At 42.3% G+C, this 144,179-nt stretch overlaps 1 protein-coding gene across 4 annotated transcripts; it reads left to right on the forward strand.

The window, feature by feature from the left end:
• The first annotated feature begins 32,617 nt into the window (after window positions 1-32,617).
• Window positions 32,618-115,158, forward strand: Ddhd1 (DDHD domain containing 1). Of its 4 annotated transcripts, XM_038309886.1 has the most exons (14): window positions 32,618-33,422; window positions 81,769-81,942; window positions 88,940-89,041; window positions 90,229-90,357; window positions 92,019-92,166; window positions 93,348-93,454; window positions 97,077-97,183; window positions 101,455-101,714; window positions 103,582-103,657; window positions 105,817-105,966; window positions 107,764-108,016; window positions 108,882-109,073; window positions 111,267-111,350; window positions 114,244-115,158. In XM_038309886.1, the coding sequence occupies exons 1-14, from the start codon at window positions 32,633-32,635 to the stop codon at window positions 114,423-114,425; spliced, it is 2,754 nt and encodes a 917-aa protein (XP_038165814.1). In that variant the 5' UTR covers window positions 32,618-32,632; the 3' UTR covers window positions 114,426-115,158. The 4 variants fall into 4 exon arrangements, with proteins under 4 accessions (XP_038165814.1, XP_038165815.1, XP_038165816.1 ...); XM_038309887.1 differs by lacking the exon at window positions 111,267-111,350; XM_038309888.1 differs by lacking the exon at window positions 88,940-89,041.
• Window positions 115,159-144,179: the final 29,021 nt, after the last annotated feature.

Here is a 144,179-nt window from a genome sequence, read left to right on the forward strand (position 1 = left end):
AATGGGATTGGATCTGTCTTGCTCACCCCTAAAGAAGCTATCAAATCATTCTACATCTTCACGCATATTGTTTACTTGATGGAGGAGTGTCTATGTGTTACTTTCATTATTAATAAAGAAACTGCCTTGGCCCTTTAAGAGACAGAAAATTAGGTAGGCAGAGTAGACAGAACAGAATTGTGGGAAAGAGAGGGGAGATGCTTCAGGCAGTGGCCATATGCAGTTGCCATGCTTCTCCTCTCCAAGATGGACACAGGTTAAGATCTCTCCTGGTAAGCGACCACCTCGTGGTGCTGCACAGATTGCTAAATATGGGTTAATTAGCCAATGGGAAGCTGAGACTGGTGGGCCGGGCAGTGTTTAAAAGAATACAGTTTCCGTGTAATTATTTTGGGTAAAGCTAGCCGGGTGGCGGGACACAGCCCCACCGTTCCATCTACAGATTGGCACTCCAACGTGATGGACTAAATCCACTTAAAAACCTGAGAGAGCTTCAAAAAGGGAGAGAGAGTTTAACACAACTTTTTGCTCTTTGCTAGGACGTGCTGTAGAGAGATTTCCTGTTTCGGCAATAGCGGCAGAAAAGAAGCTGAGTCATTTTAAAACGCAGCTTCCTGAGGCTGTGCTGCCAGAGCAAACTCTGGCTTTAAAGCATTTTATGGGACTGGATGTTTCTGTGCCCACTTGGGATCAGAAAGAAAGTACTCTGAGACCATGCCAATGGCACAGTGCTCCCTGCCTGCATCTGGGCAGATGGCAAAATCAGGCTTAGGTGAGCGGGAGAGCATGGCGGATTTCTGCCACCATACAGAGAGATGTTTTCAGACTGGGCAGTACTCTGCGCATCAGATTTGGCTGTAACTTGGATGAAAAGAGTTTCTGTGCTGCACGCTCAGTCTCAGAGTTAAAGTGCTGAGTGCAGCGCCTACCTGGTGGCCCCAGAGCTAGTAGAAAATGGTACATCCTCCATTTTGAAATTGGAGAGAGGTGGAGCCAACATCCAGAACAGCTCACCGCTCTGCAGCCCACAGCTGCAACTGATTCAGAGTCACAAGTGGCTCCGCCATGTTGGACTGGGCGGGGCAAGTACACAGTACCTGTTTTTGACCTAGAAATGTCACAGCTTAGAGTCTTAAGCGCTTAGTGATGTAAAGGCGCAAATCAAACATGTTTCTCGACAGTAAAAAAATTACAGATTCACAATAGGACAGATTCAGAGATAAAAGACTTTTAAATGAGTCACAATGTTGGATGAATATACATAGGCTTGAGAGAGAGAAGAAAAAATATAGAAAATAAAGTTAATGCCTTTAAAAAAGGGTAAAGTCTTTAAAGAGACAGAGTACAGATAGTTATAGATTAAAAGAAGTAAAGAAATATAAGCCACGTAAAAATGGAAAATTCACAGAGAGTCTGTATTCTTTGTATTATTGTGTTTTCTTTGAATTTTTTGACTGTGAAGGAGCTAAGTACAAAAAAACATTTCATTAAGTGGGCTGCCAAGCCGAACCTGCATATATGTTCTAAAGGTATCTTGACTTCAGAATTTGGATCTAAGAACATGATGCTTTGGAAAAGAGTTTCTTCTTTTGTTTTCACAGAGAATGAGACTCTGTGGATTGCTTCTATCCCAATATGGTATGATAGACCACGCCCTCCTGAAAGGTTGCTGTGAACACCTTCAAAAATTACCTCACTCAACTGCTAACTGAGATGAACCTAGCAGACAGGTTATACCATAAAAGACCTAAATAACAGCGCCCCTACTCAGCAGGAAGCAGTTTGGAGAGAAATAACTGCGCCCATTTTCCCAAATATTGTTTATAAATGTTCTTTTACATTTAAAGGGGGAGATGATATAGATATGAATAATTTGCATTGGTGTAGATTTTAAGATCAATTTTGTTATATGTATATGTATTTCTGCTCTTGATTAAGGTATTGTGATTGTGTAGTTCATTTAAGAATGTAATGTATAATTAGGAAATATAGGTTGTTAATGGATAATCATCAGTAATAGTCAAGCTTGTAGTCATGTTAGTTAGATTTTCTAGATGTGCATAGATATATTTCAGATAGGCATTCTTCATATCTTTCAAAGACTACAGAATATGGCATTTAATGTTTTAATAACTTAGGGTTTTTCATGACAATGAAACACATCTGCTCCTGGCAGCACCAATCTACTTCAAGAAGAGGATGGGCATCGAAGAGGCTCCTATGGAGTTTGATAGCCATTTGGGCAAGAAACTGCTCTTGCTTGGACTGTTGCATAAACTGGACACAAAGAACCCACAGAAAGAGGACTGCTGAACTTGCCTAAAGGTCAGATGGTCTTTTGGGGTTCCTGATTCATGAAAGAGTCTGTGAGACGTTCTGCAGGACACAGCAGAAAGTGACTGAACTGCCTTTGGAATTTTTCTGCTTCATGGAAATATCTGCTGGATACTATGGGCCTGAAGGCCGAAGATAGATGCCCCAATGGTACAGAGGAACTTTGGGTGACTGTCCAGGAAGCAAGATGTCTCTGTCATTTCTAGAGTTTTATAAGTTACTTATTTCTTGTTTACTTAGGTAGCATTATATCCTTCTGGAGTCTTTGATGGAGTTGCAGAATAAATAGACAGTTATAGTTTTCCTTAATTATGATAAAAGATAAAATATATTTAAATATTGTAACTGTAATTCTTGCTTGATAACTGTTTTGTTATATGTAATTTTACTATGTTAAAGTTAAAGCCTTTCTTTTTTGTTTAAACAGAAAAAGGGGAAATGATGAGGCGTGTCTATGTGTTACTTTCATTTATTAATAAAGAAACTGCCTTGGCCCTTTAAGAGACAGAAAATTAGGTAGGCAGAGTAGACAGAACAGAATTGTGGGAGAAAGGAAGCAGAGTTAGGGAGACACTTCAGGCAGTCGCCACGCTTCTCCTCTCCAAGATGGACGCAGGTTAAGACCTCTCCTGGTAAGCGACCACCTCGTGGTGCTGCACAGATTGCTAAATATGGGTTAATTAGCCAATGGGAGGCTGAGACTGGTAGGCCGGGCAGTATTTAAAAGAATACAGTTTCTGTGTAATTATTTTGGGTAAAGCTAGCCGGGTGGCGAGACACAGCCCCGCCATCTAAATGTTCCATCTACATTTACTCTCTCCAAGCTGCAAGTTTCTAGTAAATAGTAAGTGCTACAAATACAAACTCGGTCTCTCCGCATGTCCAATATATTGGAATAATCAGAGATTCCCCAAGCTCAATTAGAATTGGGTTTGTATAGTAGTAAATGTGGAGGTGATGGGTCTCTGAGGTTCAGGACCCCGATTGGCTGACATTTGTCTAGGGGTATTCTGGTGAGGTGCGCTGGCAGGTGATCCTACCTACAGCAGTTGGAATGTTAGGCATTTCCTTTGTATGGTCTGCTCCTGGGCAGTGGTCGGGTAATCTCAGCTTGTGGTTTTTTTGTTTGTTTGTCTGTCTGTCTGTTTGTTTGTTTGTTGCTACTAGGTATTGCTTCAGGATAAACTACTGAGACTTGGAGCCTCTTATTAAATTTATTGAGGGCCGAGTTCTACTCTGGCAGGTGATAATGGTTGGAAATAAAGAACTTCCTTTGGGTGACCTGCCCATAGTTAGCTTATCATGGCTGGCCCCCACATCCTCACCTGTAAAATGGGAGCAATAATACCTACCTCACAAAATTGTAATATAGTACATTCAGACAACTTAGACCAGCTCTTTGATTATAGTGAGTTCTGTGAGGGTTAGTAACTATCTTTCAGTTAGAAGACTATTCTTTGTTCTGGAATTGAATCCAACCCTATTACTCAAATGTCCTCACAAGATAATTTTATGAGTTTATGATATATTTAAATAGTCAGATACATGTAAAATTCTTTTACACTTATCATTTATTTCTGTGTATATGTGTGTATGGGTCCACATATGTAGAGGTCAGAGGACAACCTGCAAGAGTTATACCTTTCCCTTTATCATGTGGGTCCTTTAGGATAGAAGTCAGGGAGCCAGGCCTGGCAGCAGTCCTTCACCCTGTAGGCCATCTCACTGGTCCAATAGATACATTTCTTTTTAAATTTGTTTACTTGATGGAATTAAAACATCAGTCACTCAGGTTTTAGCTTTCTAATGTAACTGACATAAATACAGATAGCTAGAAATCGTTGTGCTCTCCCCCTATGCTATAAAAGGAGATGATTTAAGTAAGTGGCAATTAAGTAATTTTCAAATATTAACAACTCTCCAGCCCCTTTGTCCATGTAATATGCCTTCACCACCAACATTCCACCAATGTTTCATAAAGAGATTGGCATGGGGGTCTTCAAGTCTCTGCAAAATTGTCTGTAGGCCTAGTCTTTGTTGATGGACAGCGAATTATTCTGTTTGTTTTCCTTCACTTAGTATTATACATTGATGAATTTATAATAATGATTACTTGTAGAGGCCCAAAACTGTGAGCCTAATTCCACTTTGTCAGAAGGTCAGAGAGTTTGAGGTTGCTCAAAATTTTTGACAACAACCAGGGCCTGACCTAGGGTGTGATTGCTAAGTTCTTTTGACACTAAGATGGCCCACACATGTAAATCCACTCCACCCTGACCAAAAAGCATACTTCTGCTCCTTCTTTTGAAACTGGAGGTTTGGCCTTGGGAGTGGCTGCCTTCAGGACTTGGTCTAGGGTGGGTTCCCTGCCTAAACAACAGAATGCTAATGACTTGATACCTCAAAGTATTGAAGCAAATAACTGGTCTAGTTGTTCTTTGTATCACGTTAAAGCAGTCTTTTGTCTTCTTCCCCCCTGTGGTGTTGAGGTATAAAAGTATATGGAAAATTAAACTCTGGGATTTTAGCATTTATTGGAAGTCCCTCCCAATATTATACTATGTTTTCTATTTTATGATTTTACTTGTGTCTTTGTCCTCTTTACTGTTTTTCTAGTCCTCATGCCCCCACCCTGGTAAGGAGTATTTTTGTTGAAGCTGGTCTCCTACAATTACTTGATGATGATAATGTCTGGATCATAGTGATTCTAAATATTCTTTGTCGCTTGGCCATCAATCAAGACCCTAACCAAACAAGCCATTCATACAGGACTTACTAAAAGGCAATGACGATACTACATGGAACCAAACATCATTCTGGTCATTAATGATATGAAAACTATTATTCGGAAGTGATTTGGACCTTAAGGAAATGGAAACTCAGGTATTAAGAAGGTGAGAATCCATCTCAGGAATAACACTAAGAAGTTCTACAAATTCCACAGAGATGACCTTGAAGCGTCCAGAACACTGTTTCAAAACCCCCATCTCAAGTACGCTGCAGCACTACATGTTATAACTGTGCTCAGTTTTGAGCCTGACCCCACTGAAGCAGTAGGTAATGCCTACCGTACGAACTTAACACCTTTTGTTTCAAACAGATCCATGAGGACTAACTGAACTCACCCAGTACGGTCCTCCCAGCCAGTACTGAGTGTCCTTGCTCTTCGGAGTGAGTGAGCAGAGGAAGGACGCCAAGGCTGCAGCCTCTGGTCTGACTCTTGATAAGCTTTGCCTGATAAAGCTGCTTGAAGACTTTAGACAGAGAGATTAGGAGATGCCTCACTGCTGACAATGACAGGTGACAATTTTAATCTGCATTTACTTCTGCTTGGCCAAAATGATGCAATCTAACAACAGGCTCTGTGTGAGATATTGAGGACAAGCCATCTTGAACTGTTCTTCCAAATTCAGGTTGGCAACTGTTTGTTACTTAGCATCACCTGAAAAGCAGTGGCCAACTGGAGCAATCTTCTCTAATGATATATATTCGTTATCTGTGTGTGTGTGTGTGTGTGTGTGTGTGTGTGTATGTCTGTGTGTGTGTCCATCCATCCGTCCGTCTGTCTGTGCGTTTCTGTACAGGTATGCATAAGCTTATGGGGCCCAGAGGACAACATCTAGTGTTATTCTTTGGAAGCCACACACATATTTAATTTTTAAATTGTATTTTATATGTATGGTTGTTTTGCTCACATGTCTATCTGTGCACTACATGACCATAGAGGCCAGAAGAAGGTCTCAGATCACCTGGATCTGGAATTATAGGCTGTCATGAGCAATGGAATGGGAATCAACCCTGGATCCTTGGAAGAGCAGCAAGTGCTCTTAACCACTGAGCCATCTCTACAGCTTCCATGTTGTTTTTTTAAAGTAAGACTTTCACTGTGATCTAGGGCTTGCTATCTAGGGTAAGCCTCTTGTCCTCAGGGATCTGCCTCCTCTGGGCTGGGATGACAATATGTGCCACCACATCTGGCGTTTTTTAAAACATGAGATCTGGGAATCAGATTCGGGCCCACATGCTTGCAAAGCCAACACTTTACTGAGTTATGTTCTCAACCCACAGACAGAATCATTATCATAAATCATTATAATAACCTCCTATGATAATATCCATTATATATCTAAAGAAACCAAAACTGGAAAGGGCTTGGTTGTTTGTGCAAAAACGCACAGCCATCAGGATTCCAGCTCAGGTCCTGCTGGGCCTCCACCTTAGGCACTGGTAGCTAGCTGGTGGTCAGTATGCCAGGCTGTCCCTTCCTGCATCTCTCTGCAAGGCAGAGGGTATTTGTGAGGCAAATCTTTCTAACTAAACTCAATTATTGGTATTACCCAGGAAGACCCACCCCATCAGAATTTTCCTTGACTGGTTTGTCATTTTCTCTCATTCTGTAAACCCCAAGGCCCTGGCTCTGTTTACGTTTTCCTCTTGTTTTTAACCAGCCCATCTCAATCTTCACTCTACCTCAGCAAGGTCTCTCAAGCAAACTTTGACAACCATCAGCCCACAATCGCTTTGGCTAATAACAAGTAATGGTATCTTATTTATTTATTTATTTATTTATTTATTCATTCATTTATTTTTGTTTTTGGTTTTTCAAGACAGGATTTCTCTGTGTAACTTTGGAGCCTGTCCTAGAACTCACTCTGTAGACCAAGCTGGTCTCTAACCCACAGAGATCTGCTTGCTTCCACCTCCTGAGTGCTGGGATTAAAGGTGTGTCACCATCACCCAGCATAGTATTGGCATCTTTTATCAAATATTAAAATATAGCTTTAACATTTTTGTTGAATTTTCTTGACTGCCATCACATTAGTTAGTCCTAACCATGGTTTTACAATTGGGCAATCCAAGATGAATCCTAAAGATTGGTACTCACGTCTAAATATCTAGCTGAGATCAAAAACACCAAGAATCTATAAGATCGGTACCAAAGTCCAAGGGTACCACATTCTCCAACCCGAGATACAAATGTAAATGAGACCCTCTAGCATCTAGTGTGGAAACACTGACTGGGGTATTATGTGAAGGCCAGGTAGTACAGTAGGAGCTGAGACACTCCTAGTCCAAGACCCGTACACTGGCACTGGGGAGATGGTCAAGGGCTAAGAGCTTATACAGAAGACTGGGATTCAGTTCCCAGCATACCTATATCAGGCAGCTCACAATTGCCTGTACCTCTACTTCCAAGGGACCTGACACCTTCCGGCCTCCTTGAGCACCTGTGCACGTGTGGCAGACATAAACTCCTTCCGGCCTCCTTGAGCACCTGTGCACGTGTGGTAGACATAAACTCATGCAGTTTTACACACATACATGTAATGGATTAATTTAAAATGCGGCAGGGTCCCCGGTGGCTGCAGTGGGCAGTGGCCATGAGACATGCCACAGGTCCCAGAGCAGGGACAGCAGGTCCCAAGAGCTAGGGGCTAAGAAATCTGTAGGAAGACAAGTTTACCTTGACTTGAGCAGCTAGGTTGTCAATTCCAGAGGTCCTGTCCACTCTTTGGAGATCTTCAGTTTAGATGAAAGGCAGCTTTGCCCAGTGGTCAGTGCTTGGCAGTTGAAGCGAATTGCAGATGAACATTGTTCTGTGCCCATCTGTCTTCTGTCTTTTTTGGAATAAATGGAGTACGGCTACTAGGACCCAATCTGTCTCTTTTTGTTATGAAAAGTTTTTTTAATAATTAAATATTTAAATGCCATATTCCCCAGATTTCTGAGCAGTTGAGGGCTATTTATCAGGTAAAACTACAGTATAGAATCTGCCTGAAGAGCTGGGTCTGAGATTGACTGTACTGGCTTTTAACAGGTAAGATTTACACTGGTAAAAAGACAGACAGAAGAAAAAACTACTTGCAATAGAAGGTTAATGGTAGAACTGACAATAGTAGAGAACATCTTAATATATTTTAAATGTATATTGAATTAAATATAAAATATTTTTGTAAGAGACTCAATAGTACATACTAGTTTAAAACATGAGACTTATTGTTTTTGTAGTCTGAAATGAGATGCAATGATTTAACAGTAAACAGGTGTATTTAAGTTACATGTATGAACACACACACAGAGTGAACAGGAACTGGATGAAATGGATGCTCTTGGTGGGCCCTACCAAAGGCATGCCCCTGCACAAAACACACATGCAACACAGTCAACAAGAGGAATGTAGAGACAAAAACATAAGTAAAACAGGGGACCAGGCAGGGTATACTTCAGTAAAGATGGCAGAACTTGATCACCTACCTGACCTGGCTATCAGTTAAGATGGTGGTGAAGTCACCTGACCTTGGTTAAGATGGCAGTAAGGTCACCTGACCTCAGTCAAAATGGCAGCAGTCACATGTTGTATGGAAAAGCCACAATTTTGAGCTTTCAGGAATTTAAGGTTAATAATAAGAGAGACCCAGAGGTGTGATCCATCCTGTCACTGAACCACCATGCCACAAGCTGCCGCGGGGAGCAAAAGTCTGTAATTGAGAAAAGACACCTTGTAGATCTGACCAATCTTGTTGGCAGCAGTAGCAGTGGCAGGGACAGTTTGAGGAAACTCCTTCCATTTGCCTCTGTGCTCACAGTAGTTAGAAAGCTCCCATAAAAGTGGAGCTGTTGGGACACCGGTGGAGTAAGGGTAGGCGCTGAAGAAGTAGGGCATTAAGGCCTGTGGTTTTAGGGCCTCTAAAAGGCATCCATCCCAGGGAGAACAGACATGGATGGCTTGCTACCTATAGCTGAAACTGCCAAAAGGCAACACCACAAGATGCACAGGGAGATGTCTTGCTGCTGTGGGCAGGGTGTGAATCTGCCCACAAACATCACAGGACCTGTGAGAGAGCGCCCTGCCCACAAGTGGGATGTTATGACCTAGCTGGATCCGGTCAGGGTGACTCAGAAGCCAGAGCGTCCAGAGGCCGCTCCGAGTGACCTTTCACAACAAGGGGAAAAAAAGAAAAGAAAAGGAAAGGAAAAAAAAGAGAAAGAAGAATCCGAGGGATGCTGGGCCCCCAGTCACGGGGGCTAAGGGAAGCAACCTAGAGATGAATGTCAGTGAAGGACTCAACTGTCCATGGTTGGGGGCTGTCCCCCCACCCTGTTTCTAGGAACACCAGAAGATTGCCGTGAGCTCAATGGTCAGTTTCTTGGATTCAGAGAAACAGTTAAGCTGACCAGAATGGGGGAAGCTCACCAACTGAAGCCGGTGGTATGCATAGAAATCACGCTGTAGAATCACGCATGTAGAACACGTTGTTGTTGTGGAAAAAATACCTGGTTCCAGATCCCGACCCCAGGAGAAGAGTTCGGGGCCATTACAATATATACAGATATAAGTGATAAATAAATCTTTAAAAGTGAATTAAAGAAATCTGCATGCTCATATGAGAAGGATTTTGCAAGAACAATACAAAAGCCTCTTTCTTTTTCTTCTTCATTTCTCCAGGAACTTCTAACTATTCTGGTTTTGGCCCTCTCTCTGTATCTCTGTCAATGTCTCTCTCTGTCTCTTTCTGTCTCTGTCTCTCTCTCTCTGTGTGTGTGTGTGTGCGTGTGTGTGTGTGTGTATCTGTGTGTCTTTCATCATCTGTCTTACATCTGCAACCAGTGCGGTCCCAGCATCACCTGTTTCTGCCTCCCCTGCATCCATCCTGATCCCTCTACACAGGACCCCTGAGATGACTCTTTAATCAATGACCATGGCCATTGGAAAAGGAGAAGGCATGTTTCTCTTGTAAAATTGAATGTCACCTGAAAAGTATACCCACTACATTGATTAACAAAACACATTGCAAGTTCACCAGATAGAAATATATTTTTAAGAAACAAGAAGTCGAGGCTCAAGGCATACATAGCAACAAAATGAGGGTGCATCACCCAGAGTCGGCTGGGTGGAGTCTGTGCTTGGGAGGCTGTGTAAGAATCCTGTCCCTAGGACTCTACTGCCTGAGCCAAGCCACCCACTCTGCTCCAGAGCCTTTGCCCAGCACATGCAAATTAGCTGGGATTATATTCCAGTTAGCAAGCATTATAATACATTTCTTTCAGAAGCAAATTCTGAAAATTCCTTGGCAGGAACACTGCAATCTGAACACTGTGGAGAAAAGAAGCCGCTCGGGGCTGGAAGAGTTCAGTCAGATGATAGAAAACATCAAGGGAGCAGTGGGGGAAAGTAGAGAAAGAGCAAGGGGAGAGCAAACAGGTTTCGGGCTTCAGCCACCCACTCTCTGCCTGCTCCAGGACCCTTCCCTGCAATGTCAACAGCCAGCCCTTCTCTGTCGGCTGATCTCCGTAGCTGGTTGGTGTTAACAGCAGCATGCTGGGTGTCCTCATTTTGCAAAAATGCCAAAAAACTTTCTCCACGGTCATGGATGTGGAAACCAGGAACAAGAAAAACAGTCATTAAAACGTCACAGTTAAAATGGCAGTAGCTCAATTTCCTTGGATTATGGATGAGAAAAATCCCTCTGTAAGCCAGTTAGTGGCAAAATCACAAAAAAGCTCAGTCTAGAACTCAGGCGTCCCAGTTCCCTGCTCCCTGCTTAGCCTGCTGCAGTTGCTATGAGCTACACATTCTGAGACACACACTCTCTAATCCTCTTCCTTCTGTAAACGAAGGCCACTGCTAAGGACAGCTATAGTCAGTAAGGCTCAAAGAAACCTCTACAGCAAAAAAGACTAAATTACTGTGGCCCAAATATTTGTTGTCTATATCTGGTGCTCGGCCTGGTATACTTTCATACAATGGCAGCAAGAGTGTAGTTATGTTTCAAACTGGGACAAATGGCTGAGGCGCCTATTTAACATATTAAAGTGGACCTGGCAACCAGATTCTCCCAGAATTCCTCAGTCCCTGTTTGTTACAGGACTCTCCTGGCTGGCTTTCCCTGCCTCCTACCCTAAACTTCTCCCGTCCAGGGGCTGGGCTGCCCTTCCCTAGGAGGTTAGCTGGTCTCTTTGGTGTACTCTCTTTTAGGCCTCCTGTCTGCTGCACCTGGCTTCCCTTTCTCCCTTCTCCCTTCTTCCTTCTCCTCCTCCCTCTCCTTGCATGACCTGGCCCAGGGTCATGTCCACTCTGGACTCTCGCAGATGCCCCTGCCTCTGATTTCACTCTCCCTTTTCTCTGCAGTAAACTTTCTCCTCCACCATACCTAGGAGCAGTCATGTCTTTCCTTTTTTATTTCTTTTTTCATTCAAATGTGTTTAATTATTGCTTTAAAGTGATTAACTCGTCTCTGGAGCATAGCTGACAGCAGGGACTGACAGTGAGCCTTGGCTGGGGAAAGAGGAACCTGTGCATCACTGTGCCCTGAGAGAGCTCTGGGAGCATGGTTAAAACAGACATAGACAGCAGAAATGTGTGCAGGGAAAATGGGATTTTGCTTAAGTCCTTGGCAATGAAACAGAATTACTGTCTAGTTATTTCTTTGAAAGAAGGAAACATTATTGTTCACTTAGGTAAAGGCATCTTCTGGGAAAGATGCAGTATTTGTAAGATGATATATCAGAAAAATCTTTGTTCTTGGAGTATAGCCAACCTCAAACTTAAGAAAGCCTCACTTTTTCAGGCAACAAGGAGAAGAACATTTTTTAAATGATGTGGCCATTTTAAAGAGGCTGGTAAAATTGTTCCTTGTGTGTCATAGGCAATGAAAAGGGAAGACCCCTAATTCTTGATGCTGGTGCCTTTTAGTATTTGAGGAAAGGTAAATTTCTTTATTTACATCTATTTTTACTTATGTCTATGTGTTTATCTCTCTATATGGACTTCCCTTAAAAACCAGAAGAGGACATAGGATTCTGGGAAGCTGGAACCGCAGGTGCTTGTGAAGCACTTGACCTGACTAAGTGATGGGACCCAAACTGGGGTGCTCTGAAAGAGCAGCGAGTGCTCTTGACCACTGCGCCATCTCTCCAAACTAAGGTTCTTTAAGAAGACGTTTCTATTCAGTAGAACTTGAGTAATACATGATCCCATGTGACACCATCTTTATACAATTGCATGGAACATTAGCATCTCTTGGTAGGCAGCAAGCTCTGATAACAGCAGAACAATGAATGGAAGGGGCCATTACCAAGAGATCTACGCTGGCCATTTCTGGAAGGTTGCCTTCCTTCACTTTCACCTTTATAAGCTCAGCAGTCTCATCTACTCTAATCCATTCTATACCCACAATCTGATTTTCCTTTAAAAACAAAAACAAAGGCTAGGAAGCTGGCTCAGTGGTAAGGGATAGCTGACTGGAATTCAGTTCCCAAGAACCAAAGTAAAATGCGAGAAGGTCATAATAGCTGACCTGCCTTTAATTCCAGCCTTGAAAGATGGAAATAATGAGTCCCCACAGAAGGCTGGCTAAGGAGACTAGATAGATCTTGGAGTTTGGGTTTGACTGAGAGACATGGCCACACTGAATCAGGAGATGATTCCGGCTATCAGTCACTGACATCCACAAGTATGCACCTCCACACACTTGCAAAACAGACACACACACACACACACACACACACACACAGTGGAAAAGAGAAAATTGGCAATTGCTGAGTTAATATTTCTGTTCTTCTAAACACTTTCTATGCCTTCATATTCTATGAGAGTAAAGTATCTCCTCTTGAGTATGGCATTCCAGGCTCTCTGTGACTCGGTTGAATATGGCATTCCAGCATTTCCATGACTGAGAATGAGCAAATTTTGGTTCATTTATTTTGTTATTGGTTAAAGTGCCAGATGAGCCTTTTTAATTTTCTAGCTTCCATTTCTTCTCTTGCTAACTTTCTGTTCCTAACTTTTGTCTGGTTTTCTAACAGAAATGTAATTATTATTTGCTGAGGTTTATAACCTTTTAACAGTTATTTTAAGGGCTTGTGGTTGGTAATATTATCTTATGAAAAATTTTAGAAAGTCAGAAGTACACAGCAAGTTGGTCTTCCACCCAACTCATATCAAGACTCTCTTAAGGGACTAGAGAGATGGCTCAGTCTCTAATTCTAACCCGAACCCTAGCCCTAGCCCTAAACCCTAACCCTAACGTCTTAGGCACTTGCCTCTGAACCTGATGACCTCGGTTCAACCCTCAGAACCCACATGGTAAAAGGGAAGAACTGGCTTCCTAAAGTTATCCTCTGATCTCCAAATGTGTGCTGTGATATGTATGTGTGTGTGCACGCACGCGCGCGCGAGCACACACACACACACACACACAGCACTTATGCATGCCACGATGTGTTATGCCCAAACCACAGAGTCCCCCAAAATCAACTCGGAGACAGGATCCTGTATGTAAAAGCAAAGAGCCTTTATTCTTAGTCAAGTTCGAACTCAGACTCTCCATGTGTCCAACATATTGGCACGGTCAGAGAGAGCCCCAAGCTCAGTTGGGGTGGGGTTTTATAATAGCAGAGGTTGGGGTAAGGAATTTTTAAGGTTCAGGCCTCCTTATTAGCTGACATTTGTCTAGGCGTGTCCTGGTGAAAAGTGATGGGTGTGTGCTGGCAGGTGATCCTATCTACAATGGTAGAGCAGACCATAACAGTTGGAAGGTTAAGAATTTTCTTTGCACGGTTTGTTCTTGAGTGGTCTTTTTTGGAACCAGGTATTGCCTTAGGGTAAACTACTGAGATCTCTATTGGGCTTGTCATGGCTGGATCTTACATATGCACACACACACAGGGCTAAAATGCCAAGCAGCTTGGTTTCAGTGGCCTGGATGCTGAGTCTGCCTCTCTCTTCTTTTCAATACGGCAGAAGTAGTTCAACACCAGCTTTGGGACTGCTGGAGGGGAGCCATCCTCACCACCTCAACTCTGGGTAGCATCTTGCAGTATATAAACCCTTTTTATCTGAGTAAAAGGCAAAATCTGCCATGTAGAGCAGCACACGGCCTGGAAATATCTCTGTGCTTGGCAGTGGGAATCTGCCATGTTCTCCTGCTTATGCACTCCTAGCAGCAGGGATCCCGCCAGGCAGGGGTGTGGAGGGAGGGGGGTGCTGAGCCACAGGCATGGTCTCAGATACTTTGAAGTGGGCATCAACCCCAAACATTTGCTGCCATTTTTTATACCTGGGAGAGCTTGAAAAGAAATTCTATACATAAAAGGACAGAGTCTAGTGCAGATTCTTGGCAGCTGTATTGTTTTGGGGGGTGGGCTCTGATTGCTGGTGGTGAGCATAGGCACCATGGCCCCTTCCTGCCAGGTGGTGGTGGCACACGCCTTTAATCCCAGCACTCAGGAGGCAGAGGCAGGCGGACCTCTGTGAGTTTGAGGCCAGCCTGGTCTACAAAAGCTAGCTCCAGGACGGGCTCCAAAGCTACAGAGAAACCCAGTCTTGAGAAAACCAAAAGAGAGAGAGGGGGGGGGGAGGGAGGTCTTCCTGATTCAGCATTAGCAGCAAAAAAACAAAACAAAACAAAACAAAAAAACAACGCATTGCTTCTTTAAGAAACAGCAGCTTCCAGGTTTTACTAGTAGCATGAACAGCTCTGGCTCTTTCAGGAGGCCAAGCACTTAAATGGGGTCTATGAGCAGCAAGTTACAAATTGCTTAATGACTTAATGGTGACATAGACCCACTTTAACCCTGGAGCCAGGATAGCAAAAATGCCTTCACCATGTTGGACTGGGCAGGTTGTATTGGGCAGAGCAGGCAGACAGGACCAAGTTGGTCCTAGTCACACCGGCTTAGCATTAAAAAAAAGTGCTCCTCTGAATGGGTCACAGTGTAAAATAAATGTACGTAGGCTTGGGAGAGAGAAGAAAAAGAGTAAAGGGACAGTAAATGTAATATAAAAGAATACAGACAGTCACAGATTAAAGGAGTAAAGAAAAATAAGATACTTAAAGGTGGAAAATATACAGAAACTGGATTATGTATATATTGTTTTTTTTCTTTGAGTTTTTGACTGTGAATGAGCTAATCACAGAGAGACATTTCATTGTACAGGCTGCTAAGCTAAACCAACATATATTTTTTAAAGGTATCTTGACTTCAAATTTGGGTCTAAGGATTTGATGTTAGGAAAAGAGGTTCTGCTTTTGTTTTCACAGAGGATGAGAACCTGTGGATTCCTCCCAGGTTAATATGGTTTGATGGACCAAGACCCCCCCCAAAAGGTCTCCTTGAACCCCCTCTGATTACTTTGCCCAACAAAAAGCAGGAAGTAATTTGGAGGGAACTATACCCAAATTCCAAATATTGTTTATAACTGTTTGCTTACATTTAAAGGGAGATATGATATAAATATGGATACTTTGCATTGATATGGATCTTGGTTTATTGATACAAATTTAAGGTCAATTTTGTTATATGTATATTTCTGCTCTTGATAAGGTATTATGTTTGTGTAGCTCATTTAAAAAATATAATTAAGAAATACAGGTTAATGGTAATCTATAATAGTCAAGCTTGTAGTCATGTTAGGTTTTCTAGATGTACAGAGATATATTTCAGATGGATAGGTATTCTTCAAACCTTTCAGAGAGTAACAGAATATGGTATTTAAACTGTCTTTAAAAACTTAGTGCTTTTCATGACAGTGAGACACATCTGCTCCTGTCAGCACCAATCTACTTCAAGAGGATGATGGGCATTGAAGAGGTTCCTTATGGAGTTTGTTAGCCATTTGGGCTAGAAACTGCTCTTGCCTAGACTGTTTGATGTTATGCTATATGAACTGGACATGCAGGACCCACAGAAAAACAACTGCTGGACTTGCCTGAAGATGAGATAGTCTTTTGGGGTTTCTGCTTCATGAAAGAGTTTGTAAGACATTCTGCAGGACACAGAAGAAAATGACTGACAAACTGTCAATACAGGCAGAACTGTCTTTGAAATTTCCTGCTTCATGAAAAGTCTGCCGGATACTTTGGGCCTGTGGGATGAAGATGGATGCCCCAGTGTTACAGAAGAACTTTGGGTGACTGTTCAGGCAGCAAGATGTCTCTGTCAATTTCAGAGTTTTTAGAAGTTGCTTACAATCCACTTCCTGTTAACTTAGGTAACATTATATCCTTCTGGGGTCTTTGATGGAGTTGAAGAATAGATAGTTATAGTTTTCCCTAGTTATGATAAAAGATAAAAGTAGGTATAAATATTATAACTGTAATTCTTGCTTGATACCTGTTTTGTTATATGTAATCTTACTATGTTAAAGTTAAAACCTTCCTTTTTATTTAGGCAGAAAAGGGAAGGTGATGTGGGATTCCCCTCTGTATACTGTGACTATCACTAGTTAATAAAGAACCCTATTGCAATGTAGAATAGGGCAAGGCAGGAATTCCAAGCAGACAGAGTAGGCAGAGTCAGCAAGAAGCCATATAGCCACAGGAGGAGAAAGATGCAAGTCTCCAGCTGTAACCTTGCCAGTAAACCATGAGCTTCGTGGTAAAATACAAAATAAGAGAAATACGTTAATTTAAGATGTGAGAGCTAGCTAGAAATATGCATAAACTAATAGGCCAACCAGTGTTTTAACTAATACAGTTTCTGTGTGATTATTTTAGGTTTGGGTATCCAGGAGTGAACAAGTGGTCCCTTGAAGGGGAAGCCCAGCCAATCACCTTGTCTGTGGGGTATGTCTTCCCGGGGCCACACATAGTCTATAAAACATCGTGTGTGTTTGTCTTTCCTCTTTGGTTTCCTGTACTCCTGGCGTTCACGGGATCTTTGGTCATGTAAGTTTTCCCTCAATTATTAAAATCTTTTGAATAGAGCTGGTCTGGTTATTTATTAATCGGCCTTGCCCCCTACATTTTGGCGCTCTAAATGTGAGGCTTTTTTTTACCCGCCTCAGAGCCTCTGGTGACCGCTGGAGTCAGTGACCACTGGGGCTTCCTCCCCTCCATGCAGCCGCCACTGGCTTGTGCAACTGCCGTTGCCAAAGGAGTTTGGCTCTGCTGCCACATCGTGCGCCCGGCCAGCTTCTCCTGTTGCCATCCGGCTGCACGGGTCCTGCCAGCACCTGCAGAGCACCCAGCACAGTCGCGCGCACAGTGCAATTGTTCCCAGGGCCCCTGAGCACCCACAGCAACTGCTCCCATGCCCAGAGCGCACCAAACCACTGCGTGTGCCCTCTTAGGCAGCCGCCAGCTGTCGAGGCCTCAGCCCTGCTCTGGCCCCACCCGCCATAGCAGTTATCAGCCAGAGACAAGCAGTTACTGCCTGCCTTCTGGCCTTTGAGCTTGTGACCCACCCCCCCATCCCCCACCCTTCCACCCCTCCACTCCACCCACCCCCCCACCCCACCTCCCCCCCACCCCCCACCCCCGCCTGCCCAGCTCCAGCCCAGCTTGATTTTTCCGATGTTCACTCTGCAGCCGCCACCATTGTTGTGGACTCACGCAGTCACCAATAGCACTGTGGCTTAAGAGCGGTTACCTAGCAGGGAGCGACCCAGCAAATGGACCTCAAGGCACCTGACTCACAGGAGCGCCCTCCCTCAGAGCCACTCAATCCCGGCTGAGTTCAGCCTTGGCCCCGCCTGGTTTCCTGGCCACCCAGCCCACTGCTGCTTATCAGCCGGTGCCACCTTTTACCCAGGGCCTGCATTCCATAGCCATACTCTAATTCACAGAGCACATAGTCTGTGGTTTAACCTCCAGTTTTGAGCATTTATTTCAGGATTTTTTTTTCCAGTTCTGACTTTCTCGGCCACGTGGATCCAGGTGAGCCCCACCACCTACTGGCAGGCAGCGGTGATTACAGGTAAAATTTCTTTCGATAAATAAATAAATAAATATAAATAAATACAGATTTAATTGAAAATGTCTGACACATCACCATTAAAGGATTCTACAGCTTATTTAATTGAACCATGGCTGAGTTATTGCAGGATGCAAATGAGGTTTTCTTTGGATATTTACAGGGCTTGGTATTTTTCTCATTTTTGTTTTTTTCGTTATAACATTGTTGGACAATAGGAAGATGATACAGTCCTTACAGGACGAATCCAGGATTCTTAAGGCAGAAGTTGAAAAATTAAGAAAGGGCACGACTGTTTTGAGAGACAACTTCCAAATGGTTGAGGTAATTTCAAAAACAATTCAGATTGACAATAAGCACACCAAGAAACAGTTTGAAGTTCTCAAGGAAAGGAATAGATCTTTGTCTGATATGACTCTGTCAACTGAGCAAAATTTAGAATAGGTACACTCTGCTATTAAGGAGAGATTCATTGCTATGGAGGAGGGAACAGCTGATTTGGATCTTAAACTTCAGTCCCTGTCTGTAGGACCTGAAATATTATCTGAGAGGATTAAAACTGCTGAATTTGAGAATCGGATTTTATCTAAAGGGTATGACAGATTGAACATTACAAGAATTGTCATTACAAGAAGGCACAATTCATGCCATGAAAATTCTATCCAAGGATGAGATATTATCTGTATTGGACAAACTTCATACCTTAGAACCCTCTATGAAGGCCTTGGAACATAATTCTGGACAGGAGAGTTAGGCCTTGCAGAAGGCAATGGTAAACAGATTTGAAAAGATTGAGGAAATTCTAAATTCTGATCAACAGGAGCAAATGATAGAAAGGCAAATTTTAACTCCACCAGTGAGTAAAACTCTCTGGGATAATTTCCATAAAGCTCTACCTGCCTTTCCAGTAATAACAACAGAGAAGGTGACTGGTTGCAGAAACCCTAGGGTCATCAAGGAACATACATAGCAGCCCATCCGTATGAATGATCTGAAAGAAATTAAACAAGCTGTATGAATTTGGGGATACATAACTCCTTTGTTAGGGAGATGCTAAAAACATGGTCTATCAGCAACAAAGTCACTCCCCACAATTGGATTCAATTGATTTCAGTGGTTCTAGAGAACAGATCTCAATTGAATTAGAAGTGTATGTTCAGACAAGAGGCTAGACTTTTAGAACAGCAGGAAAGATCGAAGGGAATTGAGATCACCCTAGATCAAATTCTAGGTGAAGGACTTTTCTCCGATCCTCTAGAACAAGTTAATTATAATGAACAAACCTTATCCATATGTACTACAGCAGCCTTAAAGGCTTGGGACAGGGTTCAAGACCCAGGACAGAGAATGGAATCATATATCAGAGTTAAACAGAGTCAGAGAGAACCCTTTAGTGACTTTTTACAAAGACTAACTAAGGCTGTGCAAATAGAGATATCTGACCCAGAGCAAGGCATATGATAATTGAGTCTTTGGCTTATGAGAATGCCAATGTGGAGTGAAAAAGGATTTTGGGGCCTTTAAAGATCAGATCAGTGCCCTTGGATGAATGGGTCTTGCATACAATGAATGTTGATAAGTTTGACTATGGCACTGAAGCATGGGTAGAAGAAGCAATTTCCAATGGTAAAAGAAGGCATCAAAATACCAAATGTTTTAATTGTGGCAAAATGGGACATATGAAAAGGAATTGTAGACAAAGGATTTCCAGAAATAATAATAATAATGCCTCTTCCAGGAATAACAGAAATAGGAGGACTCAGCCTTCAGGTTTATGTAGGAGATGTGGAAAAGGCAGACACTGGACGAATGAATGTAGGTCGACAAGAGATAGACAAGGCAACCCATTGCCATCGGGAAACACAATGGGGGGCCTCTCGCAGGCCCCCATGGCGAATGTGGTCCAGTCATTTCCGGTTACTGCAGAGAACATGCCTCGTCATGAAAATTAGAAATCCCCATGCCTGCTGTTAAAAGCAAAAACGGCCTGAAAGATGAGTTAGGTGTATTTTAGCAGACTTCTATAAGTGATCAAAGACCAAAGCTAAGAGTGTGTGTAAATGGCGTTTTTATTACTGGCCTGCTGGACACAGGAGCGGATGTAAGTATCATTACTCCAGAATCTTGGCATCTGTATTGGCCTTTTCAGGACGTAAATGTTCAGTTCTTGGGAATTGGAACCCTATCTTGAGTAAGGCAGAACATGAGATGGGTTGAATGCATAGGGACAGAAGGACAAATAGGATAATTAAGGCCATATGTACCCAATATTGCAGTGAATTTATGGGGCCGTGACCTATTGCAGCAATGGAATACTCAAATTAACATTCCTGCTATTTCTAGAGCCTATATTTCTGAGGAAAATATTAAAAGATATTACAGACGGCAAAAACCAGCCGTTTGGGCTGTACAACAACACAAAGCAAAGGATGCCCCTTCAGAGATACCAACAGCCTGCCTCTAAAATGGTTGACTGAGAAACCAATATGGACAAAGCAATGGCCTTTAGCTGAGGAAAAGTTGCAGGCTTTAGAACAGCTGGTACAAGAGCAACTAGATGCTCAACATATAGAAGAATCTACCAGCCCTTGGAATTCTCCTGTATTTGTGGTTAAGAAAAAAATCTGGTAAATGGAGAATGGTGACAGATCTCAGGGATATCAACAAGGTTGTTCAACCTATGGGCTCTCTGCAATCTGGAATTCCTCTGCCCTCTTTATTACCAAAAGGATGGCCTCTCATAGTTATTGATTTAAAGGATTGTTTCTTCACTATACCTTTGCAAGAAAAAGATAGAGAAAAGTTTGCCTTCACAGTGCCTACTTATAATAATTCTCAACCTACCAGGAGATACCAGTGGACCATTCTCCCACAGGGCATGTTGAACAGTCCCTCCCTGTGCCAATACTTTGTAAATCAACCATTGCAAAGAATACGCAAGCAATTTCCAAAGTCTATAATTTATATTTACATGGATGACATTCTGTTGTCTGATTCAAACATGGATACCTTAGAAAGACTGTTTGAAGAAGTAAAAATAGTTTTACCTAAATGGGGATTGCAGATTGCTCCTGAAAAAATTCAGAGAGGAGATTGTGTTGATTATCTAGGTTATAAAATAGGTTTGCAAGAAATTAAGACACAAAAGGCAAAAATTGGGAGAGATTGGGTACGGACTCTTAATGACTTTCAAAGGTTGTTAGGAGATATTTCCACCCTTTGCCCGGCTGTTGGGATAACACCTGATATGATAATTTGTAGTGAGGTGGTGAGCAGGCTGCATTCCCACCTGGCTCCCGGCCGCCTGGCTAGCTTATGCCCCGAAATAACAACACACAAACTGTATTCATTTAAACACTGCCTGGCCCATTAGTTTCAGCCTCTTATTAGCTAATTCTCACATATCTTGCTTTAACACATATCTAATAATCTGTGTAGCACTACAAGTTGGTGTCTTACCGGGAACGATTCAGCATGTCTGACCTGGTGGCTGGCTTCATGGCATCTGACCCAGAGAGGAAAGGCATGACGACTGTCTGAGCCATCTGACTCACTTCCTTCTTCCTGTTCTGTCTATTCCACCCACCTAAATCCTTCCCTATCAAAAAGCCAAGGCAGTTTCTTTATTAACCAATGAGAGTCCTCCATCAATAATTCATTTAAATAAAACCTTGGATGGTGAAAAAGACTTAAACAGTTCCAGAGAATTAACAGCTAAAGCAGGAAAAGAACTGACAATGGTTGGAGAAAAATTACAGGAGGTACATGTAGATAGGGTGAATCCAGAACTCAGTTGTATTCTCATCATATTGCCTTCAAAAATTTCTCCTACAGGAATTTTATTGCAAAGAGATGATATCATCTTAGAATGGATCTTTCTACCACAGAAACGACGTAAGAAAATAAAAACTTATGTTGAAAAAGTTTCTGAATTAATTATAAAAGGCAAATTGAGACTTCGTCAACTAGCAGGCATAGACCCAGCAGAAATTATAGTGCCTTTCACTGCTGGTAAGATAAAAAAATTATGGGAAGACAATGAACCATGGCAAAGAGCTTGTGCTAACTTTTTGGGAGAAAATAATAACTATCCAAAAAGCAAGAGGCTTAACTTTATAAAGAGAACTTCTTGGATTCTTCCTCAAATCATCCATGATGCTCCAATAACTGGAGCCCATACATTTTATACTGATGCTAATAAATCAGGGAAGGCAGGTTACAAATCAGAAGACTTGAGTAAGGTGGAACAAAGTCCTTGATTCTGTCCAGGAGGCAGAATTATATGCCATTCTTATGGTGCTAAGGGATTTTAAAGAACCTCTTAATATAGTTACTGACTCACAATATGCAGAGTTATCTTACATATTGAAACTGCTGAATTTATACCTGATGATACAGAACTAACCTCATTGTTTATCCAGGTACAAGACATGATCAGGAACAGGCTTTGCCCTATGTATATAACACACATCCGATCCCTTATGGGATGGACACTAGTTACAACCTAATATGGATCAATATGGAACCCAAATAGGTTTAGTAAGTATAAAACATTATATATATACATATACACACACACATATATATGCATTACTGTGCTTTTATTTATATGTATGTAAAGCTGGTTTTGGAGTTGGACTCTGGCTCAGTCCCTCTTCAATTCCAAGCCTGTTGATAATAGATATCTGAGAGTTTCTGTCTCAGGTCAGGAGCCATGATATGGGACAAAATAATAATAATATACTTGATAAACTTTCTTTGCCTTTTCTCATATCTGTGTCTGTCTTTAATACACCTTTTATTGAATATATATATTTATATATGTGTGTGTTTGTATATGTCTTTGTAGATAATGTTTACCTTTTCCATAACAAACAAAACAAACAATAAATTTTCCTTCAGTAATCTTTGAAGTTTCCAGGATGAAGATGGGGCCCCACAACATCAACTCCACCTGGTTACTATGATGTCATGTTTTTAATAGCGTTAAAATTAGTCCCTTTTTTTGGTACCAACTGCACAGGACAGTTTCAAATAGTGCACATTTTTGACAACATTCTTGCCAGACCTCCTCAAAACAGTCAGAGGCTAGTTACAATTTTCTCAGACCAAATGTTAATCTGTGAATTTTACCATCATTTGCTTTCACAGGACCTCCTAAGAAGAACATTGCCCCCATGTCAGCTGAAAGCAATCTTAGAGGATGACGCTCCCTCTCCCAACAGAGTTTGCCCTCAGGTTTAGGGACAGCAATTGGTGGTTGGTATAGGGTTGAGGGGATGGGGGGGTATCATATGGACTCAGGGTTGTTTATTGAAAAAAAAGGGGGATTAACTGGTTTGATGGGATGATTGGTATTTGTGAATTATTGTTTTTAGAAAATTGTATTGGTGCTGATTCTTGTATATTGATATATTGAACATTGTATGTGAATATGCTTCTACCTCTATTTATTGTATGAGAGTATGCTTCTACCTCTGTTTAAAACTATTTGTATATTGAGATATTTACCATATTGCAATGTACATTTCTACCTCCAGTATTATTTATGCAATAACATTGTTTACATTTGGAGATCATTGTCCTCATTTATTGCACAGTTGTTTATTCTCTTAGTCTTCAAGTTAGATAGGTATCGAGAATTATAAATCAACAGTCATATATGTTTGTCATATTTATATTTAGGACAATCAGGTTTCTTAGATACATAGGATTATATTTAGTATAGATAGTATAATCTTCGACCTCTTCAAAGAGCTGTAGAAAATGGCCTTTAATTTAACCTAGAATTCCATGCTAATGAGACACAATCACTCCTGGCTACACCACTCTATTCCCGAGATAACATTGAGCACCAAAGACACTCCACTGGGAGCTTGTCTTCTTTTTGGCAGAACTGGCCTTTGGGCAAAGAAAAGCCCATACCTCGACTACTGACAAAAATACAGAATATCCATAAGTGGATAAAACAGGATTGTCTTATCTTGCCAAGACAGGGTAGGATAGTTCTAAAAACAAGTTCCTTGCCTTTGATAATGGTATGTCAGTTATGTTAGGCCTCAGCCAAAGTTGATTGCCTCAACTTTGCAAACGAGACTTTGCGTGATTGCCCAGGTAGTCAGTTGTCTCTGTCATTTGTTGCACATTTTGGAAGTTTCTTGTTTGTACTTTCTGGTTGCTTAAGTAATATTACTTCCCTTCTCAGATCTTTGATGGGGTTGAAGATTAGATAATTGTAGTTACCCTCTACATTATTTAGACTCCCTGAAATACAATGCTTAGTAAAACTTTTGTTATATGTTTCTTGCTTAATATTGTTTGTTGTTTGTAATTTTATATTTATTATTTGTTCCTATTGTATATAGTTGTATTTGGTTTGGTTCTGTCTTATTTAGACAAAAGGGAGAGATGAAGGGGAAGCCCAGCCAATCACCTTGTCTGTGGGGTGTGTCTCCCCCAGGGCCACACATAGTCTATAAAACATCCGTGTGCAGTTGTTTTTCCTCTTTGGTTTCCTGCACTCCTGGCATTCACAGGATCTTTGGTTGTGTAAGTTTTCCCTCAATTATTAAAATCTTTTGAATAGAGCTGGTCTGGTTATTTATTAATCGGCCTCGCCTTCTACAGTCCCTGTCAACACAGGGCCATCAGTCAGTCACTCCTCTGTGTCCACAGGAAGTGTGTTCTAGAACTTCTCAAGGATACCCAAATCCATAGATGAGCGTTAAGATCCTTTCATGAAATGGCAAAGTATAGATGACCCTCCATATGTCTGGATTCAAACAACCTTGGATTCAAATAACTGGAAAAACAAAATTGTGTCTATGCTGAACATGTATAGTCTTTTCTCACCATTATTTTCTAAATAATACAACTATCAGTATTGCAATTACATTATAATAGGAATATGGGAAGCTATGATTAGGTTTATATGTGAAAACTATTCCTTATTATATTTGAACATGTGCCCAACTATGTTCATAGTATTGTTTGTCATAGCCAGAATTTGGAAACAACCTAAATACCTCTCAACCAAATAATGGATAAGGAAAATGTGGTACATTTACACAATGGATTACTACACAGCAGGAAAAAAACGACATCTTGACATTTGCAGGAAAATAGATGGAGCTAGAAAACATCATTTTGAGTGAGGTAACCCAGACCCAGAAAGTCAATTATCACATGTACTCACTTATAAACATAAAGCAAAGAAAACCAGCCTACAATTCACAACCCCAAGAGAACCTAGACAACAATGGGGACTCTAAGAGAAACATACATGGATCTAATCTACATGGGAAGTAGAAAAAGACAAGATCTCCTGAGTAAATTGGGAGTATGGGGACCTTGGGGGAGGGTTAAAGGGGAGGGAAGAGGCAGGGATGGGAGCAGAAAAAATGTAGAGCTCAATAAAAATAAAAATAAAAAAAGACCAGGCAGTGGTGACACACATCTTTAATCCCAGTAGCCACACTAGTTTGCCATAGAAACCAGGCAATAGTTGTGCATGCCTTTAATCCCAGCATGAGAAAGGAATGTAAAATGGAAGGACAGCTCTCAGACACAGTCTCCTTCTGAGATTCCTGTAGGCAGGATCTCCATTTCAGACTGAGGTAGAAGTAAGAGCCAATTTTGCTTTTCTGACCTTCAGGTTGAACCCCAGTTTCTGTCTCTGGGTTTTTATTAATTGTGCTACAGTCTTGGGTTCTATAAGAAAGCAAGCTGAGCAAGCCGTGAAGAGCAAGCCAGTAAGCAGCACCCCTCTATGTCCTCTGCATCAGCTCCTGCCTCCAGATGTTTGCCCTGTTTGAGTTCCTGTCCTAGCTTTCTTCAGTGATGAACAGTGCTGTAGAAGTGTAAGTCAAATAAACTCTTCCCTCCCCCCAACTTGTTTTTGGGCATGGTGTTTTGTTACAGCAATATAATCCTAACCAGAACAAGAATTTGTACCAGGAGTGGGGTATTTCTGTGACAGACTTTACCATGTTGTTTGGGGAGGATTGTGGAAGAACTTTGAAACTTTGGGCCATAAAAGCATTTGAGAATTCAATGTTTGGTGATCTGCTCTGTGGGAACTTGGAAGGTAAGACTATTAAGAAAAATGCAAGCCAAATGATGGTAGCACACACCGTTAGCCCCAGCACTTGTGTGGCAGAGGCAGATGGATCTCTATAAGTTTGAGGTCAGCATGATCTACAGAGTGAGTTCTAGGACAGCCAGGGCAACATGGAGAAACCCTGTCTCAAAGAGAAAAAGAAGAAGGAGAAGGAGGAGGAGGAGGAGGAGGAGGAGGAGGAGGAGGAGGAGGAGGAGGAGGAGGAGGAGGAGGAGAAAGAGAAGGAAAGAAAAAAAAAAAAAGAAGAAAAATGCCAAAAGGATGGATGCCTGTTTTGTGAAGTTGCAGGGGAATGTTTGAGACTCACTCAAAGACTACTGGGGCCATGGCATATTTTGAGTTAAGATCTATTATTTATGGTTCTGGTTAGCTGTGGGTTGAAGAGTCAGTTGTGATTAACAAGCTACCAGAACTATCAAAGTGAAACCTTTGCTTTGCTAGGATAATCAATGCTGGTTAGCTGGAGCTGAGAAATTAGCTGTGATTAAGAAGAGCCCAGCATTGTTGTGGTAAAATCTTCTGGGAAGTGTTTCCTTAGAGCACAGACAAGCTGTTTTCCAGAAGCCACCAAAATTGTTCCTCATGCTGGCAGCCAAACTTGGTAGTGTAAGAGTTATCCAGAGAGTACTGGTTTTGAAGGCATGAAGGGATTATGGAGAGCAGCTGAGGCTTGGCACTGTGAAGAAAGAACAGGAGTGGCTCTGGTGAAAGGGCAGCCTAGTTAGAACAAGACATCACAGGAGTTTGGAAATGCCAGTATCATGGGATGACCACCAAGAACAGCAGCAATGGTGGAGTGGAGTCAGCCGGAGCTTAGGAAACAATCTGTGTTGATGGAGCTGGAGAAGTGACCCAAGCCCCTTGGAGAAGCCTAGAGAATCATGAATGAATCCCAGACATTGGACATTGAGTTATTTAAACTTTTAGAGTTTGTTTTTTGCTTTGTCCAGATTATGATTGTTCCCTAGCATTTAATCTTGTTTTATTATACAGGAGCCCACAGCTGAACATTTTGAACTTTTAAAGATATTTTGGATTTTTAAAGAGATTGGATTTTAAAGCATTTGAATTTGTGAAGACAGTGGAACTTCTTCGGGTTGTAAAATGTTTTATATTTTGATGTTTATATTAATGTATGATCTTCAGGGTGAATAAGAAGGGAAAGATTGTAGGTTAACAGTGATGTGTTTGTGTGCCAAGTTGGTAGGAGGTCAGTTGTGCTGGCTACTTTTATGTCAACTTGACACAAGCTAATGTGAGTCAAATAAACCCTTTCCTCCCCAAGATTTCTTCGGTCATGATGCTTCTTCATAGCAACAGTAACCCTCACTAGAACATTCTATCTGCATCTTATCTTTCCTACGAATTATGAGTTCTATAATTTCACCTCTGACTTAGACTTACGAAGTTATCAAATAAAAAAGCCCAAAAAAGTTTGATTTGCCTTATTAATATTCCAAAGAATCCCTATGTCCTCTAAGGAATATTCATAAGCACACTAAAGAGTGTGCTGAAGTTTAACTCAGAAAGCCCCATGGACAGGGATACCCACACTAAGACGTTCCACAGAATAAAACAGGGAAGAGTGCAGAGTTGCAAAAAGATATCCCGTGACCTGAAATTCATGTCCAGAGACTCTCCAAAAGCAGAAACCAAAAGGAACTTGTGAACAGTTCTAGAAAATGAAAAAAGGGATATGGGAATTTGCAGGCCTTTCTGGGTGGAGAGGTTGTGCTCCTTCCCCTGACCTCCGTGTGAATTGGCCAAGAGTTCTAAGAAGAAGGTTATGCAACTAAGAAATCACAAGACTAGAGTGAAATGCAGACAGACAAGGTACTCTAGATACTGAGGACCATTGGTTCTACTTTATTCCTTATGCATTCCCAAGCCGCTTCAGCCACAGTCTGGTTTCCTGTCGGTCTGTACTTGGAGAGAATGGCTATGTGTAGCGGTACCACTATCCTCACCTCACGGTCACATCCTCTGAGGAATTAAAAAGCTGTCACTGTGTTTTGTTTTCTTAACTTGAACATTTTTAAAGATTATTTTATTTTGGGTTAGAGAAACAGCTCAACAGTAAGAGCAGGCTGCTCTTCCAGAAGACCCGAATTCAGTTCCCAGCACCCACGTGGCAGCTCACAATTGTCTGTAACTCCAAGATCTGACACCCTCACACAGGCATACATTCAGACAAAACACCAATGCACATAAAATGAAACTTTCAGAAAAAGATTATTTTGTTTTATTTAAGTGTGTTTCTGTGTGCATGGGTGCAGAAAGGCAGAAGAGGGTATCAGATTCCCTGGAGTTGGGGTTACAGGTGGGTGTGAGTCACCCAATGTGAACGCTAGGAATCACACTCCAGCTCTCTGGAATAGCTGCAATTGCTCTTAATGGTTGAGCCATCTCTACAGTTCCTACCATTGTGCTTTTATAGGAAGACGCCTACTGTTATGACCCTTTTACACAGTTCCTCATATTGACATAACCCCCAACCATATAATTATTTTTGTTGCTACTTCATAACTGTAATTTTGCTACTGTTATGAATCATAATATAAATATCTGATATGTGACCCCTGTGAAAGGGTCATTCAACCCTCAAAGGGATTGCACCCCACAGATTGAGAACCACTGCTGGAGAGCCTAGCAGAAGGCATGGAACTTGGGGAACACCTGCTGAGTCTATGACTGTTCTCAAGTCTAGAATGTGGCTGAATTTAGTCAATGTCCTAAAATACACACTCATCTTAAGAATGGAAGCTGCCAGTCTTAAACAGTAAACTTCAAATGTAGACAGCTTATTAAGCAGGAGATACAGCAGATCGCTTGGTTTCATGCTAAACACGTCCCATCATACATTTGGATGACAGCATTTCAAGTGTGAGTGTAAGGTATTAGTTCAAAATAAATTATATGGCATCAGGCTAGCCTTGTATTTTCTACAGGTGAAGGCAGATTGAAGTGAAAAAGAGAAGCAAGAGTGACAAGAAATGGAGCCATGTAACTTCTGAGAGGCAGGCGGAGGAAGGTGATCTTTCTTGTCAGATAACCCTTGCCAGGTGCATTATGAAAAGGCAGGTGGTGGGATGAACCGAGGTGATGCGCTGTTTTCTTTTGTAGTGTGTGTGTGTGTGTGTGTGTGTGTGTGTGTGTGTAATTTTTCTCTCCCATACTGAGGCTCCCTTAGGCTTGGTTCTAAAACCACCTGGCTCTTACAGGTAGCACAGGCCCACAAATGCCAAATGTTTGAGTCAATCATGCCTACTTTCCTTACATGAAAGAGGCCTGGTTGGGCAATTATTAAAATGCAATAGAATGTGTTGCATAGCCTTGGCAGGTCAGAGAGAGCCATGTCCATCTGCCTATTAATGATGTGCGGGGATGAGGAGCTGCTCGACTCCTTGTTGCTGAGGAATGGAAGGCATGCCAGACCCATTACCCACCAGAGAGAAGCACATCTCACGAAAAAGAGATTCTAGCAGGAAGTCTCAGATAAGGCAGAAAAGAAGGTTGAGAAGAGCTGCTTCAAAGCCTTTGCCTTGCTATGTCTAGGGAATAAAAAGGAAAGAAACACATGCAGACACATGCAATTGGCTGTCTTCAAATGTCTTTTGTTCACTGTCAGCCTCTCGCCCAGTACAAGCTGTCCTTGTCCAGTGGGGAGCAGTGAGCTCAATTCCCACAAATACAGACTGACATCTCCCCTCACCAATTACTCTGAAGTCAGGAGAAAGTCTAAAACACCCTTTTTTTCCTTGTTTTACTTTAATGACAATGAGAAATCAACACCTACTTCAAGAGAGATTATGCTACATAGCTGTAGGGACTGAATCAGCACACAATAAGAACATGAGTTTAGTACAAGGGAAAGAAGCCCTTTAAAAAAAAACAGGCAAGAGTAGATGTGGTGGCCTTTAATCCTAGCAGAGACAGGCAGATAGTGGAGTTTGAGGCCAGCCTCAGAGAAACCCCATCTCAAAAAACAAAACAGTCAAAAAGACAATGATGTTCATTAATAGAAATGATGTCAACCTTAAGAAATAAAACTGCAAATAGATAAATAAATAAATCTGACCATTAACATGTTTCTTAACAGGAAGGTATTTTAAATATCATAATATACTTTAATATGTCTGTTTATTTATCAAGGTCCCCCAACTAAGCAATAGATTTTTTGTTTGTTTGTTTTGTTTTGAACTTTGTTTGTTTGGTTAGTTGGTTTGATTTTTTTTTTTTTTGAGACATGGTTTCTCTGTGTAGCCCTGACTGTCCTGGAACTCGCTCTATAGACCAGGCTGGCCTCAAACTCACAGAGATCTACCTGCCTCTTCCTCCCAAATGCTGGGATCAAAGGCATGCACCACCACTGCCCTGCAAACTATAGGTTCTTGGTTCTCTTTTGCATCAGAAGCCTGTACACAGAAAGTTATCAGAGCAGTGTGGAACTAATGCCTTCCTGAATAGCAAATAGTTCAAAGTTCATACCCAATTTCTTATCCTGCACACTTCCAATTGAAGCATTGAAAGAGAACTTAGGATGCAGGTACTCAGGCGGTAGTATGGATGCTTTGTAATGAGGCTGTAAGGTACAAATGGACAGACTGTTCCCTGGGCAAGATTATCCAGTCAAATACACACATTACGATAGAAAATCCAGCCCACGTTCCTCACTTACCACGAGCCACAGTATCACTCCGTATGTGCCCATAGAGAGCAGGGCCTTCTTATAGCTAGCTCCCTACAGAGGCACTGTGCACAACAGAAACAATCCCAATTTAAATAATGACTTCGAATTATCTCTGACAGGTTACATCCTAAGAGCCAGACAACGTGCCCCACTGACCTGATTCCACAAGGTCTATTCTTGAACTAAGAACAAGGTTGGAGATTCTTTCCCAGGGATTCTCAACCTAGGATGGGCTTATAAAATAAATACTTTTCAAATAAAAGAATGGTATGAGGTGATAGAGTGCCTCAGCTATAAAACTGGACTCCTCCGAAATTACAGCTGACCCTGACCAACCTCCTGTCAGTCACAACCCAGAGAATGTCTGCTGGGACAGCCTATCCTCCAAGATATCTGTCTTGCCTAAAACAGGCAATTCCAGGAAAGGCGGATCACAGACCCACACAAGCCCCCTACGGTTGCAGGAACTTCCTCATTCCCAAGCCTCCCAGCTGCCTATGTAAAGAAGGGCTCCAGCTAGCCTAACCCCTTTCAAGATACTCCTTCCCTCAGGAGAGTGTCTGTCCTTCCGTGTAAATGTTCAGTCCCTTGAGGTCAGATTCTAGTCTTTTTCTGCCTTCTGCCTCTTTAAGTTGCCTCAGAAATCTAACAGAAGGGAGCCTCAGTATTTCCCTGCTCTAAGGATGTAAGTTACAGAATCAGAGGCGCTCTAAAAACAAAGACAAAACCAACCCTGCGAAGGCTTAACGAGCATAGAATCACCACTAGGCATTACCAGAGACCATCCGTTCCAATGATCTCCTGATTATACCTACGAATAAGACAAACAGATCAAGAGTAAGTGGCTTGCTTGAGGGTGGCAAAGCTGAGCCTCGACTTCAGTTTTTTTTTTTTCTTTCAGTCTACTAACCTATCACACACAAACATACTAACCTTACACACACACACACACACACACACACACACCCCTCTACCTGGCTGGCATTGCCATTGCTATAACCAGGACCATCGAATGTGCACTGACTGTGGGAAGACTGAGACATAGAGACTTGGTTTCCATCCAAGGCCTCCTGCAATATAAAAAGAACAGGAATTGTAAGTACAAGGGGCTAAGCAATCCTAAGCAAGAGCTGGCACTGGGAGGCTGGGACTCCGTTTCCTAAGTGGGAGTAGTGCTGTCCAGGTGAGCAGCAGGGTTAGGGTGGGGCGCCTTCCTACGCACAGGCTGCAGGTTGGGGAAGGGCCAAGCCAGGTGACCGAGCAGATCCTGCAGAGGCTGAAAGCGGGCCTAAAGCCCAGAACGTGAGCGAGCAACTTCCAAGGCCCCTCCGGGGATACAGCTGAATCAGCCTCTGGGCTCATGACCCGAATGTGTAAAAAAAAAAAAAAGATGAGTGGGAGGAAGCCTCATTCCAGTTGGCATCCGGGGGAGTGGGAGCTAGGGGGAAAGCCACGGCGTCGGGAGCGAGGAGCGGCACCGAGGCCGAGACGGCGGTGACCCCATGCGACCCTCGCTTCAGGCAGACACACTGCCGAGCGCGCTAACCCGGCGGCTTCAGTCCTTCCGGGGAGGTGCGCGCGGCAGGGGCGGGGCCTCGCTTGGGCACCGCCCACGCAGGAGTGCGTAACAATGGGGCGGGCCTCGGAACGGCGCTGCGCCGGCCGGGGGCCCTGCGGGGAGGCGGAGTCGCCTCGGCCGCAGCTGCTGCCCAGCTCGGGGATTTGAAAGATTATAAAGTCCGGGCGGAGAGGGCGGCGGCGTCGGATGCGCGTGTGGCGGAAGCGCCGGCGGCATGAACTACCCGGGCCGCGGCCTCCCGCGGAGCCCCGAGCGTAACGGCCGCGGCGGCGGCGCCTGGGAGCTGGGCTCGGACGCGGCGGGCTCGTTCGGCGGCGGCGGCTGCTGCTTCGAGCACCAGCCAGGAGACGGGGTGCCGCTGGCGCTGCTGCACGCCGAGCCGCTGCACCTGGCGCCGGGCACCGACGACCTGAGCCACCTTGCCCTAGACTCGTGCCTCAGCGACGAGAACTACGACTTCAGCTCGGCCGAGTCGGGCTCGTCGCTGCGCTACTACAGCGAGGGCGAGAGCGCGGGCGGCGGCAGCTCGTCTTCGCCTCCTCCTCCGCTGGTCGCCCCGAACTCGGGGGGCGGCGGGGCGGCCGGAGGGGGCCCCGGGGACAGAAAGCGCGCCCGGCCCGGCAACGCCGCAGCCCGGCACCGCTACGAGGTAGTGACGGAGCTGGGCCCGGAGGAGGTTCGCTGGTTCTACAAGGAGGACAAGAAAACCTGGAAGCCTTTCATCGGCTACGACTCCCTGCGCATCGAGCTCGCCTTCCGGACCCTAGTGCAGACCACGGGCGCCCGTACGCGGGCGGAGGGCCGCGATGGAGACCCGGTGTGCGGCCCGGCCTCCAGCTCCGGGGAGGAAGACGACGAGGACCGCGCCTGCGGCTTCTGCCCTCGCGCAGCGGGGCCCGAGCCCGAGATGGAGGAGCTGGTGACCATCGAGCCGGTGTGCGTGCGCGGAGGCCTCTACGAGGTGGACGTCATTCAAGGAGAGTGCTACCCGGTGTACTGGAACCGTAAGTGGCTGGCTAGGGGCGGACCGGCTACTGCGCGCCCTGGACCGGGTTAGGGGCTCGGTTGACCCGCGTTGTCTGCCTCCCTCTGGTCGTGTGAAGATGCAGATTGTGCGGGGTGCGTCGGCAGGTGAAGGGTAAAAGAGCAGATGGCAGCGCCCAAGCTGCCAAGGGGGTGGGGGGTCAGGAGGAGAGGATCCCGCCGGGGATGGCGCCTCCTGGGTGAGCCCAGTGCTGCTGCCATCCTCTGGAGGGGATCCAGGAGCGGATCCCCAATCCGGTAGCTTTAGTTTCTTGACCCTACCAGTGTCCGCCTGGATATCTGATTCGGTCTCATGTCTCCTGAAGCGCTCGTGATTTAAACAGCATGTCCTGGAGTGAGTGGGAAGATTGAGAGTGTCTGCTTGAGAATCAACAGTTCAGAGACCCGGGAAGAAAAAACCCCTGGCGGGAAAGGAGAGCAAGGGTGTGTTATTCCCCTGGGTTTGTTGGCAGAAGAGGAAAGAACAGCAGGAAATGGCTTTGGGATGTGGGTCCATGCCTTCCGTGTGGAATGCTTGTGTATCTGTTAGGTCCTGTTTATATATTTTTATATCTGCTTCTTAACCTGGAAAAATTGCAAGACCCATTCCTCGGTTGTTTTCTTATCCGTTAAATGGGACTGTTGTAAAGGTCTGAACAGTGTTTAGACAACACGGGTAGGTTTAAAATCAGAGTAAGGAGAAAGGCAATCCTTTCATGCAGTGTATATTCATGTAATATATAATTAATAATATGATCACATATGATATATAATAATAGAGGTTGTTGTCCATCAATAATGTGTAACATAAAGTATTAACTGTACGTGATTCAGTGCCCTAATTCAAATGTCCTTCCTGATCTTTAGGCCCTCCATATATTTTACTTTATTCTGACATATTAATAATGTGTATTGATGGCTTAGCTTCCTTTCGATGTATTTACTGACTTCTGGGCAGAATCCACCACCTTTATCTTTGTATTCATAAAACCTAGCATGATAGGTATTCAGTGACTTATTGGTATTGAATGGCACTGGCGGTTTTGATAATGCCAAAGCATGCATACATTAAGTGCAAGTTACTAAGATGGCAAATTCAGCGCATGCCAAATCAGGTAAGATTAGCATAGCAGAATTTCTTGCTACTCTTGATGACAATAAAGGTATTTGGTACTAGACTCTGTTATGTCACCCCTTGATTATAAGCTCACTGAGGATAAGGAGCTCTTGCTTTCATTCATTCATTTACATATTTACTTAGTGAATCTGTGAGCACAGTGTTCTTGTGCACATTATTAGGAAAACTTATCTTTCAGAGGCTTCCCATCTCTTTTTAGTGATCCAGACATTCACCGTGGCTCTTCCCTGCAGATAGAAGCACAGAGCTTAGTGGATCAGAAAGGATGAGAATGCAGAGCATCCTCCAAAGGGGAACTGGAAACTAGAAGCCCCGTCTCACCCTTAACTTAGCCTGGATTCTGCTTACACGCTTCAGCGCCTTATTGTTCACGAAGCAATTGTGACAGCAAGTTGACGTTGACTTTCGCATTTGAGGAAGTAGCTAATGAACTTGACCAAGGTCACTCAGCTAGAAAGTGGTGCTGCAAGCCTCTCTCTAATCAGGAGGGAAACTGACTGGAAAGTCTCATCTGAGTCCAGAGGTTGACTTTAGTCAGGTGGAGGAAGCAGAGGAAGCGAGGGTGTTAGGGAAAGGGCTTCCTCCCATTCTGGGCCAGCTTGAGGCCCAAGGACACACAGGCGTGAAGCTGCACAGCAGGTGAAGAAGTAGGCTACACCTCTGGGGTTCAGACGTCCAGTATGGGTTTAGATTTGACCACCCCAGAGGCGTAAGGCGTGTGAGCGGCTGAGTGGCACTGAGTTTGGACTTTATCCTAAGCGTCACTAAAGGTGCTGTCTCAGGTAGGTGTGGGAGTGCTGGCTGGAGGAGAGGACACAGAGCTCTAAAGGTGCTGTCTCAGGTAGGTGTGGGAGTGCTGGCTGGAGGAGAGAACTCAGAGCTCATCGCATGTTACGTTATTAATCAGTTGGGTGGTGGTGACGACCGACAAAACCTGGAGGTCATGCGGACTTAGGCCTCTCCAGTTTTCCTTCCTAAAACAGTTAATATTTGGCCAATTATGGCTTATAAATTACTTGTTGTAATTAGTATAGAAAAACAACTCTTTAATTTTCATTTTAGTATTTTCTGATCATCTCTCCAGCATGCAGCCCTGTGGGTGTTCATCTTACAGTCTAGAGTGAAGCCACAAAAGCAGTCTTCCCATGTCCTGTTGTTTCCACAAAGTCCGTGTAACTTGACTGATGGTTTCCTGAGCTTCTGTGTGTTATAATCATTTTCACACCTTTGGAGAGTTCATCCCCAGTATGTTAGCCTCATCCTTTCTTCAAATAATGGAGCTTAACAATACTGTCCAGCTCTTGGCCTTTGCCGTTGTTTGTTCCCTTATTTACCCTCGGGAAACTGAATGGTGGTAATGAAAGGTTTTTAAAAGAAAAAATTAAACAAGGCCCTCTTTAGTATGGTAGTAATGTCTGTCTGTTGGCCATATACGTTTCTGTGGTCTATTTTAACCCACTTTTTCTTGGCATTAGAGAGAATGAGCTAGCTCTGTCCAACAAAAGAAAGGTTCTTCTGAACTTTATTCACAGACAATATTTGAACCGCTTGGGCATCTGTCAATCAAACAGGAAAGAACATTTGTCTTCTATAGATAGGACGTCTATATAGATGGGGGGGACTAGCTGTAGGACATTTATTTCAGTTTATCATGTCTTTAGATGTTTTTATAACTGCATGTGGACACTGTAGATAAAAGCTGGTCATCGCTGACTAAAGGCTAGGTGAACTCCCTTGTTCCCACAGTCACTTCTAAGTTACTTGTTTTGAGAATTATCTGACATGTTAGAATGGTGCTTGGGCACACAGGACTAGATAGTAACTGCTAACTAACTATACATGGATCTTAAGAAGCCATTCACCCAACCAGGATTAATAATGTGACCTCTGCAAAATTGTGTGCTCCAAGTATCTTGTTGGCTTTGTCCTCATCAGAGGTGACAAAATATTTGTAAAGAATATTGGCAAGAAAGTGACCAAAGAATTTAGTCACATGCAGGTGGGAAGACATCTGGAGCTGGGATGTTCCTTGAGCTTAAAATAGTATAACTGCTATTTCGTGACATTGATGTGTGTACAGTATAACTGGAGAGTGTATAATTTTTATTCACTGAGCAAATTGCTTAATTGGCCACATTTTTTTATGTGACTGTGTGGTTTCCAGAAACAGCTGCGAGCCACAGGTCCCTCACCCCTCTGGCTCTAGTCACGGTGCTAGAGTTCTCAGCCATTTACACTGTCAAGTACTTTAGAAATTAGTCTGCTATCTTCGGGAATATTAAAATGAAAGGGACATTAGATTCCTGACAAAATAGGATTTTAAAAATTGGAGACTCCCTCAAATATGTATTTATTAATTTAGCATAAACATAACCTATCCAAGTATAAATAGTAATCCTTTATGTGGCGCAGTAGGTATCATGAGAGAATGTGAGACTCCAAGGGGGTTCCAGGCACTTTTTCTTTTCAGTTTCTATTTCCAAAACAGGATTGGAAGGGGTTTAGAGACCACCTATAATAGTAATATTATTAATATTAATATGCCTATTTCTGAGAAAGTGCTGAAGAGTTTTCCCCAGTCACCTTTCACAAATAGTTCAGATTAGAAAGAAGCCATGGGCACACATTTATAGACCCATCCCAGGCTGAGTCTGTTTCCAGTGCTTTGTAAGTCAATGAAGCAAGGCAGGATGCGGTTGGACCTGGCACTCCCCATCACAGCGCATTCAAGACTTCTATTAGTCTTTGCTATTAATTTTTTTTAAAAAAATCTTGTTTTATCGTTTATTGGATTTACTGAGTTCACTGTGTTTCTGTATGGCTTGAATGTAATCGTGCATGGATACCAGTGCTTTATCTAAATGTTGAGGATGGATCTTCGTCCTCTGCCAAGCGCTTCTTCTTTCTAAATGCCCTGCTTTATTATAAAAGACTCTTTGTGCTCCTTCCTCTTCCAGAGTTGATTTCCTGGATCTTTTATTTCTCTGTCAATGCCTGTGTTTTGTGTTTGGCTGAGGTCCTTTATATCTGGAACCCTACAGCTGATCCCTTTTTGTAGAGAACAAGAAAAGACTGGATGTGTTGGCCAAGGCATCCTCTGAAAGTGATAGTTATTAAGGGGAGGGAGTGAAGACTTCGCAGGAATCCTGAGGTGGAGATTGCTGGCAGAAGAGGTTGGAAGTAGTGCTAAAAGCCTGGGGTGGGAAATCAGATCTAAGACCTTTATCTTTCCATGAGCAGGATAGAGTTTAAGCCTGTCATCAAGGAAAAGCAACAACACTGATAAAAGGTAGAGTCGGACAGTGCTGGCTTTTTTTGTCATGGTACATTCCTAAAAAGGCAGAAGAGGGGACAGAATGTAATTAGTATATGTAACCTACATTTCTACTTTGAAAAGTATTTTTATTAGATTTACTCATTTCATGTGTGAGTGAGTATTCTGCCTGCAGGTATGTCTCTGAATCATGCCCATAGAAATCAGAAGAGGGCATCAGATTCCCCCTAGAACTGAAGTTGCTGATGGGGTGACCCACTTCGTGGGTGCTGGCTATCAAACCCAGTCCTCTGGAAGAGCAACCAGCGCTCTTAACCCCTGAGCCATTGCTCTGGCCCCCACTTCTACTCTTTTAGTATTGCATCTTTAAAGGAAATTGTACACACAGAAAAAAAGTTAAATCACTGATAAATGAATGATCTCTTGGGATGAAAAACACGTATAGATGTTTCTAATATGGCAACATTAGGAGACAAGTGAAATTTAAGATAGGTAAAAGCTGGTATTGACTATATCAGAGAACTTTGGACAAACAGAAGAAACAATACAATGGCAGCAGCAGATTTCTCTTTTATGTACTACTTTCCATTTCTCTCAGATTGCCAAGAAGAATGAACTACATTATCCTAAAGTCTTAAGCTGCATTGAGATATCTTTATCATTGTTATTCTTCTATATTCAGATTAGCTGTTAAGTGACCAAAGGCCAACCTTTGGAAATTACATTTTACTGTTACTTCTTTATCCCAGAGATACCTGAGAATCCCAGAGAAATGTAAATTGCAGCAGAATTGCAGACATCACTTCTGAATACTTGTAAGCAAGCTCTTATTTGCTTGATGTCATTCTTCCTGCTGTGCAAGTAGAAATTTGAATTCCACTTCTCCCTTTGCTGTTTCATGGATCATTACTTCATATGTTGATACAGACTCGCCCCTGGCACGTTACACAGGACAGAGAACTAGATGAACTCTGCTAAAGCCTGAGGTTTCTGAGCTCTATCCATGGAATGTGCTGCTCAGTGACTTCCGTGCACTGACAGCAGAACTGAAACAGGTCTCAGTATCAGGATGGGAGTTGTTAGATGAGTCCCAGCATTGTGTCTTACCTATTAAAAGTGGCCAACTTTCACTTCACATTTATTGACAAAATCCATTATTCTTTCGGCTAGGCCCAGCGTCAACCTGGTTTTCCTTCATACTTCTTCAGTAAAACCTGTATGTGGAGTGTGTGTATGTGTGGTCTGTGTGTATGTGTGGTCTCTGTGTGTGTGTGTGTGTGTATGTGTGTGTGTGTGTATGTATGTGTGATAGGGCGGCCACCCATGTTATCTTCCTGAATTGCTCAATACCTATTTTTAGGCAGGAGTTTCTGTCTCACCACTTCCCAAATAACTGGCTCAGAGACTTAATATAAATTATAAATGCTCGACCAATAGCTCAGGCTTGTTACTAACTCTTACATTTTAAGTTAACCCATATTCCTTATTTACACTCTGCTGCATGGCAGTATGTCCATCTCCTGCTCCTTCTGCATCTGACTGGCAACTCTAGACTCTGCCCTCCTTCCTCCCAGCACTCTTCCTAGTCTCATTTTCCTGCCTAACATTCTTTTCAGCTATTGGCCAGTCAATCACAGTGACATAAATTCACACAGTTTAAAGGAATACTCCATAACACCTAATTTTTACCTAATAATTTTATTCTTTGAGAATTTCATATATTATATACACTGTATTTTGGTCATATTCATCTTCTCTACATTCCAACGCCTTCCAGATACCCTCAGCATGTCCTTTTCCCAACTTCAGATCCTATTAGTGCCTCCCCTAAGCACATGGGTGAAGGCCCTCCACTGGAGCATGGTCAACCTCCCAGTGGTCGCACTCCCAGAAGAGAGAGGACCCATTGTCCTAGCAGCCACACATTACTGTTCCTTACTTTTTGAGACAAGGTTTCTCACTTATACAGTACTTCCCGGCTAGACTAGCTAGGCAGTAAGACCCAGGGATCTCCCTGTCTCTTCCTCCCCAGTGCTGGGATTACAGGCATATACTACTATGTTCCACTTTGTATGTGGTTGCAGGGATCCGAACTCAAATCCTTGTGTTTGCACTCAGGCAGGCATTTTACCAACTAAGCTATCCTGCCCCCCAAAATGTACACTTTAATATCCAGTATAAGTTTGTTTATGATTTGGAAAACAAAGCCTTTGTTTGATTGATACAAGATTAACTAAAAAAAAAAAAAAACAGTAGCCCTCCTGTACACCGATGATGAATGGGCTGAGAAAGAAATCAGAGAAACATCACTTTTCACAATAGCCACAAATAGCATAAAATATCTCAGAGTAACTATAACCAAACAAAACTTGTATGACAACAACTTTAAGTCTTTGAAGAAAGAAATTGAAGAAGACACCAGAAAATGGAAAGATCTCCCATACTCTTGACTAGGTAGAATTAACATAGTAAATATGGCAGTCCTACCAAAAGCAATCTACAGATTCAATGTAATGCCCAGCAAAAGTCCAGCAAAATTCTTCACAGACCTCGAAAGAACAGTACTCAACTTCATATAGAAAGGCAAAAATCCAGGATAGCCAAAACAGTCCTGTACAATAAAAGAACTTCTGGAGGCATCTCAATCCCTTACTTCAAACTCTACTACAGAGCTACAGTACTGAAAATAGCCTGTTATTGGCATAAAAACAGACAGGAGGACCAGTAGAATCAAATCAATGACCCAGATATTAATCTACACACCTTTGAACACCTGATTTTTGACAAAGAAACAAAACATATCAAATGGGAAAAAGAAAATATATTCAACAAATGGTTCTAGCATAACTGGATATCAACATGTAGAAGAATGAAAATAAATCCATATCTATCACCATGCACAAAACTTAAGTCCAAATGGATAAAAGACCTCAACATAAAGCCAGTCAAACTAACCTCATAGAAGAGAAAGTGAGTACACTTGAGCACAGGAGACCACTTCCTAAATATAACCCCAGTAACACAGACACTGAGAGAAACAATTAATAAATGGGCCCTCCTGAAACTGAGAAGCTTCACTAAAGCAAAGGGCACGGTCAACAAGACAAACCAACAGCCTACAGAATGGGAAAAGATCTTCACCAATCCCACATCAGACAGAGGTCTGATCTCCAAATTATACAAAGAACTCAAGAAATTGGTCAGCAAAAGAACACATAATCCAATAAAAAAAATGGGGTACAGGCCTAAACAGAGAACTCTCAACAGGGGAGTCTCAAATGGCTGAAATACACTTAAGGAAATGTTCAATATCCTTAGTCATCAGAGAAATGCAAATCAAAACAACTCTGAGATTCCATCTTACACCTGTAAGAATGGACAAGATCAAAAACACTGATAAGTTATGCTGGAGAGGTTGTGGGGGAAAGGGAACACTCCTGCATTGCTGGTGGGAATGCAAGCTGGTACAACCCCTTTGGATGTCAGTGTGGCGATTTCTCAGAAAATTAGGAAACAACCTTCCTCAAGACCTAGTAATACCACTTTTGGGTATATATCCAAAGATGCTTAATCGTGCCACAAGGACATGTGCTCAACTATGTTCATAGCATTATTGTTTGTCATAGCCAGAACCTGGAAACAGCCTAAATGCCCCTTGAGTGAAGAATAGCTAAGGAAAATGTGGTACATTTACACAACAGAGTACTACACATCAGAAAAAAAATGACATCTTGAAATTTGCAGGCAGATGGATGGAGCTAGAAAACATCATTTTGAGTGAGGTAACCCAGATACAGAAAGACAATTATCACATGTACTCACTTATAAGTGGTTTTTAAACATAAAGCAAAGAAAGCCAGCCTACAAACCACAATCCCAGAGAACTTAGACAACAATGAGGACACTAAGAGCGACATACATAGATCTGATCTACATGGGAAGTAGAAAAAGACAAGATCTCCTGAGTAAATTGGGAGCATGAGGACCTTGGAAGAGGGTTGAAGGGGAGGGGAGAGGCAGGGAGGCGAGCAGAGAAAAATGTATAGCTCAATAAAAATCACTAAAAAAATCACAGAGCAGATCTTTGGTGTCAGATTTCTTTAGTTAAATCCTGATTTACTGTAGTTACATGACTGAACAAGTTATGGCCTGTGGCCTAGTTTCTTCTGTGTAAATGGAGGTCATTCCTGATTTACATTCAGATTTCAACTGAAATTTATGTAGAGTTCTTACATGGCCAAGTGTTAATTGCTATAGCTAAGCCAGACTAGTGTAACTGTTTTGACTTGGAAGCCTTGACTCCTGAAAGTTAAACTGATGCGTTAGGCCTGTTTTCTTTGTGAGAAAGAGGTGTGGAAAGCTGTTGCTCTACAAAGCCACTTTGGCTTAAACTGGGCTACATTCACCAGTATTTGGACACATACTATAAATATATTTTCCACGCACCCGTCGTAAACTTCTTTCATCACCAGAAAGTTCAAGGAATCCCACTGAAGTATCAGATATCAAGCGCTTTTCCATAACCAGGGACGTTAGTACGTAGTGCGCATGTTGGGTTCTGGCTCCAGAACGGCATCTTGTGTTAGACTAGTAGTTTGCAGTTGTTATTAGCATTGTTCATCAGTCATATCTGTCCTCCTGGTCCTCCTCCCACTGCTGGCTTTCAGCAGTTTGATTATATTGTACTTAGATGTGGCTTTCTTCATATTTCATTTGCATAGGATTTGTTGAGATTCTGGTGACTGGGTTTGTAGTGTTAATCTAATTAGTAAAACATTTGGGGATTTTCCCCCAGATTCATTTGATTGTAATTATTCTCATTTACAGCTTGGCTTGGAGTCTAGTGTATTCTGTGTGTCACCAAACTCTGCATTCTGATTTACCTCACAAGGTCTGTGACTTCTTTCGGTGCTTTTCCATGTGTTTCATTCTAGATGTTTCTGTGGTTACTTTCTATTGTCGGGTGCCTATTTTGAGTATGAAGAATTTCACTGGTCTTCTGTAATCTCTAATCAGCTATTGATTTCATTTTAGATGTTTTTCATGTATGATATTTTTCACTTCTACAGGTTGTCTAGACATTTTCTGTACCTTGTTTCCTCCTTCATTGTGTTCATATTTTCTTCTACCTTCTTTTATCAAGGATATCTAATGGATGTTTTAACATCTTTTTCTTCTAACCTTACCATCTTGTGTGGGGTATGGGGAGCTGTCTGCTGGCTATCTTCTCCCTGGCTGGGTTGTATTTGAGCTTAGAGTACCCACTATATTAGGGCTCTGTAGGACTCTAGGATTCTGTTGGACTCTGTAGATTCTGTAGAGTCCTACGACTCTGTAGGACTCTATAGGACCTCTCAGCTTTGCTACCACACACAGATAAGTTACTGCACAGTGAGGTTGACCTGCTAGGGCTTTCCTTCAACCTTTTCTAGGTCAGAGCAGTTTGTAATATAAGAATAATTTGTCCCCATTACTGAGACAATGCCTGTGAGTACATTTGTCAAGATCCCTTGGATTTGGGGCTGGAGAGGTGGCTCAGTAGTTAAGAACACTTCGCACACAGTCTCAGCTCCTTAAGTCTCTGATCCCAGCTCCAGTGCCTACTCTTTGTTTCTCTCCTGCCAGCACTGCACTCCAGCTACAACAGGCTCTTACTGATCCCAGAGTATCAGGTCTAACCCCAGGAGCTTTGCACTTAGATTCCTTTTGACCCATTGTTCCTGGGCCATCTTGTCTTATGAAAACGTTTCCCATGCTCAAGATGTCTGTGGTGATCACACTCAGACCTAGATGTTAGCTGTAAAGCTCGCTTTCACAAGCATCAAAGCAGAGCTGGAGAGGTGGCTCAGTTAAGAGCACCAGCTGCTTTTCCAGAAGACCTGGATTCAATTTCTAACACCCACACAGCAGCTCACACCCACCTATACCTCCAGTTCCAAGGGATCTGATCCCCTTTCTCACCTCAGTACTGAAGACTCAAGTGTAGGTGTAGGCAAAACACCCATACACTAAAATTAAAAAATAAAACCTTTTTAAACTTGTAGGTCTTTATATCCTGGCGTTTTGGAACATAAGCCACTCACACCCCGGTATGAGCTATGAGAATTGTCACACCTATGCATTTTCTAGGGCTCTTTTCTCCCACATGTACATAAATCAGTATTCTTTCCTGAGGCCTCTTGAGATCTCTAGCACTGCTTTTCTCTGTAGCCCTCCCTCTGCACCCTGAGATTTCACCCTACAGATTTTACTACAACTCAGCAAAGTTGCTGGGGCTTTTGGGATTGACTTCCCCACATCACAACCTAGAAACTCCCCCAGAACCAGCAGTGGACAGTGGTAGAACTTGGCCCATGGGTTGCTGTCCTTTTCTATCTGTCCATTATTGCTGGCTGCAGAGGTCTTGCTTTCAGATTAACAAACTGTTTGTCCTTTCTGTTTATTTGAGACAAGGTTTCTTTTGTGTAGGCCTGGCTTTCCTGGCATATCTCTGTAGACAAGGCTGGGCTTAAACTCAGAGATCAACCTGCCTCTGCCTTCCAAGTGCTGGGATTAAAAGTGTGCTCCACCATGCCCAGCTTTCTGTTTAAACTTTTGTTACATTTAATTCTCATTTTGTGTTTGTGCACAAATGATATGTTTGTGAAGGGGTGTGCATATGGAGGCCAAAGGACAATCTGAGGAAGCCAGTTCTCGCTTCTACCATGTGGGTCCCAGGGTTTGAACTCCGGTCCTGAGAAATGGTGGCAGATGCCTTTACCTATTAACCATCTTACAGGCATCTGCTCTTTCCACTTTTTAAATTCTTCTTTCTATTTTTCTACATTTATGTGATAGGACGGAGTTCTCTTAAATGCTTAGTCTTTCTGCAGGGGTGAGTATTAGATTGAGTAGCAGTACTTCTTTAAGTGGGGGACAGATCGAGTATCTGCCACATTAAGATGTCTCTGTAGCCATTTTAGGGGCCATAGAGTATAAATGCTAACTAACTTTTTATATCAAAACTGTATGTGATAAAATACCTGTGGGCTAATTGAATCCGTTGCTGCATTTAATGCCCTGCGCCCTCCAGTGGACTAAGTGCTCACAGCACTCTAGGAACTCATACACTGGGATCCTATTGGTACATGGCGGTGGGGGGGGGGTGAGGAGATAAAGTCGTGAGGTTAAAAAGTCCTTCTCAATGAGGTCTGTGCTTTTATAAAAAGAGCCTGAGAGAGCTTCCTGCTCCATCTGCTGTATGTGAGTGCAGCAAGCTGTATCTGTGAAGCAGAAAGTGGGACCTCACCAGACTCCGAGTCTGCCAATGTCTTCACCTTCAGCTTCCCAGTCTCCAGAACTGAAGGCTATTGGGGAGTGTAAGCTGCCCAGTTGATGGTATTCTGCTACACCACTATAAGCTATAAGGTATTCCATTGCAGCAGTCTAGATTGATGGAGGAGTGTCTATGTGTTAATTTCATTGGTTAATAAAGAAACTGCCTCGGCCCTTTAATAGGACAGAAAATTAGGTAGGCGGAGTAAACAGAACAGAATGCTGGGTAGAAGGCAGTGAGGCAGACGCTTCAGGCAGTCGCCATAGTCAGTCACCATATGCAGTCACCATGCCTCCCCTCTCCGAGATGGACACAGGTTAAGATCTCTCCTGGTAAGCGACCACCTCGTGGTGCTACACAGATTACTAAATATGGGTTAAAGTAAGATATGAGAATTAGCCAATAAGAGGCTGAAACTAATGGGCCAGGCAGTGTTTAAGTGAATACAGTTTCCGTGTAATTATTTTGGGTGTAAAGCTAGCCAGGTGGTGGGACGCAACCTGCCATTCCATCTACAGAGTGGCGCCCAGCGTGGGACTAAATCCACTTAAAAACCTGAGAGGGTTTTAAAAAAAGGGAGAGAGAGTTTAACAAAGATTTTTGCTGTTTGTTGCTGGCATGCCCCAGAGAAATTTCCCTGACTCAACAGCCATAGCAGGAAAAAACCTGGCAGTTTTAAAACGCAGCTTCCTGCACTGTGCCGCCAGAGCTAACTCTGGCTATAAAGCATTTCAATGGCTTTTATGGGACTGGATGTTTGTGTTCCTGCTTGTGATCGAAGGAGAATGCGCTGAGACCAGGCCAAAGGCTCAACACTCCCCGCCTTCATCTGGGCAGACGACAGAATCAGGCTTAGGCAGACAAAAGATCATGGCGGATTCCTGCCGCCATACAGAGAGATATTTTCAGACTGCACAATGCTCTGCGTATCAGATTTGGCTGTAACTTGGATAAAAAGAGTTTCTGTGCCGCACGCTCAGTCTCAGAGTTAAAGTGCTGAATGTGGCTCCTACCTGGCAGCCCCAGAGCTAGCCGAAAAATGGTACATCCTCCATTTTGAAATTAGAGAGAGGTGGAGCCAACATCCAGAACAGTTCACCGCTCTGCAGCCCAGAGTTGCAACTGATTCAGTCACAAGCGGCTCTGCCATGTTGGACTGGGTGTGGCAAACTCACAGTACCTGTTTTTGACCTAGGAATGTCACAGCTTAGATTCTTAAATGCTTAATGATTTAAAACTGCAAAACAAAAGTGCTCCTGGGTAGTAAAAAATTACAGATTCACAATAGGAGAGATTCAGACATAAAAGACCTTTAAATGGATCATGGTGTTGGAGGAGTATACGTAGGCTTGGGAGAAAAAGAAAAAAATATAAAAATAAAGTAATGCTTAAAAAGGGGGTTAAGTCTTTAAAGAGACAGACTACAGATAGTTATAGATTAAAAAATAAAGGAAAATAAGCCACATAAAAATAAAAAATTGACAGAGAGTCTGGATTATGTATTTTATTATGTTTTCTTTAAAATTTTTGACTATAAAGGAACTAAATACAGAGAGACATTTCATTATATGGGCTGCCAGACTAGACCAGAATGGACATCTTAATGGTATGACTTCAGAATTTGGATCTAAGAACATGATGCTTTAGAAAAGAGGGTCTTCTTTTGTTTTCACAAAGGATGACACCCTGTGGGTTGCTTCTATCCCAATATGGTATGATAGAACACGCCCTCCTGAAAGGTTGTTATAAACATCTTCAAAAAATTACTTTACTCAACTGCCGACTAAGATGAACCTGACACACAGGTTACACCATAAAAGATCTGATTAACAGCGCCCCCATTCAGCAAAAAGCAGTTTAGAGAGATAACTACGTCCATATTCCCAAATATTGTTTATAAATGTTCTTTTACATTTTGCATTGGTATAGATTTTAAGGTCAATTTTGTTATATGTATACATATTTCTGATCTTGATTAAGGTATTGTGATTGAGTAGCTCATTTAAAACTGTATAATTAAAAATATAGGTTGTTAATGGATAATCATTGATAATAGTCAAGCTTGTAGTCAAGTTAGTTAGATTTTCTAGATATATAGAGATATATTTCAATTAGATAGGCATTCTTCATATCTTTCAAAGACTACAGAATATGGCATTTTAATGTTTTAATAACTTAGGGTTTTTCATGACAGTGAGACATGTCTGCTCCTGGCAGCACTAATCTACTTCAAGAGGAAGATGGGCATCGAAGAGGCTCCTTATGGAGTTTGATAGCCATTTGGGCAAGAAACTGCTCTTGCCTGGACTGTTGCATAAACTGGACACAGAGAACCCTCAGAGAGAGGACTGCTGAGCTTGCCTAAAGGTGAGATGATCCTTTGAGGTTCCTGACTCATGAAAGAGTCTGCAAGACATTCTACAGGACACAGCAGAAAGGGACTGAACTGTCTTTGGAATTTCCTGCTTCATGGAAATGTCTGCTGGAAACTATGGGCCTGTAGGCCAAAGATGGATGCCCCAAACAGTAGAGAGGAACTTTGGGTGACTGTCCAGGCAGCAAGTTGTCTCTGTCATTTCTAGAGTTTGAAAGTTGCATATTTCTTGTTTACTTAGGTAGTATTATATCCTTCTGGAGTCTTTGATGGAGTTGAAGAATAAATAGATAGTTATAGTTTTCCTTAGTTATGATAAAAGATAGAATAGATCTAAATATTGTAACTGTAATTCTTGCTTGATAACTGTTTTGTTATATGTAATTTTGCTATGTTAAAGTTAAAGCCTTTCTTTTTGTTTAAACAGAAAAAAGGGGAAATGATGGAGGAGTGTCTATGTGTTAATTTCATTGGTTAATAAAGAAACTGCCTTGGCCCTTTAATAGGACAGAAATTAGGTAGGCGGAGTAAACAGAACAGAATGCTGGGTAGAAGGCAGTGAGGCAGACGCTTCAGGCAGTCGCCATAGTCAGTCACCCATATGCAGTCACCATGCCTCCCCTCTCCGAGATGGACGCAGGTTAAGATCTCTCCTGGTAAGCGACCACCTCGTGGTGCTACACAGATTACTAAATATGGGTTAAAGTAAGATATGAGAATTAGCCAATAAGAGGCTGAAACTAATGGGCCAGGCAGTGGTTTAAGTGAATACAGTTTCCATGTAATTATTTTGGGTGTAAAGCTAGCCGGGTGGCGGGACGCAACCCGCCATTCCATCTACACTAGATGACTGAGACAGTTCTATTACCTCCCCCACTTTCCTTTGTCTGTTTCTTACAAGTCCATTATAACAAAGGCAGAAAGGACCCACCTTTTATTGGTATCACCAAGAAATAAGCTAGAATATTAGATTAACTCACCAGTCCCAGTGTGCCTACACTATCTCATCTTCAAGTCTTAGCCGACTTTGGTTCCTGGGCTGCCTTCCACACTTGTCCTGGCAGGAGGTATTCATTTTGGAATTTTGAAGTGATAGAAAAATGGGGTTTTAATTATGCCAGATGGCTGAAGACTCCAGGAAGATATGGTCTGACCTCAACTACTCCTTATGGCTTAGAAACTTCAGAAGATACCTTATGAGTCAAAACAATGTAGTAATGTAGAGAGGGTCTGGAGTGAAGCAAAGTGACATTCTGATACCTGGCCACTCTGTTGTTGCAAGACAGCATCTGTCTTTAGTGTCCTGCTTTCTGAGCACTGTGAGCTTTCTGCAGCGTACATCCCAGCACCCTGGATCTGAGCTATAAGAACCCCCTTTCTTTCTTTCCCTCTTCTGCTCCTTCTGTTGTAAAAAGACTAGCTTCTCTTGGTTCCTCTTCAGCTCACAGCTCAAGTTAAGATCCGTTTGCACCTCAGTTAGTTTAGCAGTGGCATTTGTTGCCTCCTCCTAAGTGTGGTGCCTCCTTCGCACTGGGGGCTTTTCTTTCTGTGGTTTCTAAAAGCCTGAATTACTGCAGTTCAGCACTTACTATCTGTTGTCCCCGATAAAAGGAGGGACTCATTACCCCTCTCTGACAAATAACTCCAGAGAGAAATAGGTGCTTGGCTTGAGTCTTAAAGGTCCTCGTGACAGGAATGACTTTTAAAACTTGGAGTCCTGGGGATGGTGGTGCTTTCAGAAGGGTGGAAGACAACTGGATAGAGACTAGATCGGGGAGCTTTTCTCATGCTGAATTTTATCTTGTGAAAATAAAATGTTTGGCAGGTGTAAAATGGAGAAGCTGAAATTTGCATTTTAGATTGCCACTTTGGCAGGGGTGTGAAAGCAAAGCATAGATTGAGGAAGGAGCTCAGAATGAGGGGAGTCCCTTGGGTGTTAGCACTGAGACAGTACTGGGAATGTTGGGGCAGGGCTGTAGGGCGGTAGAATGCGCAGCGGTGCGTTCATCACATGTGGGAGGGCGTGTGGACCAGCCTAGGCTCTCTGGGTGTTTTCACTTGATGAGACTTGAATACGAAATGTTCCAACCCAGCCCCAGCCTGTGGTGGCTGAGAGGAGTTGAGAATGCATGGGTCTAGAGTTCAGTACTAGAGCATGCTGGAATTCGGGGTGCCAGGATCTGTAAACCAGTGGCCTCTGAAACGGGGTATGTTAACACTGCTTTGGGGGGGGGGGGTCTTACAATGGAGATAATTAGATTTTATTTAATTTCTATTTCATCCTTCTAATTTTATACCCTATAATTAATAAAACATTTTATAACACTAGTATACATGTATATTTGTAAATATATATGTACGAAAGCATATTAAAAATATTTTTTTAATCTTTGATGAGTAACCAAATGTGGAAATTTCTGGTTTAAACTGGTTGTGAGCCAGTGCTTACTTCTGAGCATTTTCTCTCATGCCCTATAACCCGAGCTCTTCTTTAAAGACATATACTGCTGGATGCTATCTCCAGAGATTGTTGTTTAGTAAGGGTTCTGAAAATCCTGTCTTTTAGTTCCAACTCAAGTGACTTCTGATATTTTGGACAGATTTGGAAACCACTGCTTAAAATTACAAAAAACAGCCAGGTGGTAGTGGTACACGCCTTTAATCCCAGCACTTGGGAGACAGAGACAAGTAGATCTCTGTGAGTTATGGTCTACAGAAGTAGTTCCGGGACAGGCTCCAAAGCTACAGAGAATCCCTGTCATGAAAAAAAAAATTACAGAAAACAGGTTGAATAGAAAGAGAACACATGTTCAAATGATACTTTACTCATTCTAAAAAGTCCAGCTATGGTAATGCATACTCTTCTTATTTTAGTCAGCATTGTATCTGCATATACAATAACTGTGTTGTAAGTAGAATGCATGTTGTTAGTATAGAATTGATATTCTTCGCTACTTTAAAATTGTCACTGAAAGCTCAGGTGACTCTTTGAATGTTTTTATTCTATATTTCCTTCTATATCTATGTACATTATAGCAAACTTATTTTTTTATGTTATCTAAGTGCTTGGATATAGAATTTTCCTTAAGCATGTAAAATTCTGCATACATAAATCTACCAAAAACAGTGAACTCGGGAAAGCATAGTATATAGTGAGTTATGATATAAAGTCTGTTCTCCAGATTCAAGGGGAAGAGATGCTAAGAACATCTAATGCCTGCCATCTACTAGTTAAAAACGCAAGGAACTATGAGTGCAGTATGAATATAAATGCCTGATAAGATTGGTATAGTAGAAACTTTCGGAGAGTATTATGGGTTGAATTGTGTCCCCCTATGACCCCACCATCCAGTCTTCAGGATGTATTGGTGAGACTGATGAAGTGAGAATCGAGCTGATAGGGCAAACTCAATCTGCCCCAGGCAGTTGTAACTGGCGCATACAAGGAAAGACTAGACAATGAGACAGTGAGCACCCAAGAGCCAAGCAGAAAGGCCGGTGAATGCGTGAGGCTTTGTGAGATCTCAAGATGCTAACCACCTTATTTGGGGCACCTGACTCCAGGTACAACAAAACACACTTCCAGTGCTGCGTGTCTCTAGACTGTTGTATTGGTTAAGGCAGCTCTAACAAGCTGGGTGATAGTGAGGTGGGCGTGCGAGAGAGGAATGTGTGTGCAGCACATCTGCGTCACGGCTCGTGGAAATCAGAGGACTGCTTTCAGGGCTCAGTTCTCTTCTGTGGGTTCTGAGACTCAAACTCAGGCTGTCAGGCTTCACGGCAAGTGTTTTACACCCTCCCACCAGCCCCATCTTCTGCTATATTTTTAATTGACTTTAACTTTCTCTTTATCGAGTGTACTCTTAAAAACGCAAACAGAATGGTCAGGTGAATTCAAAGTACCTTCCTCCTGATTCTAAGTTATTTTTTTACTTGTTTTTTAATACACCAGGGGGTTACCTCCCAATTTTTACCTCCAATACTTGGTTGTATTGCACAAGTCCGGCACCTCTAATGACAGGTGTGAAGAGCCTGCGGTGTCCTGTGATAAGAAGGAATGTGTATTTCTACATACTGTGCTGATATAAATGGTAGGTGCTGTGAAAATGGTCCCACCTACTTGACAAGTAAAGTTAAAACCCGGGGCTGTTGGATTTGGGTTAGTAGGTTGGCGGCTAAACATGGCAGTAGACGAGCAGGTGCATTGTGCTGGCGTCGTGGGTATTGAATACATGTGAAGAGCAGAATTGCCTTAGCAGATGGAGTCACCTGAGCAAAGAACTCTTCCAGGAACCTCAGTGGAGCAATGAATTTCACAATTTCATTCAAGACAAAATGACCAGTGTAGCTTCTAAAGCTTGTCTCAGAGTGATACGTGCTGGCATAGACGGTGACTAGCACATCAGTTCTGCCTCCCTGCAACACTGGTGTGGACCACAGCTGGCTTCTTTTCATAATAAATGAAAGTGTTAGCTAGAAAATGTAAAATTATATGAGGTGTATTCTATTTACTGAGGAAGTTAAATACTTGAGAAAATTTCACAAACTTGATGATTAGACAGTTGTCTTTTATGACATCGTAATTAGCCAGAATACTACATTTCAATAACCCAATTTCAATAACCAATACATTGTTGTATTTACCGATTTTAATGGAAGATGCCAGCCAATGTTATTATATCTGAATAACTAAATTTTATATTTCTGCAAAATGAATTTGGATTAAGTGCATGGTACATGGCAGCTATCAACGTAAACAGATTCTTTGTTGGCTGAGCTTAAGTCATTGTTTTAGTAAGAAGTTGAGTCACCTTGTACCAGCCACCTCTCTTGTCTTACTGATGCTGAACAGCTTGCAGTGACCCCACACCAAAAGTCAGACTCTGCACTGCTCAGGTCCCTAAAGAATCACAGCGTTGTAGAGCCCGGTTGCCTATGCTCTGGCCACCAGGGAGAATTGTCACCATTGCCTACCCAGCCCTGCATATTGTTAGGAAGGAAAATAAAAATATTCATGGGAAACAATTTCTTCTGTAATGGAAAAATATGTATCTGGAGGCCAAATTGTGACAGGATTCCTTTTCTCCTTGTGGCTTTTAGAGTGTGTGTGTGTGTGTGTGTCAGTCATCACACGTGTATGGAAGTTAGAGGACAGCCTGCTGGGGATCGAATTTAGGTCCTCAGACTTAACACCTTTACCCACTGAGCCACCTTGCCAGCCCAAATGCATTTTTCTTTAATAAAACATTATAAAAGCTGTTTTGTGGAAATGGTATGCTAATTAATATGCATGTAATGGCTGAAGGAGGCATCTGTGGAAAGGGTCTGGCCATCCTCTAAAGCAACGAATCTGTCAAAGTTATAGTCTGAGTTCCTTAGTGTACATTTACAATAAGCTTTCAAATAAAAGACTGCTCTCATCAGTTTTATGCCTTGATTTTTTGTCCTCTGGATCTTTTATATTTCCTTCCTCTCACTTCTAATCCTTGCTGCTTTCTTCTTCCCTTGGGTAACAAATAACCCACCACTCCTGTTTCCCTGTGTAGTCAGTGACTTCTTCCCTCTCTATATGGTCAGATTTGCCCTGGAAATTTCTATAGAAGTGAATCATACCCTGGCGTGGTGCAGCAATCAGGAGATGGAAGTAGGCCGATTTTCTTAAGTTAAGGCCATCCAGAGCTACACAGTGAGACCCTGTCTACAGACTTTCTTGGCATGCATTGGGCCTAAGAAAGCTATAAAGCATGGTGCTAATCAGGTAGACCTTCTCTGCCTGCCTCACACATATACAGTGTGGCAGGGATATAAACTGCCCTCAGAAATACTCCTGGAGAAAGTTGTTTTCCGCGACTTGTGGTTAATGTAGCTGTTGTTTGTGTTGTGTGGTGTGTGTGTGTGTGTGTGTGAGAGAGAGGAGAGAGAGAGAGAGAGAGAGAGAGGAGAGGAGGAAGAGGGAGAGGGAGAGAGGCGAGAGAGATTTATTAGGAGAGGGTCTTCAGTCCTTGGCCGCTACTGCCTTCCTCATGGTTACCAGCGACGTTGGTTGCTCAGCTCCTCCTGCTTCCTCTTGGTTGTGGATGTACATATCCACACTCTTGATGAACTTAGCACACGCTTGTCCTTGGATGCCTTGAGCAGCTCCTTGACCCTGCTCTTAGGGTGCAAGCTGCACACCTTCCCATCATGTCCCTCAGGAACTTGGTCTGTTTGGGGAGGTTTACATGGTGCTGGCTGAGTGCCTTCACTTGCTGACATTCTTTGTCACTTTGTGGCCCTAGTTGAGGCCCACAGCCATGGGACAGCACAGGACCATGGCTGCTATTCTCCAGTAGTATGCTACAAGAGGTTAATGTAGCTTTTTATACATAATTATTTCTTCAAACACATTTTTAAAATTATTCTTTCACGAGTGGGAAAATTCGTCAGTAAGATTCAGTTATTGCCTTGCCCTATCTCAGGACATAGGTTGAAAACAAACAGCTAGAGATATCATTTGTAGTAAGTTTGCAAAACTCAGTTTGGGAGAACAGTTTGGTGTTAGTGTGGAGCAAAGTCTGGATTGGATCACTAAAGCAAGAAAATGGAAAGATGTGTGTTGTGTGCCCCTAAAATAAGTGGCTTGCTAGAAAGTAGAAGAACTTTCATTGTGAATGAAAGTTCAAGTTCATTCACAATGTGTGATGCAGTCTCTCCTGAGCTGCAGAAGACAGTAGTAACTCAAGTAACTAGAGATAAGATTTAGCAACTCCTTAAATGAAAAGGCCATGTATTGTAGATTTTAAATTTTATTGTAAGTATATTATTGTTGTGCCTGTGTGTATGTTATGCACCATTTGTGGTCTTCAGAGGTCAGAAGAAGGCATCAGATACACTAGAACTGTAGTTACAGTATAGCTATGATCTGCTATGTGGGGTGCTGGGAACCAAACCTGGGTCCTCTGTAAGAGCAGTAGATGGATCTTATCCACTTAGCCATCTTGCTAGCCCCAGTCATTTAATTTTATTTTTAATTATTAAATTTGTTGATAATTTCTTGCAAAAAAATTATTCTCTCGCACATATTAGATCCCTCCACTCTCCCTCAGACCCACTGCTCCTCCATTTCCCTTCAGAAAAGATCAGGCCTCCAAGGTTATCAACCGAGCATGGCATCACAAGTTACCATAGACTAGTCACAAACCCCTCATGTCAGCGCTGGGTGAGGCGCCCAGTGGAAGGAAAAAAGATGAAGAGTCAGAGACAATCCCTCACTCTCGTGTTGGGAGTCGCACAAAACCCCCAAGCTGAATAGCCATAGCACGTATGCAGAGGACCTATCACAGACCCATGCAGTTTCCATGACTGTTCCTTCAATCTCTCTGAGTCCCTATTAGCTCTGCTTAGTTGATTCTTTGGGGCAGTGTCTTCATGGTGTCCTTGACCCCCTCTGACTCCTACAATTCTTACTATCCCTCTCCCGTGAGATACCCCAAGTTTCAATTCTGCCTATATTTGGCTGTGGGTTGCTGCACCTCTTCCCATAAAGAGAAACTGGATGAAGCCTCTCTGATGACAATTGGGCTAGTATCTAATCTTCTGAGTATAGCAGAATATCATTAGGAATCATCTCTTTGAAATGACTCTCCAGCTAAAAGATACAGACTATCCTGGTTTGAAAGAAAATGGCCACCAAAGGGAGTGGCACTATTAGGAGGTGTGGCTTTGCTGGAAAAGATCTGGCCTTGTTGAGATGGACTTTGAGGTCTCATATATACTCAAGTCACATCCAGTGTCTCAGACCACTTCCTGAGAGTCAAGATTAGGACACTCTGCCTGCCACTTCTTTCCAGCACCATTTCCATAATGGACTAAACCTCTGAAAAATGTAAGCCACCCCAATTAATGTTTTTTCTTTATAAGAGTTGCTATAAACCAGGCAGTGGTGGTGCACAACCATTAATCCCAGCATTCAGCAGGCAGAGCAGACTGATCTCTGTGAGTTTGAGGCCAACATGGTCTACAGAGCAAATTCCAGGGCAGGCTCCAAAGTACAGAGAACCCTGTCTCTAAAAACAAAAAAGAGTTTGCTCTGTTCATGGTGTCTCTTCACAGCATTAGAAACCCTAACTAAGACAGAAGTTGTTACCAGGGACTAGGGTATTGCTGTAATAGGCCTGACCATGTTTTTTGTTTGAAGTTCTGTAGACCTTAGGACTGTGGATTAGAAAACTAGTTGACCAACTTTAAATGCTGCTTAATGGACCATCCTAATAGGAACATGGAAGACAGTGATACTGAGTGTGGACTGAACTGTGGATGCCTAGATCAAGAGCCTCCAGAGGAGAATAATGAATATGTGGCCTAGAGGTTGCTTTTTTGCCCTTGTCTGTAGAGACTACCTGCATCTAAAGTGAAAAGAGATTTATATTAATTCTGTTGGCAGAAGAAGTCCCAAACAGCCTAGTATACACTCTGTGACGTGGTTATTAGTGGTAACTCTAATGAAGATTTGCCAGTAAGTAACTCTCCATGGCCTTTGCATTAGCTCCTGCCTCCAGGTTCCAAACCTGCTTGGTTCCTGTTCTTACTTCCCCTGTGATGAACTATGATCTGAAGTGTGAGCCAAATAAACCCTTTCCTCCCCAAGTTGTTTTTTGGTCTTGGTGTTCGCCACAACAATAGAAACTCTAAGACACAGTGTAACAGAATGAATGCAAAAACTAGATCTGTGCTTCTGCTACATACAAGAGACATACCACCACCACAACCTCAGTATCAAAGACAGACATTGTCTAGAATAAAGGGTCAGAAAAGATTTCCAAGCAAATGGACCCAAGAAGCAAGCTGATGTAGCCATTCTAGTATCTAACAAAATGACTTCAAACCAAAATTAATCAAAAGAGATAGGGGGAAGGACACTACTTCATACTCATCAAAGAAAAAAATCCACACGGATGATGTTTCAGTTCTTACATCTGTGCCTCAAATGTAAGGGCACCCATGTTTGTAAAAAAAAAAAAAAAAAGTAGTTGGTTCCGACCTAAAACAAAAGTCTAAGGATCCAACCAAGTTCTAGTTCCCTTTATGGAAATAACTTGGGATTCCACCCAGGAGTGGTTTGCCTACAGAGTGTTTGGTCTAGGGCGTGAGTCAAGGGTGAGTCTAGGGCTTGAGCGCTGATGTACCCCCATGACTTTCAATTTGTATGTTAATGCAGCCTTTTGTTCTACTCCTACCTTTTGAAATCAGGGGTATATTAAGCTGTTTGGAAATTCTCAGTACTCACTAAAATTCCCTCCCAATACTATCCTATGTGTTCCTTGCGTTTTATTATTTTTGTGTCGTTGTACTCTCTACTATACTTCTAAATTCCCACGCCTCCACTCTGGAAGAAAGGTAATCTTGTCAAGGCTGCCCCTACACTTTACTAAAGCTTAAACACACGTTGACCCTCACACACTGATAGTGGGGAACATCAGTACCCCACTCTCACTAATAGACGGTCTATCCAGACAACAGCTAAACAGAAGTATTGGAGCTAACAGACCTTATCAATCAAATGAACCTAACAAATATTTACAGAATATTTCACCCAAACACTAAAGAATATACCTTTTCTATCACACTTGATCATTTTCTGTCACATTTCCATACCCACACATGAGAGTCACTCAGACATTTGCATAAATAGAATATAGCAGAAAACGGACCTTGAAAATGATTTTCCATTCAAGAAACAACCCATATACTTTTATGTGTTACACAGTCAAGGCTTCTCTCTAAGCCACGCGGTTCTCAAGCTGTGGGTGGGTCCTGACCCGTTTAGGATCCAATGCCTTTCACAGGGGTTCACCTAAGCCCATCAGAAATATCAGACATTTATATTACTGTTTGTACCAGTAGCAAAATTGCAGTTACAAAAGTAAGCAACAAAAATACATTCTTGTTTGTATTTGAGAACAGTGTTTCTCTGGATATCATTGGCTGTCCTAGAACTTACTCAGTAGACCAGGCTGCCTTGAAACTCACAGAGATCCACCTGGCTCTGCCTCCCAAGTGCTGGGATTAAAGGCGTGCACCACCACACCAGGCAACAAAAATATTTTATGGTTTGAGGGTCACCACAACATGAGGAGCTGTATTAAAGGTCGCAGCATTAGGAAAGTTGAGAACCACTGCCTATTACTTGGGCAAGTGTTGTGTGATGTTTTACTCTTTTGGCTATTTTGAGGGGCCCACCACTCAGCTTCCCAAATAAATCACCCAGAGGCTTATTGTTAGTTATGAATGCCCAGCGTTTAGCTTGGCTTGTTTCTTGCCAGCTTTTCTTAACTTAAATTATTCTAGCTAACTTTTGCCTCTGGGCTTTATCTTTCTCTATTTCTGTGTACCTTCTTCTTTCTCTGTGGCTTGCTGTGTAGCTGCGTGGCTGGCCCCAGAAATTATCCTCTCCTTGTTCTGTTGTTCCTCTTCTTCCTTATTTCTCCTTCTATTTATTCTCTCTGCCTGCCAGGCCCCTGCCTATCCTTGCTCCTGCTTTGTTATTGGCCATTCAGCTCTTTATTAGACCATCAGGTGTTTAGACAGGCAGAGTAACAGAGCTTCACAGAGCTAAAACAAATGCAACATGAACAAAAAGCAACACACCTTAAAATATTATTTCCCAACAGGCAAGTGTTGTATTCAGATAATGACTTGGTTTTGATGGACAGGGGTAGCAATGATAAATCTTAGCCACAGTTGTCGCAAACAGAGAAGCAGCAATGTAGTTCAGATGCATGCCATAATATCTACTAACTTACTGTTCTTTGGTCCTGTTAAAAGTCCATCATGTGACAGATATGTCCAGGATTTGCCACACTAACTACTTACGGGGGGGGACATTTGCAACAGCACACGCAGAATATGTGTCTGTCCACCTCAGATGCTGCAGCTCCTAGTTTTGGAAAGCCACAGTAGTGGTGACTTAAACACATGGGTGTGTGGCTTTCTGAAATCAGTGATGACTTGTGACCAGGGGCAGAGGTGCTTTTCTTATACAGAGGAAGCACAAGCAAGTGCCATGAAACGCATGGTGCCATAGTGAGTATGTGGGACTCAGGCCTCTCCTACAGTGTGGCTCCTGGGGTCAGCAGCACACACCTCTGCCCACTACACCATCTAGCTATCCCGTGTATTTATCCAGTCTTGATAGGCTGTGGTGTCTTGTTTGCTTGCCTTGCTTGCTTGTTTGCTTGCTTTTTAGTTTTTACTCAACAAAGTACCTGATTTCCCGTAGCATTCTCGTGCGTACTTAGTTTGGGTGGGTCATTCCCCCGCTTCAACTCACCTTCATCTCCTCCTCGACCCACATCCCCGGGCATGCTCTTACCTCCTAGTATGTTCTTTCCACATTGATATCACATGTGTTTCAACTGTCTTCCCACCACCTCCCTTTAAAACCTTTCCCCTGTGCCCACGGTCCCTTTTAGGTTCCTGCTCTCTAACCATGCACACCCCACACCGTGAAGTCAGGATCCCCTGTTGAGAGAAACATGTAGAATCTGCCTTTCTTTGCTTGGTTTACCTTACTTTGTATATATTCCAGTTCCATCCATTTTTCCTGTCAATTTCATAATTTCCTTTACAGCTGATGAATTGTGTACCACATTTTCATTATCCATTTATCTTCTTGATGTATACTAGGCTGATGAATTTCCTTGCTAATATGGACAGAGCACCAATAAACATGGCAATGCAGTTATCTCTGTAATAGGACATAGAATCCTCTTGAAATATGCCAGGAGTTGTATAGTCTAGATCAAATGGCCCTATTTTTAGTTTTTGAAAACCTCTTTCCATAATGGCTGAACCAGTTTACACATTCCACTATGGTAGAGTTCCTTTCCCTATATCCTCACCCATGTGTGTGTGTTTTTCTTTATGGGACCAGACTGTGTTTTGCTGTGCTTTCCTTTCTATTAGAACAGTTTTAGCACATTCCTGTAAATACATTGTAGAAGTATAGGTTGTTCTATGAAATTACAGTATTTTAGTCTTTGAGAAATATCTGAGCCGGATATGGTGCAACACTCGTATCATAATCCTAGCACTTGGTGGAGAGAGGCAGGAGAATCAGGAGTTCAGGTTGCTTTTATAATTTTTTTAAATGCTACAAGATCCCCGGCGGCAGTAGGCAGCAGAAGTGCTGTAGGTCCCAAATGGTGTAGCGGGCCATGTGGCGGCAGACAGCAGGCCCTGGGAGCAGCCAGTCCCAGGCAGAGACGGCTGCCAGTCCGAGCAGTGGCTGGTCCCAGGCAGGGAGACACATGGCGGGCAGGCAGGCAGGAGACAGAGACATGGATAGACACGACATGCAGAGTGAGGTTGAATATTTATTCAGGGAGTTATGAAGAGAGACAGAGACAGAGAGGAGTGGGGAGAGAGGCAGAAGCGAGGCTGCCTCTCCAAGAGGAAGATGGAAAAGAGAGCAAGCTCAGACCAGAAGCTGAAGATCAGCCTGCCTCAGCAGATTGGGAGGGAGTGGGCGTGGCTTGTCTCTTAAAGGGACCAGGGACCAAAACCATAACAAGTGCCACCTATCTTCAGTTAGATAACAAGTTTGAGGCTATACTGAACGACTATGTAAGATGCTATCTTTTAAAAAAAAATCATTTTGTAATTGTTTTTATTGGGCTATATATTTTTATCAACTCCCCTTACTTCCTCCTTCACCTTCTGTCCTCCCCATGCCCCCAATTTACTCAGGAGATCTTGTCTTTTTCTACTTCCCATGTAGATTAGATCATGTATGACTCTCTTAGGGTCCTCTTTGTTGTCTAGGTTCTCTGGGATTGTGAATTGCAGGCTGTTTTTTCTTTGCTTTCTGTCTAAAAGCCACTCATGAGTGAGTACATATTTTGTCTTCCTGGGTCTGGCTTACCTCACTCAATATGATGTTTTCTAGATACGTCCATTTGCCTGCAAATTTCAAGATGTCATTATTTTTTCTGCTGTGTAGTACTCCATTATGTAAATGTATCACATATTCTTTATCCATTTGTAGGTCAAGGGGCATTTAGGTTATTTCCAGGTTCTGGCTATGACAAACAATGCTACTGTGAACATAGTTGAGCACATGTCTTTATGGTATGATTGAGCATCCTTTGGATATATACCCAAAAGTGGCATTGCTGGGTCTTGAGGAAGGTTGTTTCCTAATTTTCTGAGATGTTGTCATATTAATTTCCAAATCAGTTGTATCAGTTTGCACTCCCACCAGCAATGCAGGAGTGTTCCCTTACCCCACATCCTCTCCAGCCTAAGTTGTCATCAGTGTATTTGATCTTGGCCATTCTGACAGGTGTAAGATGGAATCTCAGAGTTGTCTTGATTTGCATTTCTCTGATGGCTAAGGATGTAGTACATTTCCTTAAGTGCCTTTCAGCCATTTTAGATTCCTCTGTTGAGAGTTCTCTGTTTAAGTCTGTACCCCCATTTTTTATTAGATTATTTGTTCTTTTGATGACCAATTTCTTGAGTTCTTTGTATATTTTGAAGATTAGTCCTCTGTCCTCTGTGGGGTTGGTGAAGATCTTTTCCTATTCTGTAGGCTGCTGTTTTGTCTTGTTGACTGTGTCCTTTACAGAAGCTTTTCAGTTTCAGGAGGTTCCATTTATTAATTGTTTCTCTCAATGCCTGTGCTACTGGGATTACATTTAGGAAGTGGTCTCCTGTACCAATGCATTCAAGTATACTTCCCACTTTCTCTTCTGGGAGGTTCAGTGTAGCGGGCGGTCAGAGGAATTTGGAAATAACCAAAAATAGTCCTTTAGAATAAATCAGTTTTAATAAAGGGAGAAATGGGATAAACTTACGCGAACCAAGAGGAAAAGGGAAAAAAAGGGCCGGCCCTACCCCAAACCTGGTTCTTTTAAAGGTATCCTCTGCTCCTGGGGCGGCCACGCCCCTCAAACAAGGGGAGTGGTCAAGCCGCCCCAACATCCTCCCCCTTTTGTCTAAATAAGACAGATACAAAAACCAAATACAACTATATACAATGGGAACAGGTCATATAAAGATTACCAAGAAGCAAACAATATTAGGCGAGGAACATATACAGAAATTTTACTAAACATTTTACTTCAGGAAGTGCTAAAATAATGTAGAACGTAGCTACAATTATCTATTCTTTCAACCCCAATCAAAGATCTGAGAAGGGAAGTAATATTACTAAGCAAACCAGGAAGCAACAAACGAGAAACTTCCAAAATGTGCAACAGATGACAGAGACAACTGACTACCTGGCAACCACACAAGTCTCGTTAGCAATGTTGAGGCACCAACTTTGGCTAAGGCTGATACAACCTGACATACCATTTTCAATGGCAAGGACCTTTAGTAGAACTACTATCCTATCCTGTCTTGTCAAGATAAGACAATTCTGTTTTATCCACTTATGGATATTTTGTATCTTAGTCAGTAGTGAGGTATGGGCTTTTCTTTGGCCAAAGGCCAGTTCTGCCAAGAAGAAGACAGAAACTTTCAATGGAATGTCTTTGGTGATCAACGAACATTCTCTTGGAGTAGAGCATTGTTATCAGGAGTGATTGTGTCTCATAAGTACAAAAACTCTAGGTTAGATTAAAGGACCATGTCTACAGCTCTTCAAAGAAGGGTCGAAGATTAGAACTATCTATACTAAAATATAATCTCTATGTGTCTAAAAAACCTGATTATCCAAAATATAATATGACAAACATATAATTCTCAACACTATCTAACTGTATGACTAATAGAATAGACAACTGGTGCAATAAATGAAGACAATGATTCCCAAATGTAAACAGGGTATTACATAAATAATATCTGAGGTAGAAATGTACATTGCAATAGGTAAACAATGTCATTACATAAATAATATCAGAGGTTAGAGATGTACATTGCAATATGGTATATATCCATATAACAGTTGTTTCAAACAGGTAGGATCATACTCTCAATACAATGTTCAGTATATCAATATACAAGAATCAGCACCAATATAGTTTTCAAAAAAACAATAACTCACAAAAATCAATTCTTCCTTCAGACCAGTTAATCCCTCCTTTTTACATAAAGATATATATATATATACACATACGTACATAGTTTATACCACCTGAGTCAATATAATACCTCCCATCAACACCTCAACCCTATACCAGCCACCAATTAGTGTCCCTAAACCTGAGGGTAAACTTTGTTGGGAGAGGGGGGCATCGTCATCTAAGATTGCTTCCAGCTGACATAGAGGCGACTTTTCTTCTCAGGGGGTCCTGTGAAAGCAAATGATGGTAAAATACCCAGGGTAACATTTTATCTAAGAAGAGTGTCTAGCCTCTGAATATTTTGAGGAGAACCGGCCAGAATGTTGTCAAAAATATGCACTATTCAAAAGTGTTCTGTGCAATTGGTACCAAAAAAACAGGCCAATTTTAGCGCTACAAAAACATGACGCTCATAACCAGTTGGAAGTTGATGTTGTGGGGCCCATCTTCATCCTGGAAACCACAAAGATTACTGAAGAAAAAATTTGTTGTTTGTTACAAGAAAGATAAGCATATCTACAGAGACATATACAGACATATACGTGTATATATTCAATGAAAGGTGCATTAAAGACAGACCCAGATATGAGGAAGGCAAAGAAGGCAAATATATTATTATCATTATGCATTATATTCTGTCTCATAACATGACTCCTGACCTGAGATAGAAACTCTGAGAAATCTTTTATGAAAAGCTTGGAATTGGAGAGGGACTGGGCCAGAGTCCAACTCCAGAAAACCAGCTCTAAATATTTATAAAGAAATGCATATTGACGCACATTCAAAAAATTGTTTTTCATACTCACGGAGCTTACCCAGTGTTAATGCTGATCCTTGGTGGGTTGCAACTGGTTTCCATCCATCAGTATTCAAGATATCCAGGGTCCCTCAGATCCTTTGAAGGTGAGTGTTGTCCTGTGGAGATAAGAAAAGAACCCTGCCCCCAAACTATAATTCTCTTACCATCAGTATGATCACCATCCTTGTGTATGAATTGTTATTTTTCTTTTCCAAGGGGCTTCTCCTCTTCAAACCGAACCTTTATTAACTTTGATGGTATCCACAATTTTTCTTCTCCTGTGGAGACAAGAGCAAAACCCCTTCCCCAACACAGCACATCCCCTGGCTTCCACTGTGAGGTCAGCACATCCTTGAAATAGATTGGTTGATTTAATTCAGCAGACTTTTCCATTATCCAATGTCTTTCTGCAGCCGTTGTCCCCTTCTCATTAGCGTTGAGAAAATTCAAGGTTAGTAAAGCATTATGTAATCTATTTCTGGGGGTATTTTCCACCCCCTTTTGTTTGTTTAACATATCCTTTATAGTTCTATTTGATCTTTCAATGACTGCTTGACCTGTAGGATTGTAGGGTATACCTGTAACATGTTTAATATTGTAATACCAAAAAACCATTTCATTTTCCTAGAGACATAAGCTGGACCATTATCCGTCTTAATTTGTGCAGGTATACCCATGATGGCCATAACTTCTAACAAATGAGTGATTAACGAATCGGCCTTTTCTGAGCTTAAAGCAGTTGCCCATTGGAAGCCTGAATAAGTGTCAATGATATGGTGTATATATTTTAATTTGCCAAATTCTGCGAAGTGGAACACATCCATCTGCCAGATTTCATTCCTTTTAGTGCCCTTTGGATTAGCCCCCTGCAGGCATGGTGTTTGGTTATAGAAAGAGCAAGTGGAGCATTTCTTTACAATCTCCTTAGCTTGTTGCCATGTAATAGAAACTCTTCTTCAAGCCTTTGCTATTGACATGATGCTTTTCATGAAATTCAGAAGCCTGCAGCACACTACCAATCATAATTGATCAATTCTGCAGTACCTTGTGCTAAAGGACCTGGCAGACCCGTATGGGATCGGATGTGTGTTATATACATAGGGCAAAGCCTGTTTCCTGATCATGTCTTGTACCTGATAAACAATGAGGTTAGTTCAGTATCATCAGGTATGATTCAGCAGTTTCAATATGTAAGATAACTCTTTTCTGCATATTGTGAGTCCGTAACAATATTAAGAGGTTCCTTAAAATACCCTTAGCACCAAAAGAATGGCAAATAACTCTGCCTTTTGGACAGAATAATAAGGACTTTGTTCCACCTTACTCAAGTCTTCTGATTTGTAGCCTGCCTGCCCTGATTGTTAGCATCAGTATAAAATGTACGGGCTCCAGTTATTGGAGCATCACGGATGATTCAGAGAAGAATCCAAGAAGTTCTCTTTATAAAGTTAAGCCTCTTGCTTTTGGATAGTTGTTATTAATTTCTCCCTAAAAAGTTCAGAACAAGCTCTTTGCCATGGTTCATTATCTTCCCATAATTTTCTTATCTCATCAGCAATGAAAGGCACTATGATTTCTGCTGGGTCCATGCCTGCTAGTTGACGAAGTCTCAATTTGCCTTTATGATTAATTCAGAACACCTTCTCCACATAAGATTTTATTTTCTTACTTGGTTTATGCGGTAGAAAGATCCACTCTAAGATAATATCATCTCTTTGCATTAAAATTCCTGTAGGAGAAATTTTTGAAGGCAATATGTGGAGAATACAACTGAGTTCTGGATTCCCCTATCCACATGTGCTTCCTGTAACTTTCTTCAAACCATTGTCAGTATCCTTTTCCGCTTCAGCTTGTTAATTCTCTGGGACTGTTTAAGTCTCTTTCACCATCTAAGGGTTTATTTAAGTGAATTATCATATCAGGTGTTATCCGAACAGCCAGTCGAAGGCTGGAAATGTCTCCCAACAACCTTTGAAAGTCATTAAGAGTCTGTACTCAATCTCTCCTAATTTGTGCCTTTTGTGTCTTGATTTTTTGCAAATCTATTCCATAACCTAGATAATCAACAGAATCTCCTCTCTGAATTTTTTCAGGAGCAATCTGTAATCCCCATTTAGGTAAAACTATTTTAACTTCTTCAAACAATCTTTCTAAGGTGTCCATGTTTGAATCAGACAATAAGATATCATCCATGTAATGATAAATTATAGACTTGGGAATCGCCTGCGTATTATTTGCAATGGTTGATTTACAAAGATTGGCACAGGGTGGGAGAGTTTCAACATGCCCTGTGGGAGTATTATAAGTAGGCACTGTGAAGGGCAACTTTTCTCTATCTTTTTCTTGTAAAAGGTATGGTGGGAAGAAACAGTCCTTCAAATCATACTATGAGAGGCCATTCTTTTGGTAATAAAGAAGGGCAGAGAAGTCCAGATTACAGAGAGCCCATAGGCTGAATAACCTTGTTGATAGCTCTGAGATCTGTCACCATTCTCCATTTACCAGATTTTTTTCTTAACCACAAATACAGGAGAATTCCAAGGGCTGGTAGATTCTTCAATATGTTGAGCATCCAATTGCTCTTGTACCAGCTGTTCTAGAGCCCGCAACTTTTCCTCAGCTAAAGGCCATTGCTTTGTCCATATTGGTTTCTCAGTCAACCATTTTAGAGGTAAGGCCGTTGGTATTTCTGGGGGGGCATCCTTTGCTTTGTGTTCTTGTACAGCCCGAATGGCTGGTTTTCGCCATCTGTAATATCTTTTAATGTTTTCCTCAGAAACATATGCTCTAGAGACAGCAGGAATGTTGATTTGAGTATTCCATTGCTGCAATAGGTCACGGCCCCATAAATTTGCTGCAATATTAGCTACATATGGCCTTAATTTTCCTATTTGTCCTTCTGTCCCTATGCATTCAACCCATCTCGTGCTTTGTCTTACTCCAGATAGGGTTCCAATTCCCAAAAACGAACATTTACGTCCTGTAGAGGCCAATACAGATGCCAAGATTCTGGAGTAATGATACTTACATCCGCTCCTGTGTCCAGCAGGCCAGTAATAGAAAATGCCGTTTACACACACTCTTAACTTTGGTCTTTGATCTCTTATAGAAGTTTGCCAAAATACACATATTCATCTTCAGGCCCGTTTTTGCTTTTAACAGCAGGCATGGGATTTCTAATTGTTCTGACAGGCATGTTTCTCCGTAGTAACGAGAAATGAATGGACCACATTCGCCATGGGGGCCTGCAAGAGGCCCCCATTGCGTTTCCCGCTTGCAATGGATTTCCTTGTCTATCTCTTGACGATCTGCATTCATTGGTCCAATGTCTACCTTTTCCACATCTCCTACATAAACCTGAAGGCTGAGGCCTCCTATTCCTGTTATTCCTGGAAGAGGCGTTATTATTATTATTATTTCTGGAAATCCTTTGTCTACAATTCCGTTTCATATGTCCCATTCTGCCACAATTAAAACATTTGGTATTTTGATGTCTTCTTTTACCATTGGCAATTGCTTCTTCCACCCATGCCTCTGTTCCATAGTCAAACGATTCAACATTCATTGTATGCAAGACCCATTCATCCAAAGGTGCTGATCTGATCTTTAGAGGCGTCAAAACCCTTTTGTACTCCACATTGGCATTCTCATAAGGCAAGGATTCAATTATTACATGCCTTGCTCTGGGTCAGATATCCCTATTTGTACAGCTTTAGTTAGTCTATGTAAAAAGTCAACAAATGGTTCTCTCGGACCCTGTTTAACTCTGATATATGATTCCGTTCTCTGTCCTGGGTCTTGAACCCTGTCCCAAGCCTTTAAGGCTGCGGTAATACATATGGATAAGGTGTGTTCATCATAATTAGCTTGTTCTAGAGGATCAGAATAAAGTCCTTCACCCAGAATTTGATCTAGGATAATGTCAACTCCCTTCGATCTTGCTGTTCTAAAAGTCTAGCCTCTTGTCTGAACATACACTTCCAGTTTAATTGAGATCCGCTCTCTAGAACTGCTGATACCAAATCAATCCAGTCCCTTGGAGTGGGTCTCATACTGATTGACCACAATTTTAGCATCTCCTTAACAAAGGAGCTATGTATGCCAAAATTCATAACAGCCTGTTTAATTTCTTTCAGATCATTCATACGATGGGTTCCCATGTATATTCCTTGGTGACCATAGGGTTTTTAGAACCAGTCACCTTCTCTGTTGTTATTACCGGAAAAACAGGCAAAGTCTTGTGAAAACTATCCCGGAGAGTTCTATTCACTGATGGGGTCAAGATTTTCTTTTGTACCATTTGCTCCTGTTCATCAGAGTCTATAATTTCCTCAATCTTTTCAAATCTGTTTACCATTGCCTTCTGCAATGTCTGAATCTCTTGCCCAGTATTATGTTCCAAGGCTTTCATAGAGGATTCAAAGATATGAAGTTTGTCCAACACCGATAATGTCTCATCCTTGGACAGAATTTTCATGGCATGAATTGTGCCATCTTGTATTGAAATTCTGTCCAGTAATTTTTCATAGCCCTTTGATAAAGTCTTGTTAATACATTCAATGGTTCGGATCTTCTCAGATAATGTTTCAGTTCCTACAGACAGGGACTGCAATTTATGATTCAAATCAGCTGTTCCTGCCTCCATATCCTGCACCTTTTTCTCAAATGATAAAGCCATCTCAGAGAAAGATCTATTATTCCTTTCTTCGAGAACTTCAAACCTCTCCTCGAGAACTTCAAACCGTTTACAAATCTCCTGCATATTTTTCTCAATTGACAAAGCCATCTCAGAGGAGGATCTATTATTCCTTTCCTCACGAACTTCATACTTCTCCTCGAGAACTTCAAACTGTTTATTGGTATGGTGGAAGTTGTTTCCCAAACCAGTCGTGTCCTTCTTTAATTTTTTAACATCTGCCTGTAAGGACTCTATCATTTTTCTATTGTCCCAACAGTTCAGTGTGGTTGGTTTTATGTTGAGGTCTTTGATCCATTTGGACTTGAGTTTTGTGCCTGGCAATAGATCGGGTCTGTTTTCATTCTTCTACATGTTGATATCCAGTTATGCCTGCACCATTTGTTAAATATGCTTTCTTTTTTCCATTTGATATGTTTTGCTTCTTTGTCAAAAATCAGGTGTTCTTAGGCTTGTCAATTGATATCCAGGTCTTTGATTTGGTTTTATTATTTTTGCATTAGTGTTCACGAGTGAGATTGGTCAGTATTTCTCTTTGTTAATAACGTCTTTGTGTGGTTTGGGTATCAGGGTAATTGTAGTCTCACAAAAAGAGTTTAGCAATGTTTCTTCTGTTTCGGTTGTGTGGAACAATTTGAGGAGTATTGGCATTAGTTTGAAAATCTTGAAGAATTCTTCACTGAAACTATCTGGTCCTGGGCTTTTTATGATTGGGAGACTTTTGGTGACTGTTTCTATTTCTTTAGCAGTTGTAGGTCTATTCAGTTTGCCTATCTGGTCTTGATTTAATTTTGGTAAGTGATATTTATCCAGAAAATTGTCCATTTCCTTTAAGTTTTCCAATTTTTTGGAGTACAGGTTTTCGAAGTATGACCTGATGATTCTCCGGATTTTCTCCATGTCTGTTGTTATGTCTCCCTTTTCATTTCTGATTTTGTTAATATGGATATTCTTTTTGCCTTTTGGATAGTTTGGATAAAGGTTTATCTATTTTGTTTGATTTTTTTTTTCCTCTAAGAACCAACTCTTTGTCTCATGATTATCTTTATTGTTTTCTTTGTTTCTATTTTGTTGATTTCAGCTCTCAATTTGATTACTTTGTGCCATCTAGTTCTCTTGGGTGAGTTTGCTTTTTGTTCTGTAGTTTTCATGTGTTCTGTTAAATCACTAGTGTGAAATTTTTCCAACTTCTTTATGTAGGCATTTAGTGCTGTGAACTTCCTCTTAACACTGCTTTCATTGTGTCCCATAAATTTGGGTATGTTGTGTGGTCATTTTTATTCAATTTTAGGAAGCCTTTCATTTCTTCCTTTATTTCTTCCTTGACCCATTGGTGGTTCAGGTGAGCTTTAATTTCCATGTGTTTGTGGGCTTTCTAGAATTGGTGTTGCTGTTGCATTCTAATTTTAAGTCATGGTGAGCTGACAAGATACAGGAAGTTCTTCCTTTTTTTGTATCTGTTGAGGTTTGCTTTGTTACCAAGAATGTGGTCAATTTTGGGAAGGTTCCGTGAGGTGCTGAGAAGAAGGTATATTCTTTTCTGTTTGGATGGAATGTTCTATAGATGTCTGTCAAGTCCATTTGAATCATAACATCTGTTAGTTCCCTTATTTCTCGGTTAAGTTTCTGTCTGGCAGACCTGTTCAGTGGTGAGAGTGGGGTGTTGAAGTCTCCCACTATTAGTATGTTGGGTTTATTGTGTGATTTTAAACTTTAGTAGTGTTTCTTTTCCATATGTGGTACCCTTGTATTTTGGAGATAGATGTTCAGTATTGAGATTTCCTCTTGATGGATTGTTCCTGTGACTAGTATGAAATGTCCTTCTTTGTCTCTTTAGTTGATTTTAGTTTGAAGTCTGTTTTGTTAGATATTAAGATAGCTACACCAGCTTGTTTCTTAGGAATTTTTTTGCCCAATCCTTTACTCTGAGGCAATGTCTGTCTTTGAGGTTGAGGTGTGTTTCTTGTATGCAGCAGAAGGATGGATTCTATTTTCATATCTAGGCTGTTAGCCTGATTATTTTTATAGGTGAGTTGAGTCCACTTATATTAAAGGATATTAATGACCAGTGATTACTAGTTCCTGTTATTTTAGTTTTCACTGTTGGTGATGTTAATTTGTGTGTTTTTTCCTTCTTTGGGATTTCCTGTTATGCGACCATCAATTTTCTGTGTTTTTATTGATGTAGCCAACTTCCTTGGTTAGAGTTTTCCTTCTAGTATTTTGTGTAGGGCTTGGTTTGTGACTAGGTATTGGTTAAATCTGATTCTGTCATGGAATATCTTGTTTTATCTCTCTATGGTGTTTGAAAGTTTTGCTGGATATAGTAGCTTTAGCTGGCATCCGTGGTCTCTTTATGTCTGCATAATGCTTAACTAGGAACTTCTGGCTTTCATTGAGAAATCAGGTGTAATTATGATAGGTCTGCCTTTTTATTTTACTTGGCCTTTTTCCTTTGCAGCTCTTAATAATTTTTTATTCTGTATGTTTAGTGTTTTGATTATTATGTTATGTGGTGAGGGGACTTTTTTTTTTTTTTTTTTGTCCAGTCTGGTGTTCTGTAAGCTTCTTGTATCTTCATAGGCATATCTTTCTTAGGTGGGGAAAGGGGGTGGTGTTGCTATGATTTTGTTTTTTTGTTGTTGGTTGGGGGTGTGTTTTTTCGAGGACAGGGTTTCCTCTGTGGCTTTGGAGGCCTGTCCCTGGAACTAGCCTCTGGTAGAACCAGGCTGGTCCTCAAAACTCACAGAGGATCGCCTGCCCTCTGCTCCCGAGTGCTGGGATTACGGCGTGCGCCACCATTGCCCGGCTCTATGATTTTGTTAATATAGTGTTTCTGTGCTTTTGAGGTGAACTTCTCCTCCTTCCTCAATTCCTTTTATTCTTAGGTTTAGTCTTTTCATGGTGTCCCATATTTTCTTAGATATTTTGCATTAAGCTTTGTTAAATTTAATGTTTCTTTGGTCGATGAGTCTATTTCCTCTTTTGTATCTCAGAGCTTGATGATTCTGCCTTCTGTCTCTTTGTATTCTGCTTTATGCTTGCATTTGTGGTTCCTGAGTTGATTTTTCCATTTCCAGAATTCCTTTGGTTTTTGTTTTCCTTATTATCTCTACTTTGGTTTTCAAGTCTTGAATTGTTTCTTTCATCTGTTTGATTGCTTTTTCTTGGTTTTCTTTAAGGGATTTGTTGATTTCTTCCAATTTTTTTGTCTTTTCCTCCATTTCTTTGAGGGAATTTTTTATTTCCTCTTTAAGGGCCTCAAACAGTCTCCTAAAGTTATTTTTTACATCATTTTCTTCTGCTTTAACTTTATTGGTGTATTCAAGTCTTGCTGTTGTAGAGCCACTAGTTTTTGTTGGTGTTGTGTTGCTCTTTGTGGTGTTAAGTATGTTCTTACCTTGTCTACCCATCTTTTCCTCTGATTGCTGTAGTTGGGGCAGTCTGTGTCTCTGGTGATCAATCTTCTAGGTTCCAGTGGATCCATGGTTCAAATGGTTGCTTCTCATGTTGCAGTTGGGATCTTGGTTCTAGTCACCCAAGAGGTCACTTGGCATTACCGGAGCCCACCCCATGCTCTGCAATCCCAGAGGTCATTCGGGCCTGGTCCTGTGAAGGTGGCTAGCTCAGGCCTGCTCCTGCAGAGGTCACATGGCTTTGGGCCCAGGTCCCTGAGAGGGTCCCTGACTCAGCCCTGCTCCCTCATACCTGCTCCTAGGGAGGCTACTGGGTTAGGCCTGCTCCATGAAGGGTGCTGGTTTTGGCCTGTTCCCACAGATGTCCCTGGCTTGGGCTGCTCTCCGTGGAGGGTCTCTGGCTTGGGCCTGCTCCCTTGGTAGTCACTCCCTTGTACCTCTCCTGCAGAGGTCACTGGCTCCAAAGAGAATTCTTAGTATCTGTGCTGTTGACATTTTAAGCCCAATAATTCTTCTTTGCTGGTGGGGCATGGAAAGGAAGGAGTTGGGTTGTAGATGATTTTTTTAGAAACATCTTTTGGCTCTGCCCACTAAATTCGTTAGTAGAACATCTTGGGGACCAAGTCATTAACAAATGGATCGTTTGGAGGACACACAGCCATCCCAAGCTTCAGCAGTTTCTTCTTAGGGATCCATGTAACTCACAGCATATAATTAGAGAATAACTGTCTAAAGTGTCCTACATTATTCATAATAACCAGTTTTTGTGGTAGAAATAGAAGTCGACTAAGAAGGTAGCTATGGATGTCCTAATGTTTGATAATCCCTGACAAATACTTTAAAGCATTAAAATAACCCTATTTATGACTGGTTAGTGGTCTCATGGTAAAAATGCCTGTACACTAAGTTCAGTTACTGGAACCCACATAATGGGTGGAAGTGGAGGAACTTGGCTCTGACCTTGACCTATGGGGAGGGAGGAAGGGAGGGATGGATGGCATGGATGGATGGATGGATGGATGGATGGATGGATGGATGGATGGATGATGGGTGGGTGGGAAGGAATGGTAATATAGTCCATGTTTTGAACCAACGTACAAAAAAGTACAAACTATATTGTGATACTATATAATTTTTTTAACTTTGCAATTGTATTTATATATAGAAAACTTAGCAGTGTTTACATTAACCCAGTGTAGTGGTGAGTGCCTTTGGCCTTTTGCCTTTCCACGTTGGCAATGTGAGCCAACAGATTTAGGACCAAGATGTTACCTCCCTAGTAGCAGTGGATCTCATCATATCTGTTGCTGTAATTGGTCCTAATAGCTTCCACCAGCTTAGCCAGAGCACCCATCTTCCAGGTTAATTGTGTGAAGGCAACTTGGTACATGTCTTCCCGTGGACCAGCCACCCCAGCCTGGCCTTTCCCTTGATAATCCATGTTTTCGTTGGGGCTTCTGTTGCTGTGAAGAGGACACCATAACCACATGTTTTCTTATAAAGGAAAACATTTAATTGGGGTTCTTGCTTACAGTTCAAAGGTTCAGTCCATTATTATTATCATGGTGGGACATGGCAGTGTGCAGGCAGATATCCTGATCCAAAGGGAACAGGAAGGTGAACTGAGACACTGGCAGTATCCTGAGCACAGAAAACATCAAAGCCAGCCCCCCACAGTGACACATTTCCTCTAACAAGGCCATACCCACTCCAACAAAGCCATTCCCTATGAGGTTATAAGGGCCAGTTACATTCAAACTACCACAATGTAGTAGGAGCCCTCCGTCTTTCCAGCAGGGCAGGCAGGAAGATCACCAGCTCAGTGGGGTCTACATCACCAGCAATCACAATCAGCTGAGCCTTGTTGTTCTCCACTAAGGTAGTGAGTGACTGTATTGACACTGCTCGAAGGATAGTTAGTTGGGACGGCCCCTTTGCCAGCAGCTTTCTTAACACAGGCCAGCAACCTTTGCTGCTTCTCTTGCTTAGTCTTTGGCCTGTACTTGTGAGCAAGATTAAGCAGCTGAGTAGCTGTTTGCTGATCTAGGGCCTGAGGGAACTGGTTAATGGCAGGAGGTACTTTGAGCAGCTTACAGAAGATGGCCCTTTGCTGTTGCAGCCTAATGTAACAGGGCCATTTGACGAAGTGTGTGATATAGTGGTATATTATTTGTGTTTTAGTAAATAAGCATGCCTGAAGAGCAGAGAACAAAGCAGCCATACTAATCAGCCATACAGGCCAGGGAGTGGTAGCACACACTAATCCGAACTACCCTGGACTAGCACAAGATTTAATCTGTCTAAAAGAGAAACAGAACTCAGGCAAAGGTAATCCCAGCCCTGGGGAGGTGGAGACTGGAGCACTATGGGCTAGGCGGAAGGAGGAATATAAGGGGGAAGAGACAGTAACTCTAACATTGTAGGGTGGTGGAGGTTGGGTATAGAATCTTCAGGAATTTTGGAGACAGAATCTTCTCCATTTTCATTCTTTGGTAGAGTTAAGAGCCAGTGGGCTTGGCTGCTTTACCTTTCTGATCTTCAGATTGAACCCCAATATACTGTCTCTGGCTTTTATTATTTGTGCTACAGTTTGAGTTCTCTTTTGGACTAGATGTCCTGCCCAATACCAAAGTCTTAGACGTTTTCTCAAAGGATTCACCACCGTTTTTGGCTTCCCGTTTTTTCATGATGGCCGGACTGGGGCCACCTTCTTCCCCTTAGCCTTCTTTCCTTTGGGCATCTTGCTTGGCTGCAGGAGAGAGAATACCGTGTGTGTGTGTGTGTGTGTGTGTGTGTGTGTGTGTGTGTGTGTGTGTGTGTGTGTGTATTTGGCTAAACTAATCTATAGTACTGTAAATTGAGGTGTGTTTCCCTCAGTGAGGACTGAAGGCTTCTACCTGAGTGGAAGGAGGAGGGAACCTTCTAAAATACCCCTCTGTCTGGGCATTAAATTGTAAATTGCTGTGCATGTGATGGTACATCTTTCTGCATGCATGCTATGATGGTGTATCTTTCTGCATGCGTGCTATTTTTCAATGAGTAGTTCACCCTCCGAAATTCTCCCATTCTTATCCTTAGAAAGTAGTCTTACAGGTGTTTGGGTTTGTTTTGTTTTCTGAGTCAAAGAATGAGTATCAGAAACTATTGTGATTAATGGCACTGCAACACACACCAGCCAATCAGACAGACTCAGAACTGAGAGGAACCCAGTCTGCCACTGGGACAATGCTAATGCCTCTCTCAGCAACATTTAGCATGTGCTATTGAAGTAGGGCTTCTTGGTAGGTCCTTTTTCAAACGTCTGAGATGCAGGTGGGCATAGCACTTACATCCCAAGATCCCAGAGAAGCAAGGAAGGCTATTCAGACTGTACACAAGACGAACCAGGTATGTTGGCACAAGCCTGTAACCCCGGCACTTAAAAGATAGAGGGCAGGACTATCAGAAATCAAGGGCATTTTCAGCTACATAATGAATTTTTAGACCAACCTAATATCCTAGAAGCCCCTGTCTCAAAAAGCACCCTCCAAAAATTTTTAAAAATAATGACAAATTATTAGAACAAAAGCAAAGTACGTATGAAATTTCATAACCATTTACTTTGTATTTGCTTTGTGTGAATAGTTTTGGTTTTTTTTGTTTTTTGTTTTGTTTTGTTTTGTTTGTTTTTTGAGACAGGGTTTTTCTGTGTAGCCCTGGCTGTCCTGGAACTTGCTCTATAGACCAGACTGAGCTCAAACTCAGAAATTATCTACTTTCTTCTACCTCCTGAGTGCCCTACCCACCACACCTGGCTTCTAAATATTAATTTAAAGGAATATAGTCAGATAACAGTGACAGGTGTGTATAACATTAATCCAGTAGAGTCATAGAGAAGGGGAGGGCTCATGAAAGAGGAAAAGCTAGAAGCTAACTAGATGAAACAGGTAAGAACATTGTATGTCCATATGTAACATCCAGGAACAGCATACGTAAATTATACTCAGATACACCCTCCCAACACCCCCCCCACACACACACACAATGTATGTGGAAGTGCCCATATGATGTAGAAGTACAGGAACCATAGGCACTCTCTTCTGCATCCCAAAGCCTACTCAGAAGTTATATGAATACATACATGAAGTATATGAAGAGGCAGCCAAAGGGAAAGTGATTAGGAAACTTAACCGAGAAACAGTAAGAGCCATAAGAGAAATTTGAGTATTGAAATAAAACATTTTGGTCAACTGTAAAAGATGGCTTGGGTTTCTGTAGAGAAAGGTGTAGCTGGAGGATTCCATGTGTGCAGACATACATGTACTTAACGCACACACATGCTGACAACTAAGCATAAGAGATGGTGAGACTGTTAACAGACTTGACACTAGTCATTCTAGGTTTCAGTAGGGGCCTCTGAAGCTAAACAACAAGAACCAAGACATCCTGGTGAGTAAGAGGTGATTTGAAGTCAGATGTGTTTTTTTTATGGTCATTGGTGGTGGCTAAGTGGGTCCATAGCTATGTGTACACATCCAGAGGCTGGAATGGCTCTGTCATTCTCCTTCTTCCTTTGAGATGGCTAGCTGACTAGCAAGCCCCTGGAGTATGCCTGCTCTCCCCCCTCACCCCAGTATTGGGGTTTCTTGCACCTGGAACCACACCTGGCTTTTATATGGTTGCTTGTTCATGGAGCTTTCTCCTCAGCCCAACTGGCGCATGATTTTTGAGACAGGAAGCGCACATGGTGTTGAGCTGTAGTTGTAAAAGGCATGTAGGAAGAGGCTTCTTGGGTGACCCACCCAAAGCTGGTGCTGAGCAACACAGGTGGAAGGAACAGATTTGTGTGGTATAGTGTTTTATTTTTCCCCAGAAGTCAATGTGTTGGGTGGTTATTTCATGACTCAACACAACGCAAGAACCTGTGTTTTGGGGAGAGAGGGCTAAGCAGGTGCCTTTCCTCTCTGGAAAGCTGCACCATATAGTTGAAAATAGCTCAAGTAAAGATAGTAGACAGACTTCTGTTGGAATCTTGGTTCTCATGTTACCAGCTCTGTGCGTTGGGACAGGTGATGTGTTTTCTCTAAGACTCAGCTGTGCTTTGGAAGAAGGAGAAACAATTAAGATTACAGTTAGATTAAATTAACAGCTCTCTAAACCTAAATTGCCAGAAGAAGAAAAAAAAACCTGAATTGCCAGGAAGGGACACACACACACACACACACACACACACACACACACACACACACAGCTCACACCTTTAGCAAGATAGACAGTAGTATGAATCTTTAATTACTTTTATATAAAGGAAGCAAATTACAGCAGTTACTATCACTGCTGCAAACCTGTGAGTGTACAGAGTGGGCACACAAAGGCCTAAGACACTGAAGAAAGGGGTGGTAAAGCAGCACAAAGCACAGACAGAATGATCCACAGATCCCAGTGTGGATAGAAAACCCTCAAAAGGTGCCAGCTCTAAATGGAAAGCTACAGGCAATGACTGACTGCTGAGAGGGTTGAATCCATCTCTAGCCAAACCCCTGAGAGATTATCCAGTCCCAAGTGGTCAGCCCTGAACATCTGTACATAGAAGCAACACTAAATAAACTCGCAAATGGTGTGTGTGTGTGTGTGTTTATGTGTAACAGTGATACATGGGTCATAAATTTGAGAGGAGTTGAACAGGAAGAGGATGTGGTTGAAATGAAAATGTAATGCTCATGTATGAAAATGCCAGACAATAATATAAATAAAAATAAGTTTGACCACTTAAAGCATCAAAGAAAATTATCCATGTAGAGAAAATGTCCGAGCACCATCTGCTAAATACAAGTGCAGGCCTGGGCTTAGTAGAGAAGGAAGAAAAGGAGGAAGCTGAGGATGGGGTGGGTAGACCATTGGGAAAGGGAAAGGGCAAAGAGAGCCACTTAAGGCATACATTCCAAAGCTAAGACAATAGACACGGGAGGAAATGCAGCAAGATTTTATTGAACTTGGGAAAGAAGTTTGTGCTCTTTGATTTTTGTCAGCTTGAACAACCTTATACTTATTGAGGAAATGCTTCCATCTGCCTAGGTTGTAGACAAATCTCTAAGGCATTTTCTTTATTAATGATTGATGTGGTTAGGCCCAGTCCACTGTGGGCAATGCACCAGGAAGGTGCCCCTGGCTTGTTTAAGAAAACAAGCTGAGCAAGGCAGGAAGCACTGTTACTCCATGGTTTTGTTTCAGTTCCTGCTTGAATTCCTACCCAGAGTTCCCTTCACAATGAACTGTAAACTGTAAGATGAAATAAACCCTTTCTTCCCCAAGCTGCTTCTGATCATAGTGTTTATCACAGCATAGGAACCTTAAGACAAACTTGAAGGAAAGATATATAAGCTGTCCAAGGGAGAGTAAATTCAAAACCTAATAAGGGCGTCTGGTGAAAAGGAAAACAATCAAGGGTGTGAAAGTAGGATGCGAACGCAAGGAAGGGGACCTTTCAAGGTGGCTAACGTAATATAGACTGGAACATCAACTTAGGTGTCACTGAAGTCTCCCAAGGTGATGCACAAAGTCTCCAACTGTGTGGTACAGCGGCTCAGCTACCATGGAAGGAAGAGCCAGAGCAGCTCTGGGTCAGCGTGGTGGGTGACATTAGACTTTAAAGATCAGTTGTTTTTGTCTGGACCTGTAAGGGGGCAAAAGTCACTAACAAAGTGAGAGCCATGTTCAAGATACATGCTCTTATGGCTTAAACCATAAAGTAAAATGTGAGGGTCCCCGACTGGCTGCAGCAAGCAAGCACAGGTCCCGAGACAGCACTGCAGGTCCCCCCAAGGTAGGCAGCAGGCAGCGGGTCCTGAGAGCAGCCAGTCCCAGGCAGGAACAGTTCCCCAAGTGTCTGCAGTGCGGCCACAAGGGGCAGCGAGTTCCAGGCAGGGAGCCACATGGTAGGTGAGAGGACAGAGACATGGATAGGCATGCCATGCAGACTGAAGTTGAATATTTATTTGGTGGATTGGAGGGGAAAGGGATCAGAGAGAGAAACAGAGGGGGAAAGGGGAGAAGGGAAAGACAGAAGCTGCCTGGAGGGGGGGGGGAGATGGTGATGGGGGAAAGGGAGAGGAGTTGGAAAAGGAAGGGACTCAGGCTGGAAGCTGAAGATCAGCTTGCCTTGGAGGATGGGGGAGGGAGTGGGAATTGCTTGTCCCTTAAAGGGACAGAGCAGACCATTACACATGCAATACAGCAGCACTTCAGAGCCTGAGCTAGCTAACCTGCTCTTCCCGGATCAGGTGGACAGATTGGAAGGTGCATAACACACATTCCATCTTAATGTATATCAACAACTTTTATTTCAGACAAAAAGAAAATAATAATAACCTTATTGTGTATGTAGTAAGTGGGGCTCATAAATGACGACCCTGTGGTAAAACATTTAATTAGGCAAAAAAGATTTACAATAATATACACACAGATAACTACTTGAATGAGAAACATGCTTTCCTAGTCTTCCTGATTCGGATGAGTGGAACTACTACTCAAGAAAGTTTGAAGAATAAAGATGCTAATTATAGAAGAACAAAAAGTTGAGTTTAGATATATAATCATATTGGTAAACATGTCTTATTCAAACGAAAACTTCAACATGACTTTTTCTGCAAAACCCAGTTCAGTGCTGTAATTTGAGGCATATGTAGAAGCATGTGATCAAAAGATGTGCAGCTACCACAGCCTGATGGCAGAGAAGTCTGGCTTCAGCCTCAGTAGCAAAAGTACAACTCAAACCTCCCACCCCATCCCCCAGTAAACACAACAGCACACACGCGGGGCTTGGGAAGCTCTGTTCACAGTGTGTGCTCTAACACAGTGAGTATCGCGTTGCGGAATCTCTAGAGAGTATTAGAAGACACACATATGGGAGCCAGGGTAGTGGGATCCCAACACTCCAAAGCCTTTCCTGGGCTAACCAGGGCTGCACGGGGAGATCTTCTAACAGAAACTTTAAATACATCATAGCGCAAGTCTGGTAGAAGGAAACACATAAGATCATCTGACATATTTCCTGCCCAGCCCAGAACCAGCCGTTTTGTTGAGGTGTCTTGAACTCTGGGAGAGCTGATGCTGTGGGATCCTCTCAGCTCAGGGCTATGGCCTCTCACATGCACTTGAGTGGTTTGTGTCTTTTTTTTTAAAGAGAGAAGGCCTTCTATAGTTAACGATGATATTCCTAATTGAAATTTGTAATTACAATTTTTTTCTCTTATATCTGTAGCCCATTTGTGTCAAAGTTCTAAGTCCGGATTTTCAGGGTCAAAGAAAACTCCAGTTCCCCAAACTCTAAGAGGCAGTCCAGATATCTAGAAATGAATTCAGCCTGGACTATGGCAGGAAGATTTTCTGGCAGTTAGATAAGCCAGCATTCCTCAGGAACTTGTGAAAGTCAGTTCTCATCTGCCGAAAGGAGCCATGTCCCTTACCCCTTTACCGCTGCAGCAGAGACATTTAGCTCTCCAGTTAACCTGTGGCTCTATCGAGGTCCAGTTAACATTACTGCAGTGCCTATGAGAGTATCAAGGTCAGTGGCTGCCTCCAGGCTCCCTTAGTCTCTACTCACAAAGTTTACTTTCGAAAGCTCCAAAAACCAGTGTCCTGCAGCCTCCTTATAACCCAGCTCTTCCCACCATTCTTAGCCCCTGCTATCTAGTCTCCACATCCTCTATCCCCTGCTATTCTCCCCCCCCCACACACGCACACACACCCTTGCAGATAACCTATCTACTTTCTCTCTCTCTTGCTCTGAACTCAGGCCTCTAGTTGTTCTTTCTTATGGATATTTTCTCTTTTATGCACGATAAGACCTTACCAACCATAGTGTGTTCACACTTGTCAGTTTATACACTAATGATATTGACAAAACTTAAATAATCCATCAAAGCCTCCAATTTCAAATTAGCTGGGTTGTTATGACTAAAAATGTGACTGTTGCAGAAAGTTTAAGTATGTTTTTGTTTTGTCCATAAATTATTCCCGTGTGCGTGCGTGCGTAGCGTGTGTGTTGTGTGTGTGTGTGTGTTCAGTTCACTTCACTTCTACTTTTAGGATAATGTTACTTTCATTCTGGTTGATTTGTTATTCGGAATAGTTATTGTTGGCTTACCTTTCTTTTGGTGGTGCTGAGAGTTGACTCAGGACCTGTGTGGTGCTCTCAAGTACTCAGCTACTATATAGTGCTTACAGCCCTGTTTGCTTTTTTGTAAGAATTTTTAGGATTCAAGATGACTACTAGTATGGTTTATTTAAAATAATCAAAGGTCTTAGGCTTCTGATAAAGGTATTTAATTGGAAAAATGTTATTCACTAACTTCTAAAATGGATGAGAAATTTACTGTAATTGCTTTATTATTTTCCATGTGTTCCACCTGGAAACATGTGTATTCCAACATTGCCTAAAGTGCAGCATTACATGCAGATTCTAAACACCACATAGGGTATCACATTAATATACGGCTGTCTCAGTCAGGGTTCTATCGCTGTGAAGGGACACATGGCCACTGCAGCTCTCATAAAGAAAACTTGTAATTGGGAGGGCTCACAGTTTCAGAGGTTCAATCCACATGGTGGCTGTCATCCAGATGGTGCTGGCTGCTTGATAGGCAGGCAACAGAAAGTCAACTGAGACACTGTATCCTGAGCAAAGGAAACCTTAAAGCCTACCCCCACAGTGACACATTGCCTCCAACAAGACCATACCCAGTTCAATAAAGCCAAACTCACACCTCCTAATAGTGCCGTTCCCTATGAGATTATGGGGGCCAGTTACACTCAGACTATCTCAAAGGCTTTTGAGCTACCAACAAAGTCTTACAGTAAGGCCTTTAACCTCTAAATTTGGGTTGTTTAGGGCCTCAAATATATAGATAGTTGCTCATCTATCTTCCAAATGGTAAAGCAACTTAAGTAATGTCTAGAATAATTTAGTCTTGATATCTGTAAGAAAAAACTCCAACCAGATGTGATGTTTCACACTTACCATACCTAGCACTTGGAGCAGAGGCCAGAGAGTGGCTGTAGGCATGAAGCCAGCCTGGTCTACTCATTGAGTTCCAGGCCAGCCAAAGCTCCAGAGTGAGACCCTGCCTGAAACAAACAGGAAAATTACACCCTGACTTGAAATTTTGATTTATTTTTACTTGAAATGTTTGTATTGATCATTAAAGCCTGGAGAATAGCAATAGTAAAACATAATAAAATTGTAGCTAAGTCTTCTTTTGAGAGGTTGATCTTGTGATGTCTCTTTCCAGAAGCTGATAGAATACCAGTAATGCGTGGACAGTGGTTTATTGATGGAACGTGGCAGCCTCTAGAAGAAGAAGAAAGTAATTTAATTGAGCAAGAACATCTCAATTGTTTTAGAGGTCAGCAGATGCAAGAAAACTTTGATATAGAAGTATCAAAACCCCTTGATGGAAAAGACGGTAAGATGACCAATTTAATATGTTCTGTAGAAGTAAGTAATTGATAAATCTTACAGTAGTTGGTAAGTTTGGTAATAGTAACTTAGGAGGGGTTAGAATTTACTAAATTTGACAGTTTTTGAGGTGCTGGGGGACCAGGCCTTATGCATGCTAGACAAAAGTTCTACCCTGCGTCTAAAATTTGGTTTTTAAAACACGTTACTATTCTGGAATTTAAAGTTTCTGTGAATATTTTGGTTATTTTACTTAGTACATATGTTTTAATTGCATGATACTAACAAACCTTTTAATATTGGCACAAAATGTTTTATATTATACTCCCAAGGTAGTCATTTGAGGCATTTGAGTTATCACTGAAAAATAGAACCTTATTAAAAAAAAAAAATTCCTTCTGTTATATAAAAAAGCACTTTCATTAGTAATTTTAATGTTTGATTCTTTTCCTGGATTTTAAGGTCAGCCTGCTTTTTGTGGTGTATATACCACTCCCTGGAAGATACATACCAGCTTTTAATTTAAACAGTATTCCTCTTACATTTCCTTACTCAGAAAGTAAAGTATGTTCCCAACCAGTTAGATGTTATTAGAATAGCCAAGATTGCCATGTTTTCAGTATGTTGTCTGACTCTTGAATAAACCTCAAAATACTGTGGTAAGTTAAAAATCCTTCTATTATTCCATTCAATCGAGGCAGAGGGGATCAAACTATTCTGGTGAGTACAAACGCCCAGGTAGCTTAGATACTCAGAGTGTGTCTTTTTTCTTGCTTGCCTTTGTTGGGTGAGGCTTTTGCAAGCCCTGCATGAGGCCTAGTGAATGGAAGTACACCTGGAGTGATCATTCTCCCTTCCCGTAAACTCGAAAGCCAGACAGCCCAGCTACTGATCAGGTAATTCACAGAATATATCTCTTCACTGTCTTCAGACCTTGACTCCCAGTTTCTTCTCTTTTGGTCCATGTTTCCGTCTCTGCTTCTGTCTTATTGTCTGTCATCTCGCTGAACACACACAGATACACACATTGGTCACAAGGAAAGAAGCTAACGGCTGCCTTAGTTCTTGTGTCTACTCACGTTAAGTCTGGCTACAAAGAAACATGATTTCCACAAAATTACCAGTGAAATCATCATTTATATGATACTATTGCAATTTGAGTCATTTTATTAATCTGTAGATTCAAGTATATCCTTGTTTTGCTGTCAGATTTAGGCTAAAGATTTTACCCATCAGTGTAGATAAAGCAGGTCTCTCTAAGAGCTGCGGCTGCCATTGCCTGCAGGTAATACTTCAGTAACTAGAAATAGTGCAGCAAGAATTGAAAATTTACCTGAGATTTGAATTAAGGAATGAACTCTCTCACCACTACTACCAGAATCATCACAAGCCCACTTCACAGCGTATGAATGGCAGAACCTTTGTCATAAAACAGTTACATTGCTATTGGAGAAAGTGGAACTTGGGAACTATTTCCTCTTTAAATCTTCTACCTTAAAAATAGCAATTTGCATAACAAACACAGTTTTGTCTCCCCCTTTCCTTACTGTTAGTGCTTAAAAGCCCCAGGGCTTGGAAGAATGGAGGGGGATATGCAAATTAGAAGGGAGTTGTCTCCTTCTACCCAGAGTTAGTCAGCGGCTGCCAGCCCCTCAGCTCACCTGTTTAGAATCGTATTCACAGTAAAATTAACTTTTATGTGAATTCTCTATTCTACTCTCTTTCTAAATATTAAATGTAACAAATACTGCAGTCTTCTGCAAAGTGCCCAAACTTAATATACCTAAGAACAAGTTTATGCTGGGCAGTGGTAGTGCATGCCTTTTAATCCCAGCACTTGGGAGGAGTTCCAGGACAGCTGGGGCTACACAGAGAAACCCTGTCTGGGGGAAGAAAAGTGTATTCGTATGAGTAGGTTTTTCCGTGGGGGTGGGGGGGGCAGTAAGTCTCTACTAGTGTAACAATATTGTTTAATGTATTTAAGCATCCACATGAAGTTCTAATTAGAAATAACATGTTTAGCTGGGCATGGTAGTGCACACCTTTAATCCCAGCCCTCATAGCCAGCCTGATAGCAAGTTCTAGGACAATCGGGGCTACATCAAAAGAGAGGAAGAGGGGAGGGGAAAAATGTATTGCATTGCCATATTTTTTTAAATATTTATTTATTATGTATACAATATTCTGTCTATGTAGATGCCTGCAGGCCAGAAGAGGGCATTAGACCTCATTACAGATGGTTGTGAGCCACCATGTGGTTGCTGGGAATTGAACTCAGGACCTTTGGAAGAGTGGGCAATACTCTTAACCGCTGAGCCATCTCTCCAGCCCCAACATTGCCATATTTTTAAAATGATTTCTTGAAGTCCATTAGAAGAAATTTTTATGTATATATGTATTAAATTTTTTTGATTTTTTTGTTTTGTCTTGTTTTTTGAGACAGGGTACCTCTGTGTAGCCCTGACTGTCCTGGAACTCACTTTGTAGACTAGGCTGTCCTTGAACTCAGAGATCCACCAGCCTCTGCCTCCACCCAAGTGCTGGGATTAAAGTCATGCGCCGCCACCACCTGGCTACAAATTGTTATGTTTTTGTTTTTTGATACAGGGTTTCTTTGGTGGTAGATAGCCTTAGCTCTCCTCAAACTAGCTCTGTAGACCAGGCTGGCATCGAACTCAGAACCACCTGCCTCTGCCTCCTGAGTACTGTGGGATTAAAGGTGTGTGCCACCACTGCCCTGCTCTGCAAAGCTTTTATTTTTGTTATTGATTTTTTTTTTTGAGATGGTGTTATGTAGTCCCAGTGCATAACAGAATAACCTCTTAACCTCCACCACCCATGTGCTAAGATTACAGGCATCCATCACCACTCAAACCTTGTATTGAGGATGCTGGCTGTCTTGTGGTATATAAAGATTTATCATATTGTTCAATAACTTCCAGTCCTTTCATCAGTTATTTGGTATTATGATAAATATATACTCAGAGGTTAAGATGACACTTAACTTTGAACATCATGGGAAATTTGATAGTATATTTTACAGCTGGTATCATAAAAACATCATTTACCCTCCAGAAAGCCACCATTTAGGAAAAAAATACCTCAAACTTAAAACATTTAACAAAAAATATGTATGCCTTCAGATTATTTCATCTTTCTAAACTTCTGAAATTTTCTGTTTCTCTCTTTTGGGGATGAAAAATACCCTTTTCACCTAAATATTTTCATGTGTGATGATAAAGCTTTGGCGCTTCCTTTGTCAGGATTGTTGTTAGTGCCTCCCAGTTCTGCAGGGCACTTTTGTGGGAGTCTCCAGGATATCTTAGAGAGAGCCAGCAGGATAATTAGCAGACTGAGTGCAAGGCAGCCCAGTGGAATAAAGTTCATGGAGTTATTAACAGGCTGTCAAGTCTCATCCAATAAATACAAATGTTTAAAAATTCTAGAAGCCGGAACTCGTTCATATTCTAGGGACTTCCAAGAAAACCAAGTTCTTACCCTTAGGAGCTTTAAACTAAGTAATAGACTGCTCCTCACTGTTGTGATGTCTGTTTAGTGTAGCTCTTGCTACAAACGAATTCTGTGTGTTTAAGTTTTTACCATCTTTAGATTTTTCATACTAATTTCAAAATGAACATTGAATTAGATTGATGGAAGTCTGGTGTAACTATCCAAATAAAGATAACCCACTTTGTGACTTAGATCCTTGAAACTTAATTCTCTAAGAACTAAAATGAAAAGCTCTCCTACTTCATCTAGTAGCTAGGAGAGTAAAATTATGTGTATGTGTGTACCACCTATGTGCAGGAACCCAGCAGGGACAGAAAAGGTTGCCATTGTGGTGCTGGGAACCAAACCCAGGTCCTCGCAAAGAGCGTAAGTGCTCTTAACACTGGGCCCTCTGTCCAATCCCAAGGCTAGGAAAGTTTTATCTAATACAGTGATACATTTGAGCCCATCCATTTACTTAAGATGACTAATATAATACAGTTGTGCCTTCAAATTGGTAATTCTTGCCAGGGGGTGGTGTTACATGCCTTAATCCCAACATTTAGGAGGCACAGGCAGGTGGATCTCTGAGTATGAAGCCCGCCTGGTCTGCAGGGCGCGAGTTCTAGGGCTGCACAGAGAAGCTACCGAGACAGGCTACTCTGTCTCCGGAAAGAAAAAAGAAGTAAGAAGATGGGGGTGGGGGAAATTCATGTAAACACCTTTAGTGCTGAATAGTTTGTTTGTTCCCTTATAGTCTATCCAAGTCTTATGCATTGTTTTTAGAAGTTAACCTAAATGCATTAATATTGTGCATCACTCTGGCCACAAGTGCACAACCTCAAATTTTGCAAGTAAAAAGACATAAAGACAAACTCAAACTGAGGGCTGGTTTTCCCACACAACAAATAAGATGGCCCTGCTTTGTTCAGACCTGTCACAGGCAGGGGAGAGACTGAAGGAGACCCAACAGCACAGTATAATCTGGTGTTCTGGATGGGATTCATGAGTTTGAGATAGCTGGTCCACATAGCATGTGCCAGCACATCCAGGACTACATAGTGAGACCCTGTCTCAAGAGAGAGGGTGAGGGGAGCATTCTGGCCCGTTAACCAGCTTTCTCCTCTGTCTTTGGTGACTGAGGATTCCCATCTTCTAGTTTGGGGTTATGATTTTATGATTTAACTTTTTTAAATCAATTTGTTTACCTAAGGTCCAAGAAAGAATGCTAGAGTTTACTTGTAGTTATCAAGTTTGAGATGCACAGGGCCACCTGCTTTCCCTGAGAGAAAGAATTTTCCAGATCAGTACTAGGCATCTGGACCCTGATTGCTTAGAAAGGAAACTCAGCAAAGGATCATTTGAGGCAGCCTGGGCAAGTGCTATCTAGGAAAGAGTAAATAAATTTTCCAGACAGTTTTCATAAAGGGAAGAGTTGTTGTGTGTCTCTCTTGTAGGAATTATTATCCTGTCCACTTTTTGAATAAACTTAATGTATTCAGAGTTACATGATGAAGAAAGGTTCTTTGAGAGATTAATTAGTAAGGAAATGATTCTAAATAATTTAAAACTTTAAATGTGGACGTCTTACTAATGCTATCAACTTTTACAGCCGCACCGTGAGCTGCACTGTGAGTGTGTGCACACTTTTGTAATAGCGCATAGGAGTCACTAACGGAATTCTAACAAGAAGTCATGCCTGTAATTCTGTGTCTGTGGTTAAAAGAGTTAAGCTACCTGGCCAATGATTTTTAAGTGAAAATACAGTGTAATGGTAAAGAGCCACAGCCATTTAAGTACATGAAATGTTTATATAAGCACAATTTTCTGTTGGGAGTGAAGAGCTTTGTAATGTGTTTATCTTCGTAGCGTTGAGAATTCATCATCGGGTTTGACCAGCTTTCTGAAAGTGCTCACTTGATTTCATAGTGTCCCCGTGTGTCCCGAGTGTGGGATTTGGTGCAGGTTCATTTCACCCCTGGACCTACAAAATCCAGTCGTTTCTTAGACGTTTCTGTTGGTCTGACCCCTTAGCAGTGCTAGCAGCTTTTTATGTGGCTTAACGTCTTTGCTGGCGTAGTTGTACCTCTCTGCTCCTGAGTGACTGACCAGAAGGCACACGAGAGAAGAGAGACAGGAAGAAGCCAGTTTCCATGTCTGTTTCTTCTGTCAGAGGCATTTATAGATCTGCTGTCACTCAGCTTTCAGCCCTAGGTTTTTAAAAATTATTTATTTGCATTTTATGTGCATTGATGTTTTGCCTCATGTATGCCTCTGTGAGGGTGCCAGATCTTGGAGTTACAGACAGTTATGAGCTGCCATGTGGGTGCTAGGAATTGAACCCGGGTCCTCTGGAAGAGCAGTGAGTGCCCTTAACCACTGAACCATCTCTCTAGCCCCCAGCTAACTTATAGTCTTAAAACCATCTACTTGTGTGTAGATGTAGTAATTTGATGTGTAGGTGTAGTTGTTAATGCCTTGTAAAAATTTCCCAGAAACCCTTACTGCATAAATATTTGCATATACTTCAATTGTATATATGACAGAAATTAAAGATTTTTTTAAATTTGAGCAGTATTTAACCTTTGAATGTCAAATTCATGCACAAGGCAGTAAGTTGAAAATTGAATGTATTAAAATATAAGTTTTAGCTAAATCATAAAAGTTTTGTAATTAACTGAAGTAGTAAACTGATTTATAAGATTCAGTTTCAAGTATACTAAACAATTACTTAACTATAAGGAGTTTTATCTGCAATATATAGCTAGCAAAATTCACCAAGGAGCATGCAGGCTTTAAGGTCATCTTCTGATTTGTCAAATACCAAGTCTATGCCTGACTTTTCTGTGTTGTCTGCTTAATGCCCGTCACAGCATGTTTTTCTAATGAGATTATTTTTATTTTATTAATCTTTCCAAAAGGGATAGTTGAAAGTGGAGCCTTCGGTATGGTTTTCTTCAAAAACTGTTTCACTGTCTTTGTAACAACTTTCTCAGTTGTGAAAGGAGGCCTTGCTCTGGAACAGTCTTGAAGCCATCGTGCTAAGTCTGGAGAGCACTCAGTGGCGTGTGCGCTCTGCTATCTCAGGCGAGCTAAATGAGCTCTTTAAAATCTGCTTGTATCCTCAAACTGTGTATCACTTCTTGACTATGTCATCACAAATTTGGTGAAGTAAATAACCTTAGTATCAGAAATATAGAGTTTATAAATCTCTTAGTATTTGAAAATGCCATGCATTTCTTGTAGCTATGCAAAAGAATTAAATGATGATCATGTGATTGTCACTGATAAATAGATAATATTTGCCTTTGTTCCTTTCGATAAAAGTAGAGCATATATTTGACAGACATTAAGCTAATTTTTGTTTTACCAATTTTTAACTAGAAATTATATTTTTAAAAACATTTAGAAAAATATTTGTCAAATGTAGTTTTTAAAAGTTAAGACTAAAAGGAAAAGGCAATAGAAAAACTCACTTAAATGTACTTTGAAGCTCAGTGTTTTTGCTTTCTTAGTTGTCTACCACCTCCCTCCCTTCTCCCTCCCTTCTCTGTTCAAATGGAGAGGATATAAGGAGAGCACAGACGCCACAGGTCTTAAGCGAAAGCGTTCCCAAGGTACAGTAACCGCAGTTCTGCTCTGTAGCTACTCCCAGCTCTAGCTCAGTTGGCTTAAAGCTTAGAAGTACTAGTTTTTGTTTTTAAATGTGTCTGTTGCGCTATTTGCCATAGTTTTACATTATTTACATCTATATGAAAACTGCATTCCATTAAGATGTTTGAATATTACGATGTTCCACTTTAAGACAACATATAAACAATTTGCAGAGGGACAGTTTGGCTAGATTTGATCATAAAGTTTCAATCTTTTTAGCATGTAGCTCAAAACTATATTAAGAATAATTTGTTTTGTAAATGGTTAGTAAGCCCTTGCAAAAGTTATTATTAAACCCTTTTAATTTATGAGAAGCTTTTTATTTAAAAGTCTGCGCCTGTGGTTGCATTCTGTGTAACTAAAGTTGCTGGCGTGAGTTGTGTTAATTCAGTCTTAGTCTTGTGAGACACACTCAACACACACAGGTCAATAACATACTCTGAGAGCTAGTAAAGTAGAATTGGTTTTCATAAAATTTTAAGTTATTTGTAATGTAAGGAGTGGATTTTCTTATAGTATGCTATGTCTTCCCATGGGGAACATGCTACTTCAGCATGTCTTACCGTCTTGACCAGGATCCCCCTGCCTCTGCCTCCCAAGTGCTGGGATTAAAGGCGTTCACCACCACCGCCTGGCTAGAACTGTATTCTTAATTTGGGGTCATATACAACTCATTTTTAGGTAGGACAGGGGCACCCTGCCAATCACTAGCTTTTGAGCAAATCAGCCTCTTCTTTTGTTCTGCATTGAGTGAATATCCTGATATTTTTAATAAAATTAACAAAAGGGATAGAACTTAAGTTTCTGTACCTGAGCCATTGAAAACTTTTAAATAGGTATATACCCCCAGAAAGAGAGCAGCTTTCTCTACTCCTGGGAATGCAGCTTGGTGATCAAGAACCATATCACTTTCATAAGAGGTTAATATGATAGAGTGATGCCAGTCCCTCTGCTGTTCCTCATAGCACTGTTGAACATTTATAAATTCTATGCATTGCTTATGTGACAGATGTTTTCAATGAAGTTTTCTCTACCGAACTAAAAGTATATGGTGTCTGAGTTGGCTACTGTTGGTTCAGAGACTGAGTATTAGAGTATTCACACAAAGGAAACCTGTTTTGAGAACTTGAAATTCCTCTTTGTGCGGCAGCTGTTCATAGTTTCAAACTGAGTCGGAACCATGTGGACTGGCACAGCATGGATGAAGTTTATCTCTACAGCGACGCAACAACATCCAAAATTGCAAGAACCGTCACCCAAAAACTGGGATTTTCTAAAGGTGATTGTTACATGGTACTGTGCCTTAACAAAACTTTGGGAGTCAAAAGTAGATAATTCATATTCTGTTTTTAAATGTCTTAAGTAGAAATTAAATTCAGTGACAAGGACCCTGTTAAATGAAACTTTTATTAAGGTGTATGGATTCACGCCTCAGCTCATAGTTATGAACTAGAATCCTAATAAGGACAATAAATGCCTTCCTGCATGTGAAAGCCATCTGCCTTGGCCGTGTAACTTGAGCATGACAGTCGGTACATAACATAAAGGAAGAGGAGGCTGGAACCAGTGGGGCTTGTGACTGGAATTGTTGGGCAGAAGCCATGTTGTCATGGATTCAGTTTCAGTGGAGGAGGGAATGGTGGTTGTGAGAAAAACAATACAACTCTTTGTGTAGTCTTGCTAAAGGAATTGTTTCTTGGCCTTTTACAGTTTAAAGTAGTTTTTAATATTTTTTTGGTTGTTGTTTTGGTTTGGTTTTTTGGTTGTTTTGTTTGTTTGTTTGTTTTGTATTTTTTCAAGACAGAGTTTCTCTCTGTGTAACCAGCCCTGGCTGTCCTGGAACTCCTGTAGACCAGGCTGGCCTCAAACACATAGAGATCTGTCTGTCTCTACCTCCCAAGTGCTGGGATTAAAGGTGTGTGCCACCACTGCCAGGCTAAAGTAGTTCTACTAAAATAAAATAGAAGGGTTAGCTACATGGCTCTGTAGAGAAAAGGCACTTGCCACCTAAGTGTGATGACCTGAGTTCAAATTCTCAGAAGCCATAAAAGCTCAATGCGTAGTGCGCAGCTGCGATCCTAGACGCTTAGTGCACAGCTGCGATCCTAGATGCTTAGTGTGCATATAAAATCCCAGCACTGCTCCAGGGAGGCAGTGTCCAGGCTCAATCCCGGGAAGCTGAGAACAAGAGGCTGCTTTGTGGAAAGAGAGCACTGAACACCTGAGGCTGTCCCCTTAACCTTGCACATGCCTCCCACATATTGCCCCCTTTTCCTGTCTATCACGCGCGCGCGCGCGCGCGCGCGCTCTCACACACACACACACACACACACACACACAAGATATTTTTTCTGAAAAGAGTGTTAAGAGAAGATAGAGCATCCTCAATAAGTTTGAAAACTCATTTTAAGGCTAAGAAGATGTTATTATGTTATTCTTTTATTTGCTATAAACGTATCTGAATATTTTTGTTTATAGTTATTTGTATTTTGTGGGGTACCTTTTTATATCTAATTGAATATGTGTACTTTTTGACTAGTAAGCTCTCTATTTTTTCTCAAGGTGTATCCTTGGCTATCCTTGAACTCACTCTGTAGTCCAGGCTGGCCTCATACTCACAGAGATCCTCCTGCCTCTACCTCCTAAGTGCTAGAATTAAAGGCATGTGCCACCATACCTGGTGTGCATTTTTAATATAGATGTTCTTTATTTTTCAACATTCTGCTTATTCTTTTGTTTTCCTAATGATTTCTGGCTTTTGTATTGTATTCACTTTTTATGTCATCAGTCAATATATATTATCTTACAAACTTTATTTTCTCTTTCCACCCAATGAAATATTTTCTTACATTCTTACCATTACTACTCTTTCTTTTTTTAAACGTATTTTGCAAATACAATTTCCCAAGTCCTAAACTTGAAGCCATAATTTTGCTCCAGCCTCCAGTAGTGGGACCAGACTTCATAGAGGTTACGTAGAAGAAGCCACGCTGGAAGACAAGCCCTCTCAGACTTCTCATATCGTGTTTGTCGTGCATGGCATCGGACAGAAGATGGACCAAGGGAGAATTATAAAAAACACAGCCATGTGAGTTCTTTACACAGTCCCAGCTTCTGCCCAAGGCATAAGCAGATCCACAGAGGTTCCAGCTCTTCTAATTCAGTGATGTTTCTGGATGAAACCAAAACAGTGACTGTATCCTTATGAGACATGACTTTCCCTCCTCAATTGACATAATTAATTTAGAGTTGGCAGAAGGAAATGAGCTAGTTTTTAAGTTTGATCCTTGCTCTCTGAGCCTCAGAAATTGAGAATCTTCAAAGTTGTCCAACTTTGAGAAGATTAAGAATTGCTTAAACTGACAGTTTTCAATATAATATGCCCACTAATTGCTCCCAGAGGAAACAACTTAGATTGTACACAGAAGTCAGTGGATACTTAGCATATAAGACAGGTTATCTCCTTATTGTTAGATACTCAGCTAATAACCAATTGGGGCTCATCCTGAGGGTTACTAATTTTTTCTCTCTGAAGTAGTTAATTGCCTATAGCTCTTCATCTAGTGATGGCCCTCCCCCATGGGTTCTCCTCATCCATGCCAGCATGGCTAATGGGGGTGCCACTGTTCAGGTCCTGTTCAGGTCATCACACTGTTGAGGCTTCACGTGCACAGCTGCCCTGTCATAGCTAGAAGACACATACATGTAAGCAACACACATACATGTAAACAACACTATAAACAGACATGTAAGCAACACTATAAACAGACTCAGCAGGTTGTATTTATTCATATGTATGTATGTGTGTAACAATAATAATTGGCAAAAAAAAGAGGCCAATTGAGAGGGAGTAGGAGAGGCAAGTACAGGGATATGAGAGGAGCTGGAGGGAGAAGAAGAAGGGGGAAGGAAATGATGCGATTATGTATTAATTAAAAATAAAACTTATTAAAAGGAGATGAAATGAGATAATTCATGACTGGACACACGATGTGTGGAGATGAACAAAAGCACGGATGTGTTCATTATGTTCTTACATCCCTGAAGAACTGTGTCGTTTAGAATGTAATGTAAGTGGGAGCATCTGAAGGTCCTGAGTGACAAATAGGAAAGTAACTGAGTATAACCAGCTTAGTGTCACCGTCAGGGGGATACAGCTGGACAGAGCTGCCAGGAAGTGGAGGCGTTACAACGAGAGATACTTACACCATGTAAAGACATTCATGAAGTTACTCTCAAAAGTTTTTCTTACATTTATTTACTTTTTAGGATGAGAGAGGCTGCAAGAAAAATAGAAGAAAAGCATTTTTCCAACCATGCGACACATGTTGAGTTCCTGCCTGTTGAGTGGCGGTCAAAGCTTACTCTTGATGGAGGTATATTCTGTTTGGAAATGGAATGATTTTAGCCAATGACAAACCTTTACTAGAGTAAATACATGGTTTTAGAAATATTTTTATTGAGAACAAACTCTTGGTCGTGTTCAGCAGCATATGTCTTTAATCCCAGCCCTTAGGGGTGGGGGGGTGGGGGATAAAGCAGGTGGATCTCTGGCTGATATAGCAAGCTCCAGACCAGGAGGACACACACACATAAAATCTGTTTTAAAATTGTCTGAGTATATTCACTTTTTATTCCTGATTATTCAAGAACATACTTGAGGGAAAAAACTGATTTTTTTTAAAAAATTGACAAAATTGACTTGTGTCTTTGGACTGTATGTGGACATCACAGATAGCGTGTTTGTGTGTGTCCTGTGATCTGGAGGAGGAAGAAAGAGATCTAGGTCTGTGTAACAGTAGCGCCCACCTTCATCACGGTGCACACTGCCCTGTGCAGCCACAGAGTCTTCCATATCTGTGTTATTGTCTCCTGGTTAGCAGCGTCAACTAGAGCACTGAACTCCAAAGTGGCATCAGGAATTGTAATGCGCTTTTACAAAATAAATACATCATAGTTAGGATTTCTGTTGCTGTGAAGAGATACCACGACCACAGCAACTCTTATAAAGGAAAAACATTTATTTGGGGGTATCTTACAGTTTCGGAGGTTTAATTCATTATCATCATGGTGGGACATGGTGGCGTGCAGGCAGACATGGCAAATGTGAGGTCCAGAGAGATGGTCCTTACCTTCCTCATTCGCTGTTAGAATGTTGCTGCTGTCGGTGTTGTGCCTTTGTTAAATATGTCTTCTGGAGAAGTGGCAGAGTGTCCTACATCTTGACTTCCAGGCAACAGGAGGTGAAATCCAAGACTGGGTGGTATCTTGAGCATATAGGAGACCTCAAAGCCCACCCGAACAGTGACACTCTTTTCCAGCAAGACCATACCTCCCTTTGGGGGACATTTTCTTTCAAACCACAAAGTAGCTAAATGCTAGTGACCAAGGAAGATGTCTCAGCAGTTTTGGTACATAGATAAAGTTCCATATTAGCTGTGGGATAGTGCTCTTGTACATTATGGAGATTTGTCACTTTTATTAGTTTAATAAAACGCTGGTTGGCCAATAGCCAGGCAGAAAGTATAGGTGGGGGTGACCAAACTAGGAGAATTCTGGGAAGAGAAAAGGCAGAGTCAGTCACCAGCCAGATAGAGAAGAAGCAAGATGTGAATGCCTTACTGAGAAAAGGTACCAAGCCACATGGCTAAACATAGACAAGAATTATGGGTGAATTTAAGTCATAAGAGCTAGTTAATAATAAGCCTGAGGGGCTGGAGAGATGGCTCAGTGGTTAAGAGCATTGCCTGCTCTTCCAAAGGTCCTGAGTTCAATTCCCGGCAACCACATGGTGGCTCACAACCATCTGTAATGAGGTCTGGTGCCCTCTTCTGGCCTGCAGACATACACACAGACAGAATAAATAAATAAATATTAAAAAAAAATAATAAGCCTGAGCAGTAGGCCAAACCATTTATAATTAATATAAGCCTCTGTGTGTTTAGTTGGGATTGAATGGCTGTAGGACTGGAAGGAACTGGAATTTCCGTCTACACATATAGTAACACTGTGGGTTTTTCTGGCTCACCCAGGTAAATGTCAGGAATGTAGACAACAGGGTGAATTAACATTTCCTAAACCCCTGAGCCTGTAGTTCTAAGTTCACATTGTCATGATACTTGTTTTTGAAACAGTCTCACCTTTGTAGCCCAGATGGCCTTGAACTCACAGTTCTGCCTTAGCCTCCTGAGCCCTAGGATTCTGGGAATCACCTACTGATGTTTCAGTCCCAAATAAACAGAAAGAGCTTTTGATAGTTTTGAAGGTATTAAGATAACTGAAAGAAGCCAACCAGAAAGATCTCATGTTTTATACTTCCATTCATTTAACTAGAAAAAGAAAAACTACAGTCACAAATAACAAACCAGTGACTGTCAGAATTTAAGGGAGGGGAGAGAACTGTTTAAGTCAGAACAGTTCTGTGTCCTCATCACAGCCTTTGTTACATAAAACTGTGCAAGTATTAATATTCACCATCAGTTTTACTCTATAAATTTCAAAGTAAAAGCGTGGTATAGCAAACACCAGTGTGCGCGTTGGTCGTGAAAGAGTAAAAGGGACTAAGGTGCCCTGGACTTACTGTCTTTGCAGTGAGATAGCATGAGAGGGGATGATCGGCATAAGAAATGTAGAGTTCTGGTTTACTGGTCCCGTGCCATCTGCTCAGAATACATAAAACTACACAGAAAAATGAACTGATCATCTTCTCAAGGTCATGATGTAGAGGATTTATGTGCAGAGTAATTGCTTTTCTATAGTCCAGCAGCAGACAACATAAAAAATACAGGACCCCAAGAAATACCTCAAATATACAACTTTATTTTTAAAAAGTATAACTTTAAGTAACTTAAATATGTATATTTGGATTTTAAAGTATAAAAACTATTAAAATATAGGAAAACTTAAATGCAAAGAAGATTCCAATTAAATGATTGAATGAATATACTAGAGATTCTAACTCCCAAACCACTCTGTAGATAGTCACAGAACTTGAGGAACTGACTATAAAATGGTTGTAGGACAGAGGGCCCAGAGTAGCCAAGAACCAAGACAGAGAGTCATGTCTTCCTCAGCTGCTGGAGCCATTTAACTTCTGTGATTTAAACACTTAAATGTTGGGACGAAGCTGAGCCGATAAATCAGTGCAGCCCAGCATGTGCGTGCCTCCCATCTGTGCTAATTGTGGAACCTAAGCCACAACGAAGTCATGAAAGGATTGCACTTTGATGTGCTTGGAAACTGGTAATCCTGTGGGGGAATTGGTTAAAATGATGTCTGCTTATATATCAGCTGGACCAAAGGCTTAACATGAAAGCCAACACTTTAGGAAATGTTTGGGAGACTAGTTCAGAGTAGAGAGGGATCCTAGTCTTTATCATGGTACCTTTCAGTCCTTACTACACTGTACTACAGTGCAGCATAAATACGAATTAAATTATGAGAGCCAGTGCAGTGGCTTGTCCTTGAATGAAGTCCTAAGGCTCTGCCCTCCTGTGGTTTAGCATTGTCATTGCTTCTGTAAGCAATGCAGATGCTTCTGCGTCTCCAGTAGTTCCAGTAGGTCAGACTTTTTGTCCACACTTTTACACCAACACTGTCCTGTTTACTGAAGCCCATCACTAACTCTTTTGTCTTTGTGTTTGTTTATGCTCTGACAATGCGTGCCCATAGAGCTATTGGTTCACAAGAGACAGATAAATATGAAGCATGGGAAAGTCTTATTTACTCCTGGTTTGTTGTTAGCCGTGCCCAGGTGTGCCAGATGGGCATAATTTGGGCCAGGGTAAATAGAGCCAAAAATTTGTTAATAGCCTTCATCCTCTGACATTCCTTTGTTGTTGTTGTTGTTGTCTTCTACTTTTTGTTTTATCTTGGATATTTTGCAAGAAAGAAAGGTCCCCACTAATGTTTATTACTTAAATATTAAGTTACTTTCAGAAATGTGATTTTTCCCTGGAACCTTCTGTAAGTTTGATTTAGGTTTTGTTTTGTTTGTAGACACTGTTGATTCCATTACTCCCGACAAAGTGCGAGGCTTGAGGGACATGCTAAACAGTAGTGCCATGGACATAATGTACTATACCAGCCCGCTCTACAGGGACGAGGTAAGTGCCATGACCTTTAATAGTGAATGTGGTCAGCTTCAGGCTAAGTCCTCCCAGCGTTTCCCAGAGAGGCCTCGTAAGAGCAACCGCTCGGTGCTCCTTAAAAACACAGAGGAAGCAGAGCTACAAAGAGAGACCTTGTCTCAAAACAAGGAGAGAGGTACATGGTGGTTCACACTGCAAGCCCAACACTCAGGAGCCTAAGAAAGATTGCCATGAGTTCAAGACCCCTGTGAACCACACAGTGAAGCCCTATCTCAAAAAAAAGGTAGAATAATAAAAAATAGCATAAAGTGTATAGAGACTAGGATGAAGGTATTCTGAGCTCATGATTTATAAAATATGCTTATAGGTATGTATGTATGTATGTATGTATGTATATATGTATGTATGTATGTATGTATGTGCAAATGTCTGTGTTCGCATGCATACATTTCCCAACAGTGTTTACTGAAATAGCCATAAACCAAGGATCCCCCTTATTGCACTGAGCCCACAACACCCAGATGTTTGTAGTGCCTTATTCCCCATAAAGAAAAATTACAATTCCTTGTGGATATAGCTGATTCAGAGGCCAAAACAATTTGTGACAGAAACTAAAGAAATGTTCAAAAGAATAATGGCAGGTCCCAATAGGAGCTACAGAACCATTGCAATCAGCTGAAGCTGAGCCTGTCTGGGACTAGAGTGGTTCACTACAGGAATTATTAGTACTTCAACATGGGATACAGTAATGGCAATGCAGTAAAGGATTGTAAACCATTTTTTAAAACTTTCATTTTTTGAAACTTTCATTGACTGTGATTTGAAAACTGACTGGATAGTGGCCAGGTCTCCTGCTTTAGTAGAACGGTGGAGCTGACTGGAGCTGCGCAGACGTTTACAGTAGGCGTGGCCGTGCTGAGTGTAAGGGGCTGGTTATATTCATCGGTGAATGTGAAATTGAGGGCAGTGTTGTTTAGGAGCAGGCTAATTGTGTGCATCCTCACAGACTGCTCCCCGGTCTACAAAAGAGGAACAGTAATTACACACAGGAGAATTCAGGCAGCATCTATCCTGGGTTTTCCCAAGGGACAGGTGGACATTGTGAGCCTTGGAATATGATACCCAGTGGAGGATGCAGCATCCCCTGTGCAGCATCATAATATTGAGGAAATATCTGAGAAACACAAACAGGACGTGGGGCTGGTGCTGTATTCTATTGTCAGTGTCATAGAAGACAGTAATTACAGGAACTATTGCCAATTACAGGGGTGGAAGAGATCTGATAAATACTCATACCCCTTCCCTGTTGTCCTGTAGTAGATGAGGAAGTTGCAGGAATGGATGACAGAGTTGGGTTGTGGTAGTAGATTAGATAAAATATATCCAGGTTATGCCATGTAGCACGAATAATCACACTAGAAATATTCCTAGCATTAAGAAATGTAATGAAGTATTAAGAGATAAAAGATGACAGTGTGTATAGTGTATCCCTCACGTAATTGCCAGAGATGTTGGGAAGGTGTGTGATTGCATATTTAGAGAAACAGAGAGAATAACTAACACATGTGTGATAAATGCTAACAAAAGGATAATCTAAATAAAAGATAACACATGGGTTTTCTTCATTTTGTGTTGTGAGGAGGGGAATGTGCTTCTGAGTGCAAGTGCCTGTAGAGTCCAGGAAAGGGCATTGGCTCCCTCGGAGCCAGCGTTAATGGCTGTGAGCCACCCTATGTGAGTGCTGAGAACTGACCTCAGTGTCCCTAAGAGCAGTGTGCTCTCATAACTCGAGCCAGCTCCAACACAGACATTTGGTTTTTTTGTACTAATTTTACTTTGTAACATTTTATATTTTCAAATAAAAAGTCAAGGAAACAAAATATTCAACTTAAGGGGAAAAACCATTTTCTAGGTCCATCCCCTAGAGGTTGTGATTTACTTGGTCTGAAATGAAGCCTGTGTTTTTATTTTAAATTAGCAGTTCTCCTAGGTACTCCTAGGTACTACCGTCAGGAAGTTCTAGGTAGTGCTTCTTAAAGGAGTGCATAGTAAGCGGTGTTTCTTGCTCTCTCGCTCGCTCGCTCGCTCGCTCGCTCGTTTACAGTCTGTAAATTAAAAATCCCTTATATTGGGGCCTGATGTGGTGCAGCGGTTAAGAACACTTGTTGCTCCTCACTGGACCCTGGTTCGGTTCCCAGCACCCACGTGGTGGTTCACAACCATTGTGACTTCAGTTCCTGGGAATCCTAACCCCCTTCTGACATCCTCCAGCACATTTGATACACAGAATGTATGCAGACAAATCATTCATAAAAAATAAAATATCAGAATAAGCTGCAATCCCTCATGTTACTCGTTCACAAAGACAGTAAAATAATCAGTGACTAGGAGGAGCATGGTCGTGTCCTGTGGTGAAGACCTTTGTAGTAGCAGAGCTGCCTCAAAATAATGGACACTCCCTTCAGCATGGAAACAAGAGACCAGGCGGATTGCTAAGCCACCACCAGCTAGGGTGCCACAGGGGGTGCTCTCATATCTGCCCCTTATCTCTGACTCTAGATTGAGTTTCTCAAAAGAAAAACCCTAAGTTTGTTAATGGCCACCAAAGAGCCAGGGTTAGAGGGACAAGGCTGTGTGTCAGCTCTTCCTTCTCAGGTCACACCTTCTGAGGACTGCGTTTTTAAAATACGTGAAAATTGGCTGCTTTTTTGCCAGTGTACTGAAGTACTTCTGTGTTTACCTAGTATAAAACTTAGAATCAAGACCTTCATAAGTAAATAGTAGTAGAGATGAGTCAGTGTCTTACTGCCCAAGCACACACAACATCCTGGATTCAACCCCAAGCAAAACACTCCTGTGCTCTTTCTCTGTAGGTGCTGCTTGGATTGTAAGGAAGGAATTTTTTTTATCTTACGGATTTTTGATACTGTAAGAGCTCACTCCAGAGAATTACAGCTCCCTTAATGAACAGCACACAGAGTGACATTGCATGGTGTACTCTTTAGTCCTGGAGTTTTGCCTACAGCCCCAGTCTTAAAAGGCTTTTATATTCATTTTTCCTTGAACTAGTAGTTCCTAAAGTAGCATTCTCAGGCTAGCACCAACAATATTTTCCAGGAATGTGTTACAAATGCAGATTTCCAGGGTCTCTAGTGCCTCTGAGTTGGGAACTTGGAGCCAGAGCCCACCAGTCCACTTGTAGCAGTCTGCCCGAGAGATCCGGATCCATGTGAGAGCTGGAGAACAATTGCCACTGGAGCACAAGCCTCTTTCCCTCTGCTCAGTGACAGGATGGATTGCATCGGACAGATAACATAGTGTCAATAGCTCAAATTAGCCTTTGTTTTAGTGAACTCTAAGATGTCAGCAGAAGATGCCAGGGCTTCATGCATACTTCATTGAGCCCACCAGTCACAGCACAAGAGTGAGTGCTAGTTTACACCATCAGGTGGAGGGTATTCTGTGGCAGCTGATGGAGTTTGCTTGTCTCTTGATAGAACATGATTTTAAAATAGAAGCTCTGTAAAAACAAATATATCAGAGAAACAGCTGGCTTGTTAACTAGTGAGGTAAAATGAATAAAAACTGAAAATTTATAATCAAATAGAAGAAACAGTAAGGAGAGAGGACTGTGCTAAACTTGAGGGTCCGGGACGGTTTGAGAGATAAAGTAGCCTTTGTGGGTTTGGGGAAGGTGGGTATTTCGGTAGCTTCCCAGAGGTGAAGTACTGAGCTGCTTCTCGTCAGCAGGCTTATTGAGCTCCATCGCTGAAGTCATTTTTATTTTTCTCTGTCAGCAGCACGACGAGATGTAAACTACGGAGGTCTCTGGTGACTTCCTGCAGCAGCCTCTTACTACATAGTCTGTCTTCAGCATATCAGTTATAAACTTACATTCCTTGAAAAAATGTTTCTACGACTAAAGCCCACTCACTGAAAATTTAGAATTGATAGACAGTAAGTTGCTTTGAAGTAGAAATTTCCAGGGGTTTTTGGAGATCTTATTAGAATTCAAAAGGAAATTTCTCCTATCTGGCTAGTGTAATTTACTGAACGCCTACAAAAGGATGGATCTTGAGGAGAATCTCCGCCTGGGGTGATGAGACGGTTTGTAGCATGTATACAGACCTGCATTCCTGTATCTTTTTAAAGCACCTGAGTAATTTAATAACCTGTTTATATTTCAGCAATCATGTTTGTTTTTCTTAATACGTTTGCATTTAGAAATAAAATTTATAGCCCTCAATGAAAAATCTAATATGATTGTATTTTCTTATTTCAAACAGCTAGTTAAAGGCCTTCAGCAAGAGCTGAATCGATTATATTCCCTTTTCTGTTCTCGGAATCCAGACTTTGAAGAAAAAGGGGGTAAAGTCTCAATAGTATCCCATTCCTTGGGGTGTGTAATTACTTATGATATCATGACGGGCTGGAATCCAGTTCGACTCTATGAGCAGCTGCTACAGAAAGAAGAACTGCCTGATGAACGGTGGATGAGCTACGAAGAGCGGCATCTTCTTGATGAACTCTATATAACAAAGCGACGGTAAACATCCCTAGATTTTTGAAAACGCCCTACTGGAATTGCTGATGTTCTTAAGAAAATGCCTTGGGTCTGGAGAAATGGCTCTGTGGTTAAGAACACAGGCTGATCTTTCAGAGGACCAGAGTTGAGTTCCCAGCACCCACATCGGGCTGCTCGCAACTCCTGTTACTCCAGCTCCGGGAAATCCAGTGCCTCTCTGTGCTCACACACACGCGCAGAACAACACAAATAGAGTTAAAACTTTAAGTAAAAAAAAAAAAAAAGCTTTATGCTTTGTTCAAGGTATAGTTTATTAGATACCATACCTAACTGACCTATAGGTTATTAATTTTTATACTTTCATTACATGGATTTTTCCACAGAATAATTTCATCTTCCTCCATCTTTGCTCACAGTTTGTTCCCACTGTCTGCAGTGTGTAATCTTTTATTTGCTGGTCTGAACCTTTATTCTGAAAATAGTATTAAAACTTTGTTACTCTTGGCCAATTATTTTACATGTTATCTCTTAACAATTATATAGTATATAACTGTAAGTAGATTTAATGACCCTCTTAGCATCCTTTAACTCTTTGCTGCATTATCATCTTAGGTGACACTTGCCTTCACCATCTTCCTCTAACTGATACAAGTTTACAGCGGAAGACACTGATTCTGATAACTTAGCATTTTATACAAACAACTGGGTTAACTGACAAAATTTTTACTCAGAAAGCATTGGCTTTGTTTTACTTTTAGAGTAGTTGTCTCAGAATTTGACTTATTAGGTGCCGAAGACATAAATATTATGATAACAAAATGATTATTAGTCTCGGAAGAAAATGACGTTTAGCGACTGTGGTGGCACACACCTTCAATTCCAGCCTCAAGAAGCAGAGGCAGGTAAATTTCTGAGTTTGAAGCCAGACTGGCCTTTAAAGCTATCTCCAGAACATCCAGGGTTACACAGAGAAACCCTGTCTCAAATAAACATAAAAGAAAACAAGGTTGGCTATCCTCAGAGCAGCGGTCTTGATGTGTAAATCCAGTGAAATTTTGAGTGGACCGGAATTTGCTCCTCAGCCCTGCTGTCAGACCGCACAGTCACCTGCTGCACCAGCTCCAGGAGACCCAGCACCCTCTTCTGGCTTGTGCAGGCACTGCATTCACATTTATCAACATGTACACACTCGTGATTCAAAATGAGTCACAGAACACTTAAACCTTTTTTTAAAATGTGATCATGGTGGCACAAGCTTGTAATCCTAGCAGTGAGGAAGTAGAGCTAGGAGGATCAAGATTTCAAAGTTAGCCCAAGCAACATGAGACTGTCCAGAATAACTAAGAAAATACTTGCATATGTAAATGAGTAAGTCTGTCTGAGAAAGTGAGTTGTGGCTTTCTTGAGAAAGAAATGTAAGCAAATGTATTAGATGTGAGCGAAGCCAGAGAGTAATAAAAGAGGCGACCCGGGTGTCCTTAGCAAAGGGGTTAAAAGTGGTTTCTCGTGTGCTCAACAAATAATGGCTGTTTTAGAAATTAAAGCAGGTGGGGGCAATACAGTGAAAACACCTATAAGATTCATTACTAAATATAGATAAGGAAAAGACATTTTTAAAAAAAGATTGAAGAAGAGAGTATAAAGTATAATTTTTAAAGCAAGGCAGGTAGGCAGGCAGGCAGGTAGAGAGAAAGAAGCGGGGATAGGTAGGTCAATAATTATGTATACAAGTGTCGTAAGACATGCCTTTGCAGACCCTGAGCAGTACAGCAGGAACATCAATTAAACATTGTCATAGAAGGGGCTGGTGTGAGAGCCATCATTGCTTCATAAAGTAGTAAGCCTCTAATACAATGGTGATTTGTTGTGGTCTCATACTGCCTCCTAGGCTGAGGGAAATAGAAGAACGGCTACATGGACTGAAGGCGTCGTCCATAACGCAAACACCTGCCTTAAAATTTAAGGTAAGGGAAGAGATCAGCCTCTCATCGTCTTGATACTTTTTGGACATTTGAGTATGGTGTCATGAAAATTTAGTCAAATGAAGGCTTCGTCGTGATTGGTTATATACTGTGTGCTTGGACACGTGCTCCAAAGAACAGCGTGGGTGAGACCTGGCAGTGCGTACGTGCCCTGAGCAGTGTGCAGAGCAGTCGTGCACTTGAGAAGTGGCTTTCCTTCTGTCTGGGAGGCTTTAGGAGGATGAACACTTGTTCTTTAGCTTGGCTTACATTTGCCCAAGTCAAAAGAGAACAGCAAGGAGAGGACTAGTTGAGACAGATGTGTGGTGACATTTACTATTTAGAAGGAACAAATGTGTGGTCCACAGCAAGAAGGAAATAAAAGTTCAGGGTAGGGAGCTGGGTGCTTCAGTTTATGAAGTCTAGAACAAAGCCCAAGACAAGGCTGCCAGGGCCGTTTTGACTGGTGGTGTCAGCTTCTTTACCTTAGGTCCTCATGCTTGAAGAGTACGTGCTCTTACCCACTGAGCCATCCTCGCCCTGAATCCTTGTTTTTGCTTTTTGAGACAGAAACTCATGTAGTAGCCCAGGCTGACCTCAAATTCTCGTGAGTCCTAGGACTACAGATGGGAGCCGCAAGTGCAGCTTCATTTCTGTCTCTTTCAGACCTCTTTTCTCTCTGTCTATAGGATAACTGGTTTGTACCAGCTCTGTCTCTGCTGTTTGCAGTGCTTTTCCTTGGGCTGGGCAGCTTGGTGATAGCATGTGTGAGGCTCCAGGTTCAGAAGCATGAAGGCGCCATTTCAAAATATTCCTTCAAAAATAAGTCTTCATTTGTGTTTTTTCTCTGTAAAAATAGAAGTCCTCCTGTCATCTTTTTGGAAGGCGTTACAGGCGCATAGAATTGGAGGCCGAAGCCCTGTCGCAGGATGGTTGGATGAGGCATGAGGACCAGAATCTTGGCTTACCTGCTGCCCTGGATTCTGGTTCTTTCACTCTCCCTTGTAGAGTTCCCCTTCCTCCTGCTGACTAAATGTAGGTCTGTCTCCAGCTCTCTGTGTTCTGAGCACATCCTTGGCAAGCGGGGTGACTGTCTTGGCCTCACGTGCCGTGACTACAGTGATGTTCATGCTGATGTGACGGCAGAAGATACATTTCTGTACCCCTGCTCTTAACTTTGCAGCCACACATTACAGACATCTCAAACTTACCTATGAACAAAAATAAGATTTGGGGACAGTTTCCTCTGACAGTGGAGCTGCATTGTTGTGTCTCTGACCCATTCTTTATCATCTCCATGCAAGCATCCCATCGATCCTCAAATGTTCCCACTATGAATGACAGCTGGGCCTGCCCTGCTTGAGATTATCTCTTGCCTCATTCCTTTCAAGAGATTTTTTTTTCCCAAATCAGTAGTTTCTCAGTTTCCTGGTGCAGTCACACACACTGCTTCCAGGTTACGCTTCTCAGAGTATGGGCTAAGTGCCATTCTTCACAGCCTAAGATATAAATGCAGCCTGTCTTCCCTGGATAGTCAGAGATCCGAGTGTTGTCATCCCAAGTAGACTCACACACATGCACACTTTTGTGTCAGTCTTACCTATGTCTTTTCTCAAAAATCATCCAGTACCTTTTTCTCTCTACTTAGTCCAAATGAGTTACAGTCTTGTGGGTCATTCTTCCAGCCTTGATACCCCAGTCTCAACTGTGGAAGTCCTTACTGTCTTGTGCTGGCCACTGCTCGCCCCGCCCTCTGAAAAGGCCTCAGAGTTGGCGGCTCCATCCTTCCATGGCATTCCTCCCACACGCCATCAGCTTGGGAACAGTGGCTCTACCCCGCTGCTGGTCCCGACCACCACAGCACCTGGCGTAGAGGCATAGCCTCATGTCACCCCGACCAGGAACTAGAAGTGCAAAGACCTGCTTCCTGTCACCTCCCTCCTTGTCTCAGCTTTAACTTCTGCTATATTTTAAAATAATGAAAACCCCACTGGAAGTAAATTATTACAAAATCATTAATGGCTGGTATGTAATAAGTAATGCAAACAAAGCTTACTTAAAACATATATACTTAGAGGTGATTTTATTGTTTGTATTTTATTATTCTGTTGAAAATAACACTTCACCGTTGTCTAAATTTAGGACGGCTCTTTTCATTTTAGGTTGAGAATTTCTTCTGTATGGGATCCCCACTAGCAGTTTTCTTGGCATTGCGTGGCATCAGACCAGGAAATACTGGAAGTCAAGACCACATTTTACCTCGAGAGATTTGTAACCGCTTACTAAATATTTTTCATCCTACAGACCCAGTGGTGAGTTTCACTGTGAGCTTCCTAGATCCCTGTTCTCTATGAGCAACCTTGTCAGGGGCCATGAGCTAACAGGAGATTCATTTCTGACTTGAAAAGGTTGTGTTTTTAACACTGTGTTGATTCATTCAGAGTTCACGAAATAAAGTGTTAGAGAGGATCTCCTCTTACAACACCTATCAGGGACTGGAAAGATGGCTCAGTTGTCAAGAGCACTTGGTTCTCTTGCCTAGGACCTGGGTTTGATTCCCAGTACCCACTTCAGGTGACTCACTACCTTCTGTAAATCCAGCTTCAGCAGAGCCCCCTTCTGACCTCCATGGGCACTGCACACTTCCTTATGGTACACATACACATAACTCTTAAGTAAATATAAAAAATACTTTTCTGCTTTAAGTGCTGTTTTTCTGAAACATATAAAATTGAGATGAGTCTGACAGATCCTCTTCAAAACATGAAAGGTAATATGCATTAGTTGAATCAAAGTATAAAATGCTCATTTTTTTCAATTTTTTGCTATATTTGTTCTTTTAAATGTTTTTAAAGGTAAACACTCCGAGCTCTTCCATGCTTTTGTAAATAGACAAGTATTTTCAGACTGGAGTAGCTCTGCATTAAAGTGCTCACTTAGTTTGGCGGGTCGGGGATGGGACATGACACACAACCTGGTTCGATTCCCCACTACACAGTGCAGAAATTTCCTAACATCTCGTTAGGGAAAACAGTCAGTATTACACACACAGTAACACTATTTTAAACAATTATCTGAAATTAGCTTTTATTATAATTGTGTGAACTCTTTTGAAAACTGATTAGCTAGTGCCAAATAAACATTGACTGACGGACTATTGAATTTTAGAAAGACCCGTGTGTCTAAACTTCTGACTGCCATGTTTAAGAGAAAACTCCCAACTGAAATGGGAGAGCTGAAAGTAAGCTTCCGCTAGGATGGCAGCCTAAGTCTGTTAGAGGCTTGGATGCAGAGCACGGTCATGGCAGTCACTGAGACCAGCGTGTCTGTATGTTGAGGTGTTTTTCTGCACACATGAATTCTGTTTTCTTTGTACATCTCAAATTAGGCTTTTATGTATTTGGTTCTGGGATTTGAACCTAGAGCTTCACGTGTCCTAAGCATGCATCTTGCTACAAGCTGCATTGTTTTTCCTAATACTTTCTTTAATGCTTCGGGTAGACCTTTGCTGGGCAGGTTTTGCAGGCATTCTCTTTGCCTCCTATGAGATGGCTCTGAGATTGTGTAACCAAACAGATGGCAAACCGTTAATGACAGTTAGTGATGGAGGTGGGCGTCTGTGCTGCCCCTACAGCTGGTGATTGACTCGTTGGTGTAGAAAGCAGCCTTTGGTTGGCTTTCAAGTTAGGCTCTTTCTTATTGGAGTCACGTGTTTGCAATCAAGTATAACAAAAGATGTAAATATTAAAGACTAATCTTATTTACTACGTTTTGGGCTATCATCCCCCACTTCAGCTTTGTGAGTCTGACATAAATCTTGTTAGATTATATCAGAATGTGGTGAACCTTCGTCCTTTTCACTGAAAATGATTTAATAGATACCATTAGTCAAAACTAACTCCAGTTTTTTTGTAGTCTCATCAGTAGGAATATGTAATTAGACAACCACATATATTAGTAGTAAGAAATATGGAAGTATATTTTAAAGCCACTTTTTAAATTGTTGCTCTAAGATTTACTTACTCAACAGAGCTTTAGGAATAAATAATTTACTAAAATCCAGATATTTTGCATTAATGGTGTATTTCTTTGCATTTTTGAATGTCTAGGCCTACAGATTAGAGCCATTAATTCTGAAGCACTACAGCAACATTTCACCAGTCCAGATCCACTGGTACAACACTGCAAACCCTCTACCTTATGAACACATGAAGCCAAACTTTCTCAACCCAACGAAAGAACCTACCTCAGTCTCAGAGAGTGAAAGCATGGCAAATATCCCGAGCCCCGTGACCTCCCCGGTGCTGTCACGGCGCCACTATGGAGAGTCTATAACTAACATTGGCAAAGCAAGCATATTGGGTAATTTCTCTTGCTTCTTACCTATGAGAGTAAGCACTTAAGTTGGGGGTGGTTGGAAATCTGCTGTTAGAAAATTTCCAACTGTCCAAGCTTGCCTGCTGACTGAAGCAGAAGCTGTGATGTCCTCCAGTTACATTAAAGAACAAGAAACAGCATTCTGTCGCTCTTGTAGTCTTGGCCCTGTGACTTACTGAGGGATCCTGAGAAGTGTTTTTATTGCTTCACTTCCTCTTCTGAGTTCTGGTGGAATCTCCCCATCAGAATGCTTATGTCTTCTGAAAGTCAATTAGTGCTTTTGCTTCCTAGACCAACAGGGGTATTTCATCTCTCTTTGAGTAACTACTTGTGCCAGTACGGAAATTGGGCGTGCCAATAGCATACCCCTTGAATTTGTCCTTTGTTTCTGGCTCAGTGTCCTTTGTGTAAATGCCACAAGATGGCAGTATAAGTAGGCCTTACCCACCAAACTTGCTTACTATTTGACTTCATGCTCAAAGGTTATTAATGGCTTTTTATAGCATAAATTTAGTAAGACATATACCTCTTAATAGTAAGTATATGCTCCATGCCAACAATATGGGTCTTTTGTTAGAAGCTTTAATTTTGCCAAATACTTCCATAACAATGAACATCTGGATAAAATATTATCTTGGCTGTGTGTTTGTATATCTGTATTCCTAGAATTTATACAGCTTTTCTTCTTTTAACCATCATTCTTATTTAAAAACCTACAGTAGAAATTGGAATATTTTTTTTAGGTCACCACCCTGGAGAAAAATGCCAGTCGGCTATAATTATGGGTGGTGCTCTTCAGCTCACTGTGAGATGAGTCAGCAGAGTGACTGCCCTATTCTGTGACATACAGGGGCTGCTAGCATTGGAAAGGGGCTTGGAGGAATGTTGTTCTCGAGATTCGGACGTTCTTCAACATCACAGCCATCTGAGACATCTAAAGACACAGTGGAAGATGAGAAGAAGCCTGTCGCTTCCCCTGCTACCACCACCGTGGCGACACAGACCCTGCCACAAAGCAGCTCCGGCTTCCTCGACTCTGCATGTTAGTTCCTATGGTTGTCCTCCAGTCTGTGTGCTTACCTCTGTAGCTTAGGAGGGGCGGGAGGGCAGGGATACCTGCAGTCTGCATTCAGGTCTGGAAAGAATACTTTTTAGGCAAGTGTAGTTTTAGTGTCTGCAGTGACAAATTACTAGATCATTTTAACCAGGGCTCTCCAGCACAAGACAGTCTAGCTTTTACAATGTATATTTTTACTACAGTCACCAAGGTTTAAATTCCTGCAGCTAAACACACACACATCCAACTTTATGAGACCTCCAAAGCGGAGGCATGTCACTGTGTCATCTGTTCCTGCCCTGGTTACCTGGTGTACAAAGGGATTTCTATGTGTAGATACATGTAACAGTAAGATGAGCTTTATTTTTTTTAATCTTACATAGCTGTGAAACACTAATCCATCAGGGAGCGTTGTTTTTAGGTGTCCAGTAGTAGCACTAGCACTTTGGTATTCCCACTGGTGATAAGGACAGACAAGTCCTTACATGGCTGCTCCCTTTCTGCAGCTAGCAAGAGAAAATGACTGCTTCTGTCATCGGTACAGACTCCATCTCAGTTACTGGTAGCATTGTGTTGTTGCTGTGTCTGCCTCCCTGAATTTTGAAGTGACCAGCAACCAGAACAAGTCAAGGTGGCATCCTAGAGACTGCGTGGTTCCTCCACACTCAACCTCCCCAGGGTGGATTAACATTAGGTCTGAGCATTCCTAATTGGGCCAATGGCATTTTTCATTCCTTTCGAGTGCTAAATTTATGTTTGTGAGTTGTTGGAACCATGGATAGACTATTCTTTTTAGACTTTGATATCTGTATAAAACTCATTTTCCTGATTTCTTACACTGAGTTCATTCATTTTGACCTGGAAACATGACTGTAAATATGTAAGCATTGGTGGCATGCAGAAGTCAAAACCGCTAGCTTCTTAAGGAAGTCTGTGAGGTAATGTTAAGAAGCTGCAGTTCTCCATAGTCTTGCTACCACAAGCTACCGGTGATGCTGATGAACAAGAGGGGGCATACTGGGGCCAGACTCTCCCAGCCTCACTGGAGAACCCAGCAAAAGGAGTGAACATGTAGAGAGTCTGTGCAAAGAAAATGTTTTCATTTTGTGTACATACTAGCAAACATGTCCCAAATGGTAGCAGAGCAACAGTTCTTCCTGCCCTGGTCGCTAGGTGCTCAGTTGGATGGACTCATTGCACACATTCCTTCAGACCAAGGCCCTATTGTGTGCTGTGCATGCAGCCTGCACTCCTGCTGAGCTACACCCATGCCATGTTGTGTCATGCTTCCATGTAAATGCTTACCAGTCTTCATGTTAAATTCCAACCTTAGACTGTACTATATCTGAGATCATCTTGAGTCTTCCTGTAGTCATCTCTCAATAGAGATAGGACTATTAAAATAATTAAAATCAGACCTATGGTGATACAATTCTGCCTTAAGTCACTTGGAATTTATCTCAGTAATTCTTTGACTTGCCTCAGTAGTGTATCCTTCTGTGTAGTCTTGGCTCTTATGTCATAATTGCTACCTTGCAATCCTGAAACTTCTGTCCCTTAAATCTTTCTGGAATTTGGGTGTTGTGATTAGGTGACTGAGCTTCCTTCCTCCGTTTCTCCTCCTCACATTGACTGCCTCAGTTCTTCAGGATAAACCTCTCTTCTGACGCCACTGTCTTTGGGTCTCGTTCTCTGAGGGTGAGGAGGACACAGACTGAATTTGTGACCAAGTTTTCTCTTTGAAGAGTAAGTGTGTCAGTTGACCGTCTTTATTTTCTCATCAAGTTGACACATCTTACTAGCGAGCCTTAACTTCTTCTGAAAAGACCAGCTCATTTTAAAGCGTTTTATGGTTTCATTTTTTACGTCCCTGTGTTTACAGCATGTCAAAGGAAAGGCTCTGTACTTGTAGGGTTTTGGTTTGTTTTGTCGCCCTCCCGGTTACCGCCTGAATGAGCACTGAGTTGAGGAGTATGGAGCTATCACTGGAGATTGAGCTGTGGTTATGTATCCCTGAAGGAGCTCTTCACAGAGACCCAGGGTGTGCTTCTTTGTGTGTGTGCTGGGCTCATCAGCTTATGTGGAAGGTTGCTCTAAGGTTTTGGCCATTGCAACACTGAAGGCCATTTTTAACCATCAACCTCGCCTTTACAGCATCTTGTTTGTTTTTTTTCACAGATTTCAGACTTCAAGAATCGTTCTTTTATCTCCCACAACTTCTTTTCCCGGAAAATGTAATGCAGAGTAAAGATGATAGCCTCGGTATGGTATATGTCAGGGTGGTGCTCCGCACACTGTGAGAGATCGGCTCAGTGAGGACTGGGGTAGCCTCTGGAGGAGTGGCCACAGTGCTGTCACTGCAGACCGTGTGTATTTTCTCATCTTCAGATGTTAAGAAATACAGCACGCCTACAAAAGAGGACTTCAGAAACAGGAGAACGGCATTAGGCCCCTGTCTGTCTTCTTTCTTGTCCTCGAGACCACAGACATTCCGCTCTTCTTTTCATGTCGATATAAAAAGGTTCCCTGGTACAAAGAACTGCATCGCTCCTAGTTGTCCCCGATGTCTGAGGTTAACACTGGGCTGTGCATCTGCCACAGCTGACAGCTCATCCTAACACAAGCACACATGGCCTCTGCCAGGCTGGATCATCTTAAGCACAGCGATACTGATGCAGACGCGTTCTTAGTCTTCCTTTCCAGCACTCCCAATCTGCCACTAAGGACTGGTCTTACAGCTTACAGTTCCTTTGCTGACCGATTTCTCGCTCCTTCTGTAGTTTCTCTCTCTTTCATCTTTTTCTTACTAATAGTGAATTTTTATCTTTGATGTTAAAAAATGTGTTCAGGGTTTTCTTTTGTTATTTTAGCCACCTTTAATTTTTCATGCATCTTTTTCAATTATCAAAATCCATATTACTTGATACTCAAAGAGTATGACATACTGGGTCCTTTTTGGCCTCCAGAGCAGAAGTTTATATTGACCTATCTCGGTGAACTCCCTCAAGAAGTCACCCAAGTATCCCCACCCACTAGTCATATAGCCTAACACCTCCCCCAAAATAAATAAATAAATAATTGGACTGGAGAAATAGCTCAGTCAGAAAAATTCTTGCAAGAGAAACTGAGTTCAAGCCTCAAAGCCCACTCTTTAAAAGCCGGGCATGGTGGTATATGTTTGTAACTGCAGTTCTGAGTGGGCAGAAATGGCTGAATCCCTGGCCCTCACTGGCATGCCAGCCTGGCCTAGTTAACACGCTCCAAGCTGATGAGAGATGCTGTCTGAAGAAGCAAACAAAAAAGGCCAGCACTTAAGGAGTGACTCCCAAAGTTGTCACCTGGCCTGGGTGCATACGCACACACCTGCGTTCAACCACAGCTGCTTTCTCGGCTTTATTCTCTCCACCTGCTCAGGAACAAGGTTCTGTTTGTTTTGAACAGATTTTACATTTAGGTATTTGAAACATAGAAGAAGAAAAGGTAATTTTCCTTTTTCCTTTCCCCATGATCCCAGAAAGTTAGAAAGACTAGGAGAGTCCATCTCTGTGTTGTCCTGACAGGCCTCGGAATGACAGTTGAGATGGCAGGGCCTGCTCGTCCGGACCCGTTTCGGCCAGGAGCACGCTGTACAGCATTACAAAGTGGTGCTGCCATGCAGCTCCTCTTTCCCTTGGAGATTCTGTGTAAAAGGGAGAGAGGAAAGCAACCCAGACCCACTCCTTTTCATCCCTGATCTTCCCACAAAGCCAGCAAGGTGTGCAGGAACTGCACTGAGGACCAGAGGGAGTTTGAGACAGCACATTTGTGGAGGAAAGCTGGCTGCCTAACTTGCATTGTGGTTGCTCTAACCCAAGGCCAGAGATAGCCAGTCTAGGTAACCACATAGCTGATGTTTCCAAAGGTGACAAGGATGACAAGGGCCATAATAAATAGATAACACTTTATGAAAGCAGCATTTTAGGACAGTGGTAGCACACTAAGAATTAATTTCAGGCTGGATGGTGATGGTGCACACCTTTAATTCAAGCACTCAGGAGGCAGAGGCGGGCGATGGATCTCTCTGAGTTTGAGGCCAGCCTGGTCTACAGAGCAAGGTTCAGGACAGTCAGGGCTATACAGAGAAATCTTGTCTCAAAAATGAAACAAACACAAAAAAGAATTAATTTCAGGACCTTAAAGTGAAGCCAAGTAATTCCTAAAGCAAGAAAAATGACCCTTTGATTTTAAAACATCATGCAGAGTTTTGAGCTAAGCAGGAACATACAGCAGCATTTGAGATCGAATTCTCCCAGATCACACACTTGCCTCTTTTCTTTCTTTGTGACCTACTTCATCTTGACTCCTCTTACCACGTTTGAGAATTCAGTTTTCTTATCTTCATATTCTGGTCTAGTGTAGGTGACTGTGCTTACAAATCTCATGTGAAGGCCCATGGAGTACAAAAATAAAGGATTGGGGCATTCTTATGGATTAATTTTATTTTAATTAAGTGAAAATTTTGGGTTAAAAGAACTTTATAAAAGTTCTCAGTGGGTGTTTTCTGCAAGTGTTTCTAGCCTGGAAGGCATTCCACCTCTGAGGTCCATTACATTAGCCCCTTAAGAGAGACTGGGACTCTTCGGCTTTTTCCAGTTTTGCGAGGACAGTTTAACTTTTCCCGCCACAGTGGGTTCATTTGAGTACTTGAATGTCACAACACAGGCTAGACCCCACTAAATGCCGTAGTCTGACTGTGTGGCAGCTGCCTCTAAGAATCCAGCCTAATGGGGCAGGACACTGTGGAGCTGTGAAATAATAGTAATTTTAGAAAACATTTCAGTGGTTGCTGTGGAGCATTTCCCCGTAGAAATGTGTGTTCTGTGGGGCCTCCCCATTTCTCCAGGGATGCCAGAAGGTTTTCAAGGAAGGGAGCTAGAAATAGTCCTCCAACTCCAGAAGTATGCCATGACAGCAAGCAGATGTGTCTGTCTGTTTTCTCACTCTTCTTTTCTGACTTGAGCAGTGGAGCAGAACCCCCAGTAGAACCCTGACCGCTTTGACTTCTTACTGCCTCATAACTTAGAATAGAGGGTGACAATTTAGAAATCATTTCCATGCAGCCACCCCCAGCCTTCCTCGGATACTTGGTAATCTTATCTAACTCTTGTCTTCTCAGTGGAGCTGGAGCACAGGATTGACTTTGAACTCCGAGAAGGCCTTGTGGAGAGCCGCTATTGGTCAGCCGTCACGTCGCACACTGCCTACTGGTCGTCCTTGGATGTTGCTCTTTTTCTTTTAACATTCATGTACAAGCACGAGCGTGGTAACGACACAAAGCCCAGCCTAGATCCAATCTGAACTCTTGAAGGATATGAATGGCCCAAAACTTTTTTTTTCTGTTAAAATGTGTCAAGATATGGAGAATTCAAGGTTCCAGTTTTTTTGTTTTTTTTTTAGGGCAAGAAATACTTTAATTTAAAAGCACTTTATTTTATTTTCAAAAGAGAACAAAAACACATTTTCAGTTCTAAAGAAATTATTTACTGTTTCTGTAATTTTGATTGTGAGTCTAGCAAAGCCCCTGCAGAGAACCAGCAGGCGTGGAAGTGTGGAGGGCTCAGGTGAGCTGAGGGAAAGCTGCAGGCGCAGCCCTGCTCTCCAGGAGTCTGATACAATGTTGTGACTCTGAGGTGGTCAGAGCTGAGTGCATTCTGTGAAGACTGCAGGGTGGTGTCATGGGTTTGATTTTGTCGAGCTTCCATGTCCACAGTTACTTTGAAAGAAGAATATAACAAATTTGAAATGTTCTGAATTTAACTTGTTTTTTTAAAAACAACTAATGCTAAAAAGCAGTATTTGAACTACTGTACTTATAATTTATTACCTCTAGTTATTTCAGCGTATGAAACATTACATTTTTAGTGTTTCTTTTGAGCCACATTTATTTTGTATCATGTTGAGGCCATTTCTTCTCAATCCACCTTTGTACCTTTAGATGACCAGATGTTGCTGTGGCATACTTCCAGGTTTTGGGGGGCTTTTGTTTGTTTCTGTTTTGTTTTGTTTTTCATTAAAATCATGGTTTTACACAGTGCTAGTTCAATTTTTTTTCTTACTTTTTTTTTTTATGATGTCACATGTACCTCAGAGAAAGCTGAGAGTTTCAACACAGGGACTCTACATTGGGTATACTGCATTGGCTCTGTTAGAAAACACCTTTGAGCTAGAGCGTATGATGACTTGAAATATATAAAACCTGTGTGCCAAACAGCTAACACATGTGAAGGAATGCAATGCCACCATCATTTAATATTTAGTGCTCTAAAGAAAACATGGAGACTTGGGCACAGGAAGTGACAGGTTTCCACAGTGCTTTTCATCTGGTGTGCATTCTGTGCTCTGTGTAGACACTCCCTGAGGTAAGTAACACGTTACCATGTCACGTGTTTACATACTGAGGCACCAGTATTTGAAGTGCCTTGCATTAGGTTGCACGGCAAACTGAGTTTGGATGAAAGGCAGACAGACCATCTCCTTTTCTGTGCTACTTAATGACTTCGCTCAAGCGTGACCCTGAGAGTCTGCAGATATGAGTGAGCTGGAGAATAACAGAAGCCCAGCGTCACCTACAGATACGCTCTGGACTCACTTAAGGCGGCAGTAGCTATTCTTGCTATGGCCAACACTTGCCTCTGGGTAGCTCTCCCTGGGCTCCACACAAGGTGCTGTCCTCCTCATGTGTAAGGAAGGGATTTGTAGCTGCAGGGAGCAGAGCCAGTCAGCCCACATCTGCCCTGCTCTTTGCTCTGCAGCAGGGCAAAGCCCGTGACTTTCTGTGGCTGTTACTCCTTGCCCTCAGTGCTGTCGGCTCAGTGCTGCCATCAGATTTGCTCAGCATGCAGCACTTATTTCTAGTGTTTAAGGATGCCAGGGCTGCGTGACCGAGTGTGTAGCTCCCAGAAACCCTTGCTGTAGAGGCTTCCGATGACTTAAGAGAGCTGAGGCACCATCTTTGAGTTTGGAGATTGCTATGAACTCAGGTCATTTTCGTTGCCTATTTATTTAGCAGGTCTCATTTAATTCTCAGGAAAACTAAACCCATGTCTTCTGACTGTTGTTAAAGGTGGGCGAGCGTGCACTGAGTGTCAGCTGAAAGGAAAAGTTTGCTTCCGGAAGCAGGGGAGTGAGTCTGCTTTTCTCACATCTCAGAGCAGTTGGACTTCACTGCTGGAGTTTGTGTGAACTCCTGGAGAGAACAGGGTTCAAACCACTCTTTCAGTGAAAAGCAGATGTTCTGCATCTCTGGACAGCTGTTTCCGGTTCATAATTTCATCAATACCGATGCCGATTTTGGTTTTATAGTTCTTGTCTTTCCATGTCTGCATGTAATCATGGGATATGTTGGTGTATACTAAAGTAATATACAAAGCATGTGTAATTCTGACTTGATTTAGAAGCTAAGTCAATTACCAAGTAAGTTCACAGTTTTACTCCAGCAAGTACTAAACTGGCCCCTAAAAGTCCTGATTTTGATACTAATTAAAATTCTATTCTCTACCCTGTGTTCATGCTGAATCTGTTGAGTATTGATCACACCAACTTTAACTCAATTAGGGTTGGATAAGGAGACTATTTGGAGTTCAATTCTATTTTTCCTTTCAAATTGGCCTTAGGGCTTTTTAGTCATAGCTTTAGCAGTAATTGCACTTTTCTTATAATCCAATTTTAACTGCATTTTAGAATATAATTACAAAGTAAAGCTGGCTTTCCAAGCCTTGAGAATCTTGACTTTACTCTCTGTCAGAAAGTTAGCTTTGGGGCTGCAGAGATGGCTCAGCGGGTAAGAGCACTGGCTGTTCTCCCGGTCCAACTTAGGTCCATCTCGGAGCATGCACATGGCAGCTCCCAGCTGTCTGTAACTCCAGTTGCAGGGGATCCAGCAACATCACACAGACATACGTGCAGGCAAACACCAGTGCACATAAAGTAAAATAAATAGGTTTTTTTTTTTTTTACTATTTAAAAAAGGTTAGCTTTGCCGATGCGGTGGTGGCACACGCCTTTAATCCCAGCACTCGGGAGGCAGAGGCAGGCGGATCTCTGTGAGTTGTAGACCAGCCTGGTCTACAAGAGCTAGCTCCAGGACAGGCTCTAAAGCTGCAGAGAAACCCTGTCTTGAAAAACAAAAAAAAAAAAAAAAAAAGTTAGCTTTTGTGCTTGCTTCAAAGGCGTCAGACCCAGAAACCCTCATCAGTCTCTTTCTCTGTGCTGTGTCCTCATTAACAAAACCACCATTATCCATAAAGCGTTTAACACCACCGCCAAACGGTGTGGTAGAATGCTTCCTAACACATGAGAAGCTGAGGCAGCGTGGTTGCTATGAGTTTGGGGTTAGCCTGGGCTAAAGGTGGAGTAGAGGTGTAACTCAGCGTATTGGGTTTCACCCCATCAGCACACGAACCCAGAGCACACCTGTAACCCCAGCACTCGGGAGGTAGAGGCGAGGAAGGTCCTGTTTCGGTCATCCTCTGCTACATGGAGAGTCTGAAGCAAGCCTGAGCCGGTGCGATGGCTGCCAAGCCTGAGTTCAGTTCCCAAAACCCACACGGTGGGAGATCTGACTGCCGTAGGCTGCCCTCTGTCCTCCACACACTAACGTCCTACTCTGTACGTGCCCTCACACATGCATACACTCTTGAAATGTTTGAAATGAGTGCCACATCAGCCGCTACAACACTGTCACTACAGCAATGACACATGAAGTGGCGTCAGACCAAGCAGGTGTTACTGGCACACCTGTTGAAGATAAGTAGTTGGCCCTCTTCATCAGTTACCATTTCCTTTGATTCTAATGAATAAGACATTTCAAAATTTGAAAAACTGACCAAATATCTTTAAAATATTTTTGAATCTTACCATATTTATGGAAACAGGCCAAAGAGTGATGAGATGTTAATAGTCAAGGCTTAAAAAGGTAATATACTAATAGCAACTGGAAAAAAACCACCAAACTGAGTATGGATTAGTTGTGATTTGTTTGTTCCTGTTTTATATCTCACGTCCCTGCTCTGTTGCCATTCTGACCCCTGGCTTCTGCCAGGAACCAGTGGGGCTCAGGCTGAACTTGAACCATGAAACTCACATTGCTCGAGAACACAGCCAGCCCCTAAGAAAAACCTGGGTGTTGTGATGGCGGTGACCTGAGTATGTACATCTTGTCTTGATCCTTAGTGGAGATTTTCAAAGAACCCTCAAATTTCACAGTTTGCCTAGAATTTGTAAAATTACTTTGGATTTGTTTTATGTCTACAAGTGTTTTGCCTGCATGTGCAAAACCACCATGTGTGTACCTGGTGCCAGCAGAGATCAGAAGAGGGTGCTGAGTCCCCTGGAACTGGGCTTACAGATGGTTGTGAGCCACCATGTAAGTGCTGGAACCTGAAGCCATGTCCTCGTGTTCTCAACCACTCTGCCTTCTCTCCAGCATTTCCACCCCCCAGACTGTGTAGATTTGAGTCATCGGGTCCACAACCCTGTCAGTTTCACATAGCAGCAGAAGTCATGAAGAGCAGAGACTGCAAGCATGACAGGAGACAGTGCCCAGCGAGCGAGGGAAGTGGTGGGGTCTCCAAGGAAAGATTCATCGAGTGCTGAAGCCAGAGCAGTTAAAAAGATCGGTTTTCCAAAGCATGGGCTGTGAGTGTCATACCAGAAAATAAGTGAGAAGTGGCCAATTTAAAAGTTTCTTCAAGCTGCCTTTAGTCACAGCTCCAGGAAAGCAGAGGCAGGTGGCGGCTGCAAACATGGCTGACACCGCTTTCTTCTGTAGCCAGGGAAGTACTGATCACAAGTGATTCATTCATCCTACAGTTTCACCCTCACCTGGAACCTTCATCTTACAGGCAGTGTTTCCATCCTGCGCAAGTTACTTGTTCAGCAAGGAGTAGAACCTCCTGTCCTGTCCTATTTTGTGCCAGTCTGCCTGTTTCAAAAGCAAAACCTACGTTTGAAGCCACATTGACAGTGCGTTAGGTAGTTGCACTGGCTTGGCTTGCCTTGGCTCTGGTTCTGAGTACATGGTCTCCTCCCCCGTTGTTGTTGTGATCCTGTCACTGTGAGCAGCTTCTACACAGCATTACCTAGGAGGTAACAGCTCAGGGAAGAGCCAGCTGTGCTACCTCAGCCTAAGCACACTCTGTTCAGTATGAAATCTTTCTGGAACTTAGATCCTACAATGGTTCAGTCCTCTAACATGCATTTTCTACATATAATGTTCTTTGTATATGTGTGTGTACATTACTAATACACTCAGTTTCTCAGTTACATAGAAGCCTCTAAGGACTCTACAAATTGTAAATTACAAGTTGTCAAGAGGAACCTTGGCAGGTTTGATGACTGTGTGGGTAAAGGCCTTTTCTGCCACCCTGACTACCTGAGTTGTACTGCCCAGAACACACATGAAGGAGGGCACTGACCTCCTGCAAGTTGTCCATGATTACCATGCTTAACTATAGCGTGTCACATGTGTAAACGCATACCCACACACTCAAGCACAAAGTTTAAAAATGTGGCGGAAAAAGGAACCAGAATTCTTTTTATTTACATCACGTTTTACTTTCCTCTGAGAAGCTCTATACATTTAGATTGAATTTTATCTGAGATTTGTTGAGTTTGCAACATAGTATCTACGAATACAGAAGGCAGCTCCCAAGATTCAAAGACACAGTATAGTCATGGCTTGCAAAAAGTATTCCTCATTGTGCTGGTTGATTTTTGTCCACTTGACACAAGCTAAAGTCATTGGGAAGAGGGGAAGAGTTGAGAAAAATGCCTCTGACTGATTGGCTTTGTTTTTAATTAATGATAGATGTGGAAAAGAAGGCCTAGCCCAGCATGGGCAGCGCCACCCTGGGAAGGTAGTTCCAGGAGGCTTTTGAAAGGGAGCTGAACTTGAGCCTGAGAGCAGGCCAGTAAGAATGGCCTCTGCTTCAGTTCCTGCCTGAGTCCCTGCCCCGAATTCCATTCATGATAGATTATAATCTGTAAATTGAAACAAACCCTGTCTTCCCCAAGATGGTTTTGCTCACGGTATTTATCATAGCAACAGAAGCTAAGACACCTTTGTAACTTGGCTGAGATGGGTTGGAAGATGGTGAAACCTGCGCCGCTGTTTTCCTGAGCCTGAAGACGCTGTCGGGACGCACGCACCTTCGCCCGGCCTGTGTTAATAGTTCCTTTATGCTGACGGCCTTGCCTCACCTGTCTTTAACGTCTCATGTTTAGGTACCTAGTAGAGCCCATGGTATCTCCACCATCATGGGAATAACAGGAATGCGATAAGCAACACCAGCACACCATCTCTGCTCTTTGCTCGGGGAAAGTCTGAGTCATGATTGTGGCAACATTCTCCATCTTCAGCAAACCAGTGAGCCATCAGATTGAACAGCTGTCTCCTTCACAGCTCATCTTTATCCTTTTACTAGCCAGATTGGGCGGTCTTGCCTTTGCCTCAATGGTTAAATATTTCATATGCCTTTAATTTACTTAGAACTTGCTCCTGGGTTTTTACTTTTGGCCTTTGTCCTCCTTTTTGTTTGCACTAAACAAGGAAAGCATTCATCACTCCACACTGCCTAGATTCTTGTGTAGCATTCAGGTTTAGAACATAGGGCCTTTTGTTGCAGAGGGGGAGAATGAGCTAAAGAATGTTCTTAAGCATGTCTACCTGGAACTGTCTACCACACTGCTGCACAGTTTTTAAAAACTTTCAATTAGCTCTCCAGTGCATGTGTCCCTGAGAAAGTATTGCTGAAGCAAGAAGATGAATACAATAATTGTTTTGGAATTTTATTGTCATCCAAAAATACCCTCATTTGTGTGCCAGCACATACTTGAGTCCTAAGAAGTCCAGTAACTAAGGCAGGCTCTCAGCTCTTTCATGGTAACTGAACCAGGTCATTGAGGAAGGCACCCAGTTTACAAAGTTTTGTCTGACTTTTGTGGAGTGGCCATTTGCCTGAGAAAACTTTTCAGTCCATTGGCTTGTTAAAGATCCCCGGCAGGAACTCCAGCATGTCCAGGTACACAACTGGACACTCCCCACAGAGGTCCTCTTCCTCCTACTACTCTCTTGCCAAAGCCTCCAACTCAGTAGAGAGCTGACAACTGCAGTATGTCTGAAGATTACCATCCCAAAGCCTTTGGACACACAGTGGAAGCAGTGTCACATTCAAGAAGTCACTAACCCACGCACTGTGGTCAGCAAATTTCCAGACTGCAAAACCAAGAACAGAATATCTGGGAAGAGAGCCAAAACCTTGGGTGCCATTGTGCAATGTTCAGGCCAGCTGACAAGAACTCTGGAGTATTGACTGGACTCATAATACAACCCATCATGTATGAAATGACAGCAGATTGCTTGTGTATGACTAGCTTTTTCTTTCAGTAGGAAGTTTTAACCCTTGGTGGACTTTTTAATTTGCATAAAATCTACTCCTACAGTATTACCAAATAGGCATAAAACTGAACTAGGATTTTCTATGGTGCTTTAAATTGAGCATTAACCCCCTCTGCCATAATTAGTTCCTAGAAGATAATAATAAAGCATTATTATAACCATAAAGAAGATGTGACTCAAAAGATACAAAGAAGAAACTGGAAGCTTTTGTTGCTAAGTCTTAGCCAGTCATTATCTCCCTGAATTATTAGTGGGGTGCTGTCCCAATAAAAATTGATTGGTTTGAACTCAAGCTCTTCAAATCATAGTTTTATAAAGATAAACAAGCAGCTGGAAAGATTACTCAGCAGTTAAGAACATTGATTGTACCTTCAGAGGACCTAGGTTTAATTCCCAGCACCCACACGGTTGCTTACAACCATGTGTAACTCCAGTCCCAGAGGATCCAGTTTCCTCTTTTGGCTTCTAGGGGCAGCAGGCACTCATGTGGTACACAGGCATACATGCAGGAAAATGACAAAACAAAATAAGAAACTCAGGAAACCAGGGTGTCTTTGCCCTCTGACTCAGAAATTCTATTTTCTATAAAATTCAACTATTCTCAGATCCTTCAGATACTCTCCTCCATGCAAAGTAGACCAGTGTAGAAAGTAAAATTTTTGGTGGCCATAATTTAAACTAATGTAAATCTATTATTTAGGATTAGATAAGTGGGCAGTCGATAATAATCCCAGCAATCAGTAGGCAGAGGCAGGCAGATCTCTGAGTTTGAGGCCAGTCAGGTCTACAGAACAAGTTTCAGGACAGTCAAGGCTTCAGAGAAACCCTATCTCCAAAAAAACAAACAAAAAAAAGTGATGGTACTTAATTCATTAAGTCGGATAAGTATACTATGCCACTTAAAATGGGGGGCAGTCCTCTCCTTACCCCGCAGGATAATCACTAAGCCATGTGTTTATACAGAAAACTGAAATATGCAAGAGCATATACAGATTTTATAACATTTTTAGAATATATGCTGTTTGTTGGAAAGAGTGGAGGTAGTAAAAAATACCCTAGATTGATTAAAGGTAAAATTAATTCTCCAAAGTGTGAGGTGACGGCCGGAAATAAGCACCAGCTAAGCTTCTCTGAGGGAGAACTACAAAGTCTCAACTTAATTCCTTCAGAGAATTTGAAAGGAGAAGGTGATCAAGCTGGCATCCAGATTGTATCTTCCTGCACTCAAGGCACCCCACACAGAGACAACCTTATCAATGCCATTGAGCAGACAGCCTGCTGAAGCACAAAAGGGGGGGTCCTCTCCCCCAACAGGGAACTTCCAGAGGTTTAAGCTAACCTAGTCACCAAGTCTTCATCGGTAAATTGGGCTTTGTCATTTCTCTTTCATTGTTAGTGGGATGACATCTCTCCAGCCCTTCAGCGCCTTGACTCCGGCAGTCCTCTTACCTCCCAAGCATCTAAACATCACAGCATTTGCACCACACAGCATCAAATCTGCAGTCCACCTCCGTCAAAGGCCTTCCTAAGTTCTTTTCCTAAAGAATTTTATGAGCATTTACTCATAATCTTCCAAAGCTTTTGTTTAGCTCATCTATGAATCGCTTTGTTTACCTTTCTATCTCTTGGTCTATGTTCTTTTTGTTGGGATATAGAATGAAAGAGATGCTTATTTTGATCATTCTGTTGCTGGTCAAACCTTGGTTTTCTTGACCAGCCTTTGGGTCACTAAAATCAGACATAGATTATAACGTCTCCTATAGAGGTTACACAGTGGGAAGCTAGCCTAGTCCTCTGTTCCAAGAAGATACTTTGGAACACTGGAAGCATCACCAAAGGAATAGGTATCAACAGATCTTACTACAATATCTTGTCTCCATAGTGTCCCCATGTTCCTAATCACCTTGATGGCCTGGATGTTGCAAAGCAGTCAGTTCCAACCTTTGTTGAACCAATTCCATTGCCCTCCTAGATGATGGAGAGGGAAAAGTTCTGAGAAAGCCGAGCTTCCTTCCTCGGTCCCTGCCAACCCCACCTTCATAGCCCACAGCTCCTCTAGCCTCAGACTGCAGATATGTGTCACAGGAGAATGGCTTAACCCCATTCACTCGCCACAGCAAAAATGAGACAAAAATTGATCTGGTTAATACGCCACTCAGTAGTCAGACCCTGGCTCCAGAGTTACTGGTTAATACACGCTCAGTAGTCAGACCCTCACTGCAGAGTTACTGGTTAATACACGCTCAGTAGTCAGACCCTCACTGCAGAGTTACTGTTCCGCCCTCATTAGCTTGAATGATGCTCTTGTTTGAAGCCAAATCCTGCCAGGACTCAACCCCAGATTGGATTTCCCAGGGAGCGAATTGGTTATTGGTGCACTGCCAAGGAACATTAAAGATTAGAGGCCTCCCTTTCCCTACAGCATTCCCCAATTCTTGATGCTGGTAGACTCGGAGAGTTGTAGCAAAAGGGTTTAATTACCTTAGAGAGTTTGATCTCTTATAAATGCAAAATATCCTTCATTTCCGGTCACATTCCACATAGAAGAGAGAGGAAAGAGTCATAGGTGACATGTATGCAAACTGTTCAAAAGACATGTTGTCATCTGTGACGGGTAGAGCACGTTCCTGGCATGTGTGTAGCTTTGGGTTCAGTCTTCAGCACCACAGAAGAAAAAGGGAAAACAAAGCAAAACCCAGGTCTTCCCACTAGCTGGAGGAAACACCTCTCACCTTTTCAGCCAACGGCTGACATTCGTGGGATTGAACCCAGGACTTTACACACATGCTAGGTGAGTGCTCTCCTGCTGAGCCACATCCCCAATCTTTTCCCCGTAACTTTTTGTTTCATTTTGAGACAGCCTTACCTCTTTCCATGCCTTCCATCATAGCTGGATTGTCCCACGAGACCCAAACCACTTCATTGCTTTTCTTTAATTAATTTTTTTTCATCCAATATATCCTGATTAGAGTTTCCCCCTCCAACTCAGCTTCTTTCCAACTCCTTTTCTATCAAACTCTGCATTGCTTTCATTAGAAAACAAATAGGCATCTAAAACAGAAAAAAAAAACTGGTATAGAACAAAAAATACTGAAGAAAAAGAGCCAAAGAGAAAGTACAATAACCACAGAGACATACATGTTCCCGGAATCTCATAGGAGACAGAGACACACATGTTCCAGGAATCTCAGACACAGAGACACACATGTTCAGGAATCTCATCAAATTGTAAAACCAGATGCCAGAATATACACGCAAAGGGCCTGTTAGGTAAAAAAAAAAAAAAAAAAAAAAAAAAAAAAAAAAGTTCTTGTGGTACATACCTTAGGTCTCATCACTCGGGAGGCAGAGGCAGGCAGATCTCTGAGTTTGAGGACATGAGGACAGTCTGGTCTACAAAGCAAGTTCCAGGATAACCAGAGCTACACAGAGAAATCCTGTCTCAAAAATACAAAAGAGAAAAAAAAAACCCTGCCAAAACATTGTAAGACAAATGTACCAGGCTTTTTCTTTTGAGCCACCAACAGCTCCCAAAACATGACACAGAGACTTGTTTTTTGAATGTTCAGCCTAACCTAGGCTCATTTCTGGCTAGTATTTTAAATTAACCTGTTTCTCTTTACCTTTTGCCTCAGGGCTTACTACTTTTCTTCTGTATGTCTTACCCTCACTGCTTCTTATGTCTAGCTGGCTGGGGCTGCCTGGCTTCTGACCCCCATTTCTCTTTTTTCTCTAGCCTATATTTCTCCTGTTTATTCTCTGTGCTCACCAGCCCCACCTATTCCTTCTCCTGCCTAGCTATTGGCCATTAAGCTTTTTATTAGACCAACAGCCTTAGGCAGGCAAGTGAAACATTACACATCCTTACATCATTAAATAAATACAGCATAAACAAATGTAACATACCTCTGAAGACGTGTTACATTTATTCTGTAGAATATTGCTATTGCCTGGTTAAAATATTCCATGACAAAGTACCTCAAAGATGCCATTGAGTTCATATTGTGTTGGGCATGGGGCTTTCCCTCAAGGCTGGTTCATATCCCCACTGAGACTCCATTGAAGAAAACTAAGCAGGTGGTTATCAGCTGGAAAGAACTTCTGGGTTAGGGATATAGGGATGGGGCTTGTGTCCACTTCTGTCAGCACTGAGGCCCCATCTGGTGCAGACCTATGCAGGTCCTGTGCGTTCATATGTGTATCAGTTGTACTGTGTTTAGAAGGCCTTGTTTTCTTGATGTCCTCCATCCCCTCCTGTTCCTTGCCCAGTTTATGCTGCTTCCGCAGGATTCCCTGATCCCTTGAAGATTAGATTTGATAGACATCCTCTTTAGGGTTGAGTGTTCCGAGAAGTTCTCTTTATAAGGTTAAGTCTATCGCTTTTGGGATAATTGCTATTAATTTGTCCCAAAAATTAGCACAAGCTCTTTGCCATGGTTTATTGTCTTCCCATAACTTTTTTATTTCATCAGTAGTGAAAGGCACTATAATCTCTGCTGGGTCTATACCTGCTAATTGACGAAGTCTCAATTTACCTTTTATAACTAATTTAGAGACTTTTACATAAGTTTTTAATTTTTTACTTGATTTATGTGCTAAAAAGATCCATTTTAAGATAATATCATCCCTCTGCATTAAAATTCCTGTGGGAGAAATTTTGGAAGGCAATATGACTAGAATACAATTAAGATTTGGATTTACTCTATCCACATGTGCCTCCTATAATTTTTCCTCAACAAATGTCAATTCCTTTTTGCTTTAGCTGTTAATTTTTTGGAACTATTCAAGTATCACCATCTAAGGTTTTAAATGAATTATTAGATCAGGTGTTATCCCAACAGCCGGTCGTAGACTGCAAATATTTCCTAACAATCTTTGAAAGTCATTAAGAGTTTGCAACCGGTCTTTCCTAATTTGTGCCTTTTGTGTTCTAATTTTTTATAAACCTATTCTGTAACCTAGGTAATAAACAGAATCTCCTCTTTTAATCTTTTCAGGAGCAATTTATAATCCCTGTTTAGGCAAAACTTTCTTTATTCTTTAAACATTCTTTCTAAAGTATCTGCATTTGAATTGGATAACAAAATGTCATCCATGTAATGGTAGATTATAGACTTAAAAATTGCTTGCATATTATTTCCAATGACTGATTTACAAAGTATTGTCACAGAGTGGGACTATTGAGCATTCCCTGTGGGAAGACAGCCCATTGATACCTCCTAGTAGGCTGAGAATTATTATAAGTAGACACTGTGAAGGCAAATTTTTCTCTATCCTTTTCTTGTAAAAGTATAGTGAGGAAACAATCCTTTAAATCAATAACTATGAGAGGCCATACCTTTGGTAACAGAGAAGGCAGAGGAATTCCAGATTGTAGAGGGCCTGTATGTTGAATAACTTTGTTGATAGCTCTAAGATCTGTCACAATTTTCCATTTTCTATTCTAGATTTCTTTTTAACAACAAATACAGGAGAATTCCAAGGGCTGGTAGATTTTTCAATATGGTGAGCATCTAGTTTTTCTTGTACCAGCTGTTCTAAAGCCTGCAGCTTTTTTTTCTGTTAGAGGCCATTGTTTAATGGTTTTTCAGCTAACTATTTTTAAAGGCAGGGTTGTTAGTACCTCTGAAAGTTTGTCAATTGTTTTGTGTTCTTGTACAGCCTGAATGGCTGGTGACTTTTGACTATAATATCTTCTAATATCTTCCCCAGAAACATAAGTTTTGGGGACTGCAGGAATGTTAATCTTGGTATTCCATTGCTGCAATAGGTCACGACCCCACAAATTCACTGTAATATTAGCTACATATGGCCTCTGCCTCCCTCTCTGTCCTTTTGTCCCTATTTATTCGAGCCATCTTGTGCTTTGTTTCACTTGAGGTAGGGTTCCAATTCCTAGGAACTGAACATCTACTTCTTGAAGAGGCCAATTTTGATGCCAAGATTCTGGGGTAATGATGCTTACATCCGCACCCATGTCTAATAAGCCTTCAATAAAGATGCCATTTAAACACACTCTTAGCTTTGGTCTTTGATTGTTTATAGAAGTCTGCCAGAATATACGTTTCCTATGTCCTACTGGAGTGCTTGATCTATTCTCCACATTTATTCCATCATCCAGACCAGTAATGATTTTTTACAGTAGGCATTGGATTTTTTAATTTCCCTAGAGAGAAACGTTCTCCACAGTAACTGGGAATGATTGGACCATTTTCCTCATGGGGGCCTGCGAGAGTCCCCCACAAGGAGTTTCCCAATGGTATCGAGTTGCCTTGTCTATCTTTTGTTGATCTGCATTCATTGGTTCAGTGTCAGCCTTTGCCACACCTTCTTCATGTGCCTGAAGCCTGACTCCTATTCCTGCCATTCTCAGAGAAGAAATTATTCCTAGGAATTACTTGTCTACAATCCCTTCTCAGAGTCCTATTCTACCACTGATGGAGGACTCTCATTGGTTAATAAAGAAACTGCCTTGGCTTTTTGATAGGGTAGGTGGAGTAGACAGAACAGAATGCTGGGAAGAAGGGAAGTTAGTCAGTCACCATGATTTTCTGACCTGAGACAGATGCCATGGAGCCAGCGGCCAGGTCATACATGCTGAATCTTTCCCGGTAAGCCACAATCTCATGGTGGCATACAGATTATTAGATATGAATTAGTCAAGATGTGAGAGTTAGCCAATAAGAGGCTAGAACTAATGGGCTAAGCAGTGTTTAAATGAATACAGTTTGTGTGTTGTTATTTCAGGGCATAAGCTAGCCAGGCAGCTGGGAGCCAGGCGGGTGCAGCCCGCCACTCCCATCACTACATACCACAATTAAAACATTTGGTATTTTGATGTCTCCTCATACCATTGGAAATTGCTTCTCCTACCCACACTTCAGTATAGTCAAGTGTCTCAACATTCATTGTATGCAAGATCCATTCATCCATTGGTGCTGATCTGACCTTTAAAGACCCAAGGATATTTTTGTCTTATAAGTTGGCATTCTCAAAAGCCAAAAATTCAGTTAGTACACATCTAGCTTCAGGGTCTGTTACCCCTATTTGTACAGCCTTAGTTAATCTTTGTAAAAAGTCACTAAAAGTTTCTCTCTGACCCTGTTTAACCCTAATATATAATTCGACTCTCTTTCCTGTTCCTGAATCCTGTCCCAAGCCTTTAAAGCTGCTGTGCTACATAGGGACAAGGTGTGGTCATCATAAAGAGCTTGATCCTGAGGATCAGAGTAAAGTTCCTCACCCAGAATTTGATCTTGGAAATCTCAAGTTCTTTTGCTTTTCTTTGTTGCTCTAAAATTTTCTCCTCTTCTCTTCAATAACACCTCCAAAGCAATGGTGGTCCATTTTCTAGGACCACTGAAATTAACTGAATTCAGTCTTGTGGCATTGCTTTGTTACTTGAAGTCCATGTTTTAACCATTTTCCTAATGAAGGACAAATGTATTCCATAAGCTACAATTGCTTGTTTAATTTCCTTTAGATCAGTCATATGTATGGGGCCCCATGTATAGTCTTTGACTACCTTAGGGTATTTGGTGCCAGGTGCTCTTTCTGATGATATCACTGGAAAAGCAGGTATAACTCTGGGCAAGTTATCCCAGAGTTTGGTACATACTGATGAAGCTACATTTTGTCTTTGTATCTTTTGTCCCTGGTCATCAAATTTGATAAATTCCTCAATCTTTCCAAATCTTTTTACCACTGCCTTTTGCAGAGTCTAGATCTTCTGTCCAGTGTTCTGTTCTAATGCCCTCACTGAGGATTGCAAGGTGTGAAGTCTGTCCAGTAGAGATAATGTCTCATCCTTGAACGTAATCTTCATAGCATGCATATTACCTTCCTGGAGAGACATTCTATCAATCAATCTATCATAACCCTTCAACAGAGTCCAATTAATACATTCAACAGTGTGAATTCTCTCAGACAGTGTCTCAGCACCCTCTGTCATTGACTGGGTTTTGTTTGTCAAATTGGCTGTATCCTTCTCCAGAGTGCTGGATTTCCCTTTTAGTTGATAATTATCCATCTGTAAAGACTGTATCAATTCTAAAAATGTCTCATTCTTGGCCCTATTATCAAATCATGTTTTTAAGGAGAAAATATGAAGGACAAAGCTAATCCCCAGAATCAAATAGAGGGATGTAGGAGGGAAATCATATAAATCTTGCATAACATCATACAGGGTATAAGTAAAAAGGCTATTGAAATCTTGGATGGTTAAATTGTCTGTAATCTTGCCGTTTTAAATTATAAATTTATAATTTTTATTTTAAGTTATAAATCTTACCTGTCATTGAGTTTGAGCTGGAGTAGGTGCAATAACCATTACCTGCCAGTAGGTGTAGTGGCACACTTGTAGCCACATGGCCAGTTTGAATCTGAATTGTAGCATTAAATGCTGAAAGATATGCTGTGTGCTCTGCTGAAGTTCCTGATTGGTCAGCAGCCACACAAGCACAAATGTTGAACAGACAACCAGGGAAGCCTGCATCCCGCCTGAGCGTCCAAGAGCACCAAAAAACTGGACCCGGAAGCCAGCTGAGATGTTTAATGAGAAAATATGAAAGACCATGTCTAGTGGCTACTCAGGGATTAGCGCAGGAATTCTATACCCTAATGAATAGCATGGAGCCAGACAACTGCTGGCTAGAGCTGCTGGAGACCTGAGCCCCATGAATCTGGTGCCGACTGTAGAAGCTAACTTGATTCAGGAATAACCAGGCTAGCTTAAAGGTAAACAATTATATTTTTTTATTTATTATAAGGGAAAACTCACAAAACCAGAACAAGAAGTCTAAGCTCAGCTGTGCAGCGAGGGAACCACAAAGAGAGTGCACTGGGGCCACGTACCCTTTTTTTCTCTGGGTCCCAGAAAGCCACGCCCTAACTTGGTCCCACATCTCAAAGATAATCAGTTAACAAGGCTTCTCCATCAGCTGTCATTACAAGTAATTGTGTTGTCATGTCCCTTTAGCAGACAAGTTGTATTTGGCTTTCCCATAGGTCCATAGCCTATTGAGTCTCAGGTTTTTGGCCACTTAAGCAGTATCAAGTATGGATCTTATGGAGTGGACCTTAAATCCAGTCAGTTAGTGGTTGGTTAGCTCCACAAGATTGTGCCACTGTTGCATCAGCACATCTTGCAGGTAGATCACCATGGAGATGGAATGGTTTGAAGCTACGTTGGTGCTTACCTTTCTAGTACTATGAACACTGATCAGTCTATAGGGTAAAGGCTCTAGGTAGAAACCAACTTGACCTCTCCATGTTCAGCGAGCTGCATCACCACTTCACTTTCTTGATAGATTTTTTATAACATCCTTTTGCGATCTAGCCAGTACCATATAGCCCATAATGTTAGTTGATATGTAATAAGTGGGTTTATTACCTTAACCCTCTAGGCTTATAACATTTAATTCTCAAGAATCTCTTCAGCAGCAGCCAGCACATCCTCCTCTTGATGGTACCACGCATCTACATGTTTTCCTGGAATCTCCCATTAATAAAGGAATCAGCAAGGAAGGGTTTAGAGGGCCACTCAACAGCCCTTGTCTCCAGAGAGAAGTAAGATGTTGCTTGAAGATGCACCTCATGGGGGCTGGAGAGATGACTCAGCAGTTGGGAGCACTAACTGCTCTTCCAGGGGACTCGGGTTCAATTCCCAGCACCTACATGGCAGCTCACAACTGTCTGTAACTCCAGTTCCAACACCCTCTCATAGACATACACACAGGCAAAACACCAATAAAATAAAAATAAAAAAGATGAACCTTGCTGAGCCTTCTACTTCATCTGCTTCCTCTGGGACATGTGGTCTGGAACACTGTACTCCCTACTGTGGTTGGTTTTAAAGTGAACTTGCTACAAGTTAGAGTCACCTGAGTAGAGAGCCGCACTGGGAGAAGTGGCCAGTGAAGACCTACCCTGTGGGTAAGCAGCATCTTCTAGTTACAGTCCAGATGAAAGGGCATGGCCAAATAAGGCTTGCTTGCTTGTGGCTCACTCCACCTCCCTCTTGCTGAAGACTTGATTCCTTTGCTGGATTCAGAACCAGCATTTCTGGGTTTCCATCATGGGTCAAGGACCAGTAGCTCCCCAGGAGCCTTGCAGGGTTTGGTCACCAGATTGGGATGGCCTTGTAAACTGAGCAACCACAGGATTGTCATTCTGTCCGATGAGAGACAGCTTCTGTGGGACTACACTGACTGCTGAGGCTCCCAGCCTTGAGAGTCAAACAACTACAGGGTTCTGAGTCTCAGATAGGACTCGGCTGCCATGGCTATTTTAAAGTAAGCTAACTTACAGTATTGAAGGGGGCTACAGAGATGGCTCCCAGGTTAAGGGCACTGACTGATCTTCCAAAGGACCCAGGTTTGTTTTCCAGAAACTGTGGTGGCTCCATCCATCTGTAACTCCAGCCCAGCAGCTCCAACGCTCTTGCCTCCTCTGCAGCACCAGGCAAGTAAATGATGCACAGGCACACTTGCAGACCAAACGCCGTATACATGAAGTCAAAATATAGGCAAAAAGTTAAAAAATAAATTCTTTGAAATATGTGTGTGTGTGCACGTGCGAGTGTGCACTGATGCTTTCATTCCTCTAGAGAACCCTGACTAATTCACTGCCAATCAGCTCAGGCCATCTGAGCTTGTGTGCTTCCATTGTCCCTACACACAAGTTCTCACTCACTCTGGCTTTGGGAACAACCCAGTCCAATTGCTTCTTCCCCTAAAGTTCTTTTTATTTTATATTTATTTATTTATTATGTATACAGTGTTCTGCCTGTATGCTGCCTGCACCCCAGAAGAGGGCACCAGATCTCACTATAGATGGTTGTGATCCACCATATGGTTGCTGGGAATTGAACTCAAGACCTCTGGAAGAGTAGCCAGTGCTCTTAGTGTCTGAGCCATCTTTCCAGCCCTGCTAAAGTCCTTTTTATGTCTAGAATTTGTATATCCCACTTGCCCTGAGGATAGTATAAAGTACAACATTTCAATGAGTGTCTTCAAAGCGTTTGCAAGCCAAAAATAAAATGAGTTCTGTGGTCAGACTCAATTCATGAGTGAATACCACGAGGAAGAAAAGCCCGAGTTATTAAGCTCCCCACCGCAGCTGTGGCATCAGTTAGGGGTAACGGTAATGGATTCGCCCACTTTCCGCTGTGGTAACTAAATGTCTGAGCTGAGATAATACATAAAGAAACAAGTTTATCTAATTCATAACTTTGAAAGTTCAAGAGCATGGTGCCAAGACCTGCCCAGCTCTGATGATGATCTCCTGGGCTGTTCACACTGTAGATAGCAGCATGGGGGGATTGAATACAAAATTTGGGCCAGAGTATGGAGAGGCCTGGTCTGCGCAGATCTCTCTTGGGAGACCTAACCAGGACTTCTTTCAAAGGAACTATATGTGTGTCTTCTGGGTGGGGGGGAGGGGTTCTGTCCTGAAGGTGGGCACTAAAAAATCCCACACCAACTCAAAATTGCATATAATAAAGGATTATTTATTTAGGGGTAGACTCACGGATCACAGTCCTCTGCATGAACAGGGAACAGGAACTGAATCTGGCAGCCAGAAGAGAGAAAGCAAGTGCTTTATATTGGCCTTTATAGCATAGATACCAAGTGGGCTGGTATCTTAAAGGCTACTGGTTGAAGGAGTTCCTACAGCAAATGTCCCTAATAATTTAATCACCTCCTACTAGACTTTTTTGTTTGTTTTTTGTTTTGTTTTTTAGACAGGTTTCTCAGTGTAGCCCTGATTGTCCTCTCTCTGTAGACCAGGCTGGCCTCGAACTCAGAGATCCGCCTGCCTCTGCCTCCCGAGTGCTGGGATTAAAGGCGTGCACCACCACTGCCCGGCCTGGAACTTACTTTTTAAAGGTCCCACCATTTGTAAATATTACACTAAGAACCAACCGTCCAATGCTGAGCCCTGGGGAGATGAACCACATACAAAACACTGCAGGCAAGCTTATAAATGGCAGGGAAAGGCCAAAGAAATCTAGTGTGGGCTGTTCAGTTGGGGTGTTTGACACCTATTGTCCTCTAGAGATGCAGCAGCTATCTCCATAGTAACTCCTGAACAGTGAACAATACCAGTTTTAGTATGGACGTGAATAGGTGATATTCATCGTCCGTAGGCGTGCCAGCTGAAATGAAGAATCTAAAGGACTTTCAGATTGTGTCCAGCAGAATGACAGACCCAGAGGCGTTCTGGAATCAGTGGAAGTGACATACATTTTCCTCTGGTACTGTGCAAGTAAGGAGCCTGGGTAAGGTTCACACCTGCAGTCTCAGTGCTCAAAGACCAACAGAAGTTCACGACCATCCTGGGCTACATTTTGAGCTCTACACTACCCTGTGTGAAAGTCTTTCTCAACACAAACTCAAAAAAAAAAAAAAAGAAATTTAGACAAGATGGTGTTTAGCGAGGAGAAGGAAGAGCCTGTAAGCACACCCTGGATATTCACACCTCAGAACCCATCATTAGAGGATGGGCAATGGCATTTCCTCACTGATGCCGATGTCCCTTCTCCATCATCCACTCAGAGATCTAGCTGTCAGTCTGCTCCTGTCGTCAGCCTCCCAGACATCAGGCCTCTGGTTGCCTATTCTGCCTTTCTAGTTTTCTCAAAGCAAAAGATCATACTGAGCATGAGCCCAAAGAATCTAAGTGAGATGTAGACACCTTGGCAAATATTGAAGGAGACCCACCCTACTTCTGAAGCACATTGAGTACATGTTGACTCCCTTTAAATGTGAATGCAGACAAGTATTGTGAGTCAGGGACCAGTGGAGTCAGAGAAAGCACCTGTCATTAGAGTGCTGGCCTGGCATACGGGGGACCCTGGTGTGACTCACCAGCACTTTACAGACAGAATGGCATAGTAGTGCATGCCTGTAATCCCACCACTCAGGAGGCAGAGGTAGGAGGATCAGAAGCTCAAGTTGTTCCTTGGTTATCTAGGAAATCTGAAGCAAGCCTAGGTTTCGTGAAACTCTGTCTCAATCAGCAAAACCACAGAAGTCAATTACTGTAAGTCTGCTGTGTCACTGGGAGTCCAGGTGTCGATGGACCAGACTCTGTGGAATGGCAAGGAATCACGAATGAATTTATGGCTCTCAGGTCAGTGCAAAGTGACAGATTTGGTTTCCCTCTTAATCGAGTCTCTCTCCTCTCCTTAGCAACCTGCTTATCGTGTTGGAGGGAGAGGAGGTGAAGACTTTCCACCTCCACTCTCGCATGAAAGAGGGACCCAGCTACTGCTGGTGGGAAAAGGCTTGCTCCTCCCCAGTGATGGGCACAGCCCTACACTCAATGGCAATCCAACCCCATGTGCATGTGAGACACAGAGGGACAAGGGGGACATCTTTTAAGATTATACCATCTTGGGCCGGTTTTAAATCAAGATTATTCTGCCTCAGGCAACAGGACGTCTTCAGGTTTGTTCTCAGAGCAGAGAAATGAAAGCCCATCACGTGGTATGCGACAGACACAGTACAGCTTTTGACTGAAAGATATGCAGGTAAGGGTTCGAATGAGAGAGAAGAGGGCTGAGGACGCTGAGGCGGCCAGACAGAGTCACAGAGAAGTCCTCTGAGTAGCTATGCCTGTGAAGATCCTCTGGCTGATGTACAAATGAGGGGTTCTAAGGTTAACTGAGATCAACCGACCCCGTCAGTTAAGGAGATACTGTCCCACAGAAGTGGAAGAACCATCTGGGGAGGATGCTGGAGTCTGCGGGAGTGGGGATCTTCTTATAATGTTCCATTTTCCTTGTGTCCTGGAGTATTATCTCTGCGGATATACAGAAACCAGCAGAGGAGGCTCTGCAGACAGCAGTATCAAATGACACCATTCAAGTTACTTTTAGGGTCATGCTTTTGTGTCTGTCTGTGAATGCTCAATTTGCTAGACAAGGGTTATTGATTTTCATTCTTTTCTTCTTGTCTTCAAAGAATTCCATAGCTGCTTCTCTGGAATAGTGCCAGCAGTCTGGCTCGCCAAGTGGGCCTCTATTTTAGATTTGCCTCTTTATATCAGAAGATTTACAATCAGGACAGAATTTCACATTTTCTCCACCCAGGGCCTTTGCAGTTTAGCACTGAGAAGTTATAGGAAGCACCCCACACAGGTATTAGGATGTCCCTTAAGGCAGGAGCTAAATGTGAGTCAATTCACCGTGGGACCAAAGAGCTCTGCCCTCACTCCTTCATATACTGGATATGGCTTTCTATATGGGGGAGCTAGATGCCCTGGCTATGTTTCTTCAGTTGAAGGCACCCTCTGTGGGAGCAAAAGGAATTTGCCCTACACTGTTGAAAGGCTTGGATTGCAATAAACTGACTAAGTATGCAGTAGAGGCCCACGCCTTTAGTCTCAGCGCTCAGGAGGCAAAGGCCGGGTGGGTGTCTGTGAGTCTGAGACCAGCCCGGTCTATAAAGAGAGTTCCAGGACAACCAGGGCTACACAGAGAAGCCCTGTCTCAAAAAAATTTTAAAAAGGAAGGAAGGAAGGAAGGAAGGAAGGAAGGAAGGAAGGAAGGGGAAGGGGAAGGGGAAGGGAAGGGAAGGGAAGGGAAGGGAAGGGAAGGGAAGGGAAGGGAAGGGAAGGGAAGGGAAAGAATGAAGGAAGGAAGGAAGGAAGGAAGGAAGGAAGGAAGGAAGGAAGGAGGAGAGAGAGAGAGAGAGAGAGAGAGAGAGAGAGAGAGAGAGAGAGAGACTGGAAAAAATGGCTCAAGGCTAAGGCTAAGAGTTGGGATTCCAGCATCCATAGAAAAGCTAGATGTGGTATCAAACATGCCTAGAACCCAGCACTGAATGGGCAGATATGGGAGGGCTAGTGGGGCTTGCTGCCTGTCAACTGAACCAAAACAGTGTGAGCTCCAGGTTCAGTAAGAGAGCTTAGGTCTCAGTGTATGTAGCCTTGGGTTGAGCATCAATCCTTTTCCCAGACTTGGTCTGAGAATCTCAAATAAAACTTAACTTGTTCACAGGGGAGATCTTCTGCCTTCCTGTGCCTTTCCCTGTGGGTGGAAATCTTACCAGGAACCACCCAATAATGAGATAGTAACCCACAAAGTCTTACAGGGCTTTGTAAAGACAATCGAACTCTCTTTAGCAATCCCCAAACATATTGCTCAAGTGTGTCCATCTCCCCACTGTCTTCTGGGTGCCTCTTTCTCCTAACCTTCATGCTTAAGCCTATATTTAAATATCTCTAATAAAGTCTCCAACTCTCCTTCATAAACTGACTAATCCTCACATTGTTTTCAGCAGTGGATCCTGATTTCACATCAGTCTAGATCCCCAAAACTCTGGGAGAGGGGCTGGAGAGATGGCTCAGTGGTTAGAAGTACTGACTGTGCTTCCAGAGGTTCTGAGTTCAGTTCCCAGGAACTACACAGTGGCCAGCTTTTTCCACATTCCACTCTGCTAAAACAGCTGGTTTCTATTTAACCCTAGAATCAAAACCTGGTTTCCCAAGTTGCTCATTCTTCTGAGTGCCTCCTACGTAAGGCACACGGGTTCTGAACCTGGGTTGTTTCGCCCTTATTCATCTGTCTTCTGTTCAAGTAAGTGTCTGCCCCAGCTGAGAACTGTGACGGCCTGGTAAACATTCTGGCAGATATTGTGCTACAAGGGGATATGGTCCATCCCCTAGCAAGTAACATGAGGGAATCTGGTCTATACTACAGTGTTGAGTAGGACCTTTAAGAAGGTACTGGGGGTGGGGCAGGAGAGGTGGCTCAGAGGTTAAGAGCACTGGCTACTCTTCCAGAGGTTCTGAGTTCAATTCCCAGCAACCACATGGTGGCTCACAACCATCTGTAATGAGACCTGGTGTGCTCCTCTGGCATAAAATCATACATTCAGATACATTTACTTACATTCATAAATAAAACAAATAATTTTTTTCATAAATAAAATAAATAAATTTCTTGAAAGAAGGCGCTTATGGAGGGGTCCTTCATGAATGACCTGCCCTCAGAAATAGTTAAGATAATTCTTATGGGACCACTCAGCTTGTTCTGAGAGTATATTAGTCAAGTCAGACTTGTCTAAAGGGTCAGAACTGATGGGGTGAGAGAGAGAGCAGGGGGGAGAGAGAGAGATTTATTAAAGTAGCTCACAGGCTGTGGTCTGGGTAGTCCAACAATGGTTGTCTGCTGCAGAATGGCCAAGAATGCTGTAGTTACTTGGTCCCTGAGACAGCATGACTCAGCAGCCCGTCTTGTGCTGGGTTCGGAGGATTCCTAGAGAGCCACTGGTCTTCAGTCTAAGATGGAGTCCTGAAGAAGTGGGAAGAAAATGCCTCAGCAACGGGATAGATGAACAGAGAGTGAGAGCCAGCAGGCAAAAAGCAAAATCTGCCATGTCCTTTTATGTGGGTTGCCCCCAGAAGGTGTGGCATGGATTAGGGGAGGTATTTCCATCCCACATGATCCGATCAAGAAGATCCTTCACAGGTGTATACAGCTGTTTGGGTTTTAGTTGATTCCAGAAGTGCTCAAGTTGACAACCAAGATCAGCCCTCACAGGTGGTTAAGCCACAAAAGAGAGAGGGCTGGCGGTCCCTCCCCTCACTCTAGCTTCCTGTGTTGCCTAGCAGCCTCTTCCCACCTGTGTCCCAGGTGTCATAACTCTCTGCCCTGAGTCAAGGCACACCCTTGACCTTCCAGAACCTTGAGCTAATATAAACCCTTTTTCCCTAGGTTACTACTCACCCTTGGGTGCTTTCGTTTTTATTGTGGCAATGAAAACAGACCGATCTCATCGACAGAATTGAGGCCGGAGAAGCCGCAGAAATAAAGAACATACTGTCTGACAGCTGTGGTGCACATCTGTAACCCCAGCACTCAAGGTGCTGCCGGAGTGAGAACAGCGTGAAGTCAGACCAGCCTGAGCTTTACAAGTAAGACCGTATCTAAAGAGTACCCCCAAAAGTAGCATGCTCGCTGTGACCTGGAAGCAGGAAGATTATGAATTTAAGACCAGCCTAGGCCGCATAATGAGATCTTGTCTCAAAAAGAAAAAAATGTTAAGGGCAGACAAAATGGTTCAGTGGGTAAAGGAGTTGACCATGCCACCCTGGTGATGTGAGTTCAAATTCTGGACTCACATAAAAGGTAAGAGAGAACTGATAATATACAGATGTTGTCCTTATCTCCTCATGCATGCCAAGGCACACATGCTCATACATATACACATGTGCGCACGCACACACACACAATAAATAACAATTTTTAAAATTACTGAGGCACATTGAATGTTGAGACATATCTTGGTATAGGTGCTGGAATTCAAAAGAAGGAAAAGAATTCAGACTCTTGGGAGGATCAAATTGTCAGAGCTCAATGGCGGAAGACGGTGGAGAGATGCCGGTGGGACCACCCTCGGGTAGTTTATGAAAGTTAAGGTTTGAGGGACATGCATAGCAGACCTTCTCAAATTGTAACTTGACACAAGCTAGAGTTATCCGGGAAGGGGGAACCACAGCTGAGAAAATGCTGCCTGTAGGCAGGTTTCTGGGGTATTTTGTTGATTGATGACTGATGTAGGGGAGCCCAGCCCACTACGGGTGGTGCCATCCCTGCAGGTAGCCCTGGGAGGTATAAGGAAGGTAGTTTACTGACTGCCCTTCCAGAGAAACTGAGTTCCATTTCTACCCACAAGGCAGCTCACAACCCTCTGTAACTCCCGGCACAGAGAGATCTAATGCCCTCTTCTGGCTGCTGAGGGGACTGCACCTATGTGATACAAAAAAAAATAGGCAGGCAAAATACACGAACACACAAAATAAAAAAGAAATAAAGGTAGTTGAACATAATCCTGAAGGACGCGCCGTAAACTGCATTCCTCCGTGTTTCTGCTTCAGTTCCTGCCTCCAGGTTCCTGTCTGAGTTCCTGCCCATGCTGAATCGTGATCAGAGCAAATAGTTTCTTCCCCGGAATTGTTCTTGGTCATTGTTTCTGTCACAGTAACAGAATCATAGTAACAGAAACCTGACACCAAACACGAAAAGAGTCGGGACACACATATCACCCATGACTTCCTTTTTTAAGAAGCTTGACAGTCTTCTTGAGAGCCGTAAGAGGTACCCAGAAGGCGGTGGAGGCTTAAGCTCAACAACAGAGCGCAGGCTTTGCTTGCCCCAGGGCCTGGGTTCCCTCCCCTCCACCAAAGTGGTGGAGGATGCAAACACCACATCTACTGAGCATAAAGGGAGCTCACATTTCTGCCTGCTAGACTAGCTACGACCGGGAGATGGTCTCCGGGGTGGGGTTCTGGTCTGTGAATGGAGCTTTACTGGGCTCAGCTCCGGGCTCCAGCCACCGGCGAACCAGTTGAGGGAGGGAGAAGGCCGGACAGACTGGGTCTCTTCCTGCACGAACACTTTGCAGCTTTCTTAAGTTTCTCCCTCATCCCCGCAATGTTTTAGGGCCTCTGTTTCTCCTCCCTTTCTGTTTGCTTAGTGTTTCCAGCCACGGGGGAGACTCAAAACAGCAGAACGTCCCGGAACGCGAAACATTTGCAATGAGTCACAGCTGCTGAGTGGCCGGCCAGGGCTGCTCCAGACTTACAGGGAAGGGGCGGGGTTGTCGGCGTGCACAGCTGCAGAACCCTCTGCTGTACCCAGAAAGAGGAGGGTGGGCAGTGGGGTCCAGCCGAGGACAGTGAGGAAACAGCTGTCTGGGGACCAGGGCTCTGAGCTTCCCACCAGCTTTTTGTGGGGTTGTCAACCCAGTAGCCTGGCGCTTTCCCTAGAGCTTAAGTATCTGCACAGGAAACAAACTTCTGGGTTATAGGGAACTGCAAATTTCAAACTGGCTTTTGGAAAATGATCCCTGACAATCTTGTAACCAGTAATCAGCAGGCTAAGCCGGGAGCCCTGCGACGCTCTATTTTAAGCTGCACTTTAATAAAACGACAGGGAGCAATTCTCTGCTTTTCTGCGGACAGAGGGGCATTCACCGCCTGTGTCTCCCCAAACGTGCGCCCTTCCTTTGAAGTTCTATAGAGAATTTGGGTGGCAAAGCATTACTCTTTTTCATTAACAATTGTGAACAGGGGATTGATTCATAACATTCACCCAGAATAGTCAAAACACTGTAAAATAAGAAATAAGCTCCCAGTGTGTGCCTACCTACTCCAGGCATCTAGTTCCCTGATCTGGAAGCAAACATGTTACCTCCTAGTTTCTCATCTATTTTTACAAAAATATTATCTGGTTATCCAAGTATGCCTACAGTGTGCAAGTTTTTTGTGTAAACATCAAAAATACTACATGTGTTGCCTTCTGGAAACACACACAAGCTTTGAAAACATCCCATCAGCTCAAATAGAACTGCCTTGTTTGTTTGTTTTAGCCAGAGAATTAAACAGGACCTTGTTTACACATGTTGCCTATTTTCAGTCTTTCCCTTTAAAAACTGAGCTTTGGCACATACGGTTGGGGAGTAGGTTCCCTCCGTTCTCATTGCCGGTTCAGTAGAGTGCAGGTCATCAGGCTTGACGATGTGTGACATCACCTTTGAACATATGTTATGTATATTATGTATGGGTGTACTCTTGCAGGGAGGTTGTTAGGCAGACGTTAACTTTGTTTTTCTGTGGCGAGATCTTGTAATACTTCCCCCAGATGACCTCGTGTCTGCCATGTAGGACAGGCTGGTCTGGGAAGTGTGACAACCGTTCTGCCGCATCCTCCCTAGTGCTGGGACTGCAGGTGTGCACCGCCACACCCGACTTTCAGCGCTGGTCTTCACTGCTCTTCCGTCATGTCACCCTACGCTGAGCTCATGCCAGATTACACCCTCATGCAGGGGAGGAGCTTCCCCCGTAGTGCGGGATGGACTAAAGCTTTCACGTTTGCCAGCTGATAGATTCAAAATGGTATCCAGAGACCAGGAGTTGGCTCCGTGCCTAAAGAAAGACATTTGCTGCCAAGCTTCAGTGTGAGAGCTGCGTTCCATCCACTGGGCACCATGTAGTGGGATAGTGCCTACTCCTGCAAGCTGTTCCGCCCTGCATGAGGGTGCTGTGGCATGCACACTTTCAAGAGTGTGTACACACAGCACACAGAGACCAAAAATGAGTAAAGAAATGTAATTTTTTATTTCTTTTTTCTTTTTTTTTGGTTTTTCGAGACAGGGTTTCTCTGCAGCTTTTTTTTAGAGCCTGTCCTGGAACTAGCTCTTGTAGACCAGGCTGGCCTCGAACTCACAGAGATCCGCCTGCCTCTGCCTCCCGAGTGCTGGGATTAAAGGCGTGTGCCACCACCGCCCGGCTGAAATGTAATTTTTTAATGTTAAGGTATATAACATTGCAATTTTGATTTGGTATCTTATGAGGCTGAACAGACTTGCCTATATCTGAGAACTATTTGCATCTTTTCTCCTGTAGGACATGGTTTTACCTACTTATTTTGCTGTTTTGAGCTGTTGGACACTGTTAGGGAAATTTCCCTTTGTTGATGGCAATATTGGAAATTTTCTAGCTTTTTTCTTAAATCCTACTTTCTCCATTAAGTTCATACAGAAGTCTTTTTTAGTTTAATGCCATTGAGTTTATCTTTTCATTCTTAGCATGGGGGCAAAAGAAACTGTTCCATCACTCTCTAGAGCTCAGCGAAATTGACTCTATGAACTAAACTGAGTGCAAACAGCAGAAAAGCCTCCTATGCTTCTGTGCAGAGGAAGAAATGCAAGTTTGCCTTCGCAAATGATGCTGGGGAGAGTGGGGTTTGATCCCAAGTGGCATCCTGCGACTGTTGTCTGCTGGTCATCTTTGGTCTTCCACAAAAGAGGAAGCAGTCTCCTGAGAAGATGAGATTCCTGGGAAGGGTGTGCAGGCTTCATCACGGAGGATCCCTTCCAAAGGCGGGGAAACTGACAGCAAGCCTTCCCCACAGTGCAAAGGAGAGGGACAGAAAGGATCTCACAGGAGCCTCAGTTAGACTGTAGCCACACCTGAAGGTGCCATGCTTGGGGCACCAGTCTTTGAGTTCCAACATGGGCTTCTGGGAAGTTTGGCATTTAGGCAACATGTTTCCTGAAAGTGTGAACGTATCCCCTAACAATCTCTGCTTGAAGATTATTTGAAGTACAGTATATAAACCCGTCTTTCTCTAGCTGGCAGTCAGTAGTTTTGGCCCCATGGCTGGGCTGGAAACCTAAGAATTATGTATCCTCGGGATCTTTTATTTTATAATATGAAGCTGTTATTAATGTACCAGACAGGGCTTTTGGGGGAGGGGTGCAACGGGGGCTCCATGGGAGAAGGATTTGCTTCTACTTCACATGGCTATTAGCAGGATTCATTCACCCATTGTGGATTGCCAGATCGAGGGTCTCAGCTCCTAGACAGCCTCTCCATGGGCCACCCTGAGCTCCTTGCCATAAGTGTTTACTACGGGGAGAGGTAGGAGTGAGGGGCAGCAAATAAGCCCCAGGTCAACACACATGAAGTTCATTTCCAAATCGTATCATGACTTCCAAAGGCCCTTGGACACACTGAGATCAAAGTGGCATTCTGGGTAAATAAGTGACAGGCTGGGTGGAGTAAAGACTAAAATTTTGAAACCCATCCCTAGGATAGAGGGCAAAAGGAAACACCACAGCAGGGTGGCTTCTGCCTTGGTTTCTGGTTACATTGTGTGTGCTCAATTTGTTGCATGCTAGTTGTTCCTAAGTATCTTAAGGACCCTTGCTTACTATTCTGCTTCTTCTGGTGAGACGCAGAGGGGACTTGTGCCTCAGGCCAAGCATGGTGGATTGGTTCAAGTGGGTACTAGGAGCATGGGAGAGACTGGTCACTGAGGTGAACAGTTTTCACTGGGATCCTGGCCCTGAGACGAGAGGACAGTGAGGACTAAATCCGATGACTGGTGTCCTTGTCAGAAAAGAGAACTTTGAAACTGAGTCACACAAAGAGAAGGTAGCCCAGAAGGACATCATGGGTCTGTGCTGTCCAACAGAAAGTTGCAAGAGGCAATGGAAGGGGTGAGGGCGGTCTCCAGCCTCCCCAGAGAATGTGTCCCTAACAACCCTGGGACTTTAGATGTCTGAGCTCTACAAGCAGGACAGACAGAAAAACTTAATACTGTTCACAGCTACAGGCTCTCACTCTGGTTCAGGGGCTGAGCCTGGTGCTGATGCGGGACCTTCACCTCCTAGTGTAAGTGACTCAGTATTCTGGATCACGAAGATGTGATCCCATAAGGTAGAGAAAAGCCCTGAAGGTCCTATTACTAACCATCTAGGTAGATTTTTTAAAAACAACCTATTTCTACATGCTTAGAACTCTAAGTTCAAAATATCCAAGAAAATATCATTTGATGTCTCTGGTGGCAGGTGCTATAGAGATTTGCATTGGTTTGGATCTTGATTGATTGATACAAATTTAAGGTCAATTTTGTTATATGTCTATTTCTGCTCTTGATTAAAGTATTGTGTTTGTGCAGCTCATTTAAAAATATAATGTATAATTAAGAAATATAAGTTAATAGATAATCATCTAAAATAGTCAAGCTTGTAGTCATGTTAGTTAGGTTTTCTAGCTATATAGAGATATATTTCAGTTAGGTAGGTGTTCTTCAAATCTTTCAGAGACCTTCAGAATATGGCATTTAGAATATTTTAAGA

This window comes from Arvicola amphibius, chromosome 13, assembly GCF_903992535.2.
Source record: "Arvicola amphibius chromosome 13, mArvAmp1.2, whole genome shotgun sequence".
NCBI classification, from domain to species: Eukaryota; Metazoa; Chordata; class Mammalia; order Rodentia; family Cricetidae; genus Arvicola; species Arvicola amphibius.

Bases quoted from the DNA above. Each gene is read 5' to 3' on its own strand.
- Ddhd1 (XM_038309886.1), top strand. From the start codon at position 32,633: ATGAACTACCCGGGCCGCGGCCTCCCGCGGAGCCCCGAGCGTAACGGC. The intron at 89,042-90,228 runs GTACAGTAACCG...TTTGTGCGGCAG, and splicing joins TAAGCGAAAGCGTTCCCAAG to CTGTTCATAGTTTCAAACTG. The intron at 111,351-114,243 runs GTATGGTATATG...TTGTCTTCTCAG, and splicing joins GAGTAAAGATGATAGCCTCG to TGGAGCTGGAGCACAGGATT.